This window comes from the organism of the source record quoted next, unplaced genomic scaffold, assembly GCF_019419815.1.
Source record: "Pyrus x bretschneideri cultivar Hongxiangsu unplaced genomic scaffold, Pyrus_bretschneideri_v1 Contig15, whole genome shotgun sequence".
Taxonomy (NCBI): Eukaryota; Viridiplantae; Streptophyta; class Magnoliopsida; order Rosales; family Rosaceae; genus Pyrus; species Pyrus x bretschneideri.
The window spans coordinates 5,850,614-5,978,790 of record NW_025999446.1 but is presented as its reverse complement, the minus strand read 5'-3'; the positions used below and the strand labels follow the sequence as shown (position 1 = coordinate 5,978,790).

General features: G+C 37.2%; 9 protein-coding genes and 3 pseudogenes across 11 annotated transcripts; 4 read left to right on the top strand and 8 right to left on the bottom strand.

The window, feature by feature from the left end:
• The first annotated feature begins 27,878 nt into the window (after positions 1-27,878).
• LOC103946688 (probable sugar phosphate/phosphate translocator At5g25400) lies at positions 27,879-29,518 on the top strand. Its single transcript, XM_048580473.1, has one exon. The coding sequence runs from the start codon at positions 28,114-28,116 to the stop codon at positions 29,161-29,163; it is 1,050 nt and encodes a 349-aa protein (XP_048436430.1). The 5' UTR covers positions 27,879-28,113; the 3' UTR covers positions 29,164-29,518.
• Positions 29,519-35,944: 6,426 nt separating this feature from the next.
• On the bottom strand, positions 35,945-39,116 carry LOC125475559 (annotated as a pseudogene).
• Positions 39,117-39,378: 262 nt separating this feature from the next.
• LOC125475560 lies at positions 39,379-44,942 on the top strand (annotated as a pseudogene).
• Positions 44,943-49,812: 4,870 nt separating this feature from the next.
• On the bottom strand, positions 49,813-51,387 carry LOC125475557 (EG45-like domain containing protein). Of its 2 annotated transcripts, XR_007256913.1 has the most exons (4): positions 51,171-51,387; positions 50,715-50,997; positions 50,501-50,619; positions 49,813-50,135 (listed from the first exon to the last, which is right to left on the bottom strand). XR_007256913.1 is itself a non-coding variant. In XM_048580471.1 (3 exons), exons 1-3 carry the CDS (start codon positions 51,307-51,309, stop codon positions 50,613-50,615), a joined length of 429 nt encoding a protein of 142 aa, XP_048436428.1. In that variant the 5' UTR covers positions 51,310-51,387; the 3' UTR covers positions 50,461-50,612. The 2 variants fall into 2 exon arrangements, 1 of the variants encoding a protein (XP_048436428.1); XM_048580471.1 differs by lacking the exon at positions 49,813-50,135 and having other exon boundaries at positions 50,461-50,619.
• Positions 51,388-59,171: 7,784 nt separating this feature from the next.
• On the bottom strand, positions 59,172-62,079 carry LOC125475556 (pentatricopeptide repeat-containing protein At4g21065-like). The gene is made up of 2 exons (XM_048580470.1): positions 59,784-62,079; positions 59,172-59,630 (listed from the first exon to the last, which is right to left on the bottom strand). The coding sequence occupies exon 1, from the start codon at positions 61,973-61,975 to the stop codon at positions 60,188-60,190; it is 1,788 nt and encodes a 595-aa protein (XP_048436427.1). The 5' UTR covers positions 61,976-62,079; the 3' UTR covers positions 59,172-59,630; positions 59,784-60,187.
• An 81-nt stretch (positions 62,080-62,160) lies between these two features.
• On the top strand, positions 62,161-67,105 carry LOC125475555 (AFG1-like ATPase). 2 transcript variants are annotated; one of them, XM_048580468.1, is made up of 14 exons: positions 62,161-62,379; positions 62,460-62,596; positions 62,695-62,837; positions 62,939-63,084; positions 63,171-63,250; positions 63,404-63,661; positions 64,088-64,198; positions 64,463-64,591; positions 64,911-65,032; positions 65,110-65,179; positions 65,292-65,384; positions 65,788-65,915; positions 66,446-66,587; positions 66,785-67,105. In XM_048580468.1, exons 1-14 carry the CDS (start codon positions 62,238-62,240, stop codon positions 66,917-66,919), a joined length of 1,836 nt encoding a protein of 611 aa, XP_048436425.1. In that variant the 5' UTR covers positions 62,161-62,237; the 3' UTR covers positions 66,920-67,105. The 2 variants fall into 2 exon arrangements, with proteins under 2 accessions (XP_048436425.1, XP_048436426.1); XM_048580469.1 differs by having other exon boundaries at positions 62,162-62,373.
• A 5,728-nt stretch (positions 67,106-72,833) lies between these two features.
• On the bottom strand, positions 72,834-73,921 carry LOC125475558 (EG45-like domain containing protein). The gene is made up of 3 exons (XM_048580472.1): positions 73,585-73,921; positions 73,128-73,410; positions 72,834-73,032 (listed from the first exon to the last, which is right to left on the bottom strand). Exons 1-3 carry the CDS (start codon positions 73,688-73,690, stop codon positions 73,026-73,028), a joined length of 396 nt encoding a protein of 131 aa, XP_048436429.1. The 5' UTR covers positions 73,691-73,921; the 3' UTR covers positions 72,834-73,025.
• Positions 73,922-85,330: 11,409 nt separating this feature from the next.
• LOC103940244 (adenine nucleotide transporter BT1, chloroplastic/mitochondrial-like) lies at positions 85,331-88,508 on the top strand. The gene is made up of 3 exons (XM_009350333.3): positions 85,331-86,369; positions 87,555-87,716; positions 87,797-88,508. Exons 1-3 carry the CDS (start codon positions 85,821-85,823, stop codon positions 88,265-88,267), a joined length of 1,182 nt encoding a protein of 393 aa, XP_009348608.2. The 5' UTR covers positions 85,331-85,820; the 3' UTR covers positions 88,268-88,508.
• Positions 88,509-88,911: 403 nt separating this feature from the next.
• LOC125475554 (uncharacterized protein At2g34160-like) lies at positions 88,912-90,913 on the bottom strand. The gene is made up of 5 exons (XM_048580467.1): positions 90,673-90,913; positions 90,469-90,517; positions 90,191-90,253; positions 90,023-90,087; positions 88,912-89,301 (listed from the first exon to the last, which is right to left on the bottom strand). The coding sequence occupies exons 1-5, from the start codon at positions 90,799-90,801 to the stop codon at positions 89,203-89,205; spliced, it is 405 nt and encodes a 134-aa protein (XP_048436424.1). The 5' UTR covers positions 90,802-90,913; the 3' UTR covers positions 88,912-89,202.
• A 1,077-nt stretch (positions 90,914-91,990) lies between these two features.
• Positions 91,991-99,163, bottom strand: LOC103940242 (cellulose synthase A catalytic subunit 1 [UDP-forming]). The gene is made up of 14 exons (XM_048580466.1): positions 98,918-99,163; positions 97,840-98,035; positions 97,560-97,741; positions 97,181-97,262; positions 96,908-97,094; positions 96,506-96,772; positions 96,067-96,412; positions 95,400-95,537; positions 95,185-95,310; positions 94,426-94,638; positions 94,052-94,316; positions 93,574-93,770; positions 93,118-93,468; positions 91,991-92,881 (listed from the first exon to the last, which is right to left on the bottom strand). The coding sequence occupies exons 1-14, from the start codon at positions 98,996-98,998 to the stop codon at positions 92,294-92,296; spliced, it is 3,219 nt and encodes a 1,072-aa protein (XP_048436423.1). The 5' UTR covers positions 98,999-99,163; the 3' UTR covers positions 91,991-92,293.
• A 15,975-nt stretch (positions 99,164-115,138) lies between these two features.
• On the bottom strand, positions 115,139-117,808 carry LOC103946681 (transcription factor HY5). Its single transcript, XM_048580465.1, has 4 exons — positions 117,635-117,808; positions 116,970-117,150; positions 116,713-116,869; positions 115,139-115,720 (listed from the first exon to the last, which is right to left on the bottom strand). The coding sequence occupies exons 1-4, from the start codon at positions 117,729-117,731 to the stop codon at positions 115,661-115,663; spliced, it is 495 nt and encodes a 164-aa protein (XP_048436422.1). The 5' UTR covers positions 117,732-117,808; the 3' UTR covers positions 115,139-115,660.
• Positions 117,809-120,606: 2,798 nt separating this feature from the next.
• Positions 120,607-122,349, bottom strand: LOC125475610 (annotated as a pseudogene).
• Positions 122,350-128,177: the final 5,828 nt, after the last annotated feature.

Sequence of the window (128,177 nt, the reverse complement as noted above, 5' to 3'; positions counted from 1 at the left end):
TCGGTATTAGGAAAACAAAAACAAAACCAACCTAGTGGTACCCTTCAACTAGGCATTCCCTCACGTCAAGAGTATTTGCATGATGATTATCATGATAATTGTTGGGAGAATGATCCGGATGTGGAGGATCCAACAAAAGAGAGCGGCGGCACAACAAAATAAGATAGTCAATGAAGTGGATATGTACTTCAATGATCCACATCAAAGCATAACATATGAGGGTTTCATTCTTTTGGATTGGTGGAAAGGAAATAATGGTACATATTCAACTCTTAATAAAGTTGCTAAAGATGTGATGGCCCTTCCTAGTAACACCATTGCTAGTGAGAATGTCTTTAGTCTTGGTGGGAGAGTTGTTGATCCTTTTAGAGCTTCCTTAACACCTAAAACGGTTAAGACTTTAGTGTGTACTAGTGATTGGCTTAGAGGAAATGAATTTTGTTTCTACAAGAAGCATACACTCGACGAATTCAATTTCTACAAGGAACTTGAATGCTTAGAAAAAAGTAAGTAAATAATTTAATTTCCTCTTTTATTTTCTTAGTATTTATTATCTATTTCTATAGTTCAATCTAAATGATTTGTCGTTTATTGTTTTAGACATGGCTAATTTGGGAGGTGAGGAGCATACAACACAAGGAAATGAAATGCCGCCTCCACTTCCTCGACCACCTCAAGTTGAAGTTCAACAACGTCAAAATCAATCACCACGAGTACCCATTTTAAGGGGAAGGGCTCAACCATCAACATCAAGGGGAAGAGTACCAACAAGAAGGGAACCATAACCATCAACAAGATTAAGGGGCCGAAATGGCTGAAGAGGCCAACACTTTTCATAAACTTTAAGCTTTTCTTTTTGCTTTTGTTTTGTTACTTAATTTATTTTGAAACTTTGGCTTGTAACTAATTTTTTTACTTTTGGGTTTGTTACTTAATTTATTTTTGTTGCATGCATGTGTAGATAAATTGCATTAGTGGCTCAAAATACATTGCACAAACGCATATATGACATGTTTGTATGTATGACAAATTGGTATTAACGAAATTGAGCTTACAATTTCAATATAAAAGGCTAAATTTTAGCCCAAAAGCCCAATATGTCAAGTTTCAGCCCAATAGCCCAAAAGCCCAAAATCAAAATTTAATCTCGATTTGTCCCAAAATTCAGAAACTATTTCAGGATTCCTAAAATTTGGGATTCTCAAAAATTTGGTTTGTGATTGATCTTGTCGAAAATTTTGGTTTAAGAATCGGGATATGGTTTTCAATTCAGTATCTCATACTAAACCAGCCTTAGTAACGTGTCCTTATATTTACCATTACTTTAGTAAACACATGAACGAAAATCATTGCTTATTTCTTACAAATCAATTCCTTGTAAGTAAACATACTGTAACTTCTTACAAATACAATCAAATAAATAATTAGAGAACATAACAATAGAGTCTGGTAATTGATCAGCTTTTAAGTCGTTGTAATACTTTTAACTTTCTGATGTAGGACATTTCTTCATATATTCACAATTGCTATTAGCACTCTAAAAAATTCAGTATGCAAAGTGTAATTTCTCCTTATGTCTTCACATCTTCGCAATTGTTATGAGTCTAAGTTAACTTTTTTACAGTATCAACAACTCCCAATATATTATTACATATTTAACTTATAACCCAAAATTCCAACCCAAGAATACTACCACTTCTTCTCCCTTGCATAACACACATTTCCAAAGTCTAATTAATTAATCTCTGCAACTTTCTTTAGTGTATCTTTCACTTTCATTTGTTCTAACGTATAAAATTTTAGATTTGTTTGAGTGATGGCCATCTAGTCAGTTCTACGTTAACTTCGAGAAGCACTAATTAAGTCTATAAACCATAGTTCAGATTCTTAATTAGAAAGCCATTACTAGTACATTCACGTTGCTTCTTTGAAAATCTCTATCCTAAAAACTCATCAAAGAGCAATAGTTATCATATAATTTTGTAGCAAGTGATATTTCACGATCAATAGCCTTATTGACACGCACGACCCTAATATTCACCAAACACCAGGGTAGGCACGTGATGGCCGACACCTGAAGGTAACGAAGTCATATTAGTATGCATGAGACATAATAAATATAGACAATACTTATACATTTAAATACAATGATTATGCAATTATGAAACGTGTTCAGAGCATACAGCTAATTTGGGACACTAGAAAGGAATAACATAAAATTGAACGAACAAAAGGATGGTCTACACCGAGAGGACTCGAATATGCCAATGCGGGAGTACCTTGACGCCGAGATTGTGTGCCTCGATTCTAAGTCATGAGGGGATGCAAAACAAAACATGAGTGGACCAAGTTGATATATAAGTAATACTAACATAGTTATTCAACAACGTACTAACCCCTAAAGTTTCTGAAAACTCATATCGCATCATAAGTAATAGGTTTTCCGAAAACCCTAACATGCCATAAAACCTTTTAATTAAACATATATCATATATAGTGTGCTAAATAATGGTATCCCAAAGGCAGGTCATTCGCCCGTAGGCAGATCATACGCCCGTAGGCAAAACATACGCATGTAGGCAGAACATAGTGGCCACTAGATAAGCACAAAAATCATTGAACATAATATTTCCATATATAAGTACATATATCTCAACGGAGCTCAGTAGCTCAAACATCATATCTTAAAACATCTTCATGGTATATAGTCATCCATCATATATACCATAAAGATCGTAAATTTGATAAAGCATGAAATATCATAAAGCGTAAAACCAATTTACTCATAAACGTTTCATAAAACGTAACCATTAAATCATGCTTTTCATGCATGCATTTCTAATAGTAAAATATGCAATTTAGAAGGGGTCCACTCACCTTACTCCGTCATCAAAGAGCCGCGCAAACTAGAGAAGACGGAAACGCCACTAACAAACGCACCTTGTAGGACGGCTAACTCGCCGTGGTTTGGCCCTCAAAAGCCTCAGAGGTTGTCGGAAACTAGGTAAACTTTCTCGACGGCTAACTAGTTGTGGTTTGGTCAGAAAATGCCTCGAAAGCCTTCAGATTTCACGGTGCCCGGTTCTCGGTTTGATCCAGCATTCCATCTGAGGTTCCTAGCCTCGAGTAGGTGTGGAGAAGGGTGAGGTGATGGTGGTGGTCTCTATGTGTGTGGGTGTTGCTCAGAGGGAGGGAGAGAATAATAGAGAGAGATGAGAGAGATAGTTGTGAAAGAGTTGTGAGGTTTTTTTGGGGGGAAAGACGCGGAGAGAGGGAGAGGAGAAGAGGGAGTGGGCCGGAGGACCAAAACGAAAAGTGTGGGCCCCATTGGCACACCAAATAAGACAAAAAAAAAAACAAAAAAAACAACCATGACAAAATATCTCACAACCAAAATGAAATTACATACTTGCCATCGATGTTTCGTAAAATCCGGTATGGGTCGTTAATTTATTAGCTCTAGTATGTTTAAAAGTACTTCTGCATTAAGCACTTTTATTATAACTGTATTAGAAACAAATAATTCACACATATTTGCTCGACGATTAATAATCCTAAATTGAGAATAACTTAATAACTAAGAAGCACTAGGGATCGATCCGTATCACAAAATTGGTTAGATGTCAAAATCCAGGTTCGAGTTTTCAAATGAAATAATGGGAGAAAGAATACAAGAGTTTTGGTGGGCAGCTAATCATTAGGAAATTATGGTCAATTAACTAATTGAACAATCTCTGATTTTGTCATGCATCCATGAACATTTCAGTTTCAGCTTCATCTAATACATTCTTAATATTATCTACTTCAAAATAATAATAATAATAATAATAATAATATAGAACTCTACTTATAACATCTTAACATTTGAAAATGTGATTATTTCAATGCTTCAACCCAATGCTAAACTATTGGTCAGTTTGGAATTGTTGTGCTTTAAATAAAAATTACTTCTGATGTGCATTAGGAATAATCAATTGTAAAATAAAGCATGTTCATTTGATATTGTAGTTTTGAAAGTGTTCTGAGTATGAAAAGTAGTGTAAAGCTTTTTGTAAATTTTAATGTAAAAGTGATATCGTTATATATAATGACAATAATGGATATGCTAATGAGGTTGTTGGTGAGGATGATAGCAACAGGGTGGTAGTAGTGGTGTTGGTGGCGGATGTGGTGGTGCTAATAGTTTGTGGTGGTCGGGGTGCAAAGGTAATAATGGTGGTATAGGCAGTGGGATCGATGGTGGTAGCGGTTGTGGCTACGATGGTAGTGGTGGCGCCAATGATGGTGGTTGCAGTTATGGTGTAAAGTTGGTGTTTGTAGTGGTAGGTTGTGACGTTCACTTTGTTCTCTAAGAGATAGATTGTGTATAGAAGGATAAACAATGTAATTTTCAAAAACTAATGAGGGTATTACAAGAATTGATGATATGCATTAAAGTCTCAACTCCCCCCTTTTTTTTAACAAACTATAGTAGCTACACCAAGGGGATGGGAGAATGGGTTTTCCATATGATGTGGTTTAACTTTTCCTTTGACAAGAAACAAACCTATGACCTCTTACTTATAATTGAAGAGAAATATCACTAAATCGTAGTACTAAGTGGCTCATCTCCTCTTTTTATAAAAGTAGCTTTTAAAAGCAACATACAGTCTAATTTTAAAATCTATCTTCAGAAGGTAATGACTTTAAAATAAGCAGAATATTCCATTTTTACCGAACACTTTTTTATTGAGTAACTTTAAAATGAAGCAGTTTTTTTGTGGAAAAAAAAAATCCAATACCAAACGGGTCCTATATTTCCCTCTAACTACCAAGTCAAATTTTATATATACACAATAAAACAGCCCACATATTGTCCACTTCCACCAAATTATGGCTTTCCGAACTTTCACCAACCAAAAATAAGAGGAAACAATGAATTGATTAGTTAGCAAGTTTATGAACATCGTATTTCAACTTACCTGTAAATTGGGCAACTAAAGCCATGTCCACAATGGATGTACCAATTGTCTTTTGACATGCTTTTTTAAAGTAGTACTTCCATTACATGCAGCTCCAATGAGCATCAAATTGCTTTAAAGATTATTTGAAAATAGGAACCAATGTCTTGTCTTGTACTTTGAACCAAAATTCCAACTTTCTCCCAACTGCAACAACGATTGTGATAGCTGATACTAAACCCATGCCTTGTACTAAAATATCAATTCCCATTTTCTTGTGTTCTTTTGGGGTATAATTAATGTTGTAGCACCATTTTGGTGGGATTATTGTATGCAACTTTTCACCCACACTCAATTCTTCCTAGCCTGTATACGATAATTGTTCTAAAAAAATTAATGAGCAAAAGCTAGATAAGACAATGTATATGATGAAAAATACATTTATAGATAATTATATTGTGTTTATCTCTTTCATCAGGTGACATGTAATAAATATGATGAATGAGGCCTTGAAGGGAAGGGACTCCCATATTTTTATTTTTTTTTTAAAAAAGGATTAGTTGTGAAACTGACACCACATCGAATTTCAATGATCCGAATAGTTTATTTTTCAAGTTTCACCTCTTAGATCATCTACAAAATACTAGCCAAATTGAAAATATTTGAGACATCTAATTGAGTTCAAATAAATTGACGAACACTTTGTCTATAAGAAACAGTGAAATTTCATTGTGATAATTCAATAGGCAAATTATTTCAAATTGAATTGAATATTTGTAAGAATGATCTATAAATTGAAAAATTTCTGAATGCACTCAAACCTTAACTTTTTACCCTTACATAAAATGACCAAACTAGTTCAAACTCTATGTAATCCAAGACCTAAAAAGAAAGGTATGTCTATATATTGTTACACAGATGCTCATATTTTCGACTTCTGGTGAGCTGAGATTAGAGTTTTTCATCACTGTTACGCTCATCTAATCATTGTATTTGGCCCTTGTTTTATAATTAAAATGCCCACAAAACTCAACTCGGAAGAATCAAAACCGTCTAATATGTTGGACTTAATCTCATAAGTTAAACAACATTATTTATTTATCACTAGTACTATACTTTAGTATTATTTTTCTTTATTTGTAAGCGAGAAGTTTTAACTTTAACTGTAACATCTCACATCGTCCAGGGGAGTGATCCTTAAATGTATATTCTCATCCCTACCTAACACAAGGTCTTTTGGGAGCTCACTGGCTTCGGGTTCCGTAGGAACTCCGAAGTTAAGCGAGAAGGGGGCTAGAGCAATCCCATGATGGGTGACCCACTAGGAAGTTGCTCGTGAGTTCTCAAAAACAAAACCGTGAGGGAATGGTAAGCCCAAAGCGGACAATATCGTGCTATGGTGGTGGAGCGGGGCCGGGAAGTGATCCGCCCCAGGCCGGATGTGACAATTTGGTATTAGAGCCTAACCCTGGCCGCGTGTGTGCCGACGAGGATGTCGAGCCCCTAAGGGGGGTGGATTGTAACATCCCACATCGCCCAATGGAGTGATCCTTAAATGTATATTCTCATCCCTACCTAGCACGAGACCTTTTGGGAGCTCACTGGTTTTGGGTTCTGTAGGAACTCTGAAGTTAAGCGAGAAGGGGGCTAGAGCAATCCCATAATGGGTGACCCACTGGGAAGTTGCTCGTGAGTTCTCAAAACAAAACCGTGAGGAATGGTAAGCCCAAAGCGGACAATATTGTGCTACGGTGGTGGAGCGGGCTCGAGAAGTGATCCGCCGTGGGCCGGGATGTGACATTGACTCTCAAATACGATGAATTTGATACCAAATTATAACCAAGTCATTGTGTGGTTTATTGTACATAAAAAAACACACTACATTATGAATTCAATTTTGTTAAGAATGTTCTATTGGTTACCAAGTGACCAAAAAATGTATGGTCACTTACTTTTGGATTTGATATTAGAGTAAAAAATAAATTAGTATGCAAATGTTGTAATCACAGCTCATGATATCAATTCAATATGAGTGACCATTCTTAATCACTGGAGTGACCAAAAAATGAAGTTCTCAATTTTGTTGGTTGGCACTTTTTTTCAAAATTTGATAGAAAATACAAATTTTATGTGTCTTTTATTTTATGTGGGGTAGGTAGAAGAATAAAGGGAATTTTAACGAAAAATGTCTAGTACTGTTCATTTTAACAAAAAAATCATATTTTTATATCAAAAAGTCAATCATGGTACTATTTATTTTACCCTTTATTTTGTCTTTATCTTTAAAATTCAAAATTTTCATGTATTTTTCATTAATTTTCCTCAGAATAAGTGCGACAAATCTTCAATGAGGCATATGTCCCCTCCCATTATTTGGGAATTTTCTCATCGACAACCCTGAAAAAAGGAAAATAAAAAAAAATGAAAACGAAGGCCCATTCCCGAAAGCCAACCGACCCAAATTAAAAAAGAACCGAAGCGGCTTGTACATTGAATTGAATACTGAGGTCACGTGGCGTAGATCGTCAACGTGCAGGACCACGTGACGATTCACTCGACTGTACACTACTTGTGCTGCTTCCTTAAATCCGAATCCATGCTCTCTTTGTTAAGTTGAGAATTCATTCCGCAGACTCGGCATCGTTTGTTTTTCAGTTTTCAGTTTTGGGAGGGCGTTCTTTTTTTGTTTTTGGTTTTGTTTTTTTATTTTTTATTTTATTTTTTATGTCAAATGATAGATTGATAGGTTAAAGAACCAACAAAATATAAATATACACCATGATACAAAAGCAACACTCCTCTTTATTATCGGTAGAGAGCCACTTGCTTGGGAGGGCATTTAATTGTGTGCACGGGAAATTTTGATGTGACTTTTTTTTATAATCAAAATATCATTTTAGAAAGAAAAAAATGATTTTGGGTTTTGAAATTTAAATTTCTTACTTAAACCTGACATGAATTAGTTTTTTTACTAACACTGACACATCCCGACTGGAGTCGAGGTATGTTGGCCGTCATCCGAAGGTGACATAACCAAAAGTGTAAGTGATATAAGAATGTGAATAAATTAAAACCGCAACAATAACTTAATTAAACTACTAAAGGGAGTGCGCAGTAGTGAGTAGAACCTATAAACTACAAATGTTCAGAGCATAGATAAAATAATGGTAAAGCAATCGAACTAGAGAAGTACTTATTACATAACTGGGATAAGTTCCTAAGTTTAAAAAATGGAGATATGTCAAAATCGCTGGCTAATCCTCGCACGCCACGGAGTAATTCAGCTATCTAGGACTTGAAGGGGCGAAAAATAGAAGGGTGAGTGGGCACAAAATAAAGATTTGTAAAATCCATTTATTTTCTGAAAATACTCACCCCTTACTGTAAAACAAGTATAATTTTCCGAAAATCATACTACGTATAAGTACGAAATCAAATGCATGCCAACAATAAATCTAGAAGTATGCCATAGCACAATAACTCAACAGCAATATAAATATAATCATGTGCTCAACAATCTATACAAGCACGCAAGTCGGAGTCGCCTAATGTGACCTGTATGACTGCACCTATTGCTCATCAATCTATGCTAGCACATGAGTCGGAGTCACCTAATGCGACCTGTACGACGGGACTAAGTGTAATAATATACGCTCTAGTGCTAGAATCATGTGAAGACTAGCACTATTTGATGTCACATATGAGTCGGAATTACCTATTGCAATATGTACGACATGACTAGCACCTACTTGGATCCAAGGCAAGCATGCAGTGCTGATGTGACAACACGTGAAAGACTAGCTTGGCCCTGGGCTGAGTACTAACACATGGGTGTATGAATGATGAGCAGACTATATGAATATAAGCATGCCATAATGATTCAACAATTCCAAACATAATAAACTTATCTGAACTTATCTGCGCATCCCATAAGGGTTATTTTAGCATTTCACAACAGTATAACATTGATGAGCAAGTAAAACGTATATGAATATGCCATGACAACATATAAATCTCAACCACATAACAATATTTTTAGAATTAAATAAATCATGGCTTAATATGCATAAACCAACTTAAAAGCATTTGTGGAAACTATACAATATATATATATATGAAAACAAAATGTCCACTCACTGATATGTCGATAGATCGTAGCCCCTAACCTCGCTTGCCCTCATACGTCCTCAGGGTAAGTCTTCCCTATATACGAAACAACTAATAATAATAAGTTAATAAGAACTTTCACTAAAAGCCAGGAATAACTCCTCATAGCTTGCTCAAACGGAAGGTTTGAACATACGAAAATCTTCTACTTGAAGTCATGGACCCGTACATGTCAACCACTGGCCGGCTGGAAACCGGACGCGCCGTCACGTGCCGCCCAACCAACGGCCACATGTGCAGGCACGCGCCTGGCAAAATTTGATAGAAGACAGGAATATTCTATTAGAGTTGACGGAATATTTCATTAAACAGTTAACGGAACCTGACGATGTTACCTAAAGTCGTTAGAATATTCCATCAAGTCTGAGGGAATATTCATCATCTTCTCCGATGGGTCACTGCAGTTCGCCTTCTGGTTTCGCCGAAATTTGGAAATTTTCGTCGATTTTTGGAAAATGTTTAAAACCTTGTAACTTTGTCATTTCTCAACCATTTTCCATGAAATTTATATGGATTTGAAGCTTGTGACAAGGAGAACAAAATAGTACCTTTCAAAAAGTCCAAAAGGTAGACGGAAGATGACTAAAAAAGCCTCGAAAGTCTCGGCCTAGTTTTCGACTCTTCGAAACCGTGTGTTTCGACTTTGTCACCACTCCAAAGTTAGCCTAGGGACTCTAGGGAGTTGTGTGGATGCTTCCATAATCTTCAAAACTTCATAACTTGGCCGGGATCACATCGAAGCTAAGTCATCCAAGTTGGAACTTTCGAGTCAACGAGTCAAAACTTGTCCATTTGAGAATAGGTTGGTATGGCTAGGTGAAGGAAAAATTTTGTCCTAGCTAAGAACATGTAAGAACATTTGAATACATATGCAAACTAATAACTCTTTAAAGTAGGCATGCATTCAAAAACAATTCATAAAACCCATGACTTTCAAAGCCTAGTATATGGTGAACCATAAGACTCTTTAACAAAATTAAAGAGAATAAGAATTTAGAGATTCTTTACCCTTGAAGCTCATCCTTGATTGCACAAGGGATTCACCCAAGTGGAGGGCCTTCAAGTCACCTCCTTGCTCCTTGAATCTTCCTTGTGATTTCCTCCCTTTTAGTGCTCCTTTTCTTCTTTGAGGATTTGAGGATTTGTTCTCCAAAACACCAAAAGTTTGGTGTCTCTAAGTCTCCACACCAAAGATATTGTGTGAAGATGAAATGGATGACTTAGGTAAGAAAGATTGCTAGATGTTCCTCACCTAAGGTAATGAGAGAATAGGTTTCACCCAAATTCAATTAGAAACCCCTTAGGGTGAAATGGCTATAAAGATGTATTTATACCACCTCACAATGGAGTGGCAAACTTGCAATTAAGCCAAGTTCACTACCCTTAAGGTTATGGCCGGCCATTTAATGTTTTTGGGCTTAATTGCCCATTTTGTTTTAGTTGTCATACAACTTAAACATAATGGGCCTTGTGGGCCAAAACGTTTTTGTGCCCCGAAGCCCAAAACTAACTTAAACGCCCAATACGAACGTTTCGTATAATTAATTAACTATTTAATTAATCTTGACCATTCTTCAATTAAACCATTTAATTGCTTATCCATTTCATATAATTTCTTCACTTATATCTTTACTCGGTGTACGATCCATTAGGTTCCAATTAGCGAGGTAGTGGGCGATGTTACTCTTAACGATCGATTGTGAATTGAAACCACATTTCAATTCTCCCTTAAATTAGTGTTTGCTAATCTTTAGGGCTTCCACAAACCATGGGTGACGCCTAGCAGCATGTCATGGTTACCCAAGCTAAGTAGAAGTGGTTGGAGAACCTATCCAGTTACAACTACAATGCAATACGGTCCTTCTCTAATACAATACTCTTAATCGCATTGTTTAAGTGATAGTTTGTTTCATGTCTACTATCCAATGTGATACTTCTTTATATGATTCAATCGAATAAGATTTGGAACATCTTCCTTAGTCATATTCATATGCTTTGGCCAAAGACTCTCGAATCATATCTTAGAGTATTCTCCTTCCATCATGGAAGGTTAGAGATCCCTTGTTGTACATTCATATGCCTACATGACTAGATAGCTTGACCCCAACAATGTCGTGGACACTCCAATGGAATGCCGTTGACATAATCAAAGATCAAGGACCTAACCATTAGACATCAATGATGCCTCAGGTCAAAGGACTACTTTGCATATTGCAACTATTGAGTTCTCACATGACATGTATGTTCGAACTCTTGTTTGATCGTAGTTCAGTGTACTCGATTACTCTTTCGAGCACCTATGTGTTTGCCTTAGTGTCCAACACTAAATGACTTGAGACTAGTTCACACTACCGCTTTGAGTCGACATAACACATACTAACCTTAGCGGATTGTCAATGCCCAATTGGCAATCCTATGGCTAGGAACGTTTTAGGAATGAACATAAGAGAAAGGTCTCGTTAATTTAACTAACTTAAATCACTTGTCTCTTAGATCAAATACATTCCTTGGATTCCCTTATTGCTTAGACACAAGATACTATAAATAGTGATTAACAATAAGCTTTGCCCTTCTATTAAACATATAAAAGTTTAACACAATAAGTATTCCAAAAAGCTATTACATCAAATGAGTGGCTTTGTGGGCATACTTCCAACAATCTCCCACTTGCACTCAAAGCCATCCTCCCATGTATCTAATACCCATCTTTTCCATATGGCGGTCAAGTTGGATTTGAGACATTGGCTTCGTTAGTGGATCTGCTACGTTATCGGCTGAAGCAACTTTGAGGATGTTGACTTTCCCCTCGGCAGCATATCTTCTAATGATATTGAAGCGCCTATCAAAATGCTTGTTCTTTTGATGTGCCCTGGGTTCCTTGGCTTGAGCTATCGCCCCATTATTATCACAGTACAAAGTTACTGGTGACGTAATGGTTGGAACCACTCCAAGTTCAGTGATGAACTTCTGCATCCAGAACGCTTCTTTGCCGGCTTCAGCTGCAGCGACATATTCAGCCTCTGTCGTGGAATCAGCAATTACACTTTGTTTCTTGCTTTTCCAGCTGACAGCCCCACCATTCAGAGTGAATACATATCCGGAGTTGGAACTTCTATCATCGACGTCAGATTGGAAATCTGCGTCTGTATAACCTTCCACTCGCAACTCTGATGCTCCTCCATAAACGAGGAACATGTCCTTAGTTCTTCTTAAGTACTTAAGGACCGTCTTGACAGCTGCCCAGTGTTCTGATCCTGGGTTAGATTGATATCGACTAGTAATGCTCACAGCATATGCGATATCAGGCCTTGTGCATATCATGGCATACATGAGACTTCCTATGGCGGAAGCATAAGGAATAATATTCATTTGCCGTATCTCTTCAGGAGTTTTTAGGTCCCATGGACTTAGAAAGGTGAATTCCATGTCTCACAGGAAGAAGACCTTTCTTAGATTGTTCCATCTGGAACCTACTTAGCACCTTATCAATGTACATAGATTGGGATAATCCAATTAATTTTCTGGATCTATCACGATAGAGCTTTATCCCAAGTACATAAGATGCATCTCCTAAATCTTTCATGTGGAAGGTTTTGGACAACCACACTTTTACAGAAGAAAGTACTGCAGTGTCATTCCCGAATAGTAATATGTCATCTACATATAACACTAGGAATACAACTGCTTCCCCAACGACTTTTTGATAAACACAATTGTCGTCTTCGTTTTGAGTAAAACCAAACGATTTGATTTCAGTATCAAAACGAATGTTCCAGCTCCTGGAGGCTTGCTTAAGTCCATAAATGGACCTCTGAAGCTTGCATACCTTAGTCTTTTCAGACTTGGACACGAAACCTTCGGGTTGAGCCATATAAAGTTCTTCCTCTAGGTAGCCGTTCAGAAAGGCTGTCTTCACGTCCATTTGCCAGATTTCATAATCATGGTACGCAGCTATAGCAAGCAAAATCCGAATGGACTTAATCATGGCTACAGGAGAGAAAGTTTCTTCATAGTCAATCCCTTCTCGTTGCCTGTAACCCTTGGCTACTAGTCTAGCCTTATAAGTCTCCACGTTCCCATCAACGCCTATCTTCCTCTTGAATACCCATTTATTTCCAACAGGTACTATACCTTCTGGAGGGTCTACAAGAGTCCAGACTTGATTTTGATACATGGAATCCATCTCGGATTTCATGGCCTCATGCCATCTCTTTGAATCAATGTCGGACATTGCTTCATTGTAGTCTCTAGGATCCTCCTTTGTGTCATTGTCACCTAGAAGGTGCAATTCCACAAAGTCATTGTCTAAGCCATACCTCCTAGGTGGCTTATTGACCCGTTCAGATCTACGTGGAGCTAGGGGTTCAGGAACAGGGTTGTCAACATGTCGAGTGCTTGTTTGTGGTTCATCATTAATCTCATTAATTTCCATCGTTTTACTTATAGTTTCTTTGAGAACAAATTCGTCCTCTAGAAACTTAGCAGTTCTGGCGACAAAGACTTTCTGGTCGTCAGGATGGTAGAACTCATATCCCATAGTTTCTCTAGGATATCCCACAAAATAACACCTTTCTGATCTCGCTTCAAGCTTAGTAGCTTCAAGCTTCTTGACATATGCTTCACAACCCCAAATCTTAATGTGATTAAGACTTGGCTTTCTTCCATGCCATATCTCATAGGGCGTTTGTGAAACTGATTTGGAAGGTACTCTATTAAGCAAGTAAGCTGCTGTATATAGAGCGTATCCCCAGAATGTTACTGGTAGATCAGCGGAACTCATCATAGAACGAACCATGTTCATCAAGGTTCGATTTCTCCTTTCAGAAACTCCATTAAGTTGTGGAGTTCCCGGTGGAGTCCACTGTGATTTTATTCCACACTCTTTGAGATAATCTAGGAACTCATTACTCAGATATTCACCCCCTCGATCTGATCTTAGGATCTTTATCTGTTTCCCAGTTTGCTTCTCAACTTCATTCTTGAATTCTTTGAACCTTTCAAAGGATTCTGACTTGTACTTCATAAGATACACATAGCCAAACCGAGAGTGATCGTCGGTGAATGTGATATAGTAGGAGAAGCCTCCTCTCGACGTAGTAGACATAGGTCCACATACGTCAGTGTGGATTAACCCTAGAATTTCAGTGGCACGCTCTCCTTTCCCAGTGAATGGAGATTTGGTCATCTTCCCTTTCAAACAGCATTCACAAGTACCCATCTGGTCATTACCTAATGGGCGGACATATCCGTCTTTCGACATCTTGCGAATCTTTTCAAGGTTCACATGTCCAAGTTTAAGATGCCACATCCTTTCTTGGTTAACTTCTTCTCTAGCCCTTTTGGGTTTTGAGGTATTCCCGCTTTCAATACAGTGCATCCCACTATTCGTCTCTAGGTGAAAAAGTCCCTCTATCATATTACCATGAGAGATAATACGACCGTTCAAGTATAAAGTGCAACTCATTTTGTCAAACAATACTGAGTGCCCATCTCGTAAAAGCTTAGAGATAGAAATCAAATTCTTTATACATGAAGGAAAATATAAACAATTTTTAAGTTCCAGGACTTCCCCAGAGGGTAGGTTAAGCATGTAGGTGCCTATTGCTTTTGCAGAGATTTTGGCGCCGTTCCCAACTCGCACAACAATCTCCCCATTGCGCAGTGTCTTGCTCCCTACTAGTCCCTGCATCGTATTACAGATATGTTGACTAGCGCCTGAATCAAATATCCAGGAATTGGAGCTCACTGTAAAAGCACTTTCTATGACCGAAATAGTCTCTTCAAAAGTTCGTGTCATAAGGCTCGCAATGCGCACCCTGTATTTCTTCTTCCAACGTTCATCCCTTCCACAATGAAAGCATGTTCCTTTGGATTTCTTTGCCTTCTTCTTAAGAAACCTTTTCCTTGTTTTTGCATTCTTACTCCCACTGTCCTTTTTGAAACATCTTTCAAATTTACAGCACATGTCAATCATCTCGTTAAAAGTATGATCGAATCTATTCACTTTATAGTTTACAATAAACTTAGTGAAATCATCCGAGAGATATGCAAGGAAAAAGTCTTGGGCCATTTTGTCAAGTATAATGGTGGGTAGTATTTTAGGCATGTCGTTAACTACATAACATAACAGAAATCGTATTAGATTGTTGATTAATCTACTTGATTGGGTCTTGAATCAAATAGTATCACCCACTATTTTTGGCAAACTCCACATCCCTCAATGGAATTCGAGAGTTATATTGAACTCTTAGCGGGGTATGGGAGACTCACCATTACTAAGCCCACCTCACGATGATACGATGTTGGTTAGCAAAAATAATGATGAGAGAATAACGCATTACTCATTTACAACGTTTGTAATTACCCATCTTGTTTGGCCTCTAGAGAATGTTGCCTCACGATGATACGATGTTGGCATTATTGCACTTAGTTAAGTTATTCCCACCATGCTTAGTTCATGTAGGGGTTCAAGAATAACCTCACGATGATACGATGTTGGCTATCCTCGTTGCCTACACTTACCTCATCATATGTTTATGGACTCCTCCTGAGTGTAAGCATGCACTTTGTACTCCCCCATGATAGGGTGAAGCCGGTGTACAAGTCACAAACGATTGGAGCCCACCACGGTGGAAGGCCTACGAAGAAATGTTCAAAACATCTCTCGTTTATCAACTTAATATTCGTTTGAGGGAGTAGTTTTGGGCTACATCAAAACATTTTAATCATATTAAAAGAACATGGCCCTATCATAACTATTGGTCCAAGTTAATATGATTTAGTAGCATATAATACTCCCACTGTTTCGTTGAAACAAGCGAGACTATATGGAACTACTAACGAACGCATTGCATCCTCATATGGACTATATAGTCATATTAGGTTTTAGGATGATTATGAACCGTTTGATTTGATCCAACACGAGCCTTGTGTTGGACCTTGGGTTTAAGGTAGATAGTTGTTGATTTTAGTTACGCGTTTAATCTAATTAAACCGTTATTTCCTATTGGGCGTTGGACCCAACTATTCCAATTTGCATACATATAATCAAAGAGGAATACATGAAATAATAAGAAGGGCTTATGCCCTTTTACAACACAAATAATGGGCTTATGCCCTTTACAACAACTTGAACTAATCAAATTACATTCATATCTACATTACTTAAAACCCAAGCATTCATAATGTAAATCGGCCAATCACATAGCTCAATTATCGAGGCCTTTGGTTCATAATCACCCTTTTCTTAATTAACTAAATTAACTAAGAAAGCAACTTTAAACAATTGGTTTTTGGATCCATAGAATTGATTTAAATGGAACTAAATATAATGAAAATCCAATTCTCATTAAAGAGACAAAACAATTTTTGTTCTCATTCTATTTGGGCCATTTTGCAAAAATACAAACTTTTGGGCCAAAATACAAATACACAAAAGTATCAAAACTTTATTTAATTGCACAAAAGCACCCCACTAGAGGAGTGGCCGGCCATGGATTGAAATATTGAGTTTTTGATACAATAAAATTTTGTAAGTGGATTTTGGTGGGTGAGATTAAAAATGGTGGGGATGGTTTGAAAAGAAAATATACCTTTGATATAATTAAAACCATTTAATCATTTCTTACCAACAAACATCATCCATTAACTATTATTCAAAAAATATATCTTTGACATAATCATCACCCATCAACTAATATTCAAAACTTTATGTAAAACATAAAACTTTTGAATCAAAACTTCAAAACTTTTTGTTCTTGATAAGAACTTCAAGAAATATGAAGAACATACATGAAAACTCATAATAGCTCCATGGATGTTTTCTTTCATCAAAACTCAAATTTTCACAACTCAAAAGAGGGTTATTATCCTAGGGTACTTAGGGGTTCCAAAAAGCACTTTAAAACCATTTTAACAAGCCTAACATGAACCCAAAAAATCACCCTTTGGATTTGGCCGAAATTCCCAAAACACTTGGCACCAACTTTTAGTTCCATTATTCATGCTTTAATGAAATACATCTACAACATTTGAGATGCTAAATTTTCAAGTAAAATTTATATTCAAAGCAAGAACAAAGCTTGTAACATTTACAACACTTAAATCACAAAATATGAAAAATCACAAAACCCAAAAGGATCCACCATAAACTAGGCCTAGGCTCTGATACCACTTGAAGGAAAAATTTTGTCCTAGCTAAGAACATGTAAGAACATTTGAATACATATGCAAACTAATAACTCTTTAAAGTAGGCATGCATTCAAAAACAATTCATAAAACCCATGACTTTCAAAGCCTAGTATATGGTGAACCATAAGACTCTTTAACAAAATTAAAGAGAATAAGAATTTAGAGATTCTTTACCCTTGAAGCTCATCCTTGATTGCACAAGGGATTCACCCAAGTGGAGGGCCTTCAAGTCACCTCCTTGCTCCTTGAATCTTCCTTGTGATTTCCTCCCTTTTAGTGCTCCTTTTCTTCTTTGAGGATTTGAGGATTTGTTCTCCAAAAGACCAAAAGTTTGGTGTCTCTAAGTCTCCACACCAAAGATATTGTGTGAAGATGAAATGGATGACTTAGGTAAGAAAGATTGCTAGATGTTCCTCACCTAAGGTAATGAGAGAATAGGTTTCACCCAAATTCAATTAGAAACCCCTTAGGGTGAAATGGCTATAAAGATGTATTTATACCACCTCACAATGGAGTGGCAAACTTGCAATTAAGCCAAGTTCACTACCCTTAAGGTTATGGCCGGCCATTTAATGTTTTTGGGCTTAATTGCCCATTTTGTTTTAGTTGTCATACAACTTAAACATAATGGGCCTTGTGGGCCAAAACGTTTTTGTGCCCCGAAGCCCAAAACTAACTTAAACGCCCAATACGAACGTTTCGTATAATTAATTAACTATTTAATTAATCTTGACCATTCTTCAATTAAACCATTTAATTGCTTATCCATTTCATATAATTTCTTCACTTATATCTTTACTCGGTGTACGATCCATTAGGTTCCAATTAGCGAGGTAGTGGGCGATGTTACTCTTAACGATCGATTGTGAATTGAAACCACATTTCAATTCTCCCTTAAATTAGTGTTTGCTAATCTTTAGGGCTTCCACAAACCATGGGTGACGCCTAGCAGCATGTCATGGTTACCCAAGCTAAGTAGAAGTGGTTGGAGAACCTATCCAGTTACAACTACAATGCAATACGGTCCTTCTCTAATACAATACTCTTAATCGCATTGTTTAAGTGATAGTTTGTTTCATGTCTACTATCCAATGTGATACTTCTTTATATGATTCAATCGAATAAGATTTGGAACATCTTCCTTAGTCATATTCATATGCTTTGGCCAAAGACTCTCGAATCATATCTTAGAGTATTCTCCTTCCATCATGGAAGGTTAGAGATCCCTTGTTGTACATTCATATGCCTACATGACTAGATAGCTTGACCCCAACAATGTCGTGGACACTCCAATGGAATGCCGTTGACATAATCAAAGATCAAGGACCTAACCATTAGACATCAATGATGCCTCAGGTCAAAGGACTACTTTGCATATTGCAACTATTGAGTTCTCACATGACATGTATGTTCGAACTCTTGTTTGATCGTAGTTCAGTGTACTCGATTACTCTTTCAAGCACCTATGTGTTTGCCTTAGTGTCCAACACTAAATGACTTGAGACTAGTTCACACTCACGCTTTGAGTCGACATAACACATACTAACCTTAGCGGATTGTCAATGCCCAATTGGCAATCCTATGGCTAGGAACGTTTTAGGAATGAACATAAGAGAAAGGTCTCGTTAATTTAACTAACTTAAATCACTTGTCTCTTAGATCAAATACATTCCTTGGATTCCCTTATTGCTTAGACACAAGATACTATAAATAGTGATTAACAATAAGCTTTGCCCTTCTATTAAACATATAAAAGTTTAACACAATAAGTATTCCAAAAAGCTATTACATCAAATGAGTGGCTTTGTGGGCATACTTCCAACACTAGGTTCATGGGCTCGAGAGGAGTATTATGGAGGTGTTTGCAGCCTCAATCCATGAAGTTTGATGCATGTTCTTGAGAGTTGCAGAGATGAAGAAGCTTAGGCGAGGAGAGAGAGAGGGAAGGTGAGTTCTGATTGGTTGCAATAATGAAGGAAGCAAAATAATTGGTGGTGAGGTGTGAGGCACGGATCCGGTTTTAAAGAAGACAAAGGATAGGATTTTGTACAGATGAAATCACAAGAAATCTACCGTACCTTGTAAAAAACAGTGTTTTTGACACTGAACAATTTAACGCACACTTGTAACGACAAGTACAATTTAATTACAATAATGGGAAAATTAATTTAAAGCTGCATAATTATGTCCACGTTACTTTGCCAATAAGCGCATAAATGTCAATTTACACACCCAGAGAGAAATTACACAGAAAATTAGGGACGGGTCGTCACAAACACTTAGTGATTAGGATTCACCTAAGTAAATTTTTTATAAAGTTTGATTTTACACAATTTGTTTTTTTTTTTTTTTAACAAACGATATTATCTACACTAAAGGGTGAGGGAGTGAGCTAAACTTCACAATGGGTTAATAATAATGTGGTTTAAATTTGCCTTTGGCGAGAATCGAACATAAGATCTCTCACTTATAAGTGAAGAGGAATATCATTAGACCATAATACTAAGTGACAGTTCTATTTTTAGATGTCTAATATACTCATCATTACTTATTTTGTGATCTACTATTAATTATATGAATATTATATAAATAACAGTCATGAAATATTTTTCAAACTATGCAAAGTGAAACGAAGAATTAATGATTTTGAAAAAAATATAGGAAAATGTATAAGAGCAAGTTCAGCGGAGATGTCAAAAAAAAATGTCAAATATAAGTTAGAATGCCAATGTAGTAAAGATAAATTTCCTTTTGCTTCAATCCATATATTTTTTTCTTATTTAATTAATATTTGTAAGACTCACTTGTAAAATAAATAATCAAGCCTAATTCTTCATTATTCATGAGTGGTAACCCACATGGATTCCAATATAGACATTTAGGTATACCAATTTATTACAGTACACTTATGTATTTACATATGTTTCTTATGTTTCACTATTTATTTATTTTTGAATGTTTTTTTATTTAGGTACATTTATAAAGTTATAATAGGAGGAATTTAAATAAAGTTAACAAATGAAAATGTGTACTTTAATAAATTTAATTATTTAATGAAAAATATTGAATATTATACACATTAAAGTACAATTATAATAAATACGTAATCTAGCACCATGTTTTAATATGAAAATATGTATATTAATAAATTTAATTATTTAATATGTTTCTTATGAATATGTGGTAAATGAATATGAATATGAAATAAAGTACACATCAAAGGATTATAATACATAATCTAACATCATTTTTAGATTAAATTTTTAGTATTTTTAAATGATTAAAGTTCAAAAACTCCTATATATATGGTGCAGTCATATTTAGAATAAAAATGTGATTATGTAAATCCTAGTACATTTAGGAATATCTTTGAATATTCCATTTAGTAGTTAATATCATATTAGAGTTGTTGTCACATCCCGGCCCGGGGGGGACCACTTCCCGGGCCCCACTCCACCATCGTAGCACGATATTGTCCGCTTTGGGCTTACCATTCCCTCACGGTTTTGTTTTTGGGAACTCACGAGCAACTTCCCAGTGGGTCACCCATCATGGGATTGCTCAAGCCCCATTCTCGCTTAACTTCGGAGTTCCGACGGAACTCGAAGCTAGTGAGCTCCCAAAAGGCCTCGTGCTAGGTAGAGATACGAATATACATTTAAGGATCACTCCCCTGGCCGATGTGGGATGTCACAATCCACCCCCCCTTAAGGACCCGACGTCCTCGTCGGCACACACGCGGTCAGGGTTAGGCTCTGATACCAATAATTGTCACATCCTGGCCCGGGGGGACCACTTCCCGGGCCCCACTCCACCATCGTAGCACGATATTGTCCGCTTTGGGCTTACCATTCCCTCACGGTTTTGTTTTTGGGAACTCACAAGCAACTTCCTAGTGGGTCACCCATCATGGGATTGCTCAAGCCCCCTTCTCGCTTAACTTCGAAGTTCCGACGGAACTCGAAGCCAGTGAATTCCCAAAAGGCCTCGTGCTAGGTAGAAATAGGAATATACATTTAAGGATCACTCCCCTGGGCGATGTGGGATGTCACAGTTGTAATCCTAAAAAGGTAAAGATTTAAAATATTCTACTACTATAAATAAAGACACAATGGGGTGATATGACACACAATTCACAATTAAATCTCTCTCTTTTCTCTCTTATTGCCCTCGACCTCCCTCTCTATTCCCTTAGAATAGTTCAATCAAATAGGCCTATAAATATATATATATATATATATATATATATATATTCTTCAAATCTTTTGATTTTGGACATGCTTTCTTTTTAAATAGCAATATAATTACATGAACAGGTGATAAAATAACCAGTATCGAACTCATCATTCACGAGATTTGAGCCTAAGATTTCTCACTTATAAATGCAGAGAAATACCACTAGATCGTAGTACTAAATGATTTTTTTTTTAATGAATTTGATAGGTAGGAGAGTAGGCTAACATTCACAATAAGCTAGCCATAATAATTTTATTCAAATTCGTTTTGATGAGAATTAAACTTAAGATATCTCAATCAAAAGCAAGAAAAATGCCACTAACCTGCAATATTAAGTGACAACATTAAACGCCACTTAGTATTATGGTATAGTAGTTTTCATCTTCACTTGCAAGTGAGAAATTTTAAGTTCGATTATCGCTAAAGGCCAAATTTGAACCACATTATTGCTAGCCCATTGTTAGGGTAACCCCACTCCTCCTCCTTAGTGTAGATAAATAATATCAATTGTTAAAAAAATGACAACATTAAATGATTTTTAGAATGCATTTATTATTATTATTTGATACAATATGTTTACATTAAAGTGAGGGAGAATACGTTAGTATTGAATTCGTCATTTATGATATTCGAATTTGATAGATCTCACTTACAAGTGAAAATTTATATGACAAAACCATAGTTTGGATTACGTTAATTTTTTAAGTGTAATTAAAACATTCAACAATCGAAACGTGCTGTTGAAAAGTCGTTTGATATTCTTTTACAAAACTGCTTCTCTTTTTTTTTTTTTTTTTTTTTTTTGGAAAAGAGATCCTCTCTTTTTGGATCAAGTGATCCGGACCCTTAAAAATTTGATTCAACGGCTAAAAACAGGGACCCCTGTAAAAGTTATAATAACTTTAGCCGTTTGATCAAATTTCAAGGGTCTGGATCACTTGATCCGGTGGCTTTGGTGGAAGAGATCCAGAAAGAATCTCTTTCCATTGTTTTGGACATTTGGTTTTCATTAGATATTTTTCTAATCGAATATTAAATCATTTGTTTAAACAATCGATAATATTTACACTAACAGGATGGGGGAATTAACTAACTCTCACAATGGGCTAACAATAATGTAGTTCAAATTCATCTTTAGCGAAAATCGAACCTAAGACCTCTCACTTACAAGTGAAGAAGATTATCACTAGATTATAGTACTAAGTGACGAATATTAAATAATTACTTATGTCAAAGTAATCCATTTATAATATTTTGTTGGTCCCGTAACTTTTCTTTATTTTCTGTACCATGCTAGTCTACCATATACCAAACTTGTTTGGCAATTTTTTAATGTCCAATAGCATTTACTATGAACTTTTTGAAAACTATAAGTGGTGGGTCGCCCAATTAGGTCTTTTTTCTTTTAACTCATGGTGTCTTAAATTAGACCTTTAACCTTTTATTATTGGTGCAGTTTAGGTAGTAATAAAGTTTGCAACAAATAATAAAATTACAAATAAAACCTTTTTCTTACACCATAATGAAAAATATCCTTTTTTCATTTTGATTTATAGTAAGAATGGACCCAGGAGGTGGAGGGCTCACCAATGTTCCTGGTTACCGAGAAAATTAAGATGACGAGGATGAAGCTCAATAACTAGGCTCGTAGTAATGTAAGGGTGAGACCAAAAGCAATTAGAGAGGTGGAGGATATTCTTACGAGTTTGTTGGGACAACCATTCACTAATGAGTCTATTAAGCAGAAAAAGGAGCTAATTGGGAAGTTGAACCAATTGCCTGAACAAGAGGAGCAATTTTGGAGACAACGATTGAAGGAAAATTGGATTAAACTTGGGGATCGCAATACCAAGTATTTTCATCAGAAGGCTAATAGGAGGCAAAAACGAAACTGTTTATATGGGTTAATGGATGATAATGCTAGTTGGCGTGAGGACCGTAGGGGATGGAGGAGGTTGTGGTGTCTCATTTCACAAAACTTTTTAGTTCAAATGGAGTGGAGAATTTTGACGATATTTTGTGTCATATCATGCCTAAGGTGACGGAGGAGATGAATTTTTCCTTGACAAGCCCGTTCACAGATGAGGAGATCAAGTGTGCTGTCTTTCAGATGCATCCTACAAAGGCGCTGAGACTGGAGGGTATGTCACCGGGATTCTACCAGAAGCATTAGGGAGTGGTCAGCAAGGATGTTTGTAATGGGGTTCGGTCCATGCTCCTATCTAGCCATATTCTATAGAAAATCAATTATACCCATGTTACATTAATTCCCAAAGTCAAAGATGTTACGATGACATAACTTCGCCCTATTAGTTTGTGCAATGTGTTGTACAAAATAGTGGCAAAGGTTCTCACGAATAGGTTGGAGCTTATTCTCCCACAGGTTATTTTTCCTACCTAAAGTGCTTTCGCTCTGGGACATTTAATCTCGGATAATTATTTGGTAGCTGCTGAAGTTGCTCATTATATGCATAACGGTCCTCGGGGTCCAATGGTCTTATGGCATTGAAATGGGACATTAGTAAGGCTTATGATTGTGTGGAATGGAAATTTCTAAAGGCCATGATGCAGAGACTGGGATTTTCTGAAAGGTGGATACATATGGTCATGTGGTGTGTTTTAACGGTGACTTATTCATTTAAATTGAATGGTGACCCGGTGGGTTACGTGTATCCAGAAAGAGGAATACGCCAAGGGGATCATCTCTCCCCTTTTTTATTTGATATGCATGCAGAGGACCTCTCAGCCCTATTGACAAAGACTAAGTTTGAAGGAGAGTTACAGGGGATCAAAGTTGTCGAGCTGCTCCTAGTATCCACCACTTGTTTTTTGCCGATGATAGTTTTCTTTTTGCCCCAGGTACCATTAATGAGTGTTAGAGTATTAAACAGGTGTTCGGGACGTATGAGTTGGCCTTTGGACAAGTGGTTAATTTTGAGAAAAGTTGCATTTCCTTATGTATCATGTGTTCAAGGCTCGGTACTTTCCTACTACAGATTTCCTTGAAGCTTGGGTAACATCTAATAGTTCATATGTCTAGCGCAGTATTGTTGCCTTGAGACCGGTGCTTCAAAAAGGACTTCGGTAGCAAGTGGGTGATGGGAAGACAGTTCGTATATGGAAGGATAATTGGGTGCCAAGGGAGTCATGCCTTCGGATTTTGACCCCGCCACCCGTACATTGGAATGATGAAGCCACGGTGGAGGGATTGTTGTGGGTGGAACCTAAGCAGTGGAATGTGCGACTGCTAAATGAGATTTTCTCCCAGGAGGAAGTGGAATTAATTCGAGGGATCCCATTTAGCTTAAGTAATATTGCCGATAGAAGAGTTTGGTATTATGATCGACATGGGAAGTTTATGGTTCGGAGTGTTTATCATGTTGCTTAGGGGATAATTGCAGTTAGTGGGGAAAGGGATGTAGGCTCTCATTCCATTTTTATTAACAGTGGGGAGAAGTTATGGAAGAAATTGTGCTCGGCTTGTGTCTCTGGGAAAGTAAAGATTTGTGTATGGCGCGCATGTTTGGATTATTTGCCTACAAGATTAAATCTTTCTAAGCGGAGAGTGCCAATCAAGGATGGATGTGTAGTGTGTGGATGTCAGGTGGAATCCGTGGAGCATGTCTTGCGGGATTGTCAAGCAGCTAGAACGATGTGGTTTTGAGGCTTGGGCTTACGTGTGGATGCTGGGCACGGTGTGAATTTTATGAATTGGTTAGCCAATCTTCATATACAGGGTCATGGATCGGGATTTGATCTATGTTTAATGTTGATCTGGTCACTATGGCAACACCGGAATGAAGTGTTATGGACTGGTAGTCCTCTAAACCCTGTAGAGAATGTGCTTTGAACTGAAGGTTGGTTACAAGAATTCCACAGGTGCCATAATACAAATGCAAAAAAGGGAAGACGTGAGTTACAGAAGTGGAGAAAACTTGAGGAGGGATGGGTCAAGTGCAATTTTGATGGAGCATGGAATCAATGGTAGAACCAGGGTGGGTTTGGAATGGTGATACATAACTAGTTAGGGGAGTTTCTCAATGCTGCAGCAGGTCCCATTGAAAGGACTATGTCTGCCTTACATGCAGAGTTTATGGTAGCTAGACAAGCTGTACTGCTGGTCAAAAGGTTATACTCGGGCGAAGTGCAAGTTCAATTTGAAGGTGATGCGGTTTTGGTATTGACAGCCATAAAGGGCCAAGGAGATGACAACTCTGTTTTTGGTCCCATTATAAATGACTTGCGGTGCCTTCTTATGTAGTTGTCAAGTTCGACGATTAGTCATGCCCAATGAGAAGGAAATTCAATGGCGCATCGATTTGCTCGATTAGGGATTACTAGTGACCAGGAGGTGGTATGGTTCGAGGAGCCTCCAGATCTGATTCATGATATTCTTTTTTAGGAAGGATTGTAAGTTTGATTGTTCATTTGAGGATAGGTTTATTGTTGTGCGGGACACTGTTTTCCTTCGATCGGGTTGAAATCCCCAGCAAGGTTTTTATCGAGACCCATTATGCACATTATCCTCAGTTTGTAAGAATTTTGATTTGCTTAATGAATATCGTACCTTTGTTTCAAAAAAAGTACACAATTATTTTTATATAAATCATACTGGGGTAGAGAGAACGAACGTAAGACATGAGCTAAAGTTTTTTTTTTTTTTTAATCTTTTTTTTTATATATAAAGACATGAGCTAAAGTTGGGAATCGGTGAGAGGATTCGAAAGTATTACATGTTATAAACATTGTATTAAAAGTGTGATTGTGTAAATCCGAGATTAGATTTGATATTAGTTATTATTCTCTATTAGGACTTGTATTCTTTAGAGGAGAAGGATTTTTCCCTCCCTTATTACTATAAATAAAGGCATTGCGTAAGAGGAATAATACATCTTCTACACAACCGACATCTCTCACTCTATTCTCTTTTTGATGCCGTGCCTCCCGCTTTCCCTTGTAATAAGCCACAACATTAAATTAATTTAGATGAGGGGGAAGTTGGCATGGTTTGAAACTCAACACCCTATCTACTAGAGTATTGGACACATACTTTTGCAAAGTAATTTTATGTTTGCTGAAAGGATAGCTATAGATAAATACAAAAGGATAAATGTTAAGAATAATAGCAATGATAGAACAAATTTCTTTAATACAACGATATATTTACACTAAGAGGATGTGATAATAAATTGGTTGGGAATTTGCTATTTTCAAAATTCGAACGTAAGATCTCTTACTTACAAGTAAAAGAAAAACCATTAAACTGTATTATTAAGTGAATTTTTTTTTAAACAAACGATATTATCTACATTAAAAAAGTAGGAGAGTAGGCTAAGCCTCACAATGATCTAGTAATAATGTGGTTCAAATTCAATCTAAAAGAATATCATTAAACCGTAGTACTAAATGGGGTACAAATTTAAAAACACATCCACATTATGAACAAGAAATATTGACTTTATTATTATAATAACAAGGAGGCTTTTATTTGGGAAAAAGATACAAGATGCTCAAATTAACAAATCGTAAAGTGTGTAGCATTTTTTTTTTTTTTTGTTTCGTTTTGTATTTATCATAAGATGCATAACTACAAACAAATAAAACATGTTATGTTAGATTTTATATGACAATATCTTATGTTAGTTTATATATACATGCCACTAATAGATGCAGAAAATCCCATTAGCAGTTGCACTATATATTATGTTATCTTTAGATTAATGCAACCCTAATAATAATATATGTACGTTTCAAAGTTTCATATCACCAACTCTCCACCCTCCCAGTCCCACGATAAAAGTACAAATTAAATCCAAATCCCCAAAAATAGTGACTACATCGAATGCATAATTGTACAATAAATAAATAAACATTTTCATACGTATTTTACCATAATGATAGAAAATAATACGTCTATAAACCCTTATGCAATAATTAACAAGTTAACTCGATAACACTTCTATTTGTAGAAAAAAAATTGTACATGGATCATATTAAAAAAATTCTATGTAAGTACAAATAAGTAGATAACAAACAAAATTATAGGATATTTTATTTTTCCTACTTAACAAATCAAGACATTCGCTACTATTATGGTTTATTAATATTTCTTTTTATTTTTAAATGAGAAATCTTAAGTTATAAAAGACGAAGTTAAATCACAATTTTTATGACAAATTCATTGTAAAATTTAGTCAACTCTTCTACACTTTTAATATAAATACTATCTTCTGTTACAAATAAAAATCAAGAAATTCAATCTTTTTGAAAGGCCAAATACCACTTGAACCCCTGGGTTCCTTCCCCATCCAACTCCACACTATATAAACCTCAGTATACCCATGAACCCCATCCCATTAAACTGCCACACCAAATACACTCCCAAATTTAATATTATATTTCCCCCATTTCTCTCACTAAAATCCAGTTCTCACTCCCTTCTTTTATCACTTTGAATCTGACTTCTTCCTCTTCCTCCTCCTCCTTACCACTCCCCCGCCACCCTTCTCTCCCCTTCTTCCCCACCACCACAGGCGCCACCGCAACTACCCCCACCACCGCCGAAAACCCACCTCAAAAATGGGCAAGGGTGGCTCCCTGAGCGAGAGCGTGATAAAAAAGATCCTCCTCTCCTACACCTATGTCGCCATCTGGATCTTCCTCTCCTTCAGCGTCATCGTCTACAACAAATACATCCTCGACAGGAAGATGTACAACTGGCCCTTCCCCATCTCCCTCACCATGATCCACATGTCCTTCTGCGCCTCCCTCGCCTTTCTCCTCGTCCGAGTCTTCCGCCTCGTCGAGCCCGTCACCATGTCCCGCGACCTCTACCTCTCCTCCGTCGTCCCCATCGGTGCCCTCTACTCCCTCTCCCTCTGGCTTTCCAACTCCGCCTACATTTACCTCTCCGTCTCCTTCATCCAGATGCTCAAGGCCCTCATGCCCGTCGCTGTCTACTCCATCGGCGTCTCCTTCAAAAAAGAGTCCTTCAAGACCGACACCATGGTCAACATGATCTCCATCTCCATCGGCGTCGCCATCGCCGCCTACGGCGAGGCCCGATTCGACACCTGGGGCGTCATCCTCCAGCTCGGCGCCGTCGCATTCGAGGCCACCCGCCTTGTCTTGATCCAGATCCTCCTCACATCCAAAGGCATTACCCTTAACCCCATCACATCTCTCTACTACGTCGCGCCTTGCTGCTTGGCTTTCCTCTTCGTCCCCTGGATCTTCGTCGAGTACCCGGTTCTGCGCGATTCGTCGAGCTTCCATTTCGATTTCTTGATTTTTGGGACCAATTCTATCTGCGCATTTGCTCTGAATCTCGCCGTGTTCTTGCTCGTCGGAAAGACCTCGGCGCTGACGATGAATGTGGCCGGAGTGGTTAAAGACTGGCTCCTGATCGCCTTTTCGTGGTCCGTGATCAAGGACACCGTGACCCCGATCAATCTGTTCGGCTACGGCCTGGCGTTTTTGGGCGTTGCCTACTACAACCACTCCAAATTGCAGGCTCTGAAGGCCAAGGAGGCGCAGAAGAAGACGGCGCAGCACGACGAGGAGGCCAGCAGGCTCATGGAGGAGAGGGAAGGGGAAGGAATTGGGAAGAGGAACGAATCCCATAATTGATTCTTTCCCAAGTGCTCGGATTTGATCCAGAGACGCATCTGATTTGAGCTAGATTACGGTAATAAGAACAAAATGGGAATGTAGGTGGTGGAAGAGCTTAAAATGGTTTCGATTCGGAGGGCAGAGGAAATTCGGTTTCCTTCTCCTTCTTGAAGATGAAGAAAGAATTCGGGTTTTCGGTACGTTGTTCTAGATTTCGGGTTTCTTCTGATTAGCAATATTTAGTAATGTTTAAGGGGTTTGAGATTCTGCAACTGTTGCTTATGCTGCCAAATCATGTATGTTAGTAGACTAAGAATCTCAGATGCCTTGTTTTTTATTATTTAGCTTTAATGCTTATTTTTTTTCATATTCATTATCTTTTCAGTCTCAATGGGTTGTTGTGGATGAATACCACATCGTAATGTTGATCACATTTTGGTTTCTTGGATGTTGGCATACAGAGTATAGTATACACCGGGGTTTTTGGCCGTTGGATCCTTTATCGCACATCCAATCGTACTTTTATTCGATGCATACCGTACAGCAGAGAAAAGAGTTTGTCGGTGCACTTTGAAAATGTCACATTTATCTTGTCATACTAGTTATGGCAATTGGGGTCCTGTGGGTATATGAGTTACTAAGTTAGGTAAGAGCTAGAAAATGTGTCCCAAGCTGCCATCCTCAGTTTGCGCAGTCATTAAACTAAGTCATCTTAAACCTTAGTAGTACTTAAACGCCTGACTGGTTCTACGCTCTCACTGCAATCCGATCCACCAACCCTAGATCGAAATAGACCAGGACAGCGTAGATTCGGGTTATCTTCTTACCAGGCGGGTTTGCTTGTTCTTTGTGTTCTACCTTGCTTAAACACCTGAAGCTTGAATCTTTTCTGTGGAGTCTGAAGAACTTCGTATCAGGGTGTCATTCAAAGACATCTTGTCCAAATAGTGACTTGAAATCGTCGAAGTGATTATTTTTTGTTGATAGAAACATTGAATGGCAGAAATCACCGAATTTCTGTTTGTAGTTCGTTATGGTTGAAACATCTGTCGCAAAATGTTTGATCTCTATCTTTTAGCATCAGTGAAGCCCTAACTGCAATTAGTGAGGTTAGTTTTGGATTTGGAAACTTTAGATGTTTTCAGTACAACACTCTTTACCTTCTCTTTTAGACATAGCAATTATTTCTGGTACATTGTCATCTATTGTAGTCCAAAACATCCCACCTTTTTTTGTACGAACAAGTAAAGTTTTTTCCTTGTGGTAAACTAATGTGTAAAAATGCTGTTGCTGAGGTAAAATAATTGGAGCCTCCTATTAAGTCTTAATCCATTAACAATTAGAGCCTCCTACTTCGATCCCAAAAATGGACGCGAACCCTTGAACTTCTGACACGACACGAGGTTGTGCAATGTTGTTATGGTTTAGCAGAAGGGGATAAGGACTCCACATCCTTTTTCCGGGGATTCTAGGAATATTCACATTCTAGTCGTTCATCGTATATGTATGATCAGTTTTCGTCATGTACTATTTGGTTTAATTTTAAATTAAAAAAATGTCAAATAATTTCTGACTTCACAATGTAAATGACTAAAATGTAAGAATCCATAGGATTCGCACAATTTGAATCCAAATAGAATCCAAATCCTAGCAGAAGAGTCCTTTTTGGCTTTTAAAGAGTTGATCCATTGCTTATTTATGGAATAGAGCAGTTTTTCGATATCAACATATAGTTAAACAAACAAAAGGAATGCTAGTAACCTTTGCAAGTCTTTTCACATTTTCAAATGACATGTGTTATTTGTTTGCCAAAAAAAAAAAAAAAAAAAGGGATCCTTAGGTACCGTTTGGTACGTGGGACGGGACAGAACAGAGTGGGACAGGGCGTTCCGTCCCACGTTTGGTGCGCCTAAAATGAGTGGAACAAGTTGTTCCACGGGACGAGTTTTGAGTGAATTTTCGTTCCACCTCACCCCCTGGAACGACTCGTTCCACATCCGTGGAACACAAAATTATAACCTCTCCGTCTCCTTCTTCTTCCTCCTTGTTTCCATCTGAGGGCATCTTTGCTCCGGCTCCGTTCCGTTCCATCCTGTCCCGTCCCGTCCCGTCCCATTCCGTTCCGTCCCGTCCCGTCTGCATACCAAACGATACCTTAAGGCTTTTAGCTAGAAATTAACAAAAATGCTATCATTTGTATCATTTCGCTAATAGAGATGAGACCTACATGCGTTAGCAATATTTACATCTATTAGAGAGATGGTACAAATAATGGTATAAGTAGATGATAAGGCCATCTCCAACCGAAAGAGTTAAACATAGTTCCGTCCAGAATTATAGTCCTACAAAAAATTATTTTTATATGAATAGTGTCATGACATGCTCATATATCGTCTTCAACCGAAGGGGCTAAACATAGCCCCCTCAATAATTCGTTTGTTTTAAGTTTATACTTTAAATTTATTGATTAATTTAGTTAAACTACTGTTTGATGTTTTTAAATATAACTGTTGAATTTGAATCAATTATTGCAACTGTAGAGCTGAACAAAAAAAAGAGGGCTAAGAGGGGGCTACATTTGGCCAACTTGATGCCCCTTCGGCCAAATAATAATCTGGTGGTCTCCATAGAATTATAGTCTAGCCATCGGTTGAAAATGAGTTTTTGGACAAATCAAACCATTTTTTGACTTTTGGACCTTTAGCTATCTCCATTGGAGATGGCCCAAGTGTAATACTACTAAGAAATTTAAGATGGAAAACAAAAAGAGAAATTATAAGTAGATTTTGTTCAAAACAGGATTCTCTATGAATTTTTTACCACCTCATATTTTAACTTTAATTTTTATGTCAATGTTGTAAAATATTGTGCTACATTTCTCAAACAAAAAATATATAGTTTTAGAGACATTAAATATTCTGTTGTTTGTGTAAAAAAAAAATGATACGCGTAATTTGGAGTGAGACGTTGTCAACTAACAATATGTACGTAAGGGGCTGTCTATTTTGCCACCTATCAACTTGGGGACAAAGACAAATTATAATATTTGGTACAATGCATATTTTTTCCCTGGAGGCAAATTGTCTGCCCTTCTGTTTGGGTGCATTTTTCATTCCCTTCTATTTTGTGCAGTTATGGTTAAGCCACGTTAACATTTTATATTGATTTTTTTTATAGAGATAATAAGACAAAAAGCAATAGGAATATAAAATGTTAACGTGGCTTAACCGTGACCGCACAAATAGGAGGGGATGGGAAGGGCACCCAAACAAAAGGGCAAACAATCTGCCTCCTTTTTCCCTTGCACTTCACTGGCTGCAAATTCAGCATGAATAGGCGCATTGTTTGTACTAATTTAGGGTTTGGAGATGACTTCTGCCCATAAACGATTTTGGTGAAAAGCTTTTATAAGAAACAAATTGAAATTTTTATTACAAATGCAGGTACTTTTCAATGAATATGTATGAATGTGTATTTCAACTCCAATTTTAACATGGTATCAAACTAAAATGAATACATTAATCTCATACCCTGACAGTTTAAATATCATTTCCCGACTACAAAATATTACTTTGTATTCCCAAAAATGTAACATTGACAAGCATATACTTAAAAATTGTGTTAGATGCTTACAACAATACAAATGAGGTAAGGTGTATCTTGAGCACTATTATAATTTTGGAATGTCGCCTTCATTCAGCCAGTTATTTGAACTTTGTAAGGCAACGATTTGTGATTAAAAATGGTAGGGCCAAATGGGTAATTGAATGAACACAATATCAATACAAAGTAAGGAATCGGGCCTTGTGGATTCCAACATTTCTATATGTTGTCCCTTGGGCCCATCATGGTCATAAGGCCCATTAAGCCACTTTTCTCTAGAGGCTCAAGAACAAATTCCCACTTCCTCATTCCTCAGTGTTATTATTAGATGAATTGTTAAGAAATAGAGTTACTTAGTATTACGGTGTAGTAATATTCCTCTTCATTTTTAAGTGAGAGGCCTTAAGTTCACCATCTTAGTGTAGATACTATCATTTGTTAAAAAAAAAAAAAAATTGAAACTTCAAAGCGATTCTATCTGCCTATCTGATGCATGATAGGGATTATGTTGTTTTATTATTGTCAGGGAAAGTGTATTTCCTTAAAGAGACTAAACGAATTGCCATACACCTAATTATCTATCACGTGTCCTTTCACTATTGTTGTTTTTTTTACTGTTATTGTTGAAGTCGACTTTTTGATATCTCTTTTGAAGATATTTTGATTCACATGGCGTATGCTATTCGGGAATTGTGTAGATACTGCACTCAGAGAAAAGGGGAGGCAAATCTTCACGTGTACTTTTTAACATCTCTTTTGAAGATATTCTGATTCACGTGTACTTCTATGTACGTATGCACACTTTCATTCCTCAGTGTTATTATTATATGAAGGGTAATGCTAAAGAGACTACATTTGTTGATAAAGCTAGCAAACTAAATTATGTATCACAAATATGACTGAGCACATTAATCAATGCTTAATTAATAATTCAATAATTAACTTACATGTCATTTAGTTTACAAAATTTTGTCTACAAATTTAATCTCCCCAGCATTACCCTTATATGAATTGCTAAGAAATAAGATTGAAACTGCAAAGTGATTCTATCAACCTATTAGGTGCATCATGGGGATTACTGCTGTTTTATTATTGTCAGGGAAAGTGTATTTCATTAAACAGTCTAAATGAACAGATCATACACCTAATTATATGTCACGTGTCATTTCACTAATGTTGTCTATTTTTTTACTATTATTGTTGATGTTGACTTTTTGACATCTTCTTTGAAAATGTTCTGATTCACACGGTGTATGCTATCAAGAACTGTGTAGATATTGCACCCAGAGGAAGGGGGAGACAAGCTATCCAGCTCCCCTTTCATCAAAGTTTCTAAAGGAACGTAGTTGGCTTTTGAAGCACCTGGATTAACTTCTTCCATTAATTTCCTGTTGATGATTGGAGGCAGGCAGCTCACTGGTCACTCACAATTAACAAATTGATTGTCTTTGATTTGTATTACATACCAAGATTTGATATGAACAATCACCTTCTTTTGTCTCATCAAAATGGATATAGTTTTATTACCTCCAAGGTACCAACAACCCTAACCCACACATCTTCCACTTTCTACCTCATCCAGTTATGGACATCGAAATATAAAACTATTCGACATAATAAATAAATCTCACTAATTAATAAATCAACAAGCTTGTCTCCATTGGCAACCTTTTACACGGTCTCAATCTCCAATAATGAAACTTAGGTCATCTCCAGTCAAGAGTTATAGGGCACATTTAGTCCTAAAATTGACAAAATCGGTCACCAACCAAAAGGCTAAAGAAAATCAGGCTAAAACAACCAGACTAAGTTTGGCCTTGCAACAAGCAACATGTAGCCCAGGGCAGGTTAAGTTCGGCTCCAAAAACTAATAAAATATGTCGTGCGATAAAATATTTGCAATGAATATGATAAAAAGTTGTGACTAGTCGTACAATGACTACATATATAGGAGCCCTTAAGGGAAGGAATCCCCTTCTTTTTTTTGGCAGGATCCACTCCATATCGAACTTCAATGATCCGAACCGTCTATCTTTTAAGTCTAGATTCATAAATCATCCTTGCAAAAATTCAATTCAACCCAAAACCATTTGTCTATTTAATTATCACAATGAAATTTCATTGTCTCAATTTCTTTGAACTCAATTAGATTTCTCAAATATTTCCGATTGACTAATATTTTGCAAGGATGATCTAAGAGGTGCAATTTGAAAAATAGATGATTCAGATCATTAGAGTTCGATATGATGTGGACCTTGCAACTAATCTCATTTTTTAAAATATAGATATCGTGATTCAGTGCTTAATTGTAGCTAGCCTAATTATAATGGCATGCATACTTTTGCTGTGCGTTTTATGAATTTACATGAACTTTTGAGTCTTCAACTAATGGTTGTACAAGGTTGTGCTGAAGATATTGTCAGTACAGATTTGTTCTCCTAGACTCCAATAGAAACTGTTGGTCATCCACCGTTAGATCTTAATCCAACAATTGGTTCCCATTTAACTTTTTGTTATACTTTTTTCTGCATCGTTGCATTAAGATCTAAGGTGAGTGACCACCATTTTCTTAGTCACTAGAATCTAGGAGAACATGAAGATATCAATATATTAAACAAACAATAGTATGCACGTGAACATATCAAAATTCTCATGTGATGAACTCTCTACCAACCGGCTAGATACTCGTCAAAATTCATCCAACAATTTAGGGCCTGTTTCGTATCCTGTTAAAAAAAAAAAAATTGTGTAAAAAAGGACATAGTGAAAAAATTGTAAAGTGGCCATTTTCAAAACCTCTGCTCATTCAGTTAGTATAGATTAACGTAGGGCTGAAAACACGATCATCCTCGAAGTATATCTGTCTCCGATTTTTATCAATTTAAGCTTCCTAATTCCTTTTTGTAAGAAAATGATATGTAATTGATTTGTTATTTTATTCAAGAGGCAGAGCCACAAACTTATAGTTACAAAAGCATCCTAATATGGTTCCTACGATCAAGCTAAATCATTCACAAATAAGGAAAGAAGTCATTTACAATATTGACAGAATCAACATTCCATTCTAAGCTCGATCTCCTTCAACACTTCTATCGAGCTTAATGATGCGAATCGGACATTAATGAGTTCTAACATGCAACCTCAAGATTTCCTCGTCGAAAACGCGTGAAGTAATCCAGTACCAAAAAGAAAAGAATGAAACCAACAAAACAAGCAGTGGAATTATTACTTCAAATGTTCACTCAATACACACAGCCAACTTTCACAGAAAAATTAAAGAGCTATTACTCTTCGACGTACAATACGCGTGTACTTAAATGTACGTCCGCGGGTACATACACAAATTACTCGGTGTCTCAATACAGATTGCTCTCTCAAAGACTAGACAGAGAGAGTTGATCAAAACGTAACAAGACTAGACACAGAGAAGGAGAGACTTGCTGCTGATTGATTAAGTAATAGAAATGACAGAGCACACGGTTTGCATGATAGTGAGGATGATTACAAGATTTGATATGACCACCGCATAAAATATGATCGAAAACTATCTTTCGATCATTACATTCCAACATGTGCTACGACCACAAGGATGATTACAGCTGATCACTGTTCACTCACGGTCAACAAACTATCTTTCGTTCATTACATTCCAAGATTTGATATGACCGAAAACTAAAAAAATAAGTAAATAAACAATTACCAAAAAAGAAAAGAATTTGAAACCACCGCATTTCAATCCAACGGCTAATTCTAGAGGCCTTGCCATGAGTTATGAGTAGTAAATGTCTTCTGCATAACCATATGTGAAAATTTATAGACGTTTTTAATTTTAGGTAAATGATTTCCTCATATTACCTTTTTTCTTCTGCACGAGAAATAATCAGCGGGACAAACAGGGTGAAATCACTTCCCTTATATTTTTGGTAGGCAAGGAGACTGTTTCTTAATAGGTTGAGATTCACATCTGGTCTTATACATCCATATCCCTAGATCGTATTCGTCAATCAAAACATATAACCACCAAACATGTGAGACTAAAAGCTTCAAGCAATGGATATGTGGAAACATAAAACAAAACAAGCGATTATGAATTTAAAATAAATAAAAGAAGAAAAAAAAATCGAGGAGATGGATTCGCACCTGCTATGACTAGAAAAGCTGAATGCAGATTGCATGCTCCTCCGCTAGTTGTAGTACAAGTTCTCTCAATAATACATACCACAATGGTGAGCTCTGTGCAAGTACAAGTGGCTTAAGATTGATCCAGAAAAGGCTTAGATTTCCAAACATAAAAGTCTTAAAAGATAAACAAGTTTTAAAAATTAAGTCACTCGGAGCTTGATTTTATGCATTAGCTTTTTAGCAAAGCAAAAGGTGATCCAATAGTACATAAAATAAACAAAACAATCCCTTACAGCTAATTAGATGTTAAAACTTCACTTAATAAAGCAAAATGATGAGCTATACCAACAGCAAGTTGTTTTGTGGCTGTGATCAATTTTGCGGCCATTCTTTGTAAGGAATTTTCATTGTAAAATATGCTTATAAGCTCCCATTTGGAACCATTTCTGATATGCTTGTCACCAGAAATCTCTACAAGAACACATACCATCCTTGAAATGGTGAAACCTGTTTCTATCCCTCACCACTATTTCTCGATTATAAACTTTAGAGATGAACTTAGTAGCAGAGTGGCAATCATCGCAAACTCGTAAGTTCTTCACTATTCGAATAGGAGTTCCCGGAGGCGTATTCAGGAGGGCAAAAGCAATGGCTAACTTTTCACTATGCCTATTCAAAGCATCCTCTTTATCTTCTTCATCGATATCTAGCAAGACCTCTGATGTAGTGGGCACGTATCCAGCTTTCTTCATCTTCCTCCCCATCTCCTCTACCATCTCGTAAATCTCTTTGGATTGTCTATGCGATTTATCTCCAGCCACAAATTCGTAAATTTCATGGTCTAGCTCGATCATAGTGCTCCCAGGGATCTTTTTCATCCCCTTCTTGTCCATCGCCTCTCTAATCTTGGTTTTCTTGTCCCAATGGTTCATTTTTGCATAAATGTTGGAAAGCAGGACATAGTTTGACTCCTGCATAGGTTCACTCCTGATTAACTGCTTGGTGATACTCTCTCCAAGCTTGAGTTCACCGTGTGCACGACAAGCACTGATCAGGGTACGCATGACTATAGGGTTTGGCTCAATCGGCATCTTTTGGATAAACGCCGATGCTTCTTTGACATGTCCGGCCCTGCAAAACATATCCACCATGCATCCATAGTGTTCTATCTTAGGTACAATTTGAAACTTTTCTTCCATTGAACCGAAGTACCTCTTACCCCTTTCAACTAGCCCGGAATGACTACACGCAGAAAGCAACCCTAAGAAAGCAACATCATCAGGTGCTACCCCAGTCCCAATCATTTCCTAGAACAAAGCAATGGCTTCCATTCCACGGCCGTGCATTGCCAGACCATCAATCACAGAAGTCCAAGAAACAATTGTTCTCCCACTCATGTTTCTAAACAATTTCAAAGCTTTATCCACATTCCCACACTTCGCAAACATGTCGATGAGAGCATTACAAAGCTCCACAGATTTATGAATCCCTTCTTTCTCAATGTAAGACTCAACCCACTTCCCAAGCTCAAGTGCACCTAAATCCGAACATGCAGACAGAACGGAGACCATAGTTATCTCATCCGGCTGAACTCCCGCCATCTGCATTTCCCTAAACAACTCAACTGAATCCGTCGACCACCCCACACGCACATACCCGCCAATCATCGCGCTCCATGAAACAGAGTCCAACTTGGGCATTTCATCAAATACCTTCCGGGCAAACTCAATCCCTCCTCCACAACAACAATACATATGAACCATAGTGTTACAAACATGAACATCGTCATCGAACCCGAATTTCACCACCGACCCATGAACCGAATTCCCCAAATTCAAGTCCCCAATTCCAGCACAGGCCTTGAGGACAAAAGGGTAGGTAAATTTATTAGGCAAAACAGAACCTTGAACCATAACATTGTAAAAGCACAATGCTTTATGCTTTTCATGGCTGGTCTGCGCGTAAGCTCTAATTACAGTATTGAAGAGGAACGAATCGTAAAGATGCGTATCGGCATCGCCGGAGAAGAGGAAGGAGGAGGCGTAGTCGATGGCTTTAAGGTCGGAGGCCGTGGAGGCGAACTTGGTGAGTACTAGCGGATTGTTTCGGAGCCCCGACTTCAAAACGTGGGCGTGGATCTGGGAGAGCTTTGAAACGGCGTCGCACGCTTGGAGGAGCGCCAAGCAGCCCTGCTCTGCTTCTCTTCTGTTGGCGGCAAAACTGGCGGTCTTGACGAGCCTTTGCATTTCAAAAGCTCCCAACGGTTAACGGTAAATCAAAAACATAAAAGCAAAAGCAGGATTTAACAAAACGACAACGGAGTCCTTGTCGTTCGGGATCCTCCCGCACTTTCCGCTTTTCCACGTGGCTGGTGGAATTTGTGGCCACGTCACGTCATCGTCTACCTCTCGACTTACTGGTACGCTTATGTTTCGTTTACAGTTTGTGAGAAATCAATAACGCCACTCCGGAGTTTGATAATTCCAATCCAAGTAGCTGGGTGGAAGAATGAGAAAAGCGCCGTCGATCTCAGCGCGTTTGTTTCTAGGGTTTGTTCGAGGCCAAACAACCTCCAAGCTCCGGTGCTTCAATGCGGTGCGTTTTCACTGTGATCGAGCCCAACCTTCCTCTATTAAGCCTCCAGGTCCAGGTTCCTCTCTCTCTCTCTCTCTCTCTCTCTCTCTCTCTCTCTAGAATTTCAATTCGAATTTCTCCCTCTAGAAATTCGACTGGAATCCTTGTGCTTTCAGGGCCACTAACGCAGTACAAGAGCCTGGTCGAGGAAGGGAAGCTGCAGCATGATCCGAAGCAAGAGACGGTGGCGTTTCAATTGGAAGAGTTGCTCGGGAGATTGGAGCAGTACGAGAGAGAAATGGAGGATTATCATGTGAAAAAATCGTTAATTTTCAGCTCCTACATTTGAATTAAAAGTTGGAGATTTGAGAATTGGTCGGAGAATTTTGAAATTTTCTTCACATTTTGCAGGAAAAGCTTGCGATTTAGGAGAGGCGGAGAGAGGACGAGCGGCGGAAGCTGTTAATGGAGGAAGCTGAGAGTCAGCAGAAAGATGATGTATGGACATCAGTCACCAACCAGCGCAATAAGTTTGTGCAGAGATGGCTGTCCCGGTAAGGCGTAGGCATGCCATTGCTTGTCGAAAAAGCTTACAGATTTTCGGTTTCTTTTTACTGTTTTCTGAATGTCAATGTTGTGATTCTGTTCGGCTTAGGAAGAAACCTGATAAAGCAGAACCCGGAGTTGGGAAATGGGTTTCGTATCTTAATCGAGAGAGGAAGTTAGATTCACGTGTTGGTCGCCGCCCAACCGCTCCTCCGGCTCCCAAGGGACTGTGTATTTACGGCAATGTTGGAAATGGTATGTTGCTGTGTTGGAAATGGAAGCAAATGTGTACCAGCTTGAATCGAAATTCGGTACTTCTATTCAGGAAAGACGATGCTTATGGACATGTTTTTTAGTGCCACTGAAGGAATAGTTAAGCATTGAAAGAGATATCACTTTCACGAGGTGAGCTTTTGAGTGTGATTCGACAAATTTTGGATGACATTAACTGATCATACCCATTTTATTTTGAACCGTACATCCTTGAAATATGTGGATCATCTTCTTTCCAAGTTGACCGTGAGGATGCAAGTTATACTTTTAAAATCTTTACTTGCAGGCAATGTTAAAGATTAACGAACAATGCATCAGATTTGGAAAAGCCAAGTGGAGGAAAAGTCTTTGCATTCAAGCCTTTCCAATTGGGTAATGAATCTTCCCTTTGATTCGAGGGTGAAGGAGTGGGTCGCTGCAGAAGAGAGATTCAAGCAAGAGGTTCAGATGAAAAACATCCTTCCAGCTGTAGCAGATAAGCTGCTAATAGACCGGCAGGCAAATCAAAAGGGTGGTAGCATTCTCTGTTTTGACGAAATACAGGTCGGATCCTAGTCCATAGCTTATATGCAGCCTATGATGCCTTACCAAAATGATCGTAAAATTTCTAATGGATCAATCAGTCAAGATTTAACGTTTTTAGGTCTTTCTGTTTTGTCCTTTATTTATTGTTTATTGCAGTTTGAGATCATTTTTTTTCTAATCGGAAGGTTGAATTAAACTTGTTACGTTAAACTTAAATAGGATCAACTTGGCATTCATGTATCGATAATGGTTCCGTATTTTCTACAACACGTTGGGGAAAACCTAGCTTAAATGTTCTGCTGCTCATCTTGTGACTTGGAATTTCTTTCTTTCTATTTCAGACTGTTGATGTATTTGCTATTGTGGCCTTATCTGGAATTGTTAGCAGATTGTTAAGTACCGGAACTGTTTTTGTTGCCACCAGTAATCGAGCGCCAACAGACTTAAATCAGGTGCACATGTGTGCTTTTTTAATACTGTGATAAACCATCCATATTCCCTGCCAATTTATTTCTCTCGATAATCCTTTGGCATTGTGCCTATTCATGTAACTTCATGGGTAAGGAGTGATGAAGATGGCCTAAAATCAATACTTCGTCAACGATCTTTGAATTATTTAGCAACTTGATTGTTATGTTTATAAGAAGTTTTCATCCTTTTTTCTTGGACCAACATTTCTCTACGTTTTTCTTTTGAGACAAAAATTTCTTATGCAGGATGGTATGCTGCGGGAGATCTTCCAAAAGTTTGTTCGCAAACTGAACGAGCACTGTGAGACTGTTCTCATTGGCAGTGAGATTGATTATCGTCGTGTTATAGCTCAAAGTCAAAGATCTGCAGACCAGGTAAGCATGAAGCATTTTCTTTTTTGGCAAATACATGTGAAATATTACTTCTATTTCGTTGCACTCGTCGACAACAGCTTCATATATGAGTGCTGTAAGTCATGGCTATTTTCCGGTCATTCTTTAGTTGTTCTTCATGTATTTGATGGTCATGCTTCACTGACTTATCAGTCTATTCACAATTCTGTATCTTGTTTTTGTAATTTATAGAAGCGGAGTTCCTACTCTTTGCATTTTGGAGTAGTTGTTTCTATCTAGTAGTTTGAAATGGCGTATAGAAAATACTGTTGTGTAAAACTTTACTATCTTAAACATACAGGTTCACTACTTGTGGCCCTCAGACAGCATTGCTATGGAGAAATTTGAGAAGAAGTGGCATGAAGTCACAAACCAAATAGGGGGACAGATCGCCTTGGATACTATTCGAGTGATGTTTGGGAGGTACTTCTAAAATTTGAAATAACAATTTATTTGTCATAATCCATTATGTAATTAAAGACACCTGGTTCCTATATCAGAACACTGGGGGTTCCCGAATGCTCTAATGGAGTGGCACGGTTCACATTTGATTATCTCTGTGGTCGGCCGGTATTACTCTTGCCTTTGTCTGTGTTTGCGATTTTTGTGTTATATCTTACATCCATTTTCTATATCTGATGATTGTTTTTTATTTTCAAGTTTTTTTGTTTGGCATGTTTCATGTTCGGGTTCCACATAAGTTGGTTAAGCTTCATCAGACAATAAGGACTAAAACATTGTATGCAAAGTGGGTTTAGTTATATCTGGTAACGTGAGTCGGGGGGAACTTTCCACCGCTTTGAACATATCTCCTGCAGTTATTCAGGTTAATGCTTGAAAAAAAGAAACAGAAAATGAAAGCATTAAGTAGTCATCATGTCCCAATCCTGTCAATGATAACTGGATTGATATGTAATGTACAAGATCAATACAAACATCCAAACGTCTCAAAAACTAAACCTCACATTTAATTTTAGTTCAAATGAGTATACATTTGACATAAACTAAAGTATTTCAGGCACGGCGGTTTATTACCCTCATTGATGAATTATACAATCATCATTGCCGTCTATTTTGTTCTGCAGCATCTTCTATTGATGAATTATTTCAAGGAATTGAAGAGGGTACTCTTTTTGATCTGGAGAGGTGAGTGTCCGTTTTTGTTCATTTTGTATCAAGAAATCTCGGGGCTTTGAGATTCATCATTCTGGGTCAGAACTTACCGCTCATTGCTTTGTTTCTGACTTGTATTCCTTTCGCATATGTTTTGCACTATGATGCACGCATACTTCTGTTTGGTCCCGTATCCCGTATCCGATACTTGCCCGATACTCTCGGATAGGTTTTACATATCCTCAAGTAGATGCATGTAAAAATTACTTTCTCCTGCTTGCACACACAATTTATTGCATTTGTGCAAATTTATCGGCGGTTGGGGAAACCGTCATCAAAATATCAGCTCAGTTATAAGAGCGCAAGGTGCAGGAAATATCAATTGACTTGGATACATTCTTGAAAGATTCTTGTACTGTCAAGGGCTTAAGGAGGTACATTTGCTTAATAGTACTAGCAATTCTGATTGAATGGTTCTTTTAGTATTGTTATGGTTGTCAATATTTCAGTCTAAACATGTGTACTTGCTTTCTTTCAGTTTCCAGTTTGAAACAGAGACAGAAGGTTCAAAGCTTTGTTTTAGCAGAAGGTAATGTGAGTCGGGGGGAACTTTCCACCGCTTTGAACATATATCTGCAGTTATTCAGGTTAATGCTTGAAAAAAAGAAACAGAAAATGAAAGCATTAAGTAGTCATCATGTCCCAATCCTGTCAATGATAACTGGATTGACATGCATGCATATGTAATGTACGAGATAAATCCAAACATCCAAATGTCTCAAAAACTATATCTCACATTTAATTTTAGTTCAAATGAGTATACATTTGACATAAACTAAAGTATTTTTTTTCTTCCAATTTTTCAGGCACGACGGTTTATTACCCTCATTGATGAATTATACAATCATCATTGCCGTCTATTTTGTTCTGCAGCATCTTCTATTGATGAATTATTTCAAGGAACTGAAGAGGGCACTCTTTTTGATCTGGAGAGGTGAGTGTCCGTTTTTGTTCATTTCTTACTAATTTTATATCAAGAAATCTCAGGGCTTTGAGATTCATCATTCTGGGTCAGGACTTACCGCTCATTGCTTTGTTTCTGACTTGTATTCCTTTCGCATATGTTTTGCACTATGATGCACAGATACTTCTGTTTGGTCCCGTATCCCATATCCGATACTTGATCGGATACGATACTTGCCCGATACTCTCAGATAGGTTTTGCATATCCTCAAGTAGATGCATGTAAAAATTACTTTCTCCTGCTTGCACACACAATTTATTGCATTTGTGCAAATTTATCAGCGGTTGGGGAAACAGTCATCAAAATATCAGCTCAGTTTTAAGAGTGCAACGTGCAGGAAATATCATTTGACTTGGATACATTCTTGAAAGATTCTTGTACTGTCAAGGGCTTAAGGAGATACATTTGCTTAATAGTACAAGCAATTCTGATTGAATGGTTCTTTTAGTATTGTTATGGTTGTCAATATTTCAGTCTAAACATGTGTACTTTCTTGCTTTCAGTTTCCAGTTTGAAACAGAGAGAGAAGGTTCAAAGCTTCGTCGCGATGTTTTAGCAGAAGGTAATGCTAGTTCAGGAGGTGCCCCAACTGGTATAATATCGATGCTATCTGGTCAAGAAGAGATGTTTGCTTTCCGCAGAGCAGTAAGTGGTTCTTTGTTTCTCCAGACCACTTTGTTTCTGATTTCGTTCTTTGGCCCTCGTAACCGTTTAGGCGGTCCAATGACAGCAATGAGTTAATGTAGAAACTTCAGGGCTTTTATTTTCTCTGGTTTTTCTTGTGGTTTCTGGCCAGACAGATTCATCTTCCAATATTCTGAATGGATGATCCATATGTGTAGGTGTCGCGCTTGATTGAAATGCAGACACCCGTATATTTGGAGGGAGTCCACGGTCTTCATCCGTATTTCCAGAAACAACGCCAAGGATTTGAAAGTATATCTTCACGAAACATACAGCCGCAGTTGTCATATTAAGCAGAAGAATTGTTGTACCACTTCCTGTCCATTTATAATTTTCCATTCATTTGTATCTCCTTACGGTATGAACTAAGGAGAAAATCCAAACAAGTGCGAACTTGCCATTACTTGACAATTAACACACAATGTCAAGGTTGTGAGTGTATTTTAATAAAGAAATTTGGTATTTCAGTCGGTTCTTTCTTATCTGCAATTTCCAGCTCGACGACCGTAGTCACTTATGTGAAGTCTAGATTGTAGTGTTTGACTTTCCTTGTCAATGTTGTAAATAGTACTACACATGCTCTAGTTAGTTTTAAGACAGTCATTATGTGATCATACTCCTGGAAATACTCACTCAATCGTTTGGTTTCTCTCCTCAAAGGTTTGTTCATGCATATGCATTTCATGTTTAATTTTCCAGTTCATTCTGTCTAGTTGTGTTGTCTCATTAGAATTGCTCACTGCTTTCACTCGAATTAGGCACACACTTGAAGACATCCTACATGAGTCAACTGACACATTTTTTCCGAGAGTGAATTTTCCACCCTAAATCTGTAAACATTGCTTTTGCTCTTGATGCGTGTCTTTTTGTTCTCTTTGTTTGAAACATGCATGCCTTCTTTAAAAAGAGGTCCTAGGGATCATTTGCTCTTTGGTTAAAAAGTTTAGATTTTTTAAGATTACATTAAAAAGCTTTAAGCTTCCTCTTGTATTCTTCACTTGAAGCCCATTCTGCCAAACTGATGTCCATGCTTAAAATTCCCCATCATTGAGAAATAGGTTTGCACTATTTTCATGGTCCCTTAAGTTTCAAATCTTCATTTAAACCTAGTTTTCGGATTCACATTGATTTCTTCCTTCAACTATTTGACTGAAGAAACTGACTAATCTTTTGTATCCAGATTTCACATTATCATCATCATAATATCATTTGCATTGATCATGTTGGTCTCTGTCACATCCCGGCTCGGGGCGGATCACTTCTCCGGCCCGCTCCACCACCGTAGCACGATATTGTCCACTTTGGGCTTACCATTCCCTCATGGTTTTGTTTTTGGGAACTCACAAGCAACTTCCCAGTGGGTCACCCATCATGGGATTGCTCTAGCCCCCTTCTCGCTTAACTTTGGAGTTCCTACGAAACCTGAAGCCAGTGAGCTCCCAAACGGCCTCGCACTAGGTAGGGATGAGAATATACATATAAGGATCACTCCCCTGGGCGATGTGGGATGTAACAATCCACCCCCCTTAGGGGCCCGACGTCCTCGTCGGCACACACGCGGCTAGGGTTAGGCTCTGATACCAATTGTCACATCCCGGCCCGGGGCGAATCACTTCCCGGGCTCACTCCACCACTGTAGCACGATATTGTCCTCTTTGGGCTTACCATTCCTTCATGGTTTTGTTTTTGGGAGCTCATGAGTAACTTCCCAGTGGGTCACCCATCATGGGATTGCTCTAGCCCCCTTCTCGCTTAACTTCGGAATTCCTACAAAACTCGAAGCTAGTGAGCTCCCAAAAGGCCTCGCACTAGGTAGGGATGGGGGATCACTTCCCGGGCCCGCTCCACCACCGTAGCACGATATTGTCTGCTTTGGGCTTACCATTCCCTCACGGTTTTGTTTTTGGGAACTCACAAGCAACTTCCCAGTGAATCACCCATCATGGGATTGCTCTAGCCCCCTTCTCGATTAACTTCGGAGTTCCTACGAAACCTGAAGCAGTGAGCTCCCAAAAGGCCTCACACTAGGTAGGGATGAGAATATACATATAAGGATCACTCCCCTAGGCGATGTGGGATGTCACAATCCACCCCCTTTAGGGGCCCGACATCCTCGTCGGCACACACGCGGCTATGGTTAGGCTCTGATACCAAATTGTCACATCTCGGCCCGGGGGGACCACTTCCTGGGCCGGCTCCACCACCGTAGCACGATATTGTCCGCTTTGGGCTTATTCCCTCACGGTTTTGTTTTTGGGAACTCAAGAGCAACTTCCCAGTGAGTCACCCATCATGGGATTGCTCTAGCCCCCTTCTCGCTTAACTTCGGAGTTCCTATGAAACCTGAAGCCAGTGAGCTCCCAAAAGGCCTCGCACTAGGTAGGGATGAGAATATACATATAAGGATCATTCCCTTGGGCGATGTGGGATGTCACAGTCTCGGTGCCACAAGAAGAAGAGTTCAAGGTTGGAGTTGCCTCTTAGTGAAGGCTAAAGACATCTCCATCACGTGCAAAGTAAGGTTGCACAAAGGTAAAATTGCTCCTTATATTAGGTCTAGGAAATGAGCTTGATGTGATAATTCGTATAAACCTTATTTCCATTAGCAGATTGGACTCGGTAGAGTCCCCGATTTTTTAATCCATAGGTGGGTTTTTTTTCGGCCAAAAACTTCGTGTGTTGTTGATTGTTTTTCTTGTTCACATATCTTGTTCATTTGCATGTGATATGATTTCTATAGTTTGCAAATTGATTTATGTTTATGACTAAGTTTATCAGAGTTACTATGAGCATTGAACTAGACTTTAGTTAATTTGGATCACTTCAGGAATCTAAGTTTAATTGATTAATTCGCTTTTGGTAAACTAGCATATCTAAACTTAGTTGACTGGTGTTGCTGAATAGTCAGCCTAGCATATATTGATTTTTAATTATAGGATATTCTGTTTGGTGCCAATTTTGACATAATTGTATGAGGAGAGAGTTTGTACATGAAGGGGAACGGTGCGTATGACATTTTTGGAGTGACAATTACAACACAGTGTCATACAAATCTTCAACAAAACAAATAAACTAACGAAACAAGGACATTGGTTCTGAAATGATTCATTGCAACTAAGTTTGAACCCTCTTAGATTAATGTTAAAACTATAAATTGTCTCTGTAAAACATAAAAAAGAAAATATGTTGTCATTAATTACAAAATATTTTTTTTGGTTATCGTCATTCGGTACATTTTAGGTTATCTTGGGAAAATTAGAAGAAAATTGCAATTTTCTTCTAAGAAGCGCGTAGACAATTAGGTTGAGGCATGAGTATCTCACTTTCTTTAAGGAGATTCAAGCCCAGTGCAGTTTGATAAAATTTGTGCGCAATATATCTCTTGACTTGTTCTCTCAAGAATACAACCACCAAACTGAATCGTCTTGTGACCACTAATGGAGCCAATGCGGGGGCATTGGGCTCCCCTGGCCCAATAACTTTGTGAACTTTTCCCTTTAAATTTTTTTTTACCCCTATAATAGCACTATAGTAGCAGCATTGCAACATCACCCACAACAAAAAGTTGCTATTGTAATCTTGGTTGCGTGGGCCACAATGGCCAACAAATATTGACCCAAGTTGGCTCACCCAACATGGAACATGTGAGCCCACATGTGACCCAAGTTGGTGTACTTGCTAGTGAAATTTGTATTGATTTACTTGTTGCACTTGTTTCAGTTGAAAGAGCTTTTTCGGTGGTGAAAATTGTGAAGAATCCACATCGTAATAGGATTGGTGATCAATGGTTGAATGATAGTTTGGTTGTGTACATTGAGAAAGAGGTATTTGATTATATTGATTATGCGACGTTTCCAAAATATGAGAACACGTCGTGGACAATTATAAATGAAAGTATGATAGATTTTTGAAAGCTATTTTTTTGACCCTATGGTCTTAAATTCCTAACTCTGCCATTGCGTGTGACTCGAACTTATATGCATAAAAAAAGAAAGAGTCCAAAGCTCCGTCACAAGAACATTATTCTATGGCCAATAAATAAAAGATGAAAAGATAGATGAATGAAGAATAATAGTTATAGAGGAAATTTGGACAATTTTCAATTGCACATTATTTTCATTTAACTATAAGTAGATGAGAAAAAGAAATTTTGTTTTGCTTTGTCACTCTTGAGTTGGTATCATGTTTGACTCTTTGACCTCAGGGTTTATGCGAAACTTAATAAATAAATAAATTATTTATTAGGATTCTTATGACTACTAAGAGCATTTTCAATGGGTATATCAATATTTTCTATCAAATTCTTAATTGATGGTTGATGTGGTATTTTGAAACATGATGTCAAATTTCTTTATATTCCAATTGATATGTTAGTTATTATTTTACTATCATATAGGGCCCACTTTAAATAAATAAACAATAAAATCATTTTTAAAGCTTTATCTTGTTGCATAATATGGACCCCATGAATTAAAAAAATAATGAAGTACAAGTGAGGTTAGCGTCAAAATTGACGGCTGACGCTGGCTACCATTCCAGGTTAGCTAAATGGAGCAATATTTGTTGTATTAGTTGACATTCCACCTAAGATTTAGCATTTTTTTTAGAGATGATCTAAGAGATGATTGATCCTCAGTTGTGAGATAACTATGGAGTAGGATTTCTCTCTCCCTCTTTTTTTCCGTCTCCTTCTCTCTCTTTTTATTTGAACTGTCACGGTTAAATCATATTAACATTTTATATTTATTTTTTATAACAAGAAAAAAACAAAATAAAAAAAATATAAAAGAAGGAAATGGAAGAGAATGAAAAAAAGAAGGGAAGAGAATTATATAATTTATGCCACTTTGCTTTCGAAGTCGACAAGACATTTTCCATGTTTTTATATGATGACTTCAGGTTAATCTCAATTATTTAATAGGATACAATGATTTGTCTCCATTATTTATTTGTTTGGCGGCTCAATGAGTAAGATATTTTGAATAGTGTTACATTTAATCTATTTGTATTATCAGTTGTATTATCTTTTAAATAGAGATAGGGCTTACTAATTTATGTGGATTCCATTTCTATTAGATAGATGATACAAATTATATTATAAATAGATGATAAGAATAATATTTTTTCATATACTTGACCAACTAAACTACAATATAATAATATTCAATTCCCATATTATTTTGTTAATTAAAAAAGAAAGTTTGATAGGCCGCCTTAATTAGCTGGCTTGGTCATTTGATTTCTAAGCAATTCTTATAGGAACATTCTATCACGTTGATTTGCGGTGCTTTGTCAACCAAGGTAGGAAATAAAATATTCAATTTGTCATGAAGTACAGCATTTTGGTCGGCAAAGTTAAAAATCACGAATTAATGATGCAATTTGCGTTTACAGCCACAATTTGCGTTTCCACCGATTAATATCGGCATTCGCAAAAGCAAAATGTAAATTTATAAAGGGCTTCTCAACTTCTCATGCGTTTTTTCCTTCTAAAATAACAGCTTCTCATTACTTTTATGTGATTTTTTTTACTTGACGTGATGAGACTTCGCACTTAATTAGCTCATATTTTCTCAGGTAATTAATACCCTTTTCTGAAACAACCCCATGACAACTTTAGGCTCATCTCGAAAATTACTGGAATTCTGACGGGAACACGTACGTTTCTTGCATCTATAAGATATTAAACTCTTTGACTTGAATTTCCAATTATGTACAAGATTCTTATCCTTTGCCGAAGATTTTTGAAAAGAAGTCAAACCTTTTGAGATCTAGAGAGAGACAGAGAGAGAGAGGAGCCCCAATGCCATTAAATACTGTCATGCCCCTAAATAAATGCATATATTTTCTAACTTTGTTGGGAACATGATGAGGCTCTTGTTCATGTCAATAGTGTTAAGCTTATTATGCAGAGAACTAAGGCTCGTTTCTGGTGATATCAGCACAGCAACGTCTTACGATCCTCCTTACATACGTGAGCAAATAACATATTCTCAGCTGAAAATGTAGTATCATATTACTTATTATTACAATGCTTTTCCATATCATTATAAACCTGAGTCGAACATGAACTACAAAGTCAATATAATTGATGATATTCTCAGCTGTAATTGGTCATCATATATCTGGTTCAGTTGATTTCATATCCTGTAGATCAAACGATCGACATATTAGTATATATGTAGATATAAGGAAAATAATAGTAGAACTATAAAAGAATGCAAAATTATGTAGATATTTACTGGACATATTCGACGTTAATTCTTGTAGAAGGAGAGTGTGAGATGACTGCAAAAGCATCAGTTGACATGGCTACGGTAGAAGGGCCCGTTGAATCTCGCCAAAGATCAACCACCGTCACGTCCACGGTAGCACCACCCTTGCAGGGCTGATTGCGTCCACTCAGACACCTCAGTCTATACCGCCTTCCACACGCAGCACCATTGTCCCACAACCCTTCACTCACCGCCGCAAACAGATTCCCCGGAGGGAACTGGTCTTGCCTACTTCCAAAGCACTTTGTTGCTGCACCACAATTACAATATGGCATTGAAAAATATTAACTATAATCCATATATATATATATATATATATGTATGTAGTTCTTTAATTCACAATTTCTGACAACATAATATATTAAATATCTTTATATATTCATTGTATAAGCATATAGAGAAAAGAATATGTTGTTTGCTCACGTATGTAAGGAGGATCGTAAAACGTTGCTGTGCTGATATCACCATAAACGAGCCTTAGTTCTCTACATAATAAGCTTAACACTATTGACACGAACAAGAGCCTCATCATGTTCACAACAAAGTTAGAAAATATATGCATTTGTTTAGGGGCATGACAGTATTTAATGGCATTGGGGCTCCTCTCTCTCTCGATCTCAAAAAGTTTTACTACTTTTTAAAAATCTTTGGCAAAGGATAAGAATTATATACATAATTGGAAATTCAAGTCAAAGCGTTTAATATCTTCTAGATGCAAGAAACTTACGTGCACCCGTCAGAATTCCAGTAATTTTCGAGATGAGCCTAAAGTTGTCATGGGGTTGTTTCAGAAAAGGGTATTAATTACCTGAGAAAATATGAGCGAAGTCTCATCACGTCAAGTAAAAAAAATCACATAAAAGTAATGAGAAGCTGTTATTTTAGAAGTAAAAAACTTGTGAGAATACAACAGCACAAGCGGGTCACAACTCCAAGACACAATTTCACGCTTGGAACGGCCGGATCAGAATACATGACACAACAACTCCTGGTCTCCTGGCCGGTCAGAATACACTGAACAACTCCTGGCTTGGAACGCCACAAGCGGGTCAGAATACAACAGCCCAAGCGGGTCAAAATACACGGCACAACAACTCCTGGCCGTCAGAATACACTGAACAATTCGGGGCTTGGAACGCCACAAGCGGGTCAGAATACAACAGCACAAGCGGGTCAGAATACACGGCACAACTCCAGGGCTTGGAACGGCACAAGCGGGGTCAAAATACACGGCACAACTCCTGGCTTGGGAACGGGCGGGTCAGAATAGAGCCACGACAAACCCGATCCGCTGAGGCCGAACCAACATTCCAACACTTTGATGTCCCCACTCAGGTTACAATCTTGTGTTAATAAGCTCAACAGTGCCTCTGCTTTGTGCAAGTTATATAAAGTGATGTATTTAGCTGATGATCGATGGGTGCATATTTTCATATATTTTTATCATATACTTCCTTAGGATTTTGTATATATGAATGGGTTAAATGCACTAATTTATATTGTTTTAATTTATAGGCATTAAATATTGGAGTTATGCTAAAATGAAGTGAAAATTGAGCTTTTTGGTGTCTAGAGTAATTTTAGTGGAGCAAGAGACTAATTAATTGCATCAAGGCATATGCATTACAACAAGAAGATGAGACTGCAACGGTTTTGGAAATCAAATGGACATGGGAGTGCTATTCAATGAATTTAAGAAGAGACATAATTATTTGTTTTTATTATTTCCGTATATTTTCTTTTTATTTAATAAGAACTTAAAATGCATTAGTTAGGATTTTAGTCGGGTTAAATTAGTTTTTTTTTTCCCTCTTGTCTTTGCCCTTGCCGCAACCCCCTATGGGAAAATTTGTTGATGTTTTTTTTTTAGTAATCCATCACAAAGAGAAGAAATCTCCTTATAACACCCATCGCGAAGACAAGAAAAAAAAATTGTTTTAAACTAAAATTTTTGTTTAGCAAAAAAAAATAATTGGCACCGTTGCCGGGGATTGAATTTGATTCTAATACTTAATTAGATTGTAACATCTTTTAGTTGGTTTAGCTTTAATGTTAATTGTTAGTTTTTCTTCAATAACAAGTTATTTTCTTGAGTCTCTTGTTTAACTTACCCATTGTTTTCTAGTTTTGCAGAAAAATGGAGCCAATTTACCTTGTGCCAATACAAATTCAAGTTTGGCGGTGGATCGCCTTCTACATCTTCGCTTGCCTGTCTCCTTTAAACCCGAGAAGTTTCTTTGTCGAAGAGTATGGCGGTGGATTGTTTTCTAGTTTCTTTGTCCAATTTACCACCACCAGATCTTGTAGCTTCGTCAATATAATCGATGCACTCATCAAAGTCATGTAGATGAATGGAAATGATAAGTTCTAGGCTTGGCTGTGGGTCTAAGCCTTAACTAAAAATTCTACATATATGCTCATGTTTCATAATTTACCAAGAAAAACACAAAAGAATGTCTTTCCACATCCAAATGCAAATGTTAAATTGCAAGATCCGTAAAGCTCTCAACAGGAAAATGAACTAAAGGAAAGCTTTAATCACACAACCAAGGTGATTACTGCATGCAACTTGGTTATTCATAGCCTAACTAATAGATAAACAGTCTTCAACAGCAGCATAAGGTAATGAAGGAACATGCATTTCCGTGTAGAATCATTACGATTAGTAGGAAAAATACAAAGGAACGCTCATAGATAATGGGACGATGATTCGTGAAGGAAGCATGGAGAGATCTACAGTCTGGAAACAGAAATAAACGAGAGCCATCGACATCGCCCTCACGAACTTCGGGCGATGGCCTTAAATGCTTTAGGAGGCATAGCAAACTGAACAGTTCTTTTGCATAAAAAAATGAAAAAGAAAATGTGAAGTCAATTAAAAAAAATGAGAGATAAAGTAATCAAAACCAATATATAGCACATCCCAGATACATGGTTAGCAAGAAAATGCACTATGTTATGTTATGGTTGAATCGAGCCTGAACAACCAGAAAATTGAGCAAACATACAACATTTTTTGTGATTTGTAGACTAGGAGAAAATAAAAGTGACACTTACAAGAAAATAAATGTGATACTTACACGCCTCGTCTAACCCAACATTTAAGTTCTTTCGATGGGTGAAATGCATCACTCCTTGAGGAAACACCCCCACCCCTCCCCCACCATGCATAAATAGTAAAACATTACCATCTTAAGAATCCAACAGAACCCACAACCAACTCAACTCTGCATTCAAATAACACATCTATCTTTTTCTTTTGGCACATTAATATATCATCTTTTACATGGTCTTTTAAAGTGGTGATTAAAGATCAGTAAACTTCAATTGCAAGAGCATTAAGTCAAGCAGATGGTGGACCTGAACAGAGGAGTAGTAGTTTCGTATAAATTACCTAATAATCCAACTCCATCAAAGCTGTTGAGGCATTTCGTCGAACAGGTTAGGGACAAATTCAGCACAGACAAGTCTATGGAGGATTATGTAAATGACCAAATGAGTACGTATCCAGAACACAGAAAAATAATCAAAAACACGTAAAATGCAAATGAAAGCATATAATTATTTAATTACCACTTATGAAGTTTAGCAGTTGAAAGCAAAAACCAACACAAATCATACGTCCTAGAAATTGATTGGTCTGAGATAAGTTAGAGAATATGCCAAGGAGGGAGAGAGATGTACGCGAGATGGAAAGGAATTACCAAAGATGACGGTAGATTGTAATCCTTAGGATTAGGGTTTCTCTTCGTCCACTCGACTTTTTGAAATACTTGAGTAGCTGGAAGTAAATTCGAGAACAGGACCTTGAAGCATACCACAAAATCTTATGTTATATTTAATGAAAGTATAAATAAACTCCAAGTGATAGTAAATCTACTGTTTTGACGGGATACGCATTGTACGAAACTAGTTTCAACGATCCAACCATCAAACTTGTTTGTATATGCTTCGAGATCGCATATGCCAAAAATCGCAAAAACAAACATTCAGAGATCAAGTAACAAGACAAAACTTTTCGACGGTTGTAAACGAAAAATCACGATTTAACGGTTATTTTAACTTTGATTTTGATGATTTTTTACAGCTACACTCCTTGACCCTATATGAATACAACGAATTAATTCGATAGTCAATTTAAAAATTTTACACAAGTGAATACCACAAAATCTTGATAAAAAAAAAAACCACAAACCAGGATTGGTGTTAGCTGCCATTTGAGATCAAGTAGGCCCTTAGCAAAAGCAGCTGCAGACATCTATAAACAGATATCTTGTACATAATGTAACTTATAAATGATGAAAATTTAAGGGGCTAGTGATGATAACAATAAGGCAATTTACTTCATTTAAATAGAGATCAAATAAGACAAGAAGAAAAAGGAGCAATATACAAAAAATATATAAACCCTTGAGCACTAATGAGGCTGTACCTGCACATGGCGCTCATCAGAATTGTAGATTTTAAGATCATGTTGGCACCTTCACCTGCAGTTGTGTACAAATTCATTATGAGAATTACCCAAAGAAAATAATTCTGCAACCTTGTAGGGACAAAGCTTCAACTAATTCTATACTGTTATACAATAAACATTCAAAACAAATGATTGAAACTTCATATATATAAGCCATCAAAAGCATTCAATTCACGTTTCTCAAAAAAAAAAATTCAATTCTCAAGAGCTAAATTAGATCTGCTTACTCCAAATCAAAGACCATCATATAGAAAGGGAGGGATTGCATGATGAAAAGAGATCAAATATTTGTATGTTGAATTTATGAGCAAGGGAGGGATTGGAGAACGTTTTGAAGAGAGATGGGGGAGGGAGGTAGCTGCTGCAACTGGATTTGCAGTTTCTGCCTCCCAAACTGATTACGTAGAGCAGAAAAAGTCGTTGACTTTGCATGACGAAGATTGGCATCGTACAAAACAACTTTGAATGACGCAGGTGCACCTACGTCATGCAAAGCTGTTTTGTGTGACGCAAGTGCACCTGTGTCGCGCAAAGTTGGCAAAAAAGCGGTAAAGCATTCTTTGTTTGGTGCCAAGATCTTGCGTGACTCACAAAACTTCACGCAAAAGGCCTTTGCGCAACGATACTTTGTGCGACGAAGGCTGGCGTTGCGCAAAACAGCTTTGCGTGACATAAGAATAGATGCGTTGTGCAAAACTGTTTTGCTAGACGCTAGCCTCTGTCGCACAAAGTGTCATTGTGCAAAGGCTATTTGCACGACGTTTTGTGTTTTGGGTCGCGCAAACATACTTTGCGTGACGAAATTTGCTCCATCGCGCAAGGTTCTGTCACACAAACATGTTTTTCTATTAGTGCATGGCTATTACACACACTACACTCCAAGTTGGTTTGATTCAAATTTGGTTGGCTCTTGGATAATGTCTTGAACTACTGTTGTTTCTTTCTTGAAAGTTATGTCACGGTTGGTGTTATCTTAAATATTAAACTTTGGGAAGTTAGCTATTAATTTGTTTTTGTTGAGTTTTTGTGTTTTCTTTTGTTTTGCTCGAGGACAAGCAAAATCTAAGTTTGGGGGTATTTGATGGGTGCATATTTTTATATATTTTTATCATATACTTCATTTGGATTTTGTATATATGAATGGGCTAAATGCACTAATTTATATTGTTTTAACTTATAGGCATTAAATATTGGAGTTATGCAAAAATGAAGTGAAAAATGAGCTTTTTGGGTGTCTAGAGTAATTCCAGTGGAGCAAGAGGCTAATTAACTGCACCAAGGCATATGCGTTACAACAAGAAGATGAGACTGCAATGGTTTTGGAAATCAAATGGACATGGGAGTGCTATTCAATGAATTTAAGAAGAGACATAATTATTTGTTTTTATTATTTCCGTTTATTTTCTTTTTATTTAATAAGAACTTAAAGTGCATTAGTTAGAATTTTAGTGGGGTTACTGATGGTCGATGTGGGACTAATTGTAGTTGGTGCTTCTCTCTTGACTTGCTCTTCCCTACTTGGAAGCTCAAAACTATGGCCATATCTAAATCAAAAATTGTATTTGCAAAAGAAGATACGGGAGTTAAGGTCTACCTTGTTATGGAGAAACATTAAAATAAGAAAAAATCGAGAGTTTGAAGCCTCTCCATCTTCCACCGTCACATCCCTATGAAAGTTAATGCTTCCTCCCCCGGCCTTGTTTGATTGCCTCATTCTTTTCTCATCACATTCTCACACGAACTCCTTTTTATTTATTTTTATTTTCTGTAAAGTTTCGAATGATGAGTGATATATCGTGATTAAAGTTCCAGCAAGGACCGAAAGAAATGAGATTACTTGAAGGTTTTCCAAAAAAATAATCACCATTAGACCAGCTCACTGGTCACTCACAATTAGCAAATTGATTGTCTTTGATTTGTATTACAAACCAAGATTTGATATGAACAATCACCTTCTTTTGTGTCATCAAAATGGATATAGTTTTATTACCTCCAAGGTACCAACAACCCTAATCCACACATCTTCCACTTTCTACCTCATCCAGTTATGGACATCGAAATATAAAACTATTCGACATAATAAGTAAATCTCACTAATTAATAAATCAACAAGCTTATCTCCATTGACAACCTTTTACAGAGTCTTAATCTCCAATAATGAAACTTAGGTCATCTCTGGTCAAGAGTTATAGGGCACATTTCGTCCTAAAATTGACAAAATCGGTCACCAAGCAAAAGGCTAAAGAAAATTAGGCTAAAAGAACCAGACTAAGTTTGGCTTCGCAACAAGCAACATGTAGCCCATGGCAAGTTAAGTTCGGCTCCAAAAACTAATAAAATATGTCGTGCGATCAAATATTTGCAATGAATATGATAAAAAGTTGTGACTAATCATACAATGACTACATATATAGGAGGCTTTTAAGGGAATGAGTCCACTCCATATCAAACTTCAATAATCCGAACCGTTCATCTTTTAAGTCTGGATTCATAGATCATCCTTGCAAAAATTTAATTCAGTTCGAAACCATGTCTATTTTCTTTGAATTCAATTAAATGTCTCAAATATTTCCTATTGGCTAATATTTTGTAAGGAATTTGAAAAATAGACGATTCAGATCATTAGAATTCGATATGATGTGGGCCCTACAACTAATCTTTTTTAATATATATATATATATATATATATATATATATATATATATATATATATATATCGTGATTCAGTACTTAATTGTAGCTAGCCTAATTATAATGGCATGCATACTTTTGCTGTGCGTTTTATGAATTTACATGAACTTTTGAGTCTTCAACTAATGGTTGTACAAGGTTTTGCTAAAGATATTGTCAGTACAGATTTGTTCTCCTAGACTCCAATAGAAACTGTTGGTCGTCTACCGTTAAATCTTAATTCAACAATTGGTTTCCATTTAACTTTTTATTATCGTTTTTTCTGCATTGTTGCATTAAGATCTAAGGTGAGTGACCACCATTTTCTTGGTCACTGGAGTCTAGGAGAACACGATGATATCAATATATTAAACAAACAATAATATGCACGTGAACATATCAAAATTCTCATGGGATGAACTCTCTACCAACTGGCGAGATACTCGTCGAAATTCATCCAACAATTTAGGGCCTGTTTCGTATCTTGTTAATAAAAAAATTGTGTAAAAAAGGACATAGTAAAAAAATTGTAAAGTGGCCATTTTCAAACCCTCTGCTCATTCAGTTAGTATAGATTAATGTTGGGCTGAAAACACGATCATCCTCGAAGTATATCTGTCTCCGATTTTTATCCATTTAAGCTTCCTAATTCCTTTTTGTAAGAAAATGATATGTAATTGATTTGTTATTTCATTCAAGAGGCAGAGGCACAAACTTATAGTTACAAAAGCCTCCTAATATGGTTCCTACGATCAAGCTAAATCATTCACAAATAAGGAAAAAAGTCATTTACAATATTGACAGAATCAACATTCCATTCTAAGCTCGATCTCCTTCAACACTTTTATCGAGCTTAATGATGCGAATCGAACATTAATAAGTTCTAATATGCAACCTCAAGATTTCCTCGTCGAAAACGCGTGAAGTAATCCAGTACAGAAAAGAATGAAACCAACAAAACAAGCAGTGGAATTATTACTTCAAATGTTCACTCAATACACACAGCCAACTTTCACAGAAAAATTAAAGAGCTATTACTCTTCGACGTATGATACGCGTGTACTTCTATGTACGTACGCGGGTACATACACAAATTACTCGGTGTCTCAATACAGATTGCTCTCTCAAAGACTAGACAGAGAGAGTTGATCAAAACGAAACAAGACTAGACACAGAGAAGGAGAGACTGACTGCTGATTGATTAAGTAATAGAAATGACAGAGCACACGGTTTGCATGATAGTGAGGATGATTACAAGATTTGATATGACCACCGCATAAAATATGATCGAAAACTATCTTTCGATCATTACATTCCAACATGTGCTACGACCACAAGGATGATTACAGCTGATCACTGTTCACTTACGGTCAACAAACTATCTTTCGTTCATTACATTCCAAGATTTGATATGACCGAAAACTAAAAAAATAAGTAAATAAACAATTACCAAAAAAGAAAAGAATTTGAAACCACCGCATTTCAATCCAACGGCTAACTCTAGAGGCCTTGCCATGAGTTATGAGCAGTAAATGTCTTCAGCATAACCATATGTGAAAATTTATAGACGTTTTTAATTTTAGGTAAATGATTTCCTCATATTACTTTTTTTCTTCTGCACGAGAAATAATCAGCGGGACAAACAGGGTGAAATCACTTCCCTTATTTTTTTGGTAGGCAAGAAGGAGACTGTTTCTTAATAGTTTGAGATTCACATCTGGTCGTATACATCCATATCCCTAGATCGTATTCGTCAATCAAAACATATAACCACCAAACATGTGAGACTAAAAGTTTCAAGCAATGGATATGTGGAAACATAAAACAAAACAAGCGATTATGATTTAAAATAAATAAAAGAAGAAAAAAAAATCGAGGAGATGGATTCGCACCTGCTATGACTAGAAAAGCTGAATGCAGATTGCATGCTCCTCCGCTAGTTGTAGTACAAGTTCTCTCAATAATACATACCACAATGGTGAGCTCTGTCCAGAAAAAGGCTTAGATTTCCAAACATAAAAGATAAACAAGTTTTAAAAATTAAGTCACTCGGAGCTTGATTTTATGCATTAGCATTTTAGTAAAGCAAAAGGTGATCCAATAGTACATAAAATAAACAAAACAATCCCTTACAGCTAATTAGATGTTAAAACTTCACTTAATAGCAAAATGATGAGCTATACCGACAGCAAGTTGTTTTGTGGCTGTGATCAATTTTGGGGCCATTCTTTGTAAGGAATTTTCATTGTAAAATATGCTTATAAGCTCCCATTTGGAACCATTTCTGATATGCTTGTCACCAGAAATCTCTACAAGAACACATACCATCCTTGAAATGGTGAAACCTGTTTCTATCCCTCACCACTATTTCTCGATTATAAACATTAGAGATGAACTTAGTAGCAGAGTGGCAATCATCGCAAACTCGTAAGTTCTTCACTATTCGAATAGGTGTTCCCGGAGGCGTATTCAGGAGGGCAAAAGCAATGGCTAACTTTTCACTATGCCTATTCAAAGCATCCTCTTTATCTTCTTCATCGATATCTAGCAAGACCTCTGATGTAGTGGGCACGTATCCAGCTTTCTTCATCTTCCTCCCCATCTCCTCTACCATCTCGTAAATCTCTTTGGATTGTCTATGCGATTTATCTCCAGCCACAAATTCGTAAATTTCATGGTCTAGCTCGATCATAGTGCTCCCAGGGATCTTTTTCATCCCCTTCTTGTCCATCGCCTCTCTAATCTTGGTTTTCTTGTCCCAATGGTTCATTTTTGCATAAATGTTGGAAAGCAGGACATAGTTTGACTCCTGCATAGGTTCACTCCTGATTAACTGCTTGGTGATACTCTCTCCAAGCTTGAGTTCACCGTGTGCACGACAAGCACTAATCAGGGTACGCATGACTATAGGGTTTGGCTCAATCGGCATCTTTTGGATAAACGCCGATGCTTCTTTGACATGTCCAGCCCTGCAAAACATATCCACCATGCATCCATAGTGTTCTATCTTAGGTACAATTTGAAACTTTTCTTCCATTGAACCGAAGTACCTCTTACCCCTTTCAACTAGCCCGGAATGACTACACGCAGAAAGCAACCCTAAGAAAGCAACATCATCAGGTGCTACCCCAGTCCCAATCATTTCCTCGAACAAAGCAATGGCTTCCATTCCACGGCCGTGCATTGCCAGACCATCAATCACAGAAGTCCAAGAAACAATTGTTCTCCCACTCATGTTTCTAAACAATTTCAAAGCTTTATCCACATTCCCGCACTTCGCAAACATGTCGATGAGCGCATTACAAAGCTCCACAGATCTATGAATCCCTTCTTTCTCAATGTAAGACTCAACCCACTTCCCAAGCTCAAGTGCACCTAAATCCGAACATGCAGACAGAACGGAGACCATAGTTATCTCATCCGGCTGAACTCCCGCCATCTGCATTTCCCTAAACAACTCAACTGAATCCGTCGACCACCCCACACGCACATACCCGCCAATCATCGCGCTCCATGAAACAGAGTCCAACTTGGGCATTTCATCAAATACCTTCCGGGCAAACTCAATCCCTCCTCCACAACAACAATACATATGAACCATAGTGTTACAAACATGAACATCGTCATCGAACCCGAATTTCACCACCGACCCATGAACCGACTTCCCCAAATTCAAGTCCCCAATTCCAGCACAGGCCTTGAGGACAAAAGGGTAGGTAAATTTATTAGGCAAAACAGAACCTTGAACCATAACATTGTAAAAGCACAATGCTTTATGCTTTTCATGGCTGGTCTGCGCGTAAGCTCTAATTACAGTATTGAAGAGGAACGAATCGTAAAGATGCGTATCGGCATCGCCGGAGAAGAGGAAGGAGGAGGCGTAGTCGATGGCTTTAAGGTCGGAGGCCGTGGAGGCGAACTTGGTGAGAACTAGCGGATTGTTTCGGAGCCCCGACTTCAAAATGTGGGCGTGGATCTGGGAGAGCTTTGAAACGGCGTCGCACGCTTGGAGGAGCGCCAAGCAGCTCTGCTCTGCTTCTCTTCTGTTGGCGGCAAAACTGGCGGTCTTGACGAGCCTTTGCATTTCAAAAGCTCCCAACGGTTAACGGTAAATCAAAAACATAAAAGCAAAAGCAGGATTTAACAAAACGACAACGGAGTCCTTGTCGTTCGGGATCCTCTCGCACTTTCCGCTTTTCCACGTGGCTGGTGGAATTTGTGGCCACGTCACGTCGTCGTCTACCTCTCGACTTACTGGTACGCTTATGTTTCGTTTACAGTTTGTGAGAAATCAATAACGCCACTCCGGAGTTTGATAATTCCAATCCAAGTAGCTGGGTGGAAGAATGAGAAAAGCGTCGTCGATCTCAGCGCGTTTGTTTCTAGGGTTTGTTCGAGGCCAAACAACCTCCAAGCTCCGGTGCTTCAATGCGGTGCGTTTTCACTGTGATCGAGCCCAACCTTCCTCTATTAAGCCTCCAGGTCCAGGTTCCCCTCTCTATCTCTCTCTAGAATTTCAATTCGAATTTCTCCCTCTAGAAATTCAACTGGAATCCTTGTGCTTTCAGGGCCACTAACGCAGTACAAGAACCTGGTCGAGGAAGGGAAGCTGCAGCATGATCCGAAGCAAGAGACGGTGGCGTTTCAATTGGAGGAGTTGCTCGGGAGATTGGAGCAGTACGAGAGAGAAATGGAGGATTATCATGTGAAAAAATCGTTAATTTTCAGCTCCTACATTTGAATTAAAAGTTGGAGATTTGAGAATTGGTCGGAGAATTTTGAAATTTTATTCACATTTTGCAGGAAAAGCTTGCGATTTGGGAGAGGCGGAGAGAGGACGAGCGGCGGAAGCTGTTAATGGAGGAAGCTGAGAGCCAGCAGAAAGATGATGTATGGACATCAGTCACCAACCAGCGCAATAAGTTTGTGCAGAGATGGCTGTCCCGGTAAGGCGTAGGCATACCATTGCTTGTCGAAAAAGCTTAGAGATTTTCGGTTTCTTTTTACTGTTTTCTGAATGTCAATGTTGTGATTCTGTTCGGCTTAGGAAGAAACCTGATAAAGCAGAACCCGGAGTGGGGAAATGGGTTTCGTATCTTAATCGAGAGAGGAAGTTAGATTCACGCGTTGGTCGTCGCCCAACTGCTCCTTCGGCTCCCAAGGGACTGTATATTTACGGCAATGTTGGAAGTGGTATGTTGCTATGTTTTTTGTATATGTGTATTATCTGTAAAGCAAATGTGTGCCAGCTTGAATCGAAATTCGGTACTTCTATTCAGGAAAGACGATGCTTATGGACATGTTTTTTAGTGCCACTGAAGGAATAGTTAAGCATCGAAAGAGATATCACTTTCATGAGGTGAGCTTTTGAGTGTGATTCGACAAATTTTGGATGACATTAACTGATCATACCCATTTTATTTGAACCGTACGTCCTTGAAATATGTGGATCATCTTCTTTCCAAGTTGGCCATGAGAATGCAAGTTAATCGTTTAACATCTTTACTTGCAGGCAATGTTAAAGATTAACGAACAAATGCACCAGATTTGGAAAGGCCAAGTGGAGGAAAAGTCTTTGCATTCAAGCCTTTCCAATTGGGTAATGAATCTTCCCTTTGATTCAAGGGTGAAGGAGTGGGTCGCTGCAGAAGAGAGATATAAGCAAGAGGTTCAGATGAAAAACATCCTTCCAGCTGTAGCAGATAAGCTGCTCATAGACCGGCAGGCAAATCAAAAGGGTGGTAGCATTCTCTGTTTTGACGAAATACAGGTCAGATTAATGTGGGCTAACTGATTTAATCGGGGACACATGTATGACTTGTAACCTATTACCAATTAAATAGAGCTAGTATTTGCTGTCTCAAATCAAGCTTGAAGGATCCTAGTCCATAGCTTATATGCAGCCTATGATGCCTTACCAAAATGATCGTAAAATTTCTAATGGATCAGTCAGTCAAGATTTAACGTTTTTAGGTCTTTTTGTTTTGTCCTTTATTTATTGTTTATTGCAGTTTGAGATCATTTTTTTCTAATCGGAAGGTTGAATTAAACTTGTTAAGTTACACTTAAATAGGATCAACTCGGCATTCATGTATCGATAATGGTTCTGTATTTTCTACAACATGTTGGGGGAAAACCTAGCTTAAATGTTCTGCTGCTCATCTTGTGACTTGGAATTTCTTTCTTTCTATTTCAGACTGTTGATGTATTTGCTATTGTGGCCTTATCTGGAATTGTTAGCAGATTGTTAAGTACCGGAACTGTTTTTGTTGCCACCAGTAATCGAGCGCCAACAGACTTAAATCAGGTGCACATGTGTGCTTTTTTAATACTGTGATAAACCATCCATATTCCCTGCCAATTTATTTCTCTCGATAATCCTTTGGCATTGTGCCTATTCATGTAACTTCATGGGTAAGGAGTGATGAAGATGGCCTTAAATCAATACTTTGTCAACGATCTTTGAATTATTTAGCAACTTGATTGTTATGTTGATAAGAAGTTTTCATCCTTTTTTCTTGGACCAACATTTCTCTACCTTTTTCTTTTGAAACAAAAATTTCTTATGCAGGATGGTATGCAGCGGGAGATCTTCCAAAAGTTTGTTCGCAAACTGAACGAGCACTGTGAGACTGTTCTCATTGGAAGTGAGATTGATTATCGTCGTGTTATAGCTCAAAGTCAAAGATCTGCAGACCAGGTAAGCATGAAGCATTTTCTTTTTTGGCAAATACATGTGAAATATTACTTCTATTTCGTTGCACTCGTCGACAACAGCTTCATATATGAGTGCTGTAGGTCATGGCTATTTTCCGGTCAATCTTTAGTTGTTCGTCATGTATTTGATGGTCATGCTTCACTGACTCATCAGTCTATTCACAATTCTGTATCTTGTTTTTGTAAATTATAGAAGCGGAGTTCCTACTCTTTGCATTTTGGAGTAGCTGTTTCTATCTAGTAGTTTGAAATGGCATATAGAAAATACTGTCGTGTAAAACTTTACCATCTTAAACATACAGGTTCAATACTTCTGGCCCTCAGACAGCATTGCTATGGAGAAATTTGAGAAGAAGTGGCATGAAGTCACAAACCAAATAGGGGGACAGATCGCCTCGGATACTATTCGAGTGATGTTCGGGAGGTACTTCTAAATTTTGAAATAACAATTTATTTGTCATAATCCATTATGTAATTAAAGACACCTGGTTCCTAAATCAGAACACTGGAGGTTCCCGAATGCTCTAATGGAGTGGCACGGTTCACATTTGATTATCTCTGTGGTCGGCCGGTATTACTCTTGCCTTTGTCTGTGTTTGCGATTTTTATGTTATATCTTACATCCATTTTCTATATCCGATGATTGTTTTATATTTTCTCTCTGCTTTTGTTATTGAATTTAGGTAGGTGCAGCTGATTATATTGCAGTTGCAGAAAATTATCACACTATATTTATATCTGACATTCCAATGATGAGTATGCGTATCCGTGATAAGGTACTACTCAACTTCTCTAGTTTTTTGTTTGGCATGTTTCATGTTCGGGTTCCACATAAGTTGGTTAAGCTTCATCGGACAATAAGGACTAAAACATTGTATGCAAAGTGGGTTTAGTTATATCTGGTAATGTGAGTCGGGGGGAACTTTCCACCGCTTTGAACATATATCTGCAGTTATTCAGGTTAATGCTTGAAAAAAAGAAACAGAAAATGAAAGCATTAAGTAGTCATCATGTCCCAATCCTGTCAATGATAACTGGATTGACATGCATGCATATGTAATGTACGAGATAAATCCAAACATCCAAATGTCTCAAAAACTATATCTCACATTTAATTTTAGTTCAAATGAGTATACATTTGACATAAACTAAAGTATTTTTTTTCTTCCAATTTTTCAGGCACGACGGTTTATTACCCTCATTGATGAATTATACAATCATCATTGCCGTCTATTTTGTTCTGCAGCATCTTCTATTGATGAATTATTTCAAGGAACTGAAGAGGGCACTCTTTTTGATCTGGAGAGGTGAGTGTCCGTTTTTGTTCATTTCTTACTAATTTTATATCAAGAAATCTCAGGGCTTTGAGATTCATCATTCTGGGTCAGGACTTACCGCTCATTGCTTTGTTTCTGACTTGTATTCCTTTCGCATATGTTTTGCACTATGATGCACAGATACTTCTGTTTGGTCCCGTATCCCATATCCGATACTTGATCGGATACGATACTTGCCCGATACTCTCAGATAGGTTTTGCATATCCTCAAGTAGATGCATGTAAAAATTACTTTCTCCTGTTTGCACACACAATTTATTGCATTTGTGCAAATTTATCAGCGGTTGGGGAAAGTGTCATCAAAATATCAGCTCAGTTTTAAGAGTGCAACGTGCAGGAAATATTAATTGACTTGGATACATTCATGAATTCTTGTACTGTCAAGGGCTTAAGGAGATACATTTGCTTAATAGTACAAGCAATTCTGATTGAATGGTTCTTTTAGTATTGTTATGGTTGTCAATATTTCAGTCTCAACATGTGTACTTTCTTGCTTTCAGTTTCCAGTTTGAAACAGAGACAGAAGGTTCAAAGCTTCGTCGCGATGTTTTAGCAGAAGGTAATGTTAGTTCAGGAGGTGCCCCAACTGGTATAATATCCATGCTATCTGGTCAAGAAGAGATGTTTGCTTTCCGCAGAGCAGTAAGTGGTTCTTTGTTTCTCCAGACCACTTTGTTTCTGATTTCGTTCTTTGGCCCTCGGAACAGTTTAGGCGGTCCAATGACAGCAATGAGTTAATGTAGAAACTTCAGGGCTTTTATTTTCTCTGGTTTTTCTTGTGGTTTCTGGCCAGACAGATTCATCTTCCAATATTCTGAATGGATGATCCGTATGTGTAGGTGTCGCGCTTGATTGAAATGCAGACACCCGTATATTTGGAGGGAGTCCACGGTCTTCATCCGTATTTCCAGAAACAACGCCGAGGATTTGAAAGTATATCTTCACGAAACATACAGCCGCAGTTGTCATATTAAGCAGCAGAATTGTTGTACCAATGTTACTCCTTCCTGCCCATTTATAATTTTCCATTCATTTGTATCTCCTTACGGTATGAACCGAGGAGAAAATCCAAAGAAGTCTGAACTTGCCATTACTTGACAATTAACACACAATGTCAAGGTTGTGAGTGTATTTTAATAAAGAAATTTGGTATTTCAGTCGTTCTTTCTTGTCTGCAATTTCCAGCACGATGACCGTTGTCACTTATGTGAAGTCCAGACTGTAGTGTTTGACTTTCTTTGTCAATATTGTAAATAGTACTTCACATGCTCTAGTTAGTTTTAAGACAGTCATTATGTGATCATACTGCTGGAAATAATCAATCAATTGTTTGGTTTCTCTCCTCAAAGGTTTGTTCATGCGTTTGCATTTCATACTTAATTTTCCAGTCCATTCTGTCTAGTTGTGTTGTCTCATCAGAATTGCTCACTGCTTTCATGCGAATTAGGCACACACTTGAAGACATCCCACATGAGCCAACCGACACATTTTTTCCAAGAATGAATTTTCCACCCTAGATGTGTAAAGATTGCTTTTGCTCTTGATGCGTGTCTTTGGGTTCTCTTTGTTTGAAACATGCATGCCTTCCTTAAAAAGAGGTCCTAGGGTTCATTTGCTCTTTGGTTAAAATGTCTAGATTTTTTAAGATTGCATTAAAAAGCTTTAAGCTTCCTCTTGTGTTCTTCACTTGAAACCTTATCTGCCAAACTGATTTCCATGCATAAAATTCCCCATCATTGAGAAATAGATTTGCACTATTTTCATGGTCCCTTAAGTTTCAAATCTTCATTTAAACCTAGTTTTCAAATTCACATTGATTTCTTCCTTCAACTCTTTGACTAGAGAAACTAACTGATCTTTTGTATCCAGATTTCACATTATCATCATCATAATATCATTTGCATTGATCGTGTTGGTCTCGGTGCCACAAGAAGAAGAGTTCAAGGTTAGAGCTGCCTCCTAGTGAAGACTAAAGACATATCCATCATGTGCAAAGTAAGGTTGCACAATGGTAAAATTGCTCCTTAGATTAAATCTAGGAAACGAGCTTGATGTGATAAGTTGTATGAACCTTATTTCCACTAGCAAATTGGACTCGGTAGAGTCCCCATTTTTTAATCCAGAGGTGGGTTTTTCCGGCCAAAAACTTCGTGTGTTGTTGATTGTTTTTCTTGTTCACATATCTTGTTCATTTGCGTGTGATATATGATTTCTATGGCTTGCAAATATATTTATGTTTATGACTAAGTTTATCAAAGTTACCATGAGCATTGAACTAGACTTTAGTTAATTTGGATCACTTCAGTAATCTAAGTTAACTGATTAATTCGTTTTTGGTTAACTAGTAAATTTGAACTTAGTATATTGGTGTCGTTGACTAGTCAGTCTAGCATATATTGATTTTTAATTATAGGATATTCTGCCTAGTACCAATTTCAACATAATTTTATGAGGAGACAATTTGTACGTGAAGGGGAACGGTGCGTATGACATTTTTGGAGTGACAATTACAACACAGTGTCATATAAATCTTCAACAAAATAAATAAACTAACGAAACAAGGACATTGGTTCTGAAATGATTCATTGCAACTAAGTTTGAATCCTCTTAGATTAATGTTAAAACTATATATTGTCTCTATAAAACATAAAATATACATATATATATATATATGTTGTCATTAATTACAAAATATTTTGTAGGTTATCGTCATTCGGTACATTTTAGGTTATCTTGGGAAAATTACAAGAAAATTGAAATTTTCTTCTAAGAAACACGTAGACAATTAGGTTGAGGCGTGAGTGTCTCACTTTCTTTAAGGAGATTCAAGCACAATGTGGCTTGATAAAATTTCACGAACCAGTGCATAGTATATCTCTTGACTTGTTCTCTCTAGAATACAACCACCCAACTGAATCATCATGTGACCGCTAGTGGAGCCAATGCGGGGGCATTGGGCTCCCTTGACCCTAATAACTTTGTGAACGAAACCATTTAAAATTTTTTTTTACCCCTATAATAGCACTGTAGTAGCAGCACTACAACATCACCCGCAACATAAAGTTGCTATTGTAAGTATTCTTGGTTGTGTGGGCCACAATGGCCAGCAAATATTGACCCAAGTTGGCTCACCCAACATGGAATATGTGAGCCCACATGTGACCCAAGTGGTGTACTTGCTAGTGAAATTAGTATTGATTTAGGGAATTGTTATTAGCACTCTAAAAATTTCATTCTACACTCCAAACTTTCTATATTAGGAAAGAAAAATACACTTGTAAGGAGTGTAGAATGAGATTTTTGGAGTGCCAATAACATTTCCCTTAATTTAATTGTTGCTCCTGTTTTAGTTGAAATAGCATTTTCGGTGGTGAGAATTGTGAAGAATCCACTTCGTAATAGGATGGATGATCAATGATTGAATGATATTTTGGTTGTGTACATTAAGAAAGAGGTATTTGATTTTATTTGACATTTCCAAAATATGAGAACACGTCGTGGATAATTATAAATGAAAGTATGATAGATTTTTGAAACCTATTTTTTGACCCCATTCCATTGTCTTAAATTCCTGACTCCACCATTGCGTGTGACTCAAACTTATCTGCACAAAAAAGGAAAAGTCCAAAACTCCATCATAAGAACATTATTCTATGACCAATAAATAAAAGATGAAAAGATAGAGGAATGAAGAATAATAGTTATGGAGGAAATTTGGACAATTTTCATTGCACATTGTTTTCATTTTAACCATAAGTAGATGAGAAAAAGAAATTTCGTTTTGCTTTGTCACTTTTGAGTTGGCATCATCTTTGACTCTTTGACCTCGCAATTTATAAGAAAATTAATAAATAAATAAATAAATTATTTATTAGGATTCTTATGACTACGAAGAGAAGATTGATCCTCAGTTATGAGATAACTACCATGCCACTTTGCTTTCGAAGTCGATAAGACATTTTCCATGTTTTTAATTGCTGAACCATGATTCTCTGAGTATAATGCCTTCATGTTAATCTCAATTATTTAATAGGATATAATGATTTGTCTCCATTATTTAATTGTTTGGCGGCTCGATGAGTAATATACTTTGAATAATGTTATACTTATCATCTATTTATATCATTATTTATATTTTATTTTAAATAAAGATAGGACCTACTATGTGACATCCCACATCGCCCAGGGGAGTGATCCTTAAATATATATTCATATCCTTACCTAGCATGAGGCCTTTTGGGAGCTCATTGGCTTCGGGTTCCATAGGAACTCTGAAGTTAAGCGAGAAGGGGGCTAGAGCAATCCAATGATGGGTGATCCATTGGGAGGTTGCTCGTGAGTTCCCAAAAACAAAGCCGTGAGGGAATGGTAAGCCCAAAGCGGACAATATCGTGCTACGGTGGTGGAGCGGGCCCGGGAAGTGATTCCCCCTAGGCTAGGATGTGACAATTTGGTATCAGAGCCTAACCCTGACCGCGAGTGTGTCGACGAGGACGTCGGGCCCCTAAAGGGGGCGGATTGTGACATCCCACATCGCCCAGGGGAGTGATCCTTAAATGTATATTCCTATCCTTACCTAGCATGAGGCCTTTTGGGAGCTCACTGGCTTCGGGTTCCGTAGGAACTCTGAAGTTAAGCGAGAAGGGGGCTAGAGCAATCCCATGATGGGTGACCCACTGGGAGGTTGCTCGTGAGTTCCCAAAAACAAAGCCGTGAGGGAATGGTAAGCCCAAAGCGGACAATATTGTGCTACGGTGGTGAAGCGGGCCCGGGAAGTGATTCCCCCTGGGCCAGGATGTGACATACTAACTCATGTAGATTCTATTTTTATTAGACAGATAATACAAATATATGGTACGAACAACATTTTTTTTATATACTTTACCAACTAAACTACAATCTATAGTAATATTTTTCTTCATTAATAAATGAAAGATCTCATATTCGACTGACGTAGATGAAAATAGCATATTATATTTGCGATGAATTCAATAATTAGTAGCTGACCTATTGCAACAGTCTGGCTCAATCCACTCTCCACTTATAATAGAGTATCCCTCTTCAGATCAATATCAAACGTACAAGGTGAAGAAAGAAGATTTCCCACTACCTTGTTTAAGTAGGAGATAATCAAGCAATTGAGATTTTTGGGTTGCACAAGGGCGGCATAGCGGAAAGACAAACAAAACATGTACTTTGGCTTCACTTTAAATTAGGCTCTTCTTCATATCCTTATTATATATCTAAAACATTTTATCATTCATTGCATTCTTGATTAGAAAGGGGAAAAATAAATCTCTTATTTTCATAAATCTAATCTAATGCATCTCAAATTCATATTGTTGTAAATAAAACCTTATTAAGGTACTATAGGAATTCCTCGTTTCAACTTTGTCTTGACCTCAGTTTGCATTGGGACTACGATGCGACTAACTAAACCAAATCATACTATTATACATAAATGAACGAATACAAATACGATAAACAATTTATTTGAAGTTCTTCAAAAAAATAGAAAAAAAAAATCAATTTATTTAAAGAAGCACAACTTTCTATCCCTAAGTACAACAGGTTTGGCCCTAAACCCAACCCAACACGAGCAAGGAGGGGCATGTTTGGGAGTTGGGATTGTGTGAAAGAAAATCTTGTATATGTTGGCGTAAGTCAATATCATAAGGATTCCATGTATATATACTATAGAGATTTAATGTATGTTGACATGAGTTAATGTACCAAGAATATGAATTCAATGTTCTCATAATAAGGATTCAATTGTACGTGACATTCTTATACTCTGATATATATTTTCTCCTTGAGAGAAGAATACAACACAACAATTTAAACCGTAAAACTCTTGAACAGTTTTACACTTTTATATGTATATTATCGAATACATTCAGTACGAGTACATAGTCTTTCGAATCTTGCGAAAGTACATAATTAATTAATTCAAGCATTGGTGAAAAAGTAGCATGCATCTAAAGTTCATGATTAGTGGTCATATACCAGAAGAAGAGATGTAAAAAATAATTTGTAAGTTGATGAGATCGATTAGTTCTTAGTTGCAATAGTGGACATGATAATGCACTACACATCAGCCCACTCATCACTTATGATACAGTTGTTGAGTTCTAATAAAACGCGTAGCTGGTTGAAAAGGCTACAAAACCATGCACGTTCCGTTTTGTTCACGACCATTAGTTGTTTTTATCTCTTGACTCAGTGGAGGTTCCATTTCGATAAGGTGCAGCTGGCCAAAATAGATAGATCCCACTCATGGCTCAAAGTGGAGACAAAAACTTTCAAGGGATGTATACTGTTGTTGTATTCAAGTTAATTGTATTATTTATATAAAAAAAAATTATAACACATGATAATGTGTAATTGACTTGAAATATATTACTGTGATAACTCACTTGTATGTACGAAGGAAAGTCTATACTGCATAATGACTATAATGGGTAAGTCGGATAGGCATTGTTGATTAAGTGCTAAATGAAACGTGTTTAAGGGCTACAAAACAATTGAGTAGAACATAACTAGACATCCAACTCAAAATTAATTGAAAAAAAAAAAATGAGTATTTCCCATTACATTAATAATGATGAACATAGCAATATAATATATGTGCATGCACTATGAGGTAATTAGATTTTGCATCTGCAGACTGTAGTCTAGTCTCATTTCCAAATGCAAAGGCTCGGAAACATCTCTATCTTAATTGAGGGCCGAAAAAAAAAGAGAGGAGTACGTGCGAGGAGAAGTGTTGTTATCATTTTCTTATTTATAAGCAAATTAAAAGAACTAAAATTTACATTATGATCAGTAAATGTGAAAGAAGTAATGTTATTTTTGCTTTTATTGGCATGTAGATGTGTGCTTCTTGGATAACAAAACTCTGCGTGTCATTTTATTGAAGACTAGTGTAGTACAAATTAAGAAAATGTAGTATCATATTAATTATTATTACAATGCTTCTCGATATCTTTATAAACCTGAGACCAACATGAACTACAAAGTCAATATAATTGATGATATTCTCAGCTGTGATTGGTCATCATATATCTGGTTCAGTTGATTTCATATCCTGTAGATCAAACGATCGACATATTAGTATATATGTAGATATAAGGAAAATAATAGTAGAACTATAAAAGAATGCAAAATTATATAGATATTTACTGGACATATTCGACGTTGATTCTTGTAGAAGGAGAGTTTGAGATGGCTGCAAAAGCATCAGTTGACATGGCTACGGTAGAAGGGCAGGTTGAATCTCGACAAAGATCAACCACCTTCACGTCCACAGTAGCACCACCCTTGCAGGGCTTATTACGTCCACTTAGGCACCTCAGTCTATACCGCCTTCCACACGCAGCACCATTGTCCCACAACCCTTCACTCACCGCCACAAACAGATTCCCCGGCGGGAACTGGTCTTGCCTACTTCCAAAGCACTTTGTAGCTGCACCACAATTACAATATCGCATTGAAAAATATTAACTATAATATATATATATATATGTATATGAATGTGTATGTAGTTCTCTAATTCATAATTTCTGATGACATAATATATTAAGCATCTTTTTATATTCATTGTATAAGCATATAGAGAGAAGAATATGTTGTTGCTCACGTATGTAAGGAGGACCATAAGACGTTGCCGTGCCGATATCACCGGAAACAAGCCTTAGTTCTCTGCATAATAAGCTTAACACTATTGACATGAATAAGAGCCTCATGTTCACAACAGTTAGAAAATATATGCATTTGTTTAGGGGCTTGACTATATATATAATGGCATTGGGGCTCCTCTCTCTCTCTCTCTCTCTCTCTAGATCTCAAAAAGTTTTACTACTTTTTAAAAATCTTCGGCAAAGGATAAGAATCATGTACATAATTGGAAATTCAAGTCAAAGAGTTTAATGTCTTATAGATGCGAGAAACATACATGCACCCGTTAGAATTCCGGTAATGACATTAACATCCCGAGAGTGCATGTAGTCCTTATTCTCCTTTTGGAGATGAGCCTTTTAAAGTTGTTGTCATGGGGTTGTTTCAGAAAAGGGTATTAATTACCTAAGAAAATATGAGCTAATTAAGTGCGAAGTCTCATCACGTCAAGTAAAAAAAATCACATAAAAGTAATGAGAAGCTGTTTTTTTAGAAGTGAAAAACGCGTGAGAAGTTGAGACGCACTTACAAATTTACATTTTGGTTTTGCGAATGCAGATATTAATCGGTGGAAAAGCAAATTGTGGCTGTAAACGCAAATTGCATCATTAATTCGTGATTGTTATCTTTACCTGCCAAAATTTTGCACTTCATGACAAATTGGACATTTTATTTCCTACCTTGGTTGACTAAGCACCGCAAATGAACGTGATAGAATGTTCCTTTAAGAATTGCCGAGAAATCAAATGACCAAGCCCGCTAATTAAGGCAGCCTATCAAACTTTCTTTTTTAATTAACAAAACAATATTTTAAACTAAAATTTACGAGAAAACAAACTCAAACTTGAGTGCAACGGAGCGAGCCCATTAATTTAACTAATTGATCTAACAAACATCTGCCAATGATAGGTTATGCAACTTGGAATTAACAATGTCAAAAGTAGTAGTTATACAAGTTTAATTGTCCAATTCGAATCTCAAACAAACTCGTTAAAAACATATGTCAAAAGTAGTTGTTATATAAATTCTATCGTACCGTTGGACAAGTTTAAATTGTCCAACTCGAATCTCTTTTGACCAATTCAAATCCCTTACTTGTTAAAAAAAACATCCGTCAATGATAATTTATATAGCTTCCAATTCAACAATGTCAAAAGTAGTAGTTATACAAATTATATCATACCATTGGACAAGTAGAAATTGTCCAATTCGAATCTCTTACCACTCATTCGAATCCCTTGCTCGCTAAAAAAGCAAAAAACAAAAAAAAAGAATGATAAGAACCATAAAAAACAAAGGTTAAAAAAATGCTGGTCCAATTGGTTCATACTAGCGGGCCATGTTGGATCCGAGTGGCACCAACCCGTTATCCTTCCACTGCCAAGAGCGGGAGGTGGTCGTTGCTCTGTGAAGCCAGCCTTCCGCGGTGTCCTCCGCTCTAGGAACCGTGAAGCATGAGCCTTCGCTCAAACTCCTCGGCACAACTCCTAGCTTGGAACGGGCGGGTCAGAATAGAGCCACGACAGAGCCGGCCCGATGAGACCGAACCAACGTTCCGACACTTTGATGTCCCCACTCGGGTTACAAGCTTGTGTTAAGAAGCTCGACAATGCTTTTGCTTTGCGCAAGTTATATAAAGTGCTGTATTTAGCTGCTGATGGTCGATGTGGGACTAATTGTAGTTGGTGCTTCTCTCTTGACTTGCTCTTCCCTATTTGGAAGCTTAAAACTATGGCCATATCTAAATCAAAAATTGTATTTGCAAGAGAAATTACGGGAGTTAAGGTCTACCTTGTTGTGGAGAAACATTAAAATAAGAAAAAATCGAGAGTTTGAAGCCTCTCCATCTTCCACCGTCACACTCCTTGAATGCTTCCTCCCCCGGCCTTATTTGATTGCCTCATTCTTTTCTCATCACATTCTCACACGAACCTCATTTTATTTATTTTTATTTTCTGTAAAGTTCCAAGTGATGAGTGATATATCATGAATAAAGTTCCATCAAGGACTGAAAGAAATGAGATTACTTGAAGTGTTTTCCAAAAAAATAATCACCATTAGACTAGCTTGGTATTCTAGATGATATGGACACGACAAGGAAAACAGGTTGGGAGATAAAAGTGCAACTGGCGCTAGCTAGCAGGGCTGAAACAACCCAGTATTCTGGTGAGAATGTCCGTCAATGTTCCGGTTTGCATCCAAGTTTGTGCAAGCCTTTGACGCTCTTTAATTCTAGATTTGAGGTAATATGTTTTCATCTCTCTATGAAATTAATTACTCAGCTCAATTTTAAGACTGATAATTATGAGTATATTTCCATGACGTAGCGATATGATATTTCTTATCACTTGTGATTAATTACTCTTCTATATATGCCTATAATATACTTCCAGTACACAGATTTAACAATCCCATGGCACGGCCAAAATCAGCAGGACCGTCACCACCGAAGCATAGATTCTATACATACTAAAACCCGGTGGAATAGTACTGTTCAGGAGCAGTGTAATGGCTTAAATGCCCCTTGATGTCTTCTTTGTTTCCCGTTGTCTTACATGCTTGGTACAGTGAACTGACTAAAATGCCCCTCATGTTAGCCTTTGCAGTGTGCTTTTTTCCATTTCGCACAGTGATTCATCGGGTTTGCCCATTCTATCCACCTGTCCATCATTTGTGGGTCTTTGTAATTTTTTATATTTTTTTTGTGCCACAAACCATGTGCCGGGGTTAACTTCTGACAACTTTACTGTTTATTAACAGTAAAATGTCAGAAATGACCTTCATTTTTGCTTACCTTCCTTTTATGTTGCCACATCTGTGCAGTGAAAAAACAGTAATGCCCCTCCTTTTTGCCTGGTATCTTCTTTATTCCTTGTCCATGTCGTTTCAGTGATTTTTTACCTAGCCCACGTGTCGGTCATCGTGAGGTTTGGTTTTTAGTTTATACCCACTTTGCTTTTTGCTCAGTTTCCCATACCAAATTCTGCATTTCTATCGTTTTGCAAGTTGTGCGTTTTGCTTTTCTTCTTTCCAATCTCGCATTCGGTCGTCCCTTTCAAATCTCGCTTTGTGTCCTTTTCAGCTCTTTGTTTCGTCACTCAACACCGAAGTAGTGTAAGGGTTTTCAACTTTTGATTTTTCTTTTGTTTTAAACTGAAAAGTTTGATTTTATAGATTCGAAAGTATACAAAAGTTGAATCTTTATTTGGGTGAATTTTTAAACCCAGTTTCTCTTATGGATTTTCATGGGTGGTTAAATTGAATTTGGAGGTTTTTATGTGGTCTCAGATGGAAAACAGTTATAGTCTTATAGAAGAGATGCAGGATATGAACAGGGTGGAATGTTTTCTATTATTATTATTTTTTTTAAATCAATGTGGGGTTTTGTTTGGTTTTGCTAATTATGGGCTGTTGAACCCAGCGATTTGTCTACATAATGAACAAGAGACAATGAAACCGATATGTTGTTATTTTTTTGTCTAAAATTGAAGAGTCTTTGCCTTCCATCTTTTTTCTCAGCGTTTTTCAGGCTTATGGTATATAATTTGTATTTTTTTTTTTTTTTTTTGATTCATGATTGGTTTTGCAGGTTTTGTTTGTATAGAGAAGACAGTAACTTGGCTGGTGCACCGTCTGTTTTCAGTCGAGGGTGAGGTTTAGTTTGTTACGTGGTTAATCTTAAAGTTGTCATCAGTTGTTCGGTCTATTTGTGATCGAAAAATTTGGGAGCATCTTTATCTGTTTATTTGTCATGTTTTAAATCTAGGTATAAAGTCAATTTGGTTCTTGAGGATCACACCAATGAAATCAATGCTCTCATAATTGGAAAATCTGGTGAAAAGCTTTTTGGTGTGCCATGTAAAGACTTAGTACTGAATCAAATATTAGTTGACCAACAACAGTTACCAAATGAGTTTCTAAGGCTGATCGGGCAAAAAAAAAAAAAAAATTCATCTGCGATTTGGTAACAGAAAAAGCAAATTTAGTTCAACTGATATCCTTACTTGCAATGTCTCTTAGGATACCTCCATTGAGCCAATCACTCCACAACTGTTGTCCAGAGAAATTAGTCTCTTCAACCACCATGTCATCCTCTGCTTCAATGCCTGAAACAAGTGGATCATTATATAAACGAAAGCGAGAATCCATCAGGAATGCTCTTTTTACCACTTAGGTGACTTAGGTCACTTAGGTGACTCCGGCTGCCAGTGATATGTTATTGATATGGTTGATACCTGAGCACTTGCATTTCATTCTGAGTTCCTGGCATGACATATTCTTGAGCATGGTTGACATATATATATTTACATGTGCCTATGTTTATTTTCTGGGAAGTATACAGGTTTTACGGCGAGGGGATAGAACTTATTTTGCTAAATGATTTTGAAAAGCTTTATTTTTGCCCACTCACGCTTTTGTTTTGCGCCCCTCCAGGTTCTAGCTGTTCAGTTGGTTTGGTGGTTTCCCAGAGGGTTTTCCCGGCATTTCTGACAGACGATTACCAACGTATGTACACCTTCGGGTGCACTGTTGTAACGCTATTTTAATTTGGACTGCTTAGGGTTTTCTGCTCTGAATTTGTGTCTCACTTACGCTAGCACTTATTACTTCTAACTTATGTATGTTAGTTTTTATTTATTCGTACTTTTACATTACTACTTTATTAGCTTCCGCACTGTGCACATGGCTACGTCACTTCCACGTGACGGCCAGCACGTCCTGATCTCGGTCGGGGTGTGTCATTTATGGCATGTAAATAACTCTTTTTACTCAAACTTATCAATATTTTTGCATGTTCATACACCAGCACTTATTAATATTTTGTACATCATTGCTGATTCTGGTTTAAAACTACAACTACCAGACTATGCTAGATGACTGTAATATTTTTTGCATGTACATAGACCCTGAAAAATAGATGTAATATTTACCAATGAAGTTGTCCATATTTAACTGTATCTCTATAGTGTTTCTAATATTCTCTTAATGATTGTTATCGCTTACGATTTTCTACTGTCGGTGTATATTACTGTATATGCCACACAAGCAAATATAAAATACATTGGTCCATTTGGGCCGGCCTACCGGGCCATGGTGGATCCGGACGGCACCAACCCGTTATCCCTCCATCGCTGAGAGGGGGAGGTGATCGTTGCTCTGTGAAACCAACCTTACGCGGTGCCCTCTGCTCTAGGAACCGTGAAGCATGAGCCTTCGCCCAAACCCCGTGGCCCAACTCCCAGCTTGAAATGTTTATGCTTTGTGCAAGGTATATAAAGCGGTATGTACAACTACTGATGGTCAATGTGGGAGTTCTCCCATGACTTGCTCTTCCCTATATGGAAGCTCAAAACTGTGGCCATATCTAAATAAATTTGTAGTCTTAAATACTAATTTTTGAATATAAGGTTTATATTGCTGTGGATAAACATTAAAATAAGAAAAAAATTGAGATTCAAAGCTTCTCTCTGACCATCAAACTCCCTGTGAAAAAAACTCAAAACGATAAGTGGTGTTCAAATGATTTTGAAGTTAATACTTCCTTCCCCAGCCTTTGTTTGATGGTATCATTTTTTTCTCATCATAATCTCACAGAGACACCTTTTTGTTTCCTTTTAGGTTTTGTAAAGTTTCAAGTTACGAGTGAAATATATGGATTAAAGTTGCGGCGAGAACAGAAAAAAATGAGCGTGCTCAAAAGTGTTGCAGAAAAAAATTGCATTGGATCTACCTGGTATTATAGATGAAGGACACAATAACGAAAGCAAGTAGAAGAGAAAAATGCAACAGCCGGCGGGGCTGAAACTATATATGTATTGCGTACATTAAAATGAACAACACTTGGAATGAACAAAAGTTTGGTTAGATTCTTCAGGTTTGTAAAACATTTGCTTTTGTTATATGATTCGGCCACACCAATTTTCGGGATTCGCGGCGTTGAGCCGTATTGGGTAGCCACAAATAACCAAGCTAGATCAGTACTTCAATAAATACATAACCAGAGCACCTGACTAACAAAGCCAGTAATTCAACAACGTAGCATCCTTTTGTTTATTTTACGGTTGTATCTAACTCTTAGGTTAGACTACCTATATACAACCCTTACCATTCGTAATTTTCCGTTTTGTTAAGCTCTAAAAGTGTTGTATTCACGATGGCTTTCAAGACTTCTCATGATATTAACTGGCAGCAAACATTAAGTTCTAGACAATTCCCAATGCAAAGTGATGCTACAAATGTCATTTTATCTTTTACATACATCACAATGCTTTCTACCAACAATTCCACAATCAGCAACAATTAACAATTCAATGATCCAAAGCGGCACAATATTAACATCTAACAACATTGATCAACCAATACGATCAAATGTCACCTCACAAAATTAATCGGGCCAATCTCCATAAAGATCTACCACATTTCCTTACCTGGGTTCCAAAACAATGACATTGTAATCTCATTACAAACACAAGAATCCACCTTAAGCAACTGTATTCACAAGAATCTAGGATTCTAAACCAACTCAATGGAACCAAATGGGAAGTGGGATTCCGAACCAACTCAATGCGTATGGTCCCCCAATGCAGATTAACCAGTAGGATCATAGGCATTTATTTAATAGTTGTTGGAGATTTTGAGTAGAAATTTCATTGTCCCACATTGGTCATTCTCAAAATGATTCCTCACTTTATAAGGCTTTGTCCCTTATAGAAAGTGACTGGAGTGATAAGCCTTGAAGACTAAAATTGGGCTCACCCTTAGGGTTGGGCTTTGGAGTGTAATAATTAATTGATAATTAATATATAATTAATTATCAAAAGATGGGCCTTGGGTCTCTTGGGATCGGGCTCTAATAATTAAATTATTTAATTAATTATTTTCGGCAGACTATTAAGTTTGAGGGGTTATGTTTTATACATTTAATGACATAATATATTGTTAGCAAGAGGAATATGACAAGACTATTCTTAATTAATGTCACCTATATAGGAGTAAATGGGGCCGCATTTATGAGAATTGAAATGGCTAAATTCTCTAAAGCTCCTACGAAATCCGGGATCTGTTCAGGGTCGAAATGAACACAACCGTATGAATTGACGTATGGCAAACATGATATGTGTGTAGCATATTGTCTTGGTTTACTATTGTGGTGAACAGTTCAAGATCTTCCACATCCACTGCGTCACCAAGTAAACCCGATATGTTTTCACTAGGGTAAGTTCAAGTCCAAAAGAAACTTCACCCGATGCATATCATATCTATTTTCTCTCAGTTTTAGGCAGCCTAGTCATACATTTGCATTTACATTTGCATTCAAATGTGGGGTAGTTGTTGAAGTTTGAATGAAATTTCAACTCAAATGTAGGGTATTGTTGGAAATTTTGAGTACAAATTTCATTGTCCCACATTGGTCATTTTTAAAAGGATTCCTCACTTTATAAGGCTTTGTCCCTTATAGAAAGTGATTGGAGTGATAAGTCATAGAGACTAAAATTGGGCTCACCCTTGGGGTTGGGCTTTGGGGTGTAATAATTAATTGATAATTAATATATAATTAATTATCAAAAGATGGGCCTTGGGCCTTGGGGCTCGGGCTCTAATAATTAAATTATTTAATTAATTATTTTCGGATTTAATTAATTAAATTTTTTTTTATTATTACCAACAAACTCATCCTTTCAGATGAAGTATGAAGAGTTCAGAAAAAACGCAGAGCAAAGCACTCCTCTGAACAGATGTCTCCCAACAATCACACCCCATTCTCATACCTGTTGCGAACAGGCATAATCCCATTATATATACATCCATCTGCAAGACATTTAGAGCATAGAAAGTCAACATTCTTCTTCTACAATCATAAACATCCTTTTTGAGAGAACCACACAAAAATTCACCAAAAGTCAAATTTTCCGGTGTTGGAATTCTTGACTTAGATCGTTGAATCCTGGTGAAGCAGATGTCTGTACAACTACAAGCATTGAGTAGGGACGAAATTTCTGTTTCAAGGACACTGCGGTACATAAGCCCCGATCTTCAATTTTTCTATTTACATTGTTCATACTTTGTTCAATATTTATTAGTATTTATTATTTATTAGCATATATAATTTTATCACAGATTGTTGACATATATCCAATAATAGTGTAGTTCTCGAATGTGAATTAACCAGGCAGGATCACCTATGCAAACAAGTAACCAAGTAGGCAGTGACCCCTTAACCAAGTGCAGTCACCCCGTGAATGCATATGGTCCCCCCTTCCCCCAAATGCAGATTAACCAGGCGGGACTATAGGCAAACGTCCAATAGTTTGATCCCCCAATGCGGATTAATCAAGCAAGACTACCCACAAAAGTAATGTGACCAAGTAGGCAGTGATCCACAATTACATATTAACCAGGCAAAGTCACCCTTAGGATGCATATGATCGCAATGTGGATTAACCAGGCAAGATCATCCAAGTACCATTTGATACATGGTGCAATCTCATTATCACACATCACGCATCAACCATCATACATCATACATCATACATCATGCAAAATACATTACCCATGAGATTTTCATTGCAAGGACATACCCAGTTCATCACACACAATACACATACATCAGACGTTATACATCATAACCAATTAACTAGTCACACAATGTACGATTTCTATTAAATGGTCTCCAACTCATTTCCTCACACTAACAATTGTGCATATCATTTATCTCATCTAGGAGCCGAATAAACTTGTAAATCCTGGTAAGGTGCCACTCACACACAAACTGAGGTTTCATACCCCAGGTGGACTGCTAACCAAAATAGGCCCACTAAGATCTATCGTATCTCTAGTAATGCTAACTTCAATTCTTAAGAATACTTCATAACATGTTGACCACAAGTCAACTCTTAGTTAACGTGGTCAATGGTAGGGTCACAGCACTATGTAACCCAAACCCAGAAGATCAACAAATTAGATTTTTGATCCGTAAATTTCTAAGGTCATCACGTCACTCCACAACAACATACTACCATTTCAAGACGAGCAAGGGCCCTTTACGAAACAAGGGTTAAACGATGAAATCTTATCGGATGGACATTAAAATTGAATTTAGGGCATCGAAATTAGCCTAGGAAAACAAAGTTAGCCCATCTGGCCCACGCGACGTTGCATGCGGTGGTGGGCTGGTTAACCCTACCAAGAATCTAGCCAAATCCAAAGCATGCTCAAAATACACAAAAACTTAGCAAACAACAAGGGGTGTAAGTTTTATACCTAGGCTAGAGCCTAGTTGTGGTTGGAAGGCAATGAAAATCGCGCGCCACCGTCCAACGTCCAATAGATGATATAAGAGTTGGGATTTGAAGTTGGTGTCGAGGCAAGTCCAACCTAGGTGGTGGTGACCATCACCGTTAAGAGAAATTGCTGGAAAGTGGTGAGAAACCGGTGACTGTCAAGGAAAAACTCAGCATGACCCACTGCGAACGAAGGCCCAGCGGAGTCAACTTTTGAGTGGGTTGTGATCAGGAGGCCGAGGACTATAATTTGGTGGTGGTGGTGGTGACGATTGATTCGCCGAAAAAAAGATGTGAATCCACATCTAATACTTTTTGCTCAACTGGTTCGCGTTGTCGGGTCGAGTCAACACACAGGGATCAGCTTTCCAAAACAAGAAAGTGTGCTCCAGCTTTGCTGAAGCATTCTATTTATAAAGGTCCAAATGACCATTTTACCAATGCCTTTGCTTGCTTATTTCTCCTTCGTTGGAACTTTGTTTCATAGACAGTTTTCGCATACACATTTGTAGAATCAAGCTCTATCCAAAAATACTAAGATTGACCTTGAAAGGTCTAATTAATGAATAATTACGAAAAATTAAACTTTGTAACTACTACAATTTTAAATTAACAAAAAATAAAATTGGATTATCTATAAAGCGATTAATTATTTATATGCTCCCTTTATTAATTGCAATCTTATTGTGCCTCTTACACTTTATTTGTTTTATTGGAAACCCAAATCGCTGCTGAATCAATTTTTTTTTACAAATTTTTATTTTTTATTAATTACTTAATTCCCTCAACTTGTGTCTCACTTTTCTCCTTTGATTAATTATGTCAAAAAAATCCAAACTGTTTTATGAAAGGATCACGGTCAAATAATTCGATTCAAATCGTGTGATCACGCATTTTGATTAACTAAGTGATAAGAACCAAACAGTTCAACATCGGTTTAGTTCTACTACTTCATCGGACAATCTAAGGAGGAGGCTATGACATGTTGGTTTTGCAACCGGAATGTGAGATTCGCATTCAAAATTTTAGATATGAGAAATTCTTAATCTAAGTAAATCTGAAATCAATTCACAATAGTCCTAGTCAATTGTGGTAACCATCTGAGTGAGGAAGAGCTTACATGAAATGAGGACATCAAGGTGACAGTGTTGCAAACTAGTCATGTTACGTCGTGTTTGAAACTTAAAACATGTTGTGTTGAGTTATTGGTCCACAATGTCACCGTGTCGTCTTGAGGTTGTCGGTAAGTCCTCTGGTGAATGGGATGATGTGGCTGGTAGGGAGGGATATGAAACTAATATCTCATGGGACTGCTTCTGAAAGGGCTGGAATTACTTTCTAACGACCAAAATAGATTCTGACTACAATTGGTAAAAAACAAAATGTAGACGCTTTCGCCTATTTACCCTCATAAACTTTTGAAAGGGCTGGAATTGCTTTTGAAGGGGATATGAAACTAATATGGACAATAAGTGAGCCATTTAATAGGATAATATCATTATTTTCAGCATTTAGATGAGTCATGTGTAAATCAAATAGGACGGTGAGAATGTAATTGACGATTTGTAAAGATTTAGAGAATAATTGACCAAAATAAAAAGTCATAACAAATCGGATGAAATTCTCAAAAAATTAAAAGTGGTTAATGATCATAATAGTGTTTTCTAAAGTACACATGCTAAATGCCTTTTCAAGATGCACTTTTGAGTGATTAAAAAAAAAAAAAAAAAAAAACACTTCTTGTAAGACCAACTCCAAGCCTTGAAGTAAGTCTCAAATTTTCCCTTCTATTCCCCCTCCCCCCAATTTCATTCCAATCCTTGTTCTAAAATGGGGTTAAGTATTAGAACTAAAAAAAAAAGCCAAATTCCGGCCAAGATTTAGGCCAAAGTTAGTGGGCTGGCCCACTTATGCGAGTGGGAAACCAGCAATTAGAGATCACTTTCCCAACCGATGCGCCATACTCTCCCAACCCTCCAGCTACTACAAGGTGGCGACCCCATCCACGTGGGTTGTGTCGTCCACTTGTTGACAATAAAGTTGAGCCCAACGACTCCTTTTGTGATCAACTATTCACATTCAAATGGTCTTTAGTTATCCAACGGTCCACATTTAATTTAGTTAATGTTTTTGTTTTATATTCATTCTTTAATAATCTGGGGCTAAAAATATAGGTTTTAAAGTATGAGTAGAAAAATTGTTTATGAATTTTAACCCAAAAATTGAAGAGAATCTAATAAATTTCAACGTTTTTTTTTTTTTTTTTTCTTGAATGGAAACACTTATGGCCAAAATTAACGGTTTAAAAGCCAAGCATTTGTGAAAGAAAAAAACTAAAAAAAAAAAAAAAAATGAAGAAACATATTCAAATCCTCGAGCGACCGAAACGCAACCTTTGCTTACACAAGTGACAAAGGATTCTGTCTTTGGGGAGGGTTCAGTGGCACGAGTAGCTTTGTACGTTACTCACCTGGATACAAAACCTGACTCCCTCTTCCCTCCTTCCCTTCCCCTTCCCCCACCTCAACAGCCACCACCACGACCCCCACCACCAAACCACAGAAAAAGAGAGAGGGAGCTGTGACTGCGTGTGGGAGACAAGCAGAGAGAATCCAGTTCCCACCTACCTCTCCACTCTCCTCTTAGGTTTTCTCTTCCTCTTATACTCTTCCCCCTTTCGTTTTCATCGCCTCCTTCCCGATCAAAACAAAACCCAATTCTGTATCCACCCAATTTATTTCCTTCTTCGCTGTTGTTCCTCGTACGCATCTATTAAAATGGATTCTTCGGTTACCCATTTGCCCAAAATCGAATCTTTGCCTCTCAAGCACTGCGAATCCGCTTGAAACCGTAGCCAAAAATGCTTTTGTCTGCCACTAAATCTTAGAAGAAAGCGTTTTGCTTTAGGTTTTGAACAATGGGTAGGAAGCAAATTCAAGTTTCCCATGATAAGATTGATGGGTTTCTCTCTGTTTGCAATTTGGGAAATTTGGGATTTCAATGGAGTCCCCAAGAGGGGGGTTACCATCCCGGAGGCTTATTTGCAAGCGTTAGCCAAGTGGGGGTGGGGTTTGGGGTCTCGCCGGACCCTCCCAATCCACGCAGTGATGGCGAGGCCGTGAAGCTTCCGTATGCCGAGCAGTACATGAAGTATGTGGAGGGGATTAAGAATTTTGGGGTTGGGGAAGAGAAAGGGGTGGTGAAGAATAAGAAGGGTGGTCTCAAATTGAAGATTAAGATTGCAAACCCTTCACTGAGGAGACTAATAAGTGGTGCAGTAGCCGGGGCAGTTTCGCGCACGGCTGTGGCGCCCTTGGAGACGATAAGGACGCATTTGATGGTTGGGAGTAGTGGGCATTCTACTACCGAGGTGTTCAATAATATAATGAAGACTGATGGGTGGAAGGGGTTGTTTAGAGGAAATCTAGTCAATGTGATTCGGGTTGCACCGAGCAAGGCGATAGAGGTAGGAAGATTTCTTTCGTATCAACTTGTTTTGGGTTATGGTGGATTAAGGCATGTCTGATATCTTCGACTTGCTGCATATTTACTTTTTTGTGCTTAACTTGTCATATTGGTAATGTTACTATGGTTAGTGATTTGACTTGTTCTTTTTTAGATGTAGTATGGCCTCTGTTGGTTGTTAGCATTGCATGTAAATTAATTTTTCCCTTTGTTTGTTGAAACTAGGCATGTAAATTAATTTTGCCCTTTGTTTGTTGAAACTAGGAGTAAGTCAAGTTTCATACTTTTTCATGTGGTATTTTGTTTCTCTGAACATATCAAGTGCGTCCAATACGAATTAAGCTGTCTGTGAAATTTGAGAACATTTCTGATTTAATCCGAAAAGCTTGGTCTTTGGCTTCCACAAGGTATCATGATGCTTTTCTATGGGATTACAGTTCTGTTTTCAGCTTTTTTCCTTCACTGGGATGTATATGCAACAATCTTAGTTAAAGTGCCTTGCACCTATGAGTCATCCCATGCTTATATTGCTAGATCATATAGTTTGGAACCTGCCAGTCCTCTGGTATGATGCTGCTTTTAGTTGCACATGGTAGTGCTTTTTCATTCTAGTCAAATGATCTGCAAGGTGCGGTAAACTACCTTATGCAGAACCTCAAGGAGGAACCTTGTGTGAATTGGAGAAATTGAATTCGTGGTACGGTGTTCTGCATTAGTCATAGTATGGAAAATGCTGCTGCAAATTGTTGATTTAACGTGCTAATCAGTTCTCCATTTAGTTCTTTTTTTAGTTATATCATCTTCGATCATTGAGGAGAAGCACTATAATGTTAAAGGAGATGGCCCATCTAGCTTCTGTTCAATACAGAAAAGATGAAGCTTGCTTCATGCAGAAAGCAACTTCCTTTTGATGTACCGTGTTTGAACCTGCCTAGTCTGTTTTTTGTGTGACCAAGAAAACATTTGTTTATAGTGAATACAAACAGATAAAGAGATTTAAGGCACCTGTCCAGTGTACAGTAGCTGTTGTATTGTATTGGTGTGTACATGTTATGTTAACTCAAAGTTGGCAAGAAAATCAGTTGGAAGTTCCCTGCATGAATATGATATTCGTTACAAAGATTTGAAGGATTTCAAATCTGCAGGTTTAATTGGTTTTATGTGTGCTACCTTTTTCTATTTGCAGCTGTTTGCTTATGATACGGTTAACAAGCAACTGCAACCAAAACCTGGAGAGCAGCCCAAACTTCCAATTCCTGCCTCGTTAATTGCAGGTGCTTGTGCTGGAGTGAGCTCGACAATTTGCACATACCCTCTTGAGTTACTTAAGACGCGGCTAACCATTCAGGTATTGTAAGGACTAGCACGAGTGTGTGCCTATCTCAAGTATGGCTGTTGCATCACATAATAATGTTGTTATATCTGCAGAGAGGCGTTTATGATGGCCTTTTGGATGCATTCTTAAAAATAGTGCGAGAAGAGGGACCGGGAGAGCTTTACAGAGGTCTTGCCCCTAGTCTTATTGGAGTAATTCCATATGCTGCCACCAATTACTTTGCTTATGATACATTACGGAAAGCCTATCGCAAGTTTCTCAAACAGGAGAAGATTGGAAACATTGAAACCCTTTTAATTGGATCAGCAGCCGGTGCTATTTCAAGTACTGCAACTTTCCCACTTGAAGTGGCACGCAAACAGATGCAGGTGGGAGCCCTCGGTGGGAGGCAGTATACGAATGTGCTTCATGCCCTCGCCAGTATACTTGAGCATGAGGGGGTTCAGGGTTTATACAAAGGGCTAGGGCCGAGCTGCATGAAGTTGGTGCCTGCAGCAGGGATTTCGTTCATGTGCTACGAAGCATGCAAGAGGATACTGGTAGAAGGAAAAGAGGAAGAATAGAATACTTTCATGAGATATAAATGACTTTACATGTTGGTTGCAGCAGACAGGAAAGATATGGGAGAACTTATCTGCTACACGGGTTTAGTTGCCCATTTTCTTTTTGATTGCTGCATTTTTTTTTTTTTTTGGTTCCTTTACATTTTGTAACTCAATTGAGGGAGCCTTGTTTTTCCTGAGGTTAGACTTGATGTTTTTGAGGATTAATTTAAATGGCATTTGGCTTAGTGTTTTGTCTTGATGTGTCATAAGCGAGAGAACAATTTGCATGAAACGAGTCCATCACCATATGGATCTCAGTTCAATTAAGTCCTCCGAATGCGGCTGCAGCTCCAAAGGTATGCACATTGTACATACGCATTTCTTTGTCGGGCGCCTTACTTATTGCCTTGGAGGTTTTGCTACCAATTCCCTTTGCTATCATGTCCTCGCATAATGCTCATGTTGCCCTAATATTGTTTAGGGATGTACACTGCCCAAAAGCCACTTGCACGTTACTAATTGGGTTGTTTGTGACAAGAAATTATTGTGTGGTACAAAAATACCTTGAAGCATAAGCCCGTCATCCACTTATATTATAACACGTAAATTGATTATATCATTTGATTTAGTTCCCGACAATAGCGTATTATCAGTGCATTACATTGAAATCGTGAAAGCTAAATTAATTCCATGCTCCGGCAGCAAGAAGCAATAAATTCATAACATCCTAACACACATGTTAGCTTAGCTAATTAACCTAGGAATAAATTTTAATCTTTTGGTAGCAGAGATAACGCTTTTCTACAACAATCCCTAAAAGAAATTTTATCGCAGTTAAACAAAATGCCACAAGAGAGACGAATCTAGGAACAAAAGTCAAGACATCCACTGGTTTTAAAGAAACCTACTAGTGCATGCACCAAGCTAGATATCAGAAACAACACATTTCAACTCTACTCATACTCAATGCCTTCCTCGGCCGCAGCAGCTGCATCAGCATCAGCAGCCATTATCTCGTCGAACTTCTCTGACTTTCCAAGCAATATTTCGATCTAAATAACAAAGAAAATCATATGATACCATCATCAATCTCCAAGATAAAGGTACAGTAATAAATTACTTAACTAAAGTAATGTAATGCATTGTAGTGTCCAAAATAAATTGTTATATCATCCAAGTTATGAGAAAATTAAAGTGGAGAGTGAGCAAATCAGCCCTGAAACTCATAACTAAATTGAAAAACAACCCTGTAGAATCAACACTGGTTAAACAAGCACTTGAACAAAAAGACAACCAAAACAAATACTTTGGTCCAATTAAACTAAACCCACATTTTGCTTTCAAGGTCTAACAATTCAACCAAATTGGATAAGCTAACTAGACAGTCCGATTATTTGGTGCCGGCACTTAAGTGTTCAAGTATAGAAGCACCTATAAATTACTCAAACACCATGACCCACCAAAAATGGGTTGTCCATCATGCAGACAAGTAATTGTATAGATTTAGAAACATGCAAACTTTGAAAAGCACGTGCCTCATTTTCGTCAATGAGCACTTCTTGACTAATATGAACCCCATTTTCATTTAAACAATGATGATGTACGTTCCCATAGACCTTGCTAAGATCTAAGAAAGATTTGTTGTTAACATCAAATAATGTTTCAAGGACCCAGAGTTTTGGTGCATTACGTCCCCATTCTGCCGACTTAGGTTAATGAAATGCCAATGCAGATACCAGAAAGCTTCAAAGCTAATACAAGATTAAAATGTACCTTTGCCTTTTGAATGGGCCGCCCTCCTGCATCTTCCCTCATGTCAATTGTAGAAGTCATGATTCCTGTATATATTGCATACAACAGCAAGTTAAAACATATATGAGTAACAATTACCACAAAATAAAAAATAAAAAAAAGAGTATCGAAAAGGCGCAAGAATCATACTCTTCTCCAAAGCCAATCCATTGTTCTTCAGAATCTCAGCAATGGTAACAACTGTGGCAATAGCTGTAGATATATAAAACAAATTGTGAAGCCATAGTAGTTAGTACAAAAAAGATACAAAGCCTTCACCTCAATTATACCGAACATATTCAACAATTGACATAATGAGCCAATGCCTAGGCAGCAGTACGATTCTACTCCATAACCACACTCGCGGCAGGAGAATAATCACTCGTGACAGGAGAAAAAATACCAGGCTAAGGTGGAGAAAACAATACCCATTCCAAGAGCGGAGAGCTCCACCTCATTGTTGTGCTGCATGTACCTCTGCAAATCCAAATATCAAACCGCTGAATCACTCAAAACACAAACACAGTAGCTTTCGGTTTTGTAAATAATGGGGTTTCTCAAAAGGAAAAATCCCATAAAATCGATACCAAACAGACGAAAAAGGAGAAAGGTGCACATTTGGTTTTTGTTACCTTGGCGAGATTGACGTAGAAGAAGAGGGGCTTTTTGGTGTTGGAGACTTGGATGCGATTCTTCTTCTTGTTGTTGTATGATGCGTCTGTAATTCGCAAGTTGTTCACTCCTTCTGCGAGACCCTCCATTGCTTCTTCCTTCTTGGTCGGTCCTGCTGAGAGAGAAAAGAAAACCCTAATTTGGTCTCAACGGTGTCTCCGAATTCTCTCTGCAGTCAAGTCCCAATCAATAAACCCTCGACTCGCTGGTGGCTTTTGAGGCTTCGGCAAGTCAATACGGTGTCGTATTATTCATAATTGGTTTGAGGAAATGACATTTTTACCCTCCCAATTTCTTACTTTTAATAATAAAAGCGATTTTCCACTTTGAACTAATTATTAATCTAATTGCACAATGGGATGTGTTATCCACACACAAATTTGGATATATGTGGATATCATAGCCCTTGCACAACGAAAGATTCAAATTTGGATGCATAAGAAGATCATATTTAGATTGGAATTTATTGTGTTTGCAAGTTTGAGGTGTTCTTCAACATACAGTCCAATTTACTGCAATCAAGTAAAACTGAATCCAATTTGGGTGAAGAAAATAGGAAAACTAATGAAAAGAGCTCGAAAACTATGAGATAGTACTATGATTGATTTTTTAGTGTAAAAATATGATTTTTCGTTAAAGTGAATAGTACCGTGAACTTTTCGTTAAAGTTCCAAAAATTGAAACTCATCGATTAGGATGTTCATGACACAATGCATTTTTGTGAACTACATTTATCCTTGGAAAAGAATCATATCAAATTTTTTTTTTTCTAGCTATTTTAATGATGGTAATATGGTATGATCGAGAAAAACTAGAGTAAGGCAACCCAATCAATCAGCTAGTGAAATCACTCTCAACAAGCAGTGAATTCATGTGCAATGGAACTTGTCACGTCGTATTGAATAGTACTCGCTTGGATCCATTCGTCCAACCATATTATCAGGTTGTACTACCAAAGTTTTTCTCCATGCTTCACCATATTATCATTCATGTGAACATATTGCATAAAAAATCAATAAATAAAAAAAACTAATAAAAATGACTTGAATTAACTTAATAATAAGGACAAAATAAACGGTAAAATGAATAGTACCAGAATTGACTTTTTAGTGTAAAAATTTAATTTTTCGTTAAAATGAACAGTACCGTAGGTTTTTTTTGTTAAAACTCCCATAAATAAACCTAGTAACAGAGGCAATTTGTTTAATGAAAGAATCTGTATTTCAATTGTAGTAACAATGCTTGCATACATCGAACAAAACAAAGTTTGTCCTAAAATACAGACCAAAGTAATGAAATAAATAGCTTCAACCATAACAATAATAGTGCACATCAATGACCAAGATCATTAAATTTCAAGAAAACACATTTCAATAGCAAACAATAAATACTCGACAACAGGGCAACAAAACCGATACACAAGGCGTTCTCTCATTGTTCTTCCACCCGACTCCCTTCTGGACGTGGAGACCATACGTACAAGTTCAGTAGACGAATTTACCTGATTTCTTTTACATAGTATATACAAACAGATGGCGTGGAGAGAGTTGCCGGTTCCACAAAAATAGTCTTTGAAACGAACTAACAGTTGATGCCACATTGACCGTTTGTTGCAGCGTTTGTTTTGTCTGAAGTGAATGGGTCGATGCGCACCCATAGCAAGGAAAATATTGAAGCAAGAAGGATGGACCACACGATGACGATTGTCGGGGTACGATTTTGCCGACCCAACAGACCCTTCAAGAATGGATACAGATGTGCTACCACCCATAAGGCGAAAAACAGTTTGCCAAAAAGTGGACCCCAAGATTGGTAACCGCTATTTATAGCATATGAAACACCGGCCACAATACCTACTATGTTCACAAGAAGAACCGTGGTTGGAGGGATGAGAAGTGATGTCCATTTGAACACGTAGAGCTCGGCAAAATCCCCATCCTCATCAGATGACTTTGACGTGACCGTGAAGTTGGTATCAATCCCAGCAAGAACTTTCAGGAGACCTTGGAAGACAGCGAATAGATGAGCTGATGTTCCACCAATGATCCAGAACTGTTCGTTTCTCCACCAGTCATCAATACTGACTCCACTCCACCTTAGCTCAAGAATACCGGTTGCAATAATGGAAACAAAGAGCAGAATGAACCACATGCTAGCGAAGTTACTTATCTGCATTAACAATTAAACATTCAACAAATTTAGTGACTGCCCAGAATGATAATCTAGAGTGTGAAAAGCCTAAAGAAAGGTCCCATGACGGTGCTGTTGAGAATGAATCCCACATTGATGGGACGAACCTTACACACTTTAAGGAATCATGTTAATGAATTCTTTCTAAAGTTGCAGAATTAGTGTATTTTTTTTTTGTTTGTTTTGAGTAAGAATGACGCAGAACCAGTACTTACCTCAGGAATGATAAACTTTTCTGTGAGCAGGCAAAAGGCAGGAAGCAAACAGTAGGCAATCAGTGGTATGGATGTGAGAGGGTAAACGATGGTATTGATGTATGCAAGTCTCTCCAAAAGCTTCAACTTCCCATTGTAGCCATACCATATGGGACAATGCCTGCTGAGCAGAATTTCAATGGAACCCAAGGCCCATCGAAGCACTTGGTTCAAACGATCAGAAAGATTGATGGGAGCAGAACCCTTAAATGCTGGGCGGGGAGGCATGCAATAGACTGATATCCAGCCACGAGCATGCATCTTAAACCCAGTTAAAATATCTTCAGTCACAGAGCCATAGATCCATCCAATCTGGTGATAAAACAAAATGTCAATTATTGTGAATTTAAAATCACAAATTCATTCATTAAGTATTTTCAGAATAAGGGGGGCTAGGACCTATATTGCTATTCTGACCTCTTTTCCCCATTCACTCTTGTCTTCATATCCACAGCTAATAACATGTATAGCTTCCTTCAAAAGAGTTGCAGGATTGGTTGTAGGTGGAATGCCTCCTTGTTCCATGAAGGTGGCTGCAATAAAAACTGGTGATTGACCAAAACGCTTCTCTAAGCTCTTCTGAGACATAAGAAGAGTCCTCTCATCATCATAACCTGCAGAAGATGAAGTTATCTCAGTCAATTTTGCAAAGCATGGATGCATCAATCATCATTTTGGTTTTCTGTTAATTTTGGTCAATAACACTCCAAATGATTTTTTATTTTTTCTTTTTAAGGTTTGTCAAATGAGCAAAATTGTTAAAAGCTTCCTTGTTACATGTGATGCGATCATGCGATGGACGCACTTTCATGAATAACTTGCAACATTAATGTACGTGGCAATATATTTGGAGAAAAGAACTTAAAAAAAAAAAAAAGATAATATAAGAATCTACCTTCAACACCCTCCTCAATGTCTTCCATATTGAAAATGGGAATGGTGGATTCCGTTCTTTTGACCGCCCTCTTCTTGTCAATATACTTCTTATTGCTAGTCTTGTTCTTCTTTCTTGAACCACAACAACTCTTGACAATAATGTTTGGCTGCAAATCTTCCTCGGTCAAAACCGGATCGTACCCATACAGAGCTTGTCTGTTGAAACAGCAACCAGTTCCCACATAGACTGGACCCTGGATGCCATCCAGCCCTTTCAAGTTGATCTGCAAGTAAGACGAAATAAGGATATATTTTCCAGAGTGTATCCATACTGTCACATAGAGTGATATTAGTAATTGACTAATTGGTGGTTATAAATCAAGTAGCACATACATCAAAGAAGACAATGTTCCGATTGGCATATCTATCGTGCAAATCAATGCCATCAAATCGCTGAGGGAACTGGACATAGCAGGTCTTCTTCCCATAAGCTGGGTCCATCATGAAACACATGGCTTCCTTAAGAGCTTTACTGTTATTGAAGTAGTGATCACAATCAACGTTCAAAAGATATGCACCGTTTGTCAGGACGGCTGAAACTCGAATCTACATGGCATATGGTGAACCAAGTTAGAAAAGCAAAATGGTTTTGGTACCGACTTCAATTCAACAGGGAACAATCTTATCTTACAAAACTTGTTTAAAAGATGATGACATTTTGTACCATAAAATGTGTCATGGTGTAGTTGGCCAAGGAAACATTGAGGGTTCTAACTGGTTAAGGAAATTTTGAGGATCCTAATTGGCAAAGAAAATAATGAGGATCTTACTAGGCTAAAGAAACATTGAGGGTTCTAACTGGTTCAGGAAATTTTGAGGATCCTAATTAGCAAAGAAAAATATTGAGGATCTTACTTGGCCAAAGAAATATTGAGGGTTCTAACTGGTCAAGGAAATTTTGAGGATCCTAATTGGCAAAGAAAACATTGAGGACCTTACTTGGCCAAAGAAATATTAGGGTTCTAACTATTTAGAATTTGTCCAGCTTTAGCAGAAATGTTGACAAAATATAGTTCCAAACAAGTCAAACCACTAAACATTACTGCTAAGAAAAGAACAATTATATTTTAATCAATTTGAGGGGAAACAAACCAATGCATTCATTGCTCCAGCTTTCTTGTGATGTTGGAATCCAGGTCGCTTCTCACGAGAAACATAAACAAGTCGAGGCAGTTCATTGCCATCAGTATCAAGGCCACCGCTGTGGCCTAAGAAGACCTGTTCTTCCACATGATGGAAAACTAAATTAGCACGAAAGCCAGAAGAGGAGGCAGAAACCCAAAAGCACTAGATAAAAATGCAAGTACCTGGATCATTCCTGGATGGTCTCTAGGGTTGTTCCCAGGCCATGGAGTCCCATCCTGCATTGTCCAACCTTCTTCAGGCATCTTCTGTGCCTTGGCAACTAGGGCATTGATCCGAACCTTGAATTCTTCATACTCTCTCTGTGGGCAAAACCAATATGCATTTAGTCTCTCTTCATAGTGCTACATATGTATGTAAGTTTACCACAATCTGCTTTCTAAACATCCCTTAACTCTCCTAGGTATAATCAGTCTTACGATTTCAAATTTTAAACTATTTGAACAGATTGCAGAAATAACTACTAAAGAAACCATAACACTGTTTTTCATTTTCCTTGTGCGCACTTGCAGTCAAACTCAAGTTTTGATAACAAAGAAATTGATAATCCGGAGTCTACCTATAATATTGAAGTAATCAGTCTTGTTTGAATGATAAATAATGCAAACTATAGAGGTGATCAGTTGATGTTTTAAAGCCAAAAACCAGATAGGGATTTATATTGCTTTAAAAGTAATGCACCACTAAAACGATGAATTATGTTATTTAAAGTAGGCAAGATTTGCAAAGAATTGAAATAATCCTCCTGTTTGAAATGGTCATAGAAGAAATAATCATTTATTAACTTCTTTTTAGAAACCCATGCAGCATATTGGACTTGCATTCACTCACCTTCATTGCTCTACGCTCTTTTACGAAAGAAGGCTGTATCTTGTCTTTTAAGTAATCAATCTTTTGGGCAAAATAAAACTCAGGGGCTCTAGGTTCAATGTTGTGTTTCTTGCAAAAAGGTACCCACTTCCTAGCAAACTCCGCAGTTTCAGAAAGGGATTCAAATGTTAGCATTGCTGACCCATCATCAGACACATAGCAAGAGACTTTGTCCACTGGGTAATCCACAGAAAGTATGGACAAAACAGTGTTAGCCGTAACCAGAGGAGGCTCTTTCATGGGATCCACTGTACTGACAAACACATCTATGGGGGCTAACTGGGATGGCTCCCCATCACGATCATACCTGCATGGTGGAAACTATGTTAAGGCAAATAAAAATGATAATGAAACAAATTTTAAAACCTCAACAACTATAGATTGTGTGAAGTTGGCCAACCTCAGTGTGAGCCTATCAAGATAGGTCTCACGGTTAATGGGAAACCATTTCGGAAACTGATCCAGAAGCCAGGATAAAGCAAACCAAATCTCACAGATGACTGATGTTAACCATAATGGGTATGCATCTTTCACTGGGTGAGTTGCACGGTATTGCAAGAAGAAACCCAGAATAATTAGCCGGAGTATGATCACAACACGGTAAGGTGTCAAATGGGATGAAGAAATAGGCACAATACGACTCAAAGGTTGTCTAGCATCATCAGCCCTGAGATGAAGACAAAAGAAAAAGTACAATGTTGTTATCAAGGAAATTTACATCATATGAAACACTTCTAATTCCTGTTCTCTATAATGCGAAGGCAAAATGCTTTCTAAGTAAAGTTTTACTCAAGAAGCTCACATTTGGAGTTCTTCACCATTTGAACCAGTGCCTTCCATGTCCCCCTTTCCTTCAGCGTATCTACTAGTCATCTGCATCATATTTTTGTCCTGTTTGAGTTTCCAGCCTTCAACCCTTTCTTTCCAGTCAACATTTCCTAGCCCATAAGAATTCAAGTCCTTTGACGGGTCCACTATTCTCACTGGAACTGTAAAAATAAATTGCAGAATTATATAACTATTCAAACAAACCATTTGTCAGAGGAAATTTTGTATGAATGTAATTAATTTGTACCTGGCTGTCGTGGATCCAAAGGACCTGATGTAGTTCGCACAGACTGGTTGTCTGGTGTGGCACAAGGAATCTCACCAGACACCTAATGAAATTATGAGCATAAGTGCAAAACAAAGATTAACAAGATGCACAACCATACAAGACTTGCAAAATAGCTGTAGTTACAAGCAGTAATTTCAGCTAAAGATAGAAATACCCCAAGTGATATAGAGGAGCTAGGAACACTTCCGTTCACAGATTTACTTGTAGTATCAAATTAAAAGAAGAGCTAGAGAATCAATCAGCTCATCTCCATGAACATGAGAGTTTTGAATTTTTAATTTTCAATCTTTTAGTGATAAATGAGAGATATGAAGAAGTTCCATTGCTAATCACTTACCGACTGCCCATTAGTTAAAAGGGGAATCGGCTGTTGAGATTCATGTCTTGAGGAAGATGAGAGATCAGCATCTTCTCCTTGCCACTGGCGCCTGGCATTGCTATTTCCTTGTGTATAATTGAACTCATTCTCCAGATCATCAATGTCATCCTCATCGTCATCTCCATCCACTCGAGGACTCCCTAAAGGACATCAGTTTTTGTTAAATTCATTGCAAGAGTTATATCTATAAGTCAAAACAGTAGCAATTCTATTCACATAATGAGAAAAGCAAGTGAACCTTTGTGCCTTTTATATCTAGTCTTGCACTGTGGGCAAGCCTGGTTTCCATCTTTCCTCTCATACTCATAACAAGGTCGACAGACTGGAAAGGCACACTCATTGCAGGCAACAAAGACATCACCAGTGGCTGTAAGTCCAACAGTATCACCACAGATCTGACATATCTGCCCGTTCAGATTCTTTACGGTTTTGGACTGCATTACATATGACAAAGTACAAAGTCGTTAAAAGGCAATTCATTAAAAGTAGCAAGGAATCTGATACTTCTGCGGATATTTCAAGCTTTTAGCAAATAAAGAGGTTCTGTTTTAAAAGCAATATGTTGAAATAATGAAACTCAAGAATGCACACAATTACCATGATCAAAGTCTAAACCATCAATAATATAGAATTTCATTTCAAGAAATGTTAAATTAATATAAGTTAAACTCACATTGTAACGTAAACCACGAAGCACAACAAGCAGTTCAGCTCAAAGCTCAGTTGAGTTATGAAAACAGATCTCGGGGATGATGTGTTATCAAGCTGACATTTCATTGGGGGAGTTTCGTTTAGTGGTTTTGAGCTTAATTCAACCGCGATTTTGCAATCACCGAGAATAGAGGTTGAAGCATCATAATCTTAGATTGATTGTCGAAAAATAAGACAACCATCAAACTACAAAACAATCCTTACAAAGCTAATAGTAATTAGATTGGATTGTCAACAAGTGTCGGCAAATCCAGCTACAAACATCCAAGATCAAACATTTCTAAGATCTGATTAAAATTACATTTACCATTCCCTAATTATTCAGAAAGCAAACAAATTTCAACAAAAAATCAAAGCTTCGACTAATCTAAACTCAAATCCCCAACTTTAACTGCAATATCGCAGCTCCCCCTAGTCTCAATCACTCAAAATCCAATTCCAAAACCTACCCACTTCCGATTCAGTAAAAAAAAAAAACCCACAAAAATTCACTGAAAACTAAGTCCCACCAGATCCACACACTACACAAAAGCCAAAACCCACATTCCAAACAACATAAATAATCAAAAATATCGAAATGGGTTAACTCCATAAACAAAAATTACCGAGCTATCAGAATCGTGGCGAATCCGAACGAGCTCGTTCCTCTTGTAAGAGCCGGCCACCAGTCCCGCATTGGCTTCCATGGCAGCTGCCGCGCTCAATGCTTAAGCTTTGTTGGGATTTCGATTCAGTGGTCTGGGGATATCAGAAAGGAGGGAGATCTATGTCGGCAAAAGAAGCTGTGAAATTCGTCGCCCGTTCACTACGACATCTCTGATCTCTCTCTACTCATGGCAGCTTTGCTTTTCTCTTTGCTTGTCTTTTTATCACTATATTTTCTGTATTTATTTATTTATTTCTTTTTACCGGATCGACCGGTTGCCGCTGTCATAACACAACACCCAGCTTGCTGATGCCTTTTTTCTTGTATTCACGTGTTTATTTATTTATTTATTATTTGAGTGGAATTATTTCTTCTTCATTTTTATCCTTGGTTAGGAGTTTTTTTTTATTTTTATTTTATTTTAATTTTTTTTGATGGGGGGAGTTAAATATAAATGATATTTTTGCACCTACCATTTGACATAGCATTTTAGTCTTACGTCATATGTTCTTTTATTTTCTACGATGTTATAATTCAGTTTCGAAGTTAGTGATTTAAATTGACAATTTTTTTTTTTTTTGGTAAAAATTCAAATTGAAAATTTAATAATGAAGTATGTCACATTTTATTGTTTTGATATTGTATTTAGTTTTATCGTATCAATCGTACTAATATCAAAATGTATTTTTATTTTTGGTTTATCTTTATACATAATATTATGCATTTTTTTTTGTTTGTAATTAGTAAATTCACATGGGTTTACTATTGGCTTTTTTATTTTAGGGGTTTTTTGAAATGGGTCCAAAGTAACTAAAAATTGAACCTATTTCAAAAGTCAAAAGTCATTAAAAATTGGACATATTTCAAAAGGTAGTCTACAAAATTGGACCTATTTCAAATTTTCCCTTTATTTTATCTACTTGGTGGCTGCAATCGGAGAGGGTTTCTTTGTTGGCTGATGGAGTCTTCCTTCCTTCCATCTCTAAGGCATTGTTTAGCTTGATTTATGATTGTCGTTGGGGTCGATGGCTCGTGCTGATCAGAAGGTGCTACGGCGGCTGTTGTTGCAGAAGGATATGATTTTCTTTTTCTTTCAGTTTGTTTCTGTTTGTGAGCCTAATCTTTTGGTTGGGCTCTTGGTGTTTTGTTTTGCAGGCCCGCGTTTTCTTTGTGTATTTCTTTGGGGGGCCTCTGCTATGTGAATTTCATTTCGGTTGGTAATAAAATTAGCCTTTGTACCAAAAAAAAAAACATGTATAATACATGAATTCTATGTTGTGGTACTTTATTTAAAAATCACATTTACTATACACATATTTATGTAGTTTTAATTTGAAAATTTCAGCTCTCATCCCTTCACTATTGCTTGTACAAAAGAAATTGTATAAGTTTCATGTAGATTCTCAATATTTTTGTTGGCATTCATTTCAATGCTTTTAGTTAGAGGGTAATTACCATGAATTGAATTCTATTAAATCCTTATAACAACTAAAAACTAGTAAATAAAATCTTACATTATCTAAAAGCATGACATAGTAAACATGGACTATCTCTGTTTTTTTTTTTTTAAGAACTTTAACGAAAAGCTCCTGATACTGTTTACTTTAACGAAAAACCACAATTTTACACTAACAAAATCATTCATGGTACTATTCACTTTACTCTTTATTTTGTCCTTATTGTTAAAACTCAAAGTTTTCAAGTCATTTTCATTAGTTTTCCTTCTTCTTTTTTTCCCTTCTATGTAACACCAACACAATGACAGTAACTCCATCATCAATAGTCAATATGATTATAGTAAATAAGCGTATAATAGTATACAGTGGCGGATTCAAGAAATATTATGGAGGTCAGTAAGAATAACTCGCACAATGCACAAATTTTTTTGGACGAAGTAGCATGCAAATTGGCATTTCATCAAGCCTTAATTGGTAGGCTTGAGGTCATTTGTCAATTCATATTGCAAGCCTATTGATAGATGCCAACAACTTTCGAGCGAATATATCGACTGATGTCAATAGAGCGAGCATGTTGGCAGATGCTACTTACAAAGGCATGATGGCAATTCGTCGAGCAGTTAGAGGACGACTTTCAAGAGAATTTAAGATTTTTAAAGTGCAACACCCAACTCTTTTATGAAAGATGTCTAAGCTTGAGAGGTGTAGGTTGACCCACCTTGAACTAAGGTGGATCCATCCTTGATCGTATTCGCTTTTGAATAATTGTATTGTGGTTTCTTTTGGCGAAAAGGTAATTACTATTTACACAAACAATTTCACAAAACCTTGTTAATTTGGATGGTGGTTGAGAAATAATAAGATTATTACATCAAGAGATGCGACTAGTTATAACAGCATTCCTAATTATTTTTGTTTATTTAAAAATTATGTCATTGTAATAATGCAACGTAACAGCAAGCATGCAGTTGTTTATATAAATTCCAAATTGAGCTGCTTTGTTGACTTCAAAATGTTACGTCCAATTGAACAGGGACACGTGTACGCTACCGGTTGGGTGGTCTCTATCAACGTTTGTTGTGTATTTTTCTAGTCTTAATTTTTTGTAATTTATTATTTGCTGGCACCAGGCTGTAGTGGGAGGAGTACAAGTGGCTGTTGTCGGTGGCTTAATTCCTCGCCCTTTGTCGACTGGCTCTTTCGCCTCCGACGTCGGATTTTTTTTGCAATCTTACCCCTCGCCGGAGTAAAAGTAAATCTTCTTCAACGAGAACTGGAAGCCCTTACATCAAACGGCTCCAGGTACAAGCTCAATAGGCCATAGGAGAAACGGAAAAGTCTGTGCAAGAGCTTCATCACAAACGACCTCGGTTTAAAACTACTTTTAGTGATCATATATTGTATTTTATGTAATCAATTTTCCAACGTAGAATTTACATATTCTTCAACACGCTTATTCATGTGGGACTAGTATATAGTGGCCTAGTTGGCCACAGATCATTCAAGTGCACAAGCAATACAAAGCAGTAAATCAACACGCTCAAATATATCGTGCCAAGATTTCAGAGAATCATGTCAACTATGTATTACAACATACTGATATTACTTCCAAAGTGCAGTTTACTGCCTACAAAAAAACATGTCGTTATGAATGAAATCAATCATTATATATTGTGTTTTAATCTTTTCACTTTTTCAACTTGAGATTCTTGTATTCTTCAGCAGTATGTAACTACTAACTAGATTTTCAATTTTTAACAACACAAGATATTTTTAAAAGATACTAAACTTTGCATAAAACTTGTAATTTAAATGGTTAAAATGGTTTACCATGTACCCGGGATTCTTTTTCGAATCTCTCTTCCTCAATATCATTTGTGTAACAATTTACTAAATTTTAATTCTTAGATGAACCTAGCAATTGAGCCCCGCGATGCTGCGGATTTTAAAACCATATAAAATATGTAGAAAGTTCTAAATATGTATACGATAGACAATACTATTTACATACATGTGGAAATCTATTTACAATCCTATTTACAATAAGGAACAAAATAGGTGTCCAAGGGCGGGGTTTAGAATGTTTTGCAAGTTTAGAGCAATGTTGAACTGCTCATTGTACAAAATATTCTATGACACATCCCGACTCGGAATGTCCATCTGGATTCCGAATCAAGCTGTGTTGGTCAACACCAAAAAGGTTACGAAGCCAATAGTGTAGTGATGTGGAAAATATGAATAAATTTAAACCTAAAAGTGACTAAATGCAAAAGTGCGCATGTGATATCAAAGCATAAGTAAAGTACATTAAAATTAGAATAAGAATTATACCATCTAAGATAATCTCCTAAACCAACATTTGTCAAGAATCCTCGTCAACATGAAAGCTTTGTCACTAAAACTTGAATGGACGAAAAATAAGGGTGAGTGAGCCTAAAATAAAACTTTGTAAAATCTTTTCGAAAACGTAATAACCTCTCATTGAAAAACAAGTATAGTTTCCAAACATAATATACTACTGTTTGGACCCGATTTTACACTATTGGCCGAGTAATCAAGACCGTTGATTGAACAAAGTTTTAGACTGTTGAATGACAAAGTGGTTGAAATGATTTTTAATTATTATTGAGAAATAATATTGTGATTTTAATCATGATATTATCTCTTAGTAATATATATTAAACTATTTGAACCTAATATTTGTCTAAATCCCAATTGATTTGAATGATGGTGGAATATGGGGATATGCACGGCGTCAGATAATGAAGCATGCAGTACAGTTCAAACTGATTTAGGATGTTTAGGCAGTGGACGTGAAGATTGAAACAGCTTGGAGTGGAGATCAACATATGGGATTTGATGATCTCCAAAAGGAAAATCATGGTCTTGGATAATGATGAGATAAGGCCATCTCCAACCGAAGGCTAGCCAGAGGGCTCGTTTTAGCCCTCTAGCCCTCCAAGATATTAATATTTTAATGAACAGTACAGAGCCAAACATAATTTATTATTTAAATTTAAAAACTACAACAACTTAAATTTAAAAACTATAACTTAAATTTAAAAACTACAAATTAAATTCATAAAAAAAAATTAAAAATAAATTGGCCCAAAAAAAAAAAAAACTGAATCCAACGATAACTAGTCGTTGTATTTGAAATGTTGGCCTACCATTACTGTCGGATATAACTGACAGGAATAAGTACAATGCTGTCAGATATAACCGACAAGAATAATGACAAATCTAGCCCAACCCATGGCTAGCTGGTTGGCTGGATTGGGCTAGCCCGTTGGCCCATTGGCCCTTTTTTGTCAACTGGGGCCCACGAGCCCTTTGGCCTATCCCTCAGTTGGAGACAGTTTCTGGGCTATTTTCTGCCCTCTGGACCCTTCGATTGAAGATAACCTAAGGAACCTAGGTAGGCTAGGCCTTTTTGCATGGTGATGTATGTTGTCAGATGAGTTTAAGGGCTATTGATGGAGTATTGATTATGAGATAAGAAGTCTAGGTGGGCTAGGCTTCTGATGAGATGCAATAGGCCTAGATAGGCTTTTATTTTGTTTGCAAAGTCACGAACAGTAATATGAAGGATATGCCTTGCGCAAAGCTTCTCAACAACCTTTGAGATTTTATCCCTTTCCCCTTTCTTCCCGCCAACGCATCTTCAGTTTGGATAAACAACACTATGGCCGTAGAACCAACCGACCAAAGAGCACCTTTCAGTTTGAATAAACAGCACTGCTTCGAGACCAACTGATTATATATCCAAGTCTCGGTCAAGAAGGATTTTTGAGTCCATATTATTAGAGGTCATCTCATCAACCTTCTAGGCGAAGTGAGGTGTTTACAGGTTACTAAGGTCAGCACGTTAAATGCCAAGTTTTTTTTATGATTGGATATTCACAAGTTAGTTTTAGAGTTCAACATTCCGACGACCGAACCACATTTACCATCAAAACATACATCTCTTTGGAGTATTTGTGTCCATATAGTCTGGTGCTAGTTCGACGTGCTTATACTCTCACGAATATAATCACCGTGACCAAAGTCAACACTAACAATTCATGAACTTCGCAAGACTAGTAGCCTTGCCTTCAAGCTCTAGAACCCAAAGGCTGAGATGTGTTCCTTCCTTAGCCGCAATCGCATGATCAAGAAGTTAGCAACGTGCTCAACACAACATATTTTACTCCCCAATTGAGCTTGGGCGTTGAGTTGGCACGTCCCGTACCTAGCCGAATGATGTAGTTAGCTTATTAGTTACTCGGTTTGCGCGCCACGTAGGCTTGGTAGTTTTTAGGGTCAACAACTACATATAGTAAGAAAATACTTACCACAACACAGTAATATCTAGAAAATTTCTAGTCCGCATAATACTATTCATGGCCATAAATATAACTAACGCATCTCGTAGGATTATAATGATCTCATAATTCTCATCATTACGACATTTCTTATAAACGTTAAATTAATTATGACAACACATAGAAAATGCATTATTAATATATATATATGGGGTAAATTACATAAAACTACTTCAACTATAGGTTGAACTATAATCTCATACCTCGTGTTTTAAAAATGACAATGTCATACCTCATCTTACGAATTTGTTGCAATGTTATACCTCCGTCAGTTTGTCTGTTAATTTTATTGTTAAATGCTGACGTGACTTGAGGCGGAGCCCACTTCCTAGCCAAGTGGATAAAAATATTAATTAAATATTAATAAATTAAAGATAAATTATTTTAATATTTTTATTTAAAGACATGTGGGACCTACCCCCTATAATTCACCGAGTCAGAAAAAACTCACAAACTCATCGTCTTCTACTTCTCACTTTTTCTCTCTTCTATCAGATTGTGAAGCCCTGCAAATTCACCCTTAAGAAATGAAACCCTAGATTCCCCATCACTTTCCTGAGAAAATTTTCAGGAAAAGATTGAATCTTTCTCTGTCCAAAAGTACTAAATCTCTCATTTTTGCATCCAATTTTATTCGAATTCCACATTTCCCATTAAACCCTAGATCCCAAATCCAAGTAATTCAATTGGGTGATGGGTAATGTTCTCATAGAAACCTCCAGGCCCTTGTCGTCTTTGTCTTCCCCAGCCTTCCACCACTACCGCATCGATGTCAATCACCAAGAACGTCAACGAGACCCACCATTTCAAGATCAATGGATATTCGATGTCCAAGGGGATTGAGATTGGGAAGTACATAACGTCTGATATGTTTAATGTGGGTGGGTTTTCGTGGGCCATCTATTTCTACTTGGACGATAAGAGGGTTGCAGACAATGCCGTCTACGTCTCGCTGTTCATCGCGCTTACGAACGAAGGAACCGATGTGAGAGTGTTATTCGAATTGATGCTTTTGGATCATATCAGGAACGAGAGGCACAAGGTGCATAGCCATTTCAAGAGAGAGATCTTATGTGACAGAGAGATAGGAGAAAGATTGGATGTGAAAGAGATAAGAGAGAGAGATGAGAGAGATCGGATGTGAAGGAGGGGGGAAAGAGAATGGGTGGGTCCCACATGTTTTTAAATAAAAATATTAAAATATTTTATCTTTAATATATTAATATTTTTATCCACTTGGCTAGGGAGTGGGCCCCACCTCAAGTCATGTCAACATTTAACATAAAAATTAACAGACAAATTGACGGAGGTATGACATTGCAACAAATTCGTAAGATGGGGTATGACATTGTCATTTTTAAAACATGAGGTATGAGATTGTAGTTCAAAACATAGTTGAGGTAGTTTTATGTAATTTACCCATATATATATATATATATATATGTATGTATGTGTGTATGTATCTATATATATATATATATATATATATATATATATATATGGAAACTAAATAAATATCTATATAATATTTAAAAGAAAGGACCCACTCACAGTTACTTGCAAAATTACATCTGTTCAAGATAGGAAAGTCGGAGTCTCCGATAGCAATCACACCTAAGCATAATTTTGGAACCCATTAGTAAAACTCAATTAAAATGCTTGAATTTGGAAAAACGGACGACGAATTCGGAATCAACGTGTCGAAATACCTAGGCCACCCAGACAAATTTCATAAAAAGTCAATGGTCAGCCTAAGAAGTCAACCAAGTCGCCCAGGCGGTCAACTACATTAAAACCTTGGAATTTAACTAAATGGATGCCAATAGGGACTCGGGGCATCAAAATTAGCCTATGAGGATTTCCGAGAAAATTTTTGGAAAAGTTAACAGAAGTCAACTAACGATCAACAGTTAAAGTTAACGGAATATTCCATCGCTGGACAAAATATTTCGTTAAAACTAACGGCAGGTTAACTGAATATACCTGGGGAATATTCCCTTCAAATTCTGAAATGGACCCCGTTCGGATTTGATGGATTCGGGTCGAATCCGAGTTAGGGTTATCGAGTCAGTTTGTGGATCCGAGTTTGGATTTGGTTCTAGTTTATGGGTCAGGTCGACCTAATCCCAATCGCGGGTCTGTTCACCTATTTTTGGGGATTTTGGCTGGAAAATTTCCCGAGCTCTGATTTGGGTTCAAATCTCAACCATTTTCAACAATCTTTATGTCAAATTGAAGCTAAGGGAAAAGAGAACAAGGATTTACCGACACGAGGCCTAGCCGTGGCCGGAAAATGGTAAAAAAAAAGCCTGCAAACTCGCGGGCCCATCATCGGAGAGTTAGGTCAAGTTCCAGGGGTGTTTCTTGCACTAATCGTCACCAAAATTCATGTGTAAGCTTAAAATCGAACGTTAAAATGACAAGAAGTGGTGCGCGTCCTTACTAAGGTCGGGAAAGAAAGGGAATTGCCGGTTTTCTCTTCGGTGTTCTTGTGTAGCGAGCACAAAGGGAAAAAGAGTGTTGAGAGTTTGAGATAAAAAGGAAGGGGGAAGTGCAGGATCGGTGGTGATGGCTGGTAGTGATGGAGTTCACTAGAGTGGGGAGTTAATGATATCAAGGTCTCTGCGTTTGCAGAGAAAGAAAGTTGAGAGAGATGAGAGGGAAAAGATATGAGGGAAAATGCTTGAGAGTCCTTGAAAATGTGGAGAAGAAGATGATACGTGAAAGAGAGGGAGAAGATAAGTGAGGTGTGGGCCCCATATGGCCATAAAAAAAATCCCACTAGAAATTATTAAAATAATCAAGGACCAAAACTCTAAAATGCAAGATTACTAAAGTACCCACACATTCGTAGTTTCGCAAAATTTTAACCATAACTGCGATTTCGATACCGCTTGCGCCCATGTGTTTGTAGCAATGAGTACTACACGACTATAGTAAACTAGTAGCTCATATGCGTCAGGAAATAATGGTCAACAAAAGTCAACAATCTCGCCTCTAGGGGCATTTTCGTCAATTCACTATTTGAGAAATAAAATATTGTAAAATAAGGGACGAGTCTAACATTCTAGGTACATATATACCAAAGCAGTAGAACTTCCTTCTTCAATAATCAACGCTTCATAACTTTCCTTCTTCTTTTTCCCTTTGTCTAATCATTCACAATGACCTTTTCCATGTCCCTCTTGCCAGCCCATTGTTTCCTTGTAAGATCTACTTACCTTCCCACTATGCCAAAGGATTTGTAGGACTCCAAAAACTAAAACCAAAGCTTTTACCTCATTAACTCCATTGAACCAAATTGAATTTAATCAGAAAACATAAAATTAAGAAACTACTATTATTGTAGTGCTATTATGTTCAAACGGGGGTTATTATATTTAAATGATTTTGAAGAGATAAAACTGGTCCACTCACGCTTTGTTTTGTCAACCCCTTCAGGACATAGTGAGAATAAGGAAAACACCAGTGGTGACGAGTTGGCTTGGCACTGAGGCTTTTATCCTTTGGACTTTGGGTGATGATTCATTTACTGCAATTTTATTTTGTCTATAATAACTGCATGATCGTACTTTGGATTATGCATATCACTACACTTTTATATGTTTACTGTTGTGTGAAACTTCTAACTGCTCTAACTGGATGTGATAATTTTTGTGTCCTAAGTGGGGAGGTTGTTAAGTGAACTTGGTGCAGCTTTGGATTTCTTAATAAAATGAATGCTTTGGTTCAAATCACTTTACATCATTATTACTTAACCATGGCTTTTCTACTGTTCAATTGGGTCATATGGTCTATTTAGCAACTTTGCTCGTGAGTTCCCAAAAACAAAACCGTGAGGGAATGGTAAGCCCAAAGCGGACAATATCGTGCTACGGTAGTGGAGTGGGCCCGGGAAGTGGTCCCACCCGGGCCGGGATGTGACAAAAAGCATTACGAACTATCTATGTATTTGCTACAATAAATTGATTAAACGATCATAAGCACAAAACTCTATGATTAAAACACTAAAAGTTTTGAGTAAGAGTTCCTACTCATCTTTAAGTAACCAAGTATTGTTCTTTTTTTCTTCTCTTTAATACAAGTAAATATCGAAGAGAAGAAATTTTAACTCGAGACCTCGAATGCGCACGCATGCCTCTCACTTGTCAATTTTGTTTAAAACATTGTGAAATTAAAATTATTGTCCTCGAATTGCAGAATTTAGTAAACGACATGAGTTAAGCCACAACAATTGAACAATGTAAACCTTCACAAAAACAAAATTAACCAAAATCATGCTTTCTCCAATAAGTAAAGATAGTTAATATTATGTACCATTTTATATACGATATTTTACGCTATCTGTTGGGGAAATTGGATAAATCATATAATAAAGCATCTGTAATAATTTAGTATCAAACTCATCATTTTTTATGAGAACCTATTTTAAAAATTCTAACACGAATTGTGCAACTTTCATATTGAGCACCAAAAAAGTGAAAGTTAAATCCATAATAATATTGGATCCTTCCTTATTCCTTGTTTTGTCGTCTCCTACTATGTACAGTAATAATGCAAAAGCATAAACAGTAGAGAGTATGATTCTCTTCCCTCCCACCCTTTCCTATTTAAACAATTACGATTAAGTCACGTTAACATCTTGTTTTGAATTTTTTATGTAGAGAAAAGACAAAAAGAAGAGCGTGAAAGGAGGAGAGGGAGGGATAATAATAAGAGGGGAGAGAATCCTACTCCACGAAGCAGCTGTTACGTTGAAAAGCAAGTATTTAAGTAAAATCAAATCGTAAACTTCATGTCATTTGGCTACAAAAGAGGAGAACCCTCTGGCCAAATTTAACATAAAAAGTAAACTAGTTGCAACCTAATCTAAATACACATGGTTATTGCTAAGCGCTTCATCATCATTCTCATTAACTTTTGCTCTTCAAGGTACAAGCTCAATCCTCTCTCTATGTTTCCATTTTGAAAAGCTCAACTGTATAATGTTGTTGAATTGTATTGATGTCGAGCCATTTGAGCTTCGCAACTGACTCAAGTCAACATGGCCCTTCAGAGTATGCAACTCCCGAAGCTTGCAACCAAAACGAAAAGTCTTTTAGGCCATCTCCAATCGAAGGGTTCAGAGGGCTAGAGGGCCGAAAATAGCCTGAAAACCGTCTCCAACCGAGGGTTAGGCCAAAGGGCTCGTGGGCTCCATTGGACAAAAAAGGGCCAAAGGGTTAATCAGCTGGCCCAACCCAGCTAGCCCCAAGTCGGGCCAAAATTTTGAATGCAATGGCTAACTGGCGTCAGCTAGCTGTTCTATTTGAATTTTTTTTTTACAATTTTTTTTTTATTTTTAATTTTTTTTAATTTTATTTTTTTTAGGGCCAAAATTTTGTTTAAAAATATTTAATTATAGGCCCAAAGGTGATTTGTTCAAAGCTGGGCGTTGGGATGTGGCTTTTATAAGCATGTTTGGTTACTCAAATCTCTCCCACACAGTCGATGTGGGACTCTCCCACCCACTTCCCCTTCTTTTTTTTTTTTTTTTTAATTTTTTTTTATACTCTAAATAAAACCTCTCACATTTGACTTGAAATATATATAAGTTGTATTTTTTTTAAATTTTAGTTGTAGTTATTAAATTTAAGTTATATTTTTTAAATTTTAGTTGTAGATTTTAAATTTAACTTATAGTTTTTAAACTTAAGTTGTTGTAGTTTTTTAATTTAAATAATAAATTATGTGTGGCCCTTTGGCCTTCGGTTGGAGATGGTAAGAAATATGGCAAGAAATATGGCCCTGCACTGTTCATTAAAATATTAATTTCTTGGAGGACCATAGGGCTAAAACGAACTCTTCGGTTGGAGATGACCTTAGAACTCAATTCTCATATGGAACAAGTCCAACCAGCAAAGGAATACAATGCAAGATGAAGCATTTTCCCGAAAACAAGAAACAGAACCGGTAGACATCATTATTGAGACAAGCATGTTTCTTTATCTATGTATGAGTGCAATTGGTCCTTACCTAGCAAGCCAGAAATTGCTCTCATGAGGGCCTTTTATGACATACAAAAGAAATTAAACCAAATATAGCAACATAATTAATTGGAGAAATATTTAAGGTTTAATTTTCTTATTGGCATGGAAATTTTATCAAACAAGAGTGATGGGGCATTAAAATTTTTATAAAAATATTTAGTATTGAGATGATTATATCATAAAAATATAACTTGTTTACAAGCTTTAATCAAAAAGGAAAATTCGAATAAAAATTTAAGTTCATAACTCAAAACTATTACCATGAGATTATCCTTTCAACATAATTGAATCTTCTTTTAAATTGGATAGACCCTGTTTTATATGAACTAAACAAAAAAGGAATTAGCTTTTATATGATGAAACAAAAGACTAATTATAAGGTTTGTAGACCTTGTTTTATATAAACTCAACGAAAAAGGAATAAAACAAAAAAAAATTAGTTTTTATATGGTAAAACAAAAGGGGTTTTGACACACCCCAACCGAGATCAGGGCATGCTGGCCGTCACGTGGAAGTGACGTAGCCATGTGTACAGTGCGGAAGCTAAAAACAGTAATAAAAAAGTACGAATAATTTAAAACTAGCAAATATAATATGATAAAGTATGTGCTAGCGAAAGTAAGACGCTGAATTCAGAGCTTTAAGCCTACAACAGTCCAAAAGAAACGATACAACAATAGTGCACCCGAAGGTGACCCTACGTAGGTGAGTGTCTGTCAGAATGCCGGGACGTCCTCCGGGAAAACCACCAAACCCGCTAAGCTACTAGAACCTGGAGGGGCGCAAAACAAAAGCGTGAGTGGGCAAAAACAAGCTCTTTGAAAACCATTTCATAAAATACATTCTAACCCCTCGCCGTAAAACCTGTATACTTCCCAGAAAATAAACACATATACGTAGATATGCCAAGTCATGCTCAAAGGTATGCCAATCACAACCTCATAATATCATGCATGTGCTCAGGTATAATTCACATCAATAGCATAATAAACTGGCAACCGGAGTCCCCTAAGTGACCTGTACGGCTGAATCTAGAGCTCAAATCTCAAACTTAATCACTAAACCTGCCCACGAGTCGGAACCACCTATAGTGGTCTGTACGACAAGACTGGGTGTAATACATATGAACGCTCTAGTGCTACGATCACGTGAAGGCTGTGCGAATAATCACGGGTCACCTACGAGTCGGAACCACCTATAGTGGTCTGTACGACAAGACTGTGCACCTAACTTGAATCCAAGCTGAGCGTGTGGTGCGGGAGGTGAACAACACGTGAAGGACTGTGCCCTACTCTGGGCGGGAGCACTAACACCGGGGGTGCAGGTTATGAGCTCTCTAAGCACCTCTAATCGCTATTCAATGCAAATGTTAAATAACGCTTACCTGGCACTTACCTATGCCTCCACAGCACCAACATATATATATATATATGACATATGCATGATCGAATATATAATTAAGCGTATATGCCACTAATCATGTATAACCACTAATTACATAAAAGGAATGGCATATAACGAAGCATTCATACTAAATTCTGGGAAATAATATGTATATAGGTATATACGGAAAACAAAAGCCCACTCACTGGTATGTGGAAGGGTCATAGCCCCCCTGCCTCGAGTGTGCACGTTCGTCCTCGGGATACGTGTCACCTATATGCGAATTAACTATAAAAACGTTAACTTTAAAGCACATAACCGTCCGTTCAAAATAACTTCTCATACATTGCTCAAAATGGACAAATGAATATACCAACGTGATCTACACAACCTCACGATCACACCCATAATTTTAAAATAATTTTTGGACCTTCCACGCGCCTTCACGCGCCAAAACAGGCACGGACCCACGCACCCCTACGCGCGGCCACGTGCCAGGCACACTGACGGCGTCAAGTGACGCCGTCAGGAATATTCCGTTGAACTGACGGAATATTTCGTTAAACCTAAACTGACGCCGTCAACGTCCGTTAGGAATATTCCGTTAAACTCAACGGAATATTCCCCTTTCTTCTCCGGCCAATCCCCCTCGCCGGCGCCGTCACCGGAAAACCTGCAACTTAGGTTTTCTCGCTCGTTTTTCAACCGTTTTTCAAGATTTTTGCACCATTTTAACCCTTAGGACTAGTAGAACACAATCCTACAAGTTTTAGAGGCTAAAATCTACGAGAATTCACCTGTCCAAAGCTCCAAAACTCGGCCAACCTCGAACCACGCTTTCCCGACGTCCAAATTTGTCCAACGAAGCACTCCCAAGCTCCTGGGAACCTCACAAACACAACTACAAGCTTCAAAAGTCCAAAAACAAGCTAGAATAAGTTTGCATGAATAGTGCTCAAATCGGAAAACCTCGAATCGACGTGAAAATGGTGGTTTCCCTACCTGAAAATGGTACCACAGTGCTCCTCACAGCCTCACGAGCTCGATGGTGTCCTTGGTTCCTTCGATCTGTCCAGGTTTGAAGGGTTGTGTGAGTGTCCGTACGTTTTTGTTTGAAGAAGAAGAGGAATAGAGGACTCGGGGGGGAGAGAGAAAGAGACAGAGGGTGAGGGAGAGTGAGACAGTGTGGGTGTGTGGCCCAACACATGTCCACACCACACAAAACATCCAAAAACAAACCAGGGGTAAAATGGTAATTTCACACGTACGTTTCCGATAATTCCGGGACGGGATGTCACAGGTTTAACAAAAAGGGTTTGTAAAAAAAACCCTAGAAGGATCTTGACATAAACGAATTTCGACCCCATGACCTCAGGGTTCTGTCAAACTCCACTTACCACTACAGTGCTAACTGACGCTAGGTTACTGTTGCATTTGAATTTTTTTTTTCAAATAAAATTTAAAAAAAAAAAATAATTCTAATTTATATCTAAGCCATATACACCATTTCTCACATAATTTTCACCATTTCATACTATCTTACTTCATTTTATTTCAATTCTTTACATTCTATATTAATTCAATTAAAATAATAAATTACGTAACCATATTAATTCAATTAAAATAATAAATCAAAATAAGGTAGTTTAATTTAAGTAACCATATTAATTCAATTAAAATAATAAATTATGTTTGACCTATAATTCTTTAGCTCCCTCAGTTGGAGATGATAAGAAATATGGTTGACACTGTTCATTAAAATATTTATTTCTTGGTGGGTCAAAGGGCTTCATTAAAATATTTACATCTTGGAGGGCTATAGGGCTAAAGGGAGCCCTTTGACCCTTTTTCGATTGGAGATGGCTTTATTTGGCCAAAGAGGTATCAGGCTGGCCAAATGTAGCCTCCCTCTTAACCTTTTTTTTCTGGAGCTCAGTTCATCAGTTGCAATAATTGATTCAAATTTAACGTCTAGATTTGAAAACATTACAATGTAGTTTAATTAAATTAACTAATAAACTTAAAGTATAAACTTAAAACTAATGAGCTAAGCTATGTTTAGCCCCTCCGGTTGGAGATGGTATATGAGTATGGCTTGACATTGTTTATTTAAAAGTAATATTTTACAAAGCTATAATTCTGGATGGAGCTATATTTAGCTCTTTCGGTTGGAAGTGGCCTAAATAAGGGCAAAATCAACACTACAATGTGGTTATGAACATAGTATATTTTGTGTTTTAGTATATATTGAATTTAAATTTAGATTCACGCATGGTAAAACATCAAAACTTCTACATTAAGGTTGAATAGACTAGGAACACCTCTTAAGAAACACAATAATTTTTCTTTGATTAGGGGGCATTAATAATTTTCCTTTAATTAAAGGTTCAAAGCCCTATCAAAGTTTTGATAAGGCCAATACCATACAAAGTACCATCCTCTCATACGTATTCTTTTTGTTTGACGATTTTTTACATTTCTTATGAAAGAAGCACATGTTACTTCAAATCTCGTAGAAGACGAGTTCAATATTAATTTTATTCCCTCACCATTTAATATAAGGTTTTTTTTTTTATAACCAAAATGATGTTTGAGATTTGTTTTTTAAAACCAAAATGGTTTCTGAGATTTGCCTAACTCCTCACTTTAGTTCTTGAAATTTGAAATTAATAGAAATGGTTTTTAAAATTGTCCACCATCAATCATTTGGGTTATTCAGTGAAAAATTATGTTGAATAAGATTTAAAATGATAAAATTACCCTAACCAACAGTTAAAGGTATTTTTATCATTTTATCCTTGTTTTATATAAATTTTTCACAAAATGATCAAAATAATTGATTATAAACAAACTCAAAAACTAATTCTATTAATTTCATATCTCAGGAATTAAAATAAAAAATTATTCAAATGTCAAGATCATTTTAGCTAAAAAAACCTTAATATAAATATATCTGTTGCTCATAATTTTTTTTAATTTATAAAAAAAAGTAATTTTTCTTTATGTTTACCATTCCATTTGAAGATGGGCACATGACTCCCCATAAAACTTAAGTACATTTGGACAAAAAATAATTAGAGACAACTCCACTAACAACCCCATTACATTTTGACGAAGGCTAAAACCACTACCATTTCCATTAGCTCTGTGCTTATCCATCTCATGAAACACCTTTCCTGGACTTACAGTCTTTACACCTCTGCTACTACCCACCATACCCACCGCTGTCGACGCAATTGGCTCAAAACCTGCACCATATCGCCGACAGAAAAGAACAAGTACAAGTGAAGATTACTTATAGGAAATCCAATCTAAGATTAAGCATGCCTAAGTTCTTAGGTTCTTCAAGTTGTATCGCCTCCACTTTTGCACTCGCAACGTCTTATGAACACTCCGATCTCACACCATGTCCTACGAGGATCAATCCGCATTTGCACTACCATCTGCTCCTCTCCATGTCCTACGAGGATCAATCCGCATTTGCACTACCATCTGCTCCTCTCCGGCTTGCCGTTGTGTTCTTCAATATCTGCAACAAATACCGGTAAGTAAATGCCACATTACACCAAACTCGACGTGAATTACATAAAATGGAACATAAAAATGTTAGCATATATAACCTCTGTCTAGTAAACAATCAAGACTTTCAGTAAAAGCATAAGCCTAGTGGCAGTTCTAGAATTGTTTCGAACTCTGTCAAGGTTTTCGAAGGACGAACACTTTCCAATCATGCAAAGAAGTTAGGTATTACTCAGTATTTCCAATTCAAACAATGATTAGGCAAAAAGAGTACCATTTGGCTCTAAGCACGGGAACATTACTCCCGCCCCAACATCGTATAACGTGCAAAAAAACGAATTTCTGATATCTTTTACTGCAAGTAAAATCACATATTAACTATGAATTACCATTGTAACCTACACGAAACACGTTAACTGGGATAATTTTCAAGCCACTAGTCAGCGGACACCATCACATTTATAATTCTATTATATAAAGTTCCAACGCTTCTGCAACTTTTTTGATTATCAAGCAAAGAAGTAATGGATTTGGTGAGGTTGACCCCACAGCCCCTACCCTAATACCCAATTCACTACACTTTCCACTTTTGATATGAAGTGATAAGATGATACCAAGAAGGCCCCTCCTCAACAGAATCGTACATTTATCCCATCAAAATCATCTTTCCTAGAATACCCCTAAACCCAAATCTTTCATCTGTCACATATTAACAAATTCATGGAGTTGGCTACAATACTTACAAGTACTAGTACAATCGCCATCTCTAACGATAAGATATGTTGTCCAAAGAGCGTATCTGGCCGTCAGATGATGATAGTATTAAGTACTTAAGTATGGTAGCGAGTCTCGCTAGTTTTGAAGGAATTGGATTATTGGATGGGGGTGGTATACTAAGTCCTGGTTTTGTGAAATTGGGTGCCTCCTCACCCGATTACGGATTAGTAAACATGCCATAAAACACCGATATCATAACGATATATGGGGAATGATATAACATACATGTCTAAGCATCTGATTCTCATTCTGCAAAGTGGAAAGCCTCTCATCAAGCTCAGAATTCTTCTGCTCCAATTCTTTGACTCTCACTTCCAAATCAGTCAAATATGCCTTCTTCCTCTCCCTTGCTTGCTGTGCTGAAACTCTGTTCCTCAACAACCTGTTATTTTTGCACCCACAAAATTACACAAATTCACCAAAATACCAATAAAAAGGGAAGAACAGTAAAATCATCCAGAAAGAAGTGCATCTGAACCCACCTCTTCAGCCGCTTGCTTTCCTTGTCTGCTGGATTTCTTCCTCTCTTTCTCTGACTCTCACCAGCCGTTTGGACCTGGTCTGGACCGGCCAACGAACCGTTTTCCCGGGCGGAAGCCGACGCTCCTGCCGATTCGCCGCCGATTTCCGGCACTCTTCCGATCTCCTCGTCGCTTTCCATGCCTAAAATTTAGACAAATCGAGGTATAATTTTTGAACCCAATAAAGTCAGCTCCTTTTTGTCTTAAACAATGCAACAGGACAGAGTTTTCCCGGATCAAAAATCCATTTCCCGGGAAACAAACAACGACCCAGTTTAGAAAATTGTCGATTCTACAAAACCAGATGAGAAAATTCGAAGTCCTTCCGATTTGCAAAGATAAACAGTCGACCACGAACAAACTAAGCCTGTACTTATTGAACAAAGCTTTCTCCTTTTTATCTGAGACAACGTAAAAATAGAAGACTTTTCATCCAAAAAGAGCATTTTCCCGGGAAATAACAACAACCCAACTGAGAAAATCCTGGATTTTACAAGACCCAGGTGGGAAATCTCGAAATTCTTCTGATTAAAAAACAAGTACACAAATTTAAACAAACAAAGCTATACTTTCTGGAAAAGAAACTTGAAAAAACTACATAAAAAGTTGAAAAATCAAAGTCAAACCTTCTTTAACTTCAAGATGGAATGCAGAGCTCGAAGACCTTTCGCTGCTGGAAGGCAGAGAGCTCGCAGCGAGGGAGCTCGTCGCCTGCTCTTGCATTTCTATCTGCTAAATCCAATCAAACAGAGAGAGAGAGAGAAAATAAAACCGAATTTTCTGCCGGAACAAATTTAAAAGAGCGGGATATTAGTGTTTGAGTGAGTAAGTAACAGAGGGGAGAGGATTAGCAGCCTTCAAAGGCTGTGCAGATCTGAGGGCTGTGGGAGTGTGAGCGTGGAGGGTTTTGAGCCATGAGGGGTGGCAGTAATCAAAGGTTTGGAGGGAGGGAGCGTGGAGGTTTAAAGACCGTTGGATTGGGGTTTGATCGGACGGGTTTTGTGGAGGGTTGGGAGGGAGGTGCGGTGAACTGGGACAGTGTGGGACCACATTGTGTGCTGGATGGAAAGTGCATGTATTTCTTGATAACGGGGAAGCATCGAGAGGGTGAGTTTGCCATGGAATTTTATACCACTTTCTTGATTTTTAAGGTTGGTTTGGTATTGCTGTGCTTTAAAAAAAAATTATTTCTATTATACTGTGAGAATAAGTTCGTTTTTACTGCTTCACTTTTTCATCTTCTTTCACCAAAAATTGTGAAAATAAGTTGTTTTTAAGTGTTTACCAAACATCTTTTTGAGCTTAGTTTTTTTTTATACTCACTTTTTATAAAAGCATTTTAGTACTAAGCTAGTACTTAGGATGATGTCTATAACTTGCTAATTTTTATTAACTTTTGATGTTTTTAGCTGATAAGTCTGATTGATTATGATCATGAGCAGGATAAACATTTTTTCATAATTTCTCTGGGCTTTAAAGAGAAGGATAACTACAGTTTGATACCCGTTATTCCTTAACAAATAATTAAAAAAAAAAAAAATCTCTATTGACCTTATAATTTTGTTAATGTGACTATTGCCTAACTGCATAAATTTTGGATATAGACTGCCAACTATTAGTCCAACAGTAATTTCAAAATTGTTACTGGAGTTTGATTTCACAGCGGAGTTTAACGCCTTTTCTTACAAATCAGTTTGTAGGGACAAATTATATACATATGTGCTCGAGCAACATGTATGCTGGATTAAGATAGTTGTTACGATGTATGTGCATATTATTGAGCACAGACAAGTTATATCCGCCTCAAAAGAAATAAATGGCCACTATCAGACCAGTGCTAATAAAGTGTGCTAACGAGCAAGTTGATCACATACAAGTTATATCCATGGGCTCGGACAACTTGTATACCGAATGAAGATGGTCGATATGATTCGTGTACGTATTATCGAGTTGTAGAATACAAAGCTACCTTATTTCTTTGGATGAATGGTAGATTATTCCTTGTCAATCACGTACGAATTGCGATCAAGATCTTTTGAGAGTTGTGGAGGGAAAGGACTTGAAGATGGCCCAATAACAGTTAGGATTGACAACTCCGCATATTCGTGATTTTTGAACCATGAGTTTCCCTTTTGATTTTAGAACATAAATCTACTGTCATAGAAAAGACATTAGAAATCTCTAAATATCCCCTTTGAAGATACCAACTTGAGATGTTAGGTTCCAGGTTGCCTTCCTAATTTACAACAATGCAACTTCATTTTTGGGGTCTTAGATGCAACCGTTAGATCACAACTATAAGGAACAAAGACAAAGAAAATGCGGTTTAGGTACTACGATCTAGTACTTCTTTTATTCATCTGTAAGTGAAAAGTCTTATGGATGTCAAATTTGTTACCAAATTAAACAATATGACTAGATTGTTCTCTGTGTCCTTAATAATAAAGAAATTTGTCTACAAGTCTCTTTTTGAGAAAAAAAAAATTTTTGTCAAAGAATTTTTAGTCGGACTCCCACCAAATTATTATGACTAGTAATTTTGCAGTTATCTAAAATCTCCTACCTCTTTGTTTATGTCGCGTTGTATTCAAAAAAGAAAAATACATTCACAATCAACTTTATCCATGGATTACGCTAACAATAGTGCAAATTGTAAAATACGTATATATAAATGACATATTATTGAATTTAACAGTTTAATATGCATTGAAGAATCCAACTAAAATAAACGAATAGATGTAATTCAAGTATACTATACGTAGACGTATCGTCGTAAACATTGATGTATGCGAGAACTCTACGAATAGATGCCATCACTCGTAGGTAGACCTGATATTTGAGGTGGACCCAAAGAAACTTTACAAACCTTGTACAAAATCCTTCATGACATGAACGAATGGTCTCTTGCAATTTATCAACACATATATCTTTCGACCCTTTTTTGGCTAAATACTTCGTCTTTTCTTCCAAATCATAAGCAAATGGAGATGGGCTTCTACCACCATGTCCTCACCACAAGCAGGGGTTGTCGATTTCATGAAAAGAGCACGAACAACAGTATGGCTGCGGGGGCTTATCGTCCCATATCAACCCTGACGAGCCTTGCCTCCTAAATGTGGAGGCCGACCTTGCTGATGTTGCCATGGCCTCTCTCAATAGGTCGACAAGTTGTGCTGATTTTTGGGTTTTGGTGTGTGCAGCAATTGTGATAATACCGATCTAGATGATTAGGCTGTTTTATATAAGAGAGGACGAGAAGATTCCAAAGGGAGAAGCAAGGCCATCTCAAACTGAAAGTGCTATGTTTAGCCCCTGTCTACATTAAATTATTTTTTAACGAACAGTACTGGATCATATTATATACAATCTCCAACCGAATGAGGTGTTTTTTTACTCCCTCAATAATTTATTATTTTAAGTTTGTTGTTTAATTTTATTTGTTAATTGAATTAAACTATCATATTAAAATAAGATTTCCAAACATATTTTGAAATACAACACCTTAAATAATATTAAAAGTACAACTTAAATACTAGAGATTACAACAACTTAAATATTAAAAGAGTGTTTGCTATAAATAAAATGTGATGAATTGAAATAAAATAAGGATAAGATAGTATAAAAGGTGAAAATGATGTGAGAACTAGTATAGGAATAGCTTAGGTATTTGAAAAAAAATAATTAGAAATTTTAATTACTTTTTCAAATTTTGTCTTATAAAAAAAAAAATCACAATCCAATGACTAGCTAACGTCAGCTAGCAAGTGAGTTCCTGACTGCTTGGGCCCTTAAACTGGCTCGCTAGCTATGTTTGCCCAGCTCGCTGGCCATTTAGCTGGATTTTAACCCTATGGGTCCCAAATTTTTTTGACCCAGGCTTCCATTAGAGATAAATTTTGTATCAAAACGAAATATGTTTCGACTTATAACTCTTTGGCCAGCTCAGTTGAAGATGGCCTGAGCTGGCTCAAGAGAATAACACGCTTTCGGTTAGTTTAATCCTATGCTTAAAGTTGTTGCTTATACTGTATGGGTGTAAACAAATTCTGTTTGTCTTTTAGTGTAAGATCAAATTTGTCTTTTCTATAAACGCCTTCAGCGGTTTCAACCTGTGCTTTCTTCTGTCTCTTTTGGGCAGAAAACTGTTGTTGTCTGGCATGAAAGGGCACCTTCACTGCACTTTCAAGCTCTACAGAATCTGTTGTCGTTTCCACCACGGTTTCTCCGGTTGTTTCCACAACAGTTTCTACAGACTTCGTTTGGGACACAGACATCACTGTCGCAGGTTCAACAGGCAAAGCAGCACACATCATTAAAAGAGTTGGAGGGGGCTCACGAAGCAATTCGAGAACAACAGCCCTGTCAAGACAAAGCTCGGATGCAAGAGTTTTTATCTGCAACAAAACGAAGAATTATAGTAGTATACTTGCCAGCATAACGAAAAACCCCCAAATAACGGGAAGCAAATTTTCACGAACGCTGAACAGGAGTTTACATAAATAGGAGTAGACATATAATCTCCACATTTCCCCGGCCTCCTTAGAAATCGAAAACTTATTTCGAATCAAAGAATCACTATCAAGCAGGATATGAAGCATCCAATATCTTCAATTTCGTCTTCAGGACGGTAAATGTTTTCAAAGATTCATCAATACAAAACCCAAATTCAAAGAGAAACCGAAACACTTACGCTTGTTTTGCGCCGACCAACTTTCAAAGCAGCAGCCAATCTCCGCATCTGCCAAGTCTTCAGCTTCACCGGAGTTTCCTCTTCCTCCTCCTCCTCCTCATCGTTATCATCATCACCGTCAATTCCCAGTGCCTCTGCCACTTCCTGCTCGAGCTTAGCAAGCTCTTCTTCCGTTAAATCCTCGTCGTCAAATGACGCGTCGTCATTCTTGAGATCCTCCTCCAGCAACCTAAACAGCGCATCAATCGCATCCTCATCCACATCCTCCTCCTCCACCTCCTTCACTTCCTTATTCCCCAAACTTATCTACATTTCACCGCAATTCGAAAGCACAATTTCAGCAAAAAAAACAGCAACTTTTTGAACAAGCTCATTTCTTAGTTCTTACCTTCTTTATCTTCGTTTTGGAGGGCGCCACTTTCTACCGTTCGTGGCGGGAAGAAGACGGTAACGGTAGAAAGTGAAGCCCCTTGAGCGTGTCGAGCGCGGAAGCGAAAGCCATTTTTCTACGGGAATGTTTTCCGTCAACCGGTGCCGTTTCAAAGGTCGCAGAATCGCACCGCTTCCAGCTCAAACACCGATGAATAAAAAAGGCGGCGCCTTTCTGCCTCTTGGTTCAGGTTTATCTACTTATTTCCAGAGCGTCTAAACCATCTATAAAAAGAAATATCAAATTATAAATAATAGTTGATGTGACAATGAAGGTTTTATATTAAATTTTATACTCTTTTAACCGAATTATCAAATATTTTTTATTATTAAATAAAGTTTTAAATTTAACTCCAAATCACAAAGTCTTTAAATCCAATCAGCAAATAACACTTCAGTTGGAAAGACTTTTGATGTTAAAAATGCACAGTAGTTTAGACTTTGTGATTTGGAGTCAAATTTGGGAGATGTCAAAATGGAATGCCATTGTGTATATTTAACATCAAAAGTCTCTTAAACCGAAATGTTATTTATTGATTGGATTTGAAGATTTTGTGATTTGGATTCAAATTTGACATTAATGTCAAATTTATTTTTAATTCATTTTAATGGTGGGTCTTTTATTCCACTAACATTTCAACCAATAAAAAATTTGTTTAATAATTACAATCATTTAAAATTCAATTTAAATAATAAAATAATATTTTACAATTCAATTGAAGAAGTACAGAAATTGACATAAGGCTTCAGATTGCTGCATTAGCCATCAATTATAATTTGACTCTTATAACTTTATATCTCATTTGAAAATGGTCTAAAGCGTATTCAAACGACCGTGATTCGCACCGTTTCAGTGCTAAAGCTTCAATATGCTAGGGCTAATTATAATTTTTGGGTTAATTACACTAACACCCCATGAGGTTTTTTTTGTTTTCACAAAAACCCCTTATGATTGGTAAATATAACAAATACCCCTTGAGGTTTTAATTCACTTTCATATAACCCTTCTAAAAACGTATATATCCTTGTAGTTAATTACTTAAAATAACAAATCTTTATAAATAAATAGAAAAAGAAATTAACTTAAAAAGAATCACATTAAACATTAAAAATGGCCAAATTGTAGAATTCTACTTCGCTTTGAATTCTGGGATGCGTGTGTTGGGTTTTTGGTTTTGGTATTTGACTATTGGTGGCTTCCTTCAATATTTTCAAGTTTCATAATTATTTTCTTTATATTTTTTTTGGTCTGATTCACACTCTCTTTGCGATAATGGAAGTAGAAGGAAGAAGAACATATACTACGAAAATAAAAAATTCTCCTAATAATGTTTATAATTTATCGGAAACAAAGATCTCATTTGATCAGTTTTAATTCTCAGAAATAAAAAACTCCACCAACATAAATAATAAAAAACAATCGGAATTGCAAAGACATGTGTTTTCCACTCTGATATGACGGCAGTTGCAGTGGCTGGCGAGGGAAATCTTGCACGATAAAGAACAACAGGTTGAAGGGTGTATTAATATAAAAATGGTATGTGCATTGGGTTTGCGGGTTTTCTTCACTAAACGAGGGTGATTCTGATCCGATCGTGGGCAAGGAACAATGGATAATCTGGCTGACTGTCGTGCAAACGTGTTAGGCTGCGATCGGTTTGTGCAGCATCGTTGTTGGGTTTTTGGAATGTTCTTGCGATCATTTGTGGTAATGACTTAAGGATGGGGACTAGATCCTTTGAAAAGAATGCCGATCTTGAAGCATCTCATAAGTAGATGGTTTCATAGGGTTTCTTTTGTTTTATTTAATGGCGTCCCTCTGAAGCAAGCGTTCTGCTCATGCTTTCATGTAATTTTATTTAATTTAACATTTTTTTTAGACTTATTTATTTATTTATAAAGATTTTTTAAGTAATTAATTACAAGGGTATATCTGTCTTTAAAGAGGTTATGTGAAAGTAAATTAAAACATCATGGGTTGTTAGTGATATTTCTTAAACGTGAGAGGTTTTTGTGTAAACACGAAAAACCTCAGGGTGTGTTAGTGTAATTAACTCAACCTTTGTCACTCCTCTAAGAGCAACTCCACCCCTAAAAACCCTATAGTCAACAATCAATTGAATCCACCCAAATAAATAGTTATTAACTGCAAAAAATAGTAACTATTCAAGTGCATCTCCACTTCTAAACTGAATTGCCTAGTCAATTTGTGTAAAAATTTTATTATTTTTTAAACTAATAAAAAATAATTTTATTTTTAATTTTGGATAGGATTTTTAACTAATCTTGTCATGCCACATATCATTATTTGAAAGTACAATTTTTTCTTTTTGGATAGATTTCAATGTAGAATTTTAACCAATTTCATAGTGCCACATGTCATGATTCTATAAGAATTTTATGGATAGATTTCTGATAAGATTTTGAACCAATCCCGTCGCGTCATGTGTTACAATCTGTTAAGAATCCTTTAAATAGATTTCGATAAGATTTTCAACCAATCACTTAGTGCCACGTGGCATTATCTACAACCTTACCATTTTTTTTTTGTCCATATAAACCTTATCCATCCTAATTCATACACCAAACTCAAACTAGCTCAAAATCCTTCTTTATAGTTTATAAATCCTGAGTTTTTACAATGCCTTCTTCAAATGGATTGTATAAAATCAATGACCAAGAGAAAAAATTATTTGAGGAACACGAAGAATTGTTTAATCTCGAGGATGGTGCAGATGAGGCATTCGTAATGAAAGATGAAGATGATGATGAACTTAGAAGGCAGAGAGCCTCACATTCCCGTCATATCATGCAAGCTATTGGTCAGATCTCTAAACCTAGGCGTGCCACAAACTTGGATAGAAAAAGGGAATGACGATGTAATGATTTCTTGGAAGATTATTTTATCCCAACAGTGTATTCCTTGATCATGTTTTTAGACATCGTTTTAGAATGCAACGAAGTTTGTTCAATAAAATCTTGATTGCTGTTTGCAGTTATAATGCATACTTTGTGCAAAAAAAAAAGGACACTTTTCATGTTATAGGTCTCCATTGCCTTGCGGATGCTTGCATATGGAGCATTTGCAGATCAAGTGGATGAGATTACAAGGATGGGAAAATCAATTGTTCTAGAGTCCCTGATAAGGTTTTGTTCTGCAATAGAAGCCATTTACACTAATGAGTACCTTTAGAAACCCACAGCAATGGACCTGCGAAAGCTTCTGAAGAAGGGTGAGATGCGAAGCATTCCTGGCATGATTGGAAGCATTCCTGGGATGATTGGAAGCATTGATTGTATGTACTGGACCTGGAAAACTGCCCAAGTGTGTGGCAAGGAGCTTATGGCAACAGAAAATGAGCCAAAAGTATCATTTTGGAAGCGGTGGCATCAATTGATACATGGATTTGGCATGTTTTTTTCGGTGTTCCAGGAGCTCAAAATGACCTCAATTTCCTTGCCCAATCTCCAGTGTTTGATGAGGTGCTACAAGGAAAAGCGCTGAAAGTCACATATTAGGTTAATGGAACTATGTACGACAGAGCATACTACCTAGCAGATGACATTTACCCAAGGTGTACATCATTTGTCAAAACAGTGCCATGTCCACAAGTGAAAAGGAAAAACACTTTGCAAGATGTCAAAAGGGATGTAAGAAGGATGTGGAGCATTGTTTTGGTATCCTGCAAGCTCGTTGGGTGATTGTCAGGGATGCTGCCAGATTATTTGAGGTCGAGGTGCTTCGATCCATCATGATGACGTATATCATTCTCCACAACATGATTGTGGAAGATGAGTATGATTATGATGCCATTGATGAATACGAACCGGACACGATCAACAATTCCAGAACACGTATATATTATGCTCATGACCGTATCGATGATCTCATGCAACACGAGCCATTGGAAATGGATGGGCGTTAGAATCAATTAGTCATTAAACAATACACTTCAATGCAACGACCATATATGCACTTAAGTCGCCAAAGTGACTTGATTGAGCACTTGTGCTATTGAAACACGGTGAAGAAACTTAAAATGAGTTTGTGGTTGAAGAATAAAGTTTTTAGTTTATTTGGTGTGTTTTTGTAATTTTATTTGGTGTGTTTTTTAAAGTTTATTTGGTGTGTTTTTTTTTTTTAAAGTTTATTTGGTGTGCTTTGTAGTTTTATTTTGTTTCAATAAACATACTCTTAGTTTAAATAAAGTACCCAATATAATAAACAAGAAATTAAATAAAGTACTAAAAATAAATAAAAAATTACATAAAGTACTAAAAATAAATAAGAAATTACATAAAGTACTAAAAATAAATATGAAATTAAATAAAGTACTAAAAATAAATACGAAATTACATAAAGTACTAAAAATAAATAAGAAATCACATAAAGTCTGTGTAGCTAGGATATGTGGTGCTAAGATCTTCGTTGCTAGGATTTGTGTAGCTAGGACCCCCTCCACTTGTTATCTTGTTTCTTGCATGCCTCATTTGCACCATGTCCTCTTTTTCTGATGTCCAAAAATACTTAGAATCCGAGATATTCCTTCTAGAGGCTTGTTCATAGTGTCACAATCTTGTTGAGTCATCCTTTCTTCTCTAAGCATTTCCCTTTCTTATTAAGTAGTTGTCTTTGTCTCTCATTAGCCGCATCACGTCTCTCAGTAGCTACTAAGATTGCTTGCATGGTCACATCTTTTGCCTCATCTCTAGCCCTGCCCTGCGCCAAGTTCATTTCACCTTGGCGAGCAAGTTCGTCCATAAATCTTGCATAGTCACTCTTGGAAGAACTCTTTTTTTTTTTCTTTGCTGCCTTTTTACCTTAAGACCTTAGGGACTGATGAGTCGGCTCTGGCACTGCTTCAAGCATCTCTTCCTGCACTTCAAATGAGTCGCATTCCTGTTGGCCCGAGTCTGCTTCTGGTGTAAAGTGTAGAGTGATGCCGTGCATGACAACTTTTGGACCAGTTGGCACAATTTTGTATCTAGGGTAATCTTTGACAACATTCCAACATTCCCAACAATTAAATGTTTTTGTTGTTCGCATTGTACCAAGCTTGTGCTTGAAGTGTCTATACAATGCAGTTGAAGACAATTTTATAATCAAGGTAATTAATGTGGGATAAGACAATATTATAAAATGTGAGTGTAAATTAGGTTCTAAAAGACGCTAAGCGCTAGTTGGGCAACATGTTGGGGCCTAGCGCTTAGACGGCTAAGTAGGGCCTAAGCGGACACCTAGGTGGACCAAGTTTACTTAAATAAATCTATTATATTTTGTGTAAATAAGTGTTTGTTTATACTTAAAATATATATAATTTCATCATAAACTACAAAATAGAATAACATATATATTATAATGTATTGAAATATAATGAAAACATGGGAAACAAACATATAATGTGTGTTCATTTAAGTATTCAACAAGTCTCTTAAAATTTATTGAAAAAATAAAATGCAAAATAAAAGTTATCTATTTTTCTGTTTAAGTGAGTTGCAACCTAGGCGGGTGCCTAGAAGGGTTTGGAAGGGCTAGGCGGGTGCCTCAGCGGGCCTAGGTGCCATTTCTTAATTTTGAAACGCTTAAGCATTAATCGGGGAGTTGACCAGCCGCCTAGCGCCTAGGCGGCGCTAGGTGGGGATTTTTAGAACAGTGAGTGTAATACAAATAAATAAATAAAAATATTGTCACTTTATCTGCTGAACTTTTGCCACTACTCAGATTATTGGCAGCTTGAGAGATGACGTTTTCCCAACAAGTAAGCGATTGGTTGAGTTTTTTCCAAGCTTCTTACAAAACAATATAGTAATTTTCTTTTGCAAATGCATCTCATTACCTATAATTGGGTCATGAGTAGCATGAACCCAACATTCACACAACGTAACATCTTCAATGATCGTCCAATTAGCCATTTTTTTGCACACAAAAGTATATGAAAACTTTGGTTGAAAGTGTTGAAAATATTTTAATGTTGTGTAAAGTGAAAGATGATAGTTAGATATATTTATAGAAAAAAAAAAATTTTGTTTTATTTTTTATGTATCTTTAA

Bases quoted from the DNA above. Each gene is read 5' to 3' on its own strand.
- LOC103946688 (XM_048580473.1), top strand. From the start codon at position 28,114: ATGGGCAAGGGTGGCTCCCTGAGCGAGAGCGTGATAAAAAAGATCCTC.
- LOC125475557 (XM_048580471.1), bottom strand. From the start codon at position 51,309: ATGCATATATTTTCTAACTTTGTTGTGAACATGATGAGGCTCTTGTTC. The intron at 50,998-51,170 runs GTGAGCAAACAA...ATTGTGGTGCAG, and splicing joins TTACGATCCTCCTTACATAC to CAACAAAGTGCTTTGGAAGT.
- LOC125475556 (XM_048580470.1), bottom strand. From the start codon at position 61,975: ATGCAAAGGCTCGTCAAGACCGCCAGTTTTGCCGCCAACAGAAGAGAA.
- LOC125475555 (XM_048580468.1), top strand. From the start codon at position 62,238: ATGAGAAAAGCGTCGTCGATCTCAGCGCGTTTGTTTCTAGGGTTTGTT. The intron at 62,380-62,459 runs GTTCCCCTCTCT...TTGTGCTTTCAG, and splicing joins TATTAAGCCTCCAGGTCCAG to GGCCACTAACGCAGTACAAG. The intron at 64,592-64,910 runs GTAAGCATGAAG...TTAAACATACAG, and splicing joins GTCAAAGATCTGCAGACCAG to GTTCAATACTTCTGGCCCTC.
- LOC125475558 (XM_048580472.1), bottom strand. From the start codon at position 73,690: ATGAGGCTCTTATTCATGTCAATAGTGTTAAGCTTATTATGCAGAGAA. The intron at 73,411-73,584 runs GTGAGCAACAAC...ATTGTGGTGCAG, and splicing joins TTATGGTCCTCCTTACATAC to CTACAAAGTGCTTTGGAAGT.
- LOC103940244 (XM_009350333.3), top strand. From the start codon at position 85,821: ATGGGTAGGAAGCAAATTCAAGTTTCCCATGATAAGATTGATGGGTTT. The intron at 86,370-87,554 runs GTAGGAAGATTT...TTCTATTTGCAG, and splicing joins CACCGAGCAAGGCGATAGAG to CTGTTTGCTTATGATACGGT. The intron at 87,717-87,796 runs GTATTGTAAGGA...TTATATCTGCAG, and splicing joins AGACGCGGCTAACCATTCAG to AGAGGCGTTTATGATGGCCT.
- LOC125475554 (XM_048580467.1), bottom strand. From the start codon at position 90,801: ATGGAGGGTCTCGCAGAAGGAGTGAACAACTTGCGAATTACAGACGCA. The intron at 90,088-90,190 runs GTATGATTCTTG...CAATATATACAG, and splicing joins TGGATTGGCTTTGGAGAAGA to GAATCATGACTTCTACAATT. The intron at 89,302-90,022 runs GTACATTTTAAT...TTTGTTATTTAG, and splicing joins GGCCCATTCAAAAGGCAAAG to ATCGAAATATTGCTTGGAAA.
- LOC103940242 (XM_048580466.1), bottom strand. From the start codon at position 98,998: ATGGAAGCCAATGCGGGACTGGTGGCCGGCTCTTACAAGAGGAACGAG. The intron at 97,263-97,559 runs GTAAGTGATTAG...TAATTTCATTAG, and splicing joins TTTTAACTAATGGGCAGTCG to GTGTCTGGTGAGATTCCTTG. The intron at 92,882-93,117 runs GTAAGTACTGGT...TTGTTAATGCAG, and splicing joins AAAAGTTTATCATTCCTGAG to ATAAGTAACTTCGCTAGCAT.
- LOC103946681 (XM_048580465.1), bottom strand. From the start codon at position 117,731: ATGCAAGAGCAGGCGACGAGCTCCCTCGCTGCGAGCTCTCTGCCTTCC. The intron at 116,870-116,969 runs GTGGGTTCAGAT...CAAAAATAACAG, and splicing joins GAAAGCAAGCGGCTGAAGAG to GTTGTTGAGGAACAGAGTTT. The intron at 115,721-116,712 runs GTATGTTATATC...TATTTGTTGCAG, and splicing joins AGAATCAGATGCTTAGACAT to ATATTGAAGAACACAACGGC.